Source organism: Bidens hawaiensis, unplaced genomic scaffold (assembly GCF_021521415.1).
Source record: "Bidens hawaiensis isolate Kalapana, Puna unplaced genomic scaffold, B.hawaiensis_p1.1 tig00040628_1, whole genome shotgun sequence".
In the NCBI taxonomy this organism is placed as follows: domain Eukaryota; kingdom Viridiplantae; phylum Streptophyta; class Magnoliopsida; order Asterales; family Asteraceae; genus Bidens; species Bidens hawaiensis.
The window spans coordinates 191-144369 of NW_027497181.1; the positions used below are offsets into that span (position 1 = coordinate 191).

General features: G+C 37.5%; 2 protein-coding genes and 1 pseudogene across 2 annotated transcripts in view; 1 reads left to right on the plus strand and 2 right to left on the minus strand.

The window, feature by feature from the left end:
• Window positions 1-44344: 44344 nt before the first annotated feature.
• On the plus strand, window positions 44345-94647 carry LOC143592243 (protochlorophyllide reductase-like; annotated as a pseudogene).
• Window positions 94648-136804: 42157 nt separating this feature from the next.
• Window positions 136805-137128, minus strand: LOC143592244 (uncharacterized). Its single transcript, XM_077072200.1, has one exon. The coding sequence runs from the start codon at window positions 137126-137128 to the stop codon at window positions 136805-136807; it is 324 nt and encodes a 107-aa protein (XP_076928315.1).
• A 5126-nt stretch (window positions 137129-142254) lies between these two features.
• LOC143592246 (uncharacterized) overlaps window positions 142255-144179 on the minus strand; it is a 5436-nt gene continuing 3511 nt past the window's right edge. Inside the window, exon 3 of the mRNA XM_077072201.1 lies at window positions 142255-143347. Within this exon, the coding sequence (XP_076928316.1) occupies window positions 142884-143347 (464 nt within the window). The 3' untranslated portion in view covers window positions 142255-142883. The remainder of the gene's footprint in view (window positions 143348-144179) is intronic.

Below are 144179 nucleotides of genomic sequence, written 5' to 3' on the forward strand. Positions count from 1 at the left end.
ATCAGTAGGCCAAGGATCATCGCTAATCGCTGTCCAAAAACGCTTCAACAGGTCATCTGGTGTATCGTGTATGCTCTCTATGTAAACAAACTGGATTAACTCTTGCGGTGTGTACAATCCGAGGGCCAAAGCAAACTCCTCCATCAACATATAACGGTCCTCCCCGAACAGACGGAACCAAACCTCCGCCTGAGAGGTATCCGCATCATCAAGCAACATCTGGACCTGCGGCTCTCCAGCCGGCCGTGGCCTGAAACAATATTTACACGTTCGTTAAATCTACTTTCTAAGTTATTTGAAAAGAAAAAAATACCTAAAAATGAACGTAGAGTAAAACTCTAGTGTGAGCGCCCGGTAAGTTGGCTGCTCGGTGGTAAACAATCTTTCCTCCAAATGGGGTCTATATCTTTTAATGGAATACGTATATTGTTAATAGTGTACCAGTTAAGATTACAAGCACATGATAGACCACTGGATGTCTATAACCGGTTATCGCACGAACCCTCGTAACTTGCAATGTGTCAAGCAAAGTCAGCTCTTTGTCAAGTTTAGTGAGAGCAAATATCGACACCCTATTATGTAGTTTATTAAACAAAGTCAACTGATGGTACTTCTTGATCCTAACATGGGAGTCTTCAAGGGTTGCATCGATTTCTTCCATTTGGGAATTCACGACTTGAAAGGAAAACACTGCAATAGAGTCCAGTGAATTGTTCGGCCCCGGAAGGTATCTCTTCAAGTTCGCGTGCTGGCCCTCTACTTTGTTTGTTGTATGCTCGCCGAAGTATAGGTGGTCGTCAATCCAGCGGGACACAGACTTTTCTTTGTACGGTTCCAACCAGTTGTCGCGAATATAATACCAAGCCTCTAGAAACAAATTAAAAAAACAATTTATGCAATGTACAACTAGAATCTAAAATCATGTGTATATACGGGAAAAAGACTTACCGCGTTTGCCGTGTCCGGCTGACGTTGCTTCCATTTGACCGCAGTTGTAGTCGTACATAGATTTTGTTGGCGACTCGTACAGTACTTTCCACCAGTAAGAGAAGAATTCAAAGATATCTGTCTGAAAAAGACTTATGTTTTTTCTTTATGTTTTGTGTGATGTGCCACCTACAAAGGTTTGTGGTAGCTTCTGGAAAAACTATGTCACAGGATTTCATCAAGGCTTGGTCCTTGTCAGTCAGGATCACACGTGGCTCCATACAATCGCCGAACATGTCTTTAAGTCGTTCCAAGGCCCATGTGAATTTACACTGTTGTTCCCTAAAGATAACCCCATGCGCAATACATAAAGCAACAACTCGGATTTTTCATATAATATATATATACCCGACCCGTTTTCGCTATCGAGAAAATTTAATTAACGAAGCATCGCTTTTATTGGTTCATTTATATTTTATTATTTTTTATTGTATTTATTTATTTTATCAAAATAACTTTCATTCATATACAAATTTCACCATAAACTATAGTTTTAACCTCTTATTCACCCACACCTAAACTATAGAGACCATTTATGCAAATCTGGATAATTAATATATTATAAACCTTTTACCCATTTACCAAAACCCATATTCAAACCCTTTTACCCGTACCCGATGATCCAATTGGATTTCTTGAACCTTAATCCATGCTCTAAACTTGGAAATTGATTAATGCATATTGTTAACCATTCCATAATCGGCACACCGACTCAACTAATTATGTTATATCAATCATTAATGATACGTGTTTTAAATATAACCAAACCGTCATAGGGGATTCACGATATACAAGATAGAGGTGATCAAAACTCAATTAAAATCTCCTGCATTACCCTCTCAACCTAGCAATCATTAACCCTAACCTATTTGCACTAAAAGACGCCGTATAGCTCCTTAACCAGTTTAGTTCAGGCTGCTAGGAAGACGTCGGCCGTTCCCCATTACGTTCTGATCCTTTCTGGTAATTCAGTATGTCTTTGAATCGTTTTTGTTCGTTAAACGTTAACCCCAAATTAATTGGATCAAAGATTTGAGCATATTACGAAACCCGATTCTAGGGTTCATAGGTTTGGGGGATTCTTCTGGGCTAATGAATTAAAATTTTTGTTATGGGTTTATAACCATCCAGACACACTAGTCCAGTGGCTGGTGTGTGTGTTGGTTGCTTTCACGAGCCGACCATCTACCTGGGTTCGAATCCGGGCAGAGGCACTTTTTAGTTTGCTTTTCTTTTTAATTGTTTAAATGACTAATTAATTAGGTATAAATAATATTAATTATTAAATAAATATTAGTTTATTCAAATCGACATCTTGAAGTTTGTGTCGCTTGTCAAATCTCATAAAAGCTTTCGTTTACATATACATATATGTTTATATATATATATATATGTATGTATGTGTTATAAGTATATTTTTTATATAATATTAAGTTAATGTTACTTTATTAAAGACCCGACACCAATATTGGTGTTTTCTCGTCATTGAACGTTTTTACAAATCGGTTTATATTAAATATATATATATATATATATATATATATATATATATTATAAACGTATTAAATGGATTTTTATTCAAATATTTAAACAAATTTTATTTACATCTTACTACATATTTTATCTAAATTATTACCGATTATTATTATGATTATTTATTTATTCATATTTAAAATGTAACATCCTACTTTTGGTTATAATAATAAAATAAATTTCGTTTATTTTATAGTGGGACGTTATCGTTTTAGATAATAGAATATGAGTTGGGCTAGCGTTGGGTAAATGGGTATGGGTTATGGACTTGGGTTATGAAAAAAAGAAGGAAAAGACCATGGGCTTAAGCCCATGATCCATAATTATATAAACCATTAATACCCATCTAATCATTCATTTCACACATACTCCATACACCACCAAAACATACACTTAATATCTCTCTCTAGTTCTTCTTCTCTCTCTAGCCGAAATCACCAAGAAACCCGAGCATCAACCCGAGGTATGTTAGTTTGATGTTGTATGGACCCAAACCCGCTATATTTAGTTACGAAACAACAATCCGACACCGTTACATCATTAAAGTCATGAGATTCGGGTGGAATCAGGTATAAACCGAACATAAGATGAGCTTAGGGGTCACCCTAGCTCAGATCTGGATCGAACGGGACGAAAAACGATGAAAAACAGTGTAAAAAGGTGAAAATACGTTTTTCCAGTGAGATTTGCGGTTTTCCGGCAATGGCGGCGCCGAAAAGACGGCGCCGGAAAAGATATGTACGATGTTAAGGTGTCAGAGAATGTTTCTGACATTCTCTGACCTAACCCTAATTCGTTAGCGGAAAAATAGCGAATTAGCATCTAATTCGTTAAGGAAATAAGGACGAACTAGCCCATTCGTTAAGGCCATTCCTTAAGGCCATTCGTTAAGGCCATTCGCTAAGACCATTCGTTAAGAGAGGGACGAATGAACCCCATTCTTTATAGGGTTCATTCGTTGACCAGATCAGTTCGTCATAGGGGTCAATTCGTTATGCAGATCAGTTCGTTATATGGGTTGATTCGCTACAGTAGTCAGTTCATTATAAGGGCTCATTCGTTAAGAATCTCCATTTGGGCTGAATAACGAACTGGATTTTTGGATGAATGACAGAACAGTCCCTGACCTATAAAAGAATGATTTAATTACAAAGAAGCCCTTGAACTTTTAAGTTAGCAAATTAATCATGATTCAAAATTCTAATGGAAAATGCGTTAGGACAGTTAATGGAAATAAAATTTTTCCAAGCTGACCTGGCAGCTCGACTCCAGCCAGGGGCTCTGCCCCTTGGACCCTGCTAGGGACTTCCGCCCCTAGACCCCGCTGCCAGGGGCGCTGCCCCCGGACCCCCGTTCGTTGTGGGTTATGAATAAACTAGAAACGCGATATAGATAGTGATAGTTAATTGATACGTGTAATTGTTATACAGTTAGTCGTGCACAGCTCAAGAAAGGAATAACTATAAACGGTGAACGTAACCGCATTCAGGTGAGTTTCTAGCCCCATTCCTTGTTATGTTTTCGGGGCTGTGTGCATACTCGATGTGATTAGTTAATACACTTATCGTAAGTGATAAGTGTATGCCATATATGCATTATGTGAAATGTATGAATGATTTCTTGTCGGTACATGAACGATCTTCGGAATTGCATGTACTTCTAGGAAATGGTTTGATGTTATATGTATGTTGTAAGATGAAGAATGAATGATGTATGTACGTACGAAACTTTACGATTATGTATATAGAAAGTATGATATTGAGGTATGGAAGAAAGGGTACCGGACCCTAATAATATCCGAGGATGAAGGGTGACCGGACCCTAATAATATCCGAGGATGGAGGGTACCAGACCCTGATAATATCCGAGGATGAAGGGTGACCGGACCCTAATAATATCCGAGGATGGAGGGTTCCAGACCTTAATAATATCCGAGGTATGTAGGGCGAATGCTCTTTATAACGTAAGGTTAGTTATGTATGTGTATGGAAGATTGATGGACGGGTTAAGTATGTAATGCGTACCTTCGGGCACGTATATGTGTATGTAAAGTAAGTTATGTGATTAACTAGAACTCACTCAGCATAGCTGAGTTTAAGTATGCACGCAGGCAAATAGGTTGAGGCAGCTTGCGTGATTGAAGACACATGGCATGGAATCGAAGATACTGGCATCTCGAAGAAATGTTGTGATGTTTTAAAGACTATGTTTTGTTTTTAAATGACTATGAATGATTTATAAGACAAGATTTGGAGGTTATGTAAGATATTATGGTTGAAGTTTTATATTCCGCGTAAAGTTTTAATTAAATCTGATCTGTAGAACTGTGTTTATGAGTAAATCCAACACCAAAGTAACAGGGCCTTACAAGTTGGTATCAGAGGAAAGTTCGAGAGATTTAAGCATCCTATATGCTTAGACTCGAACAGAGAATGGGATTAAAGTAAGAAAAGAAAGAAGATGCCAGTTCGAGATAGCCATGTGTCACTCAAGCAAGCTTAGTAACGGTAAAGTGTACGATTAAATATGTATGTTAATGTTAGTTTGATTTCTAAAGAAATGATATGTGAATGTTAGGGATAGGATTAATTGATTGTTCGATTGATTAACTGTTTAGAGTAGAACCAACACAAATAGACTCATAAGAGGAAGTGTATAGGACATGGAAAGTAACGTGATCTACTAATCACAGCTGGCCACTGTTATTACCTGTTAGCCTTACTATCCTTGTACTAAATAGTTCCTAAAGTGATAACATTTGTGTTTTCCTTTCCAGAATACAATGGCTGGATCTAGGGCAGTTGTTGGAGCAGGTTGCCGCACCAGACGCCGTGGCAGGCCTCGTCGCTTCCAACGACATTCGATAGAAACAACTTCCAACACCGAAGAAGAAGGAAGTGCAGCTGGAGGAAACCTTAACAACAATGAAGGGGTTCAGCTAGATCCCTTAATCCAAGTAGCTATTGTCCAAGCGGTAGCCGCGGCTGCGAAAAATATGAATTCAGAGGGGTCTGCAGGAGGCCGTGAAAGAACCGCTGAAGGAGCGGGAGGAGGTGGTAGGAGAGATGATAAAGAAGAAAGAGAGGCCTCGAGTGAGGTTAAGTCTGTGAAGACTGATGGTAGGAAAAGAGGCCGAGGTGGGTGCAACTATAAGTCCTTCAAGGGCTGTGACCCGCCGAAACTGACTGGTTTGGGAGACGCAATCGCTACTCTTCAATGGATAATAGCCATGGATAAAATTATCCGAATCAGCGATTGTCGTCCCGACCAAGCTGTCGATTATGCCACTTAATCATTTGAAGAGGAGACGATGTATTGGTGGGAAAGTGTGGAGCAGAGGAAGACTCAGAACGAGATTAAGGCCATGAAGTGGAAGGATCTGAAGGAGTTAGTGATGAAAAGGTTCTGTGCTGACGCCGAGGTTGAGAGGGCGGAGATGAATTTTCTGAACCTGAAGGCCGGGACGATGAAACATCGTGAGTATACTACCGAGTTCAACTGAATGTCTAGGTTGGTACCCGATATGGTTAACACTGAGGTTAAGAGGATCAAGTGTTATGTGAGGGGATTGCCACATAAAGTCCGCACGCTAGTCAGGACAAGTAAACCTGCTACCTCTGACTCTGCCGTCGAGCTCGCAGAGATGGTTTATGCAGACCTGGCTGCGGATGATATTGTGGTGGAAGAAGAGAAGAAAGATAAGAAGTGGGTCAATCATGTTAAACGACCGGGTACTCAGTTGTGGAATTCTAAGGACAAGAAGTAGAAGGTGTGGGAGAGAAAGACGTGCAAGACGTGTGGGAAGGTGCATGATGTGTAGTGAAACACACTTACTTTCCGTATCATTTTATCATGTTTTAATTGCTTTTTAGTGTAATTATTAAGTTTTATGGTTTGTTTATGCTTAATTTTACAAATATAATTGTTTACTTGTAGGTTGTGAAGTTTGGTGGAAAAAAGAGTTAAATTGAAGAGTTTAGGGACTTAATTGTGCAACTTTCAAACTTATAGGTCAAGGCCCGACCCAAGCCCACATCTTAAAAGCCTTTTATATTATTATATTTAATTAATAACAAGAGGAATCAGCCATTCATTATCCATTAATCCCGAAATCACAAAAAAAACCTAACCTAAACCCTAGAGTTCCGATCGGAACTTCTGCCGCCGGCAAAAGAAGAAGAAAAAAAGGAAAAAGCAGGACGCCTGAGGGCTGTTGGCGGCTGGAGAAGGAAGAGGTGATCTTGGGCAGCAGCTAGGGGCTTCAAACAAGCAAAGATCTCAGCCATACTTCATAGTAAAACATCCATAAACTTTACTTTCTATTCAAGAACCCTAACTTTGTTGATTTGATCTCTTGTTTTGAATTGTTTTGCAATAGATTGATTGTTTGACTTGTGATTGATATTGTTTGGATCTTGAATGAGTTTTATAATGTTTATGATGATGTTTATGATGTTTTTCTTAAGTATGCATGGCAGTCCAAAATCAATGTTAAGCTAAACTTGCTTGTTCTACCTAGGATAGATGATTGTTGAATGGTTTTAACTTGTTTAATGGATTGTTAATGTTCAAGACTTAAATTATTGATGTAAAGTTTAACTAAACCATAAATTAGATTGTGTGTGATGGCTGTGTTTTATTTGTTATTACTTATAATCCTCTTGCATTAGTTAATTGAATTGGTTTTGATTAATTGATTGCTTGTTAAACTCTTTACTTGGTGTTTTGGGTTTATTTGCGGGAAGTACAACCGTAGGGATAAGTGGGTAAATTAATTAGATAAAATCAGTTGTGAAACACCTTCTTTGAGACCGAGAGGTGATAAGAAGTAATATTGTCTCATTGCTTTTACTTGTTAGAATTTAGACCTCGCGAGAGCGGTTTTTTGTCTTGTCAAGTTTGAGTGTTTTTGTGCAATTAGTTGGTTTAATTTGGGTTAAGTTAAATTGTTCCTCTATCCTTGGTTGCGTAGTATTCGTTTCTATTAGGCTAGTGTGTCGGTGAGACCGAGAGGCGAGTCGGTATTTGAACACGTTAATAATTGCTTTTCCGGTTTATTCTTTAAAATCAATTAAAATAAGTTAGAGATTGTTAGAGAGACTGAGAGGTAATTTGACTTTCTTAAACATGTTTTAATTGTGTCATCTTTTATAACCAGTGTCGTGAATATTTTCAATCCATTGTCTTGTTATTTCTATCAACATGATTCATTCCTAGGTAGACGTCTTTATATATGAATTTAAACCAAAGTTTTCAAAGTTTTGTCAAAAGTTTTCTTTCAGTTAAGTTAAGTAGTTAAATAAATTCTAAAATAAATTAATTAAATATTTTGGTGAGTCTTGGTTAGAGTTTAGTAATTATAAACGTTTTCACGTGTCTTCGAGTTCGATATCCAGACTTTCCTTATCTGTGCTATACGCGATCGGTACACTTGCCGTTTGTGTGAACTAGGATAGATTGTTTGGTTTTTAAAGCTTAGTTGTGATTTGTGTTTTATATTTATATATATATTTTCGCACATCAGTGCACGGTGGAGAGTGCAAGTGGGGCACTGGTTCGGATGTGTGTCACAAGTGTGGAAAGGCTCATGGTGGAGAGTGTAGGCTTGGGACAAATTCCTGTTATAAGTGTGGGAAGATGGGGCACTATGCTAATGAGTGTGATGTAAAACCCGCATGCTACAAGTGTGGTAATACGGGTCATATGGCAAGAGAGTGTAATGATGGTGGAGCTGGAGGTAGTGGGAAGAAAGATGCTGATAAAACCAGGCCAAGGGTTTAGGGCTTACATGCTGACCCAAGAGTAGGCCAAACAGATTCCGGATGTTGTGACTGGTACGTTTTTAGTAAACGGTATTTCTGCTTCAGTATTTATTGGATTCGGGGTGCGAATAGAAGTTTCGTAGCTAAACCGTTTAGTAAATTATCTAAAATGAAATGTTGCCGAGTGTCTGAAACTTTTATAGTAGAAACCGCTAGTGACGCTTCTGTTAAAATAATGAGAATGGTTAAGAACTGTAAGATAGAGTTGGAGGGACATGAGTTCCCTGTTACCTTGTATGTTATGACCTTAGGAGGGTTCGATGTGGTTTTGGGAATGGATTGGTTGTCTGAGTATGAAGCTCAGATAGTATGTAAGAGTAGGATAATAAGGTTAAAATCCTTGGAATGTAGTACGGTGACGGTTTACGATGATAAGGAAAGTTCTGGGCTTAATGTCATTCCGATGATAAAAGTCGAGGGTTTGCTAAGGCGAGGGTGCGGTGCCTACCTGGCGTATGTTGTCAACGCTAAGGCCGAGACAAAAGAGATGAAAGATGTTCATATCGTGTGCGACTACCCAGAAGTATTCTCTGAGGATCTTCCGGGGTTGCCACCGGAGCGAGAGATAGAATTTCAGATAGATTTAGTACCAGGAACCCAACCCGTCGCGAAAGCGCCTTACCGTCTAGCACCGTCCGAGATGAAAGAATTAATGTCCCAACTACAGGAACTCCTCGACAAGGGTTTTATTAGACCAAGTGTTTCCCCGTGGGGCGCACCAGTGTTATTCGTGAAGAAGAAGGATGGAAGTATGAGAATGTGCATAGACTATCGCGAGTTGAATAAGCTTACGGTAAAGAATAGATATCCTTTGCCAAGGATTGATGATCTGTTTAACCAACTGCAGAGTTCAAGTTGGTTCTCACGAATAGATCTCAGATCAGGCTATCATCAGCTGAAAGTGAAAGAGGCAGACATCCCTAAAACAGCGTTTAAGACGCGTTATGGACACTACGAGTTCCTCGTTATGTCATTCGGTCTAACGAATGCTCCCACAACATTTATGGACATGATGAATAGGGTGTGTCGGCCAATGTTAGATAAGTCAGTAATCGTTTTTATCGACGATATATTGATCTATTCCAAGTGCGAGTCTGATCATGCTGAGCATCTGAGAGAAGTATTGGAGACTCTGAAGGAAGATAAGTTATATGTTAAGTTTTCGAAATGCGCGTTCTGGTTGCGAGAAGTGCAATTTCTTGGTCACGTGATTAATCCTGAAGGGATTACCAGGATTACCGTGGACCCAGCTAAGATTGAGGCAATAACGAATTGGAAGACTCCACAGAATCCGACTGATATACGAAGATTCCTAGGGTTAGCTGGCTACTATAGGAGATTCATCGAAGGTTTCTCCAAGTTAGCCGCACCGTTGACCGGTATGACCCGAAAGTTGATAGTATTTAGTTGGGGTAAGTTTCAAGAAGAAGCTTTTCAGGAGTTAAAGAGGAGACTCACGCAAGCTCCAATCCTTGCTTTACCCGATGGTGACGAGGACTTGGTTGTTTGTACTGATGCTTCGCATCGTGGGTTAGGTTGCGTGTTGATGCAACGAGGAAAGGTGATAGCTTACGCGTCTAGACAGTTGAAAGTCCATGAGAGTACTTATCCGGCACATGATTTAGAGCTAGCAGCAGTAGTGCATGCCTTAAAGATATGGAGGCATTACCTGTATGGTACTAAGTGTACCATTTACACGGATCATAAAAGTTTAAATTACTTATTCGAACAGAAAGAGCTGAACATGAGACAAAGGAGGTGGTTGGAATTGATTAAGGATTACGACCGCGACATTAAGTACTACCCTGGTAAAGCTAATGCGGTCACCGACGCGATAAGTCGTAAGAACGAGGAAGTCATTGAAACGGTGAAGTCATACCAGTTGATTATGAATTCAAGTATGTTTGATGAAATCATCAAAGCACAGTCAGAAGTGTTGGTAGATGAAGGGCTAGTGAAGAAAGAAAGGATTTTCGGTCCGAAAGACGAGTTGATGGAAAACACTCATGGTGTTAAGACTAGGTTTGACCGTATGTGGATACCACGCCATGGGGATCTCAGAGGTCGAATCTTAGATGAAGCTCATAAGTCAAGATATTCGATTCATCCAGGAACTACGAAGATGTACCAAGATTTGAAAAGAGATTACTGGTGGCCAGGCATGAAGAATGATGTAGTAGATTATGTCAGTAAGTGCCTAACTTGCTTGCAAGTCAAGGCAGAGCACAAGAAACCTTATGGAAAGATGCAGCCTCTAGAGATACCAGAATGGAAATGGGAACACATCACCATGGATTTCATAACTAAGCTACCTCGCACATCTAAGCATCATGATACCATCTGGGTGATAGTGGACCGTTTGACCAAAAGTGCTCACTTTCTGCCCATACGAGAGGCCATCTCGTCAAATACGTTATCAAATTTGTTCATAAAAGAGGTTGTGGCCAAGCATGGAGTGCCGTTAAAGATCGTGTCTGATAGAGGTACTCGATTCACTTCGAGGTTTTGGAAGAAGTTCCATGAAGCTATGGGAACGAGATTGAACATCAGTACGGTGTATCATCCTCAAACCGATGGACAGTCTGAAAGGACGATCCAAACCCTTGAAGATATGCTACGTGCTTGTGTTTTAGACTTTGGAGGAATTTGGGATGATCATCTGCACCTAGCAGAGTTCTCCTATAATAACAACTACCATTCAAGTATTGGTATTCCACCGTTTGAGATGCTCTACGGTAGACGATGTAGGACCCCGGTGTGTTGGGGAGAGATTGGCCAAAAAGATATGGGAAGCCTAGAAGTTGTGCAAGTAACCTCTTCGAAGTTCGATCAGATCAAGGAAAGAATGAAAGCTGCTCAAGACAGACAGAAGTCGTATGCTGATAAGCGACGACGACCAATTGAGTTTAACGTTGGTGACAATGTGATGCTCTAGGTATCGCCTTGGAAAGGAATTATCCGTTTTAGGAAGAGGGGGAAGTTGAGTCCGAGGTACATTGGACCGTTTAAGATTATAGATCGTGTAGGTGAAGTGGCTTATAAGTTGGATTTGCCAGAAGAGTTAGAAGGAATTCATTCAACCTTCCATGTCTCTCATCTGAGAAAGTGTCTTGCTGATGACACGTCGCACGTGCCATTGATGGACATTGAGGTCGATGAACAATTGAACTACATTGAGAAACCAATCGAGATAGTTGACCGCAAGGAGAAACAACTTCGTCACAAGCTTATATCTTTAGTGAAAGTGATATGGAAGCATCGCAAAGGTTCAGACGCTACTTGGGAAGCTGAGGATGAGATGCGCAAGTTTTACCCAAAATTTTTTATGTAATAGTTAAGTTTCGGGGACAAAACCTCTTTAAGGAGGGAAGACTTGTAACATCCTACTTTTGGTTATAATAATAAAATATGTTTCGTCTATTTTATAGTGGGACGTTATCGGTTTAGATAATAAAATATGAGTTAGCGTTGGGTAAATGGGTATGGGTTATGGACTTGGGTTATGAAAGAAAGAAGGAAAAGACCATGGGCTTAAGCCCATGATCCATAATTATATAAACCATTAATACCCATTTAATCATTCATTTCACACATACTCCATACACCACCAAAACACACACTTAAGATGTCTCTCTGGCCGAAATCACCAAGAAACCCGAGCATCAACCCGAGGTATGTTAGTTTGATGTTGTATCGACCCAAACCCGCTATATTTAGTTACGAAACAACGATCCGACACCGTTACATCGTTAAAGTCACGATATTCGGGTGGAATCGGGTATAAACTGAACCTAAGATGAGCTTAGGGGTCACCCTAGCTCAGATCTGGATCGAACGAGACGAAAAACAGTGTAAAACGGTGAAAAAACGTTTTTCCGGTGAGATTTGCAGTTTTCCGGCAATGGCGGCGCCGGAAAAGATTTGTACGAGGTTAAGGTGTCAGAGACAACATTCTCTGACCTAACCCTAATTCGTTAGTGGAAAAATAGCGAATTAGCATCTAATTCGTTAAGGAAATAAGGACGAACTAGCCCATTCGTTAAGGCCATTCCTTAAGGCCATTCGTTAAGGCCATTCACTAAGGCCATTCGTTAAGAGAGGGACGAATGAACCCCATTCTTTATAGGGTTCATTCGTTGACCAGATCAGTTCTTCATAGGGGTCAATTCGTTATGCAGATCAGTTCGTTATATGGGTTGATTCGCTACAGTAGTCAGTTCGTTATAAGGGCTCATTCGTTAAGAATCCCCATTTTGGCAGAATAACGAACTGGATGTTTGGATGAATGACAGAACAGTCCCTAACCTATAAAAAAAATGATTTAATTACAAAGAAGCCCTTGAACTTTTAAGTTAGCAAATTAATCATGATTCAAAATTCTAATGGAGAATGTGTTAAGACGGTTAATGGAAATAAAATTTTTCCAAGCTGACCTGGCAGCTCGACTCCAGCCAGGGGCTCTGCCCCTTGGACCCTGCTAGGGACTGCCGCCCCTAGACCCCGCTGCCAGGGGCGCTGCCCCCGGACCCCCGTTCGTTGTGGGTTATGAATAAACTAGAAACGCGATATAGATAGTGATAGTTAATCGATACGTGTAATTGTTATACAGTTAGTCGTGCACAGCTCAAGAAAGGAATAACTATAAACGGTGAACGTAACCGCATTCAGGTGAGTTTTTAGCCCCATTCCTTGTTATGTTTTCGGGGCTGTGTGCATACTCGATGTGATTAGTTAATACACTTATCCTAAGTGATAAGTGTATGCCATATATGCATTATGTGAAATGTATGAATGATTTCTTGTCGGTACATGAACGATCTTCAGAATTGCATGTACTTCCAGGAAATGGTTTGATGTTATATGTATGTTGTAAGATGAAGAATGAATGATGTATGTACGTACGAAACTTTACGATTATGTATATAGAAAGTATGATATGGAGGTATGGAAGAAAGGGTACCGGACCCTAATAATATCCGAGGATGAAGGGTGACCGGACCCTAATAAAATCCGAGGATGGAGGGTACCGGACCCTGATAATATCCGAGGATGAAGGGTGACCGGACCCTAATAATATCCGAGGATGGAGGGTTCCAGACCCTAATAATATCCGAGGTATGTAGGGCGAATGCTCTTTATAACGTAAGGTTAGTTATGTATGTGTATGGAAGATTGATGGACAGGTTAAGTATGTAATGCGTACCTTCGGGCACGTATATGTGTATGTAAAGTAAGTTATGTGATTAACTAGAACTCACTTAGCGTAGTTGACTTTTAGTATGCACGCAGGCAAATAGGTTGAGGCAGCTCGCGTGATTGAAGACACATCGCATGGAATCGAAGATACTGGCATCTCGAAGAAATGTTGTGATGTTTTAAAGACTATGTTTTGTTTTTAAATGACTATGAATGATTTATAAGACAAGATTTGGAGGTTATGTAAGATATTATGGTTGATGTTTTATATTCAGCGTAAAGTTTTAGTTAACTCTGATATGTAGAACTGTGTTTATGAGTAAATCCAACACCAAAGTAGGGCTACCGGTAACGGGGCCTTAAATAACATGTTATATTTACTTAGTTAGACATAATTAATTATTTTTTTTTGTATTTTATTTATTCGAAAAGTTATAAGTATATGTCTAGTTATATTAGTTAAATTTTTTTAATTAATTTATATATTTAATTAGTTATTAAATATTATTATTTTAAGCATATCTTATATCTACAGTCTTTAAAATTGTTTAAGTATTTATAATATTACTTTTAGTTTAAACATGATTTTGTAGAAAATAAAAAGTGATGTTTCTTATAAATGATAATCAATAACATTAATCCTTGTAATAATTAGTTTTGGAATCAAGCGGTCAATCAATAACCAATTTAATCCCAAACCTAACTTAATCACATCAAAATCTTAATTTATTAAATCATGTTATATCTCTTATAATTAATTTAATATTATATTATTTAACTAGGAATCCTTGACGATATATCTCGAAGGGTTCATCTCTCTCACATCACCACTTATATATCGTTCATCCTATTAGGTGAGTACCACATTCCCCTATTTTACTTGTTTTCTCACGATTTGGGGACATATGCGTAAATTGTAATTCTCATATATATATATATATATATATATTTATACACAAAACTGCAACTATTGTCTTATGTTTTAACAACTTATACCTTACTTGTTTATGTGCTTATATTCTTCCGCATTCAGAGAGGTCCAACATAATCTCAGTCTAGTATAATCATACGCCAGTCGTTATAGGCTTTGTGCTTCTTGACATCTTAGTTATACTTGCTCATTTGGTTAATTTGTTATTCTCATATAACTTGTTGCAACTACTTATTTTTATTTATACTTTTAAACTGGTGTGTTGCTCACTCAACCTTGTGTTGACAAAACAATTCTATTTTCAACGCATATGCAGTTTATCGTGTGGCGTGATTATTAAGATTGTTTGAAGCAACTTAGGATGCATGTTAAAGAAGAAGATACAAGAATTGAATTTTGAATGTTTATTTTACTTGTTTACTTATGAGTTTGATGTAGTTGACTATTTAATAAAATTTAATAGATATTGACACTTTTAATCATGCATATTAGTAACCTTTGAAAAGGTGTAAGCAATCAGTTCACGCCCCGGCATTTTCACCGTAAGTTGGGGTGTGACAGATTGGTATTAGAGCCGAAGGTTTAAGATAGGTCGTTAGTGGTGCCTTAGTAACATGCTTAGGAGCCCCATATGTGCTTATTTGTTTTCTTGATGTGTTCTATTTGATTGTTTACAACTTACGTATTTGCCTTGCTAGATTAGGTACTTATTTCACTGTTTAACTAATTGTTTATTTTATTTGTCATGCACACACACACAATTCCGAAGCTATGCTTCACTCTCAAAATATTTTATTACTTCGAGACTATGTCTCATTCTCAAAATATTTTTATAATTTCGAGGCTATGCCTCAATCTTAAAATATTTATATTAAATTTTATTAGATTGCCATTTATTGTCAGAAATTTCCTTGCGAATTTCCTACCTTTGTTTTTGCTCGTTTTCACTTAAAACTAGGGAGTGTGACAAGATTCCCTGCTATAGTGGAAATTGTCATGCGACCGAGACTTTAAGCGTTTAATGTAATCGGCCAAACGGTTACACCCTTTATTATGTTTTATTGTTTTTAAAATGTCTAGTCGGGTATAAAACCCATCTAAGAGCTCGAACCCTCTTTGGTTTTTCATATTCTTTCTCGGCTTTTATGTTTCCTTCTCGGTTTTTATGATTCCTTCCTCTACTGCTAACTTCTGAGCTTCTTTAATCTGATAAGCTAAATCAACTTTGAGTTCCAATCTAAGAGCTCGAACCCTCTTTGTTTTTTCATATTATTTCCTACTTAAGGCATCAGCCACAACGTTGGCTTTCCCTTCATGATATACGATCTCACAGTCATAGTCGTTGAGTGTTTTCATCCAACGCCTTTGTCTCATGTTCAATTCTTTTTGATCAAATATATGCTTCAAACTTTTGTGATCGGTATATACCGTGAACTTTACACCATACAAGTAATGTCGCCATAATTTTAATGCGGAAATTATAGCGCCTAGTTCAAGGTCGTGTGTGGTGTAATTCTTTTCATGAAATTTTAATTGTCTTGAAGCGTAGGCAATTACTTTCTTTCCTTGCATCAAAACCAATCCCATTCCCGTGTGCGAAGCATCACAGTTAATGGTAAAGTTCTATAATCCTTCTGTCAAAGCCAGGATAGGTGCACTGGTTAACTTTTGTTTGAGTGTTTCGAATGCTTCTTCTTACTTCGGTCCCCATTCAAACTTAATTGTTTTTCTTGTGAGTGAAGTTAATGGAATGAATATTCAGGAGAAGTCTTGAATGAATCTTCGGTAATATCCGGCTAAGCCTAGAAAACTTCGGACTAGAGTCTGCGTTTTGGGTTTCTCCCATTTGGTTATTGCTTCTATCTTTACTAGGTCTACTTGAATACCTTTTTCATTTATAATATGACCCAGAAATTGAACTTCGGACAACCAAAATTCACATTTAGAGAATTTGGCGTACAATTTTTCGTTCCTTAAGGTTTCAAGTATGATCTTAAGATGAATTTGATGATCGTCTTTAGAATTTGAATAAACAAGAATGTCATCAATGAAGACAATAACAAACTTTTCCAAATAGGGTTTGCAAATCCGATTCATCATGTCCATGAAAGCTGCCGGAGCATTAGTGAGACCGAAACGCATAACGGTGAACTCATAATGTCCGTATCGGGTTCTAAATGCTGTTTTAGGTATGTCTTCTTCTTGTACTTCAATTGATGGTAACCCGATCTAAGATCAATTTTAGAGAAATAACTTGCTCCTTGGAGCTGATCAAACAAATCATAGATTCTCGGTAATGGATATTTGTTCTTGATCGTGACCTTATTTAGCTCTCTATAATCTATACACATTCTCATCGATCCGTCTTTCTTTTTTACAAACAGAATTGGAGCTCCCCATGGTGACGAAATCGGCCGTATGAATCCTTTTTCTAACAACTCATCCAACTGCTTCTTTAACTCTTTCATTTCTGTAGGTGCTAGTCTATAGGGAGACTTAGCTATCGCTGAAGTCCCTGACATAAGGTCGATTCTAAACTTTACTTTTCTATCTGCCGGGGATCCTGGTAACCCGTCAGGAAATACATCTTGGAATTCGGACACGATCGGTACTTCTTCCATCTTTTTGGGTTCGGGTTCTTTAGTCACATAGGCCATGAATGCAAGGCATCCCTTACTTAAGCAACTACTTGCTTTAATCATAGAAATAATTCCTACTCTTCCTGCTTCTTTGTCTCCGGTTATACGAATGGTTTTATTGTTGGACGTTCGGATATCAATTGCTTTATCGTTACATAAGATATGGGTTTGATTAGATGATAACCAGTCCATTCCTAAAACTACATCAAAACTTGTCAATGTCATAGGTAACAGTCGTACATGTATGATATGATTGGCTAACGAAATCGTGGCGTTATTTAGAGCTTCTGTTATTCTACTCACATTTCCGTCAGCCGTTTCTACTTCATAATGTTTATCTAGCTTAACTAAGGGTTTATTTAATAGACTAGAAAATTTATAATCTATAAAACTTTGGTTCGCACCCGAGTCAAATAAAACTCTAGCGTAAACATTATTTATATGAAACGTACCGGTGATTACGTCCGGTATATCAGCTGCCTTCTGAGTGTCTAGCATAAAGACTCGTGCGTTTCCCTTTTTGGCATCGGTCTTGGCGCCGCTACCACTGTCGTCGACTTCCTCTTTGGACACTCATTGCTAAAATTTCCTTTTTCACCACATTCAAAACACACAACCGCTTTCTTCTTGCAATCCACTTCCGAATGACCCGGTCTTTTGCAAATATTACATATAATAGTGTTGGTTGGTCGAAAACACCTACCGAAATGTCTCCAACCTTAAGATTTGCAAATGGGGCGACTATACACAAATGCCCCTTCCCATTTATTCTCAGTATTTTTCATCTTTCCACCCACATTTGCTTTTCCATCATCCTTCTTTTTCTCGTCAAGGTTTCTAATCATTCCATCCATCAAGTACCCCGGCCAACTCCATAGCAGATTCCGTCGTGGACGGCATATGTGAACGAACTAAGTCACGGATCTCGATTGGTAATCCGTAAATATATCGTGTCACTTTGTTAATTTCAGGAGTGACCAGATGAGGCATGATCCTACAATACTCTAGAAACTTGGTGTTATATTCCTTGAGGTTGGTTCCCACAACTTTGTGATTCCACAATGTAGTATGGATCTGATCCATTTCATTTATCGGGTAAAACATCTTTATTATCATTGCCTTAAACGTTTCTCAATCTAGATTATACAAATTTCTTTGAATTTGTGGTTTCACTTTTGCTTTGACTTGCCCTTTTATTAGATTGAGAGGCGGTACGGCTAGGATCGTTTTTCAAAATTTCATAAATCGGACTTACAACTTCCTTTATTAGATCGCGAATACCAAGCACATAATCTTGTGGTATTGCTTGAATATTTTCCATAATAGTCTTTTCCTTAATATTGTTGATTATGTTGTCTTCTACATTCTTTTCTTTAATATTTATTTGGATCTCTTGAAAACTGTTGGCTTTAGACATGCTGTTACATGAATAAAACACGATTTAGAAAAGATACACTTTATATTACATTATTTATTTTAAAAGAAGAAGAAAACATAACAACTAACAACAGGCAACAACAACGATTTCTAATCCTTAATCCACTTTTTAACAAGATTTTTCATCTTGTCACATTTCTTAACTATCTTTTTCCCTATCTTCTTTTTGTCCACTCTCTCATTCCTCAGCTCGTCTATCACTGCATTGGGCGGGTTAGGATATCCTGTTGGGCGGATGCGGCTGGGAAGAGATAAGCATTTTCCCTTGGGTAGAGATGCGGATTGGCAACGTATGCATGCATTTCTTCATCGGGGATATTGTTAGTATAAAACTCCTCGATGAGATTTGCCTCCTCATAGATTTCATTAGCTTGTTGTGATATTGAAGGTCTCGGTCCTAAGTATGGAGGAAAATAAGGATTCTCGTTCTCCTCATCATCTTCCTCGGGATCCTCCTCTTCTTCAGTATCCTCTTCCGATTCATAAGGATTTTTGATTGGTGATGGATTACTTCTCTTTTTATAGGGCATGGTAACCCTCATTTTTGGTTTACGGCTTGGTTATGCAGTTGTCGGTGAAATCTGATATTGATAATTCAATGGTGGTGATGCAAATTGCCATCTCCTTTGATCAGAATGAAAATTCATCCAACTTGCGATTCTGATTCAGTCTCCTGTTTGATATTTCTTTGGACTTCTTGTTCCTTGGAAGAATGATATATGGGCATGTCGGATGGATAATACCGGGAAATGGTGTCGGTGGTGTCGTCAGAAATTTCTATCGGCAATTGCTGACTTCCTGGGAGATACACGGGTTGGCTCCCATAAGGCATCACCGGATTGATTGGTTGATTGTGACTGAAAAAGCTAGTATAATAACTATTGCTACTTTCCATATCAGATGGTTCGTGATTGAATGTTGGTTTTGATCAAATGGCTACTCGGCGTCTATGACCAAGATAGTTAACGTAAGACATCTGCACTTAGTTAGGTTTATGAATAGGAGGTTTACCAATTCTATCTTATCCTTACGGAATAATAATAATAACAATAATAATAACTTTAATGGTTAAAGCTTAGGTACTAATATTTAATACCTAATTTACTGAAACCGATGGCTCTGATACCAACATGTCACACCCCGACTTAGGGCCTAGGCGTGTGACCAAAAATTGGTATTTGTTTTGTAAATATAACAAAGTTTATGGGTTAATTTTATCGGAAGACTTTAGTTTGAATATAATATTAATTTACATTGAAAATTTACTTGGGAATTAAATACCCAAGTATCAGTTTATAAAACATAAGTTTTATATTACAAGGATTTTATATCAAAAATAGAGCCATCTCGTCATGCGCTTTTATCTTCATAAGACTCCAATCCTTGCTATCAATACTAATGCTTAATTACCTGCAATGGGTTGGAAAATACGTCAGCTATGTGCTGATGAACACGTATGACTCAATAAAACATTTTGAATGACGATTACAATACAAACATAGTTTTCTTGACAATCTCAGCGAAAGTATTTCTACTTCCGTACATGTACGACTGTCCTACACACATAATCGTATTTTCCGAGGCACACGGCCCTGAACAGAGAACTAATCATGACAGTTTAGCCGGCGAAAACCTAGCCTTTGATTGATTGATTGAGCTTAACAGTTATGTATGGATCCAAACACATGCGTATTCGGTCTAAGTTGATTTTATTTTCTACTTTGTATTATAACGTTTTAGAGATCACATGATTTCATGTAGACGTTGATTGAATCATTAAGACAAACACCCGTTCATATTATTGAGTATAAATATGTTTTGACTGATTGAAAAGGTTAACGTATTCACCTGTACCGTCTTGAAAACCTTGACTAATTGATTGAGAATGATATCTAACCTATACATAAATAGGTTTGTATGAATGTTTAGGATGGTTTTTCTTGATTAAGCTATGATTGCTAAGCTTAACCTTGAAATCGTTTATATTTGCTTATGAATGAAAATACTTAGTTTTATGTGACGTTTGATATAGCATGCTTTAGCTTAATAGGTTATAACACGTTGGTAAGTTTCTCCAGGTAAGTAAATTGGTCCCTCGGTTGATTGGGCTTTGTACGAATTACTTTCCTTAGGCAATAAACTTACTACTAGCGATATTGTAATATTCAAAATTTTATTATATAATAAAAACAATAATAATAATAATAATAATAGTAATAAATAAAACATTAGTTAAATTTCAATTATATAATACTTATAATATGTATATAAGAAATTATATTATCTGTTATGATTTAAAGAAAAATGAAATAAGAAATAAATAAAATATAGAAATATGCACAGATAAGATCAAATAATTAAGATAGAAATAAGTGAAGTTGGGGCTTGGGGTTGTGAAGGTGTAAACATTCTATCCAAAGTTTTGACAGCGTGGCCATCCATTTATATCTTTTACCTTCGTTGCAAAGAAAAAGGTTTTTATAAATATGAGTCTCGGAGCCTTTAATCGTTCATACAGTCACACCAACCATTCAAAAATGTTTTCCGACGTTAACTTCCGTCGACGATTCATGCTTAAGGCGAACCGAAACGAACCCACTCACATAACAAATAGATATCATAGTACTTTTCTTCACCGGGTGATAAACTCATAAAGCGTTAGAACAAGTTTCTAGCCAACCTGTACTTTATCTGACAAACCGACATGAATCTAAACACCAAAACAAGAATCTTTGTTTCAATATATATTCACTCCATAACAGCCCCCCCACCTCTGAACCACCGCGTGACATCACAACGAAAATGACGTTAAGACACAAACTTCTTTTTTATCACCATCTGTTATTATTTCCAAACATAAGGAACCTCTCTTATTGTTTTCCGGCCAACCTAAAATTTTTCGGCGAAATGATAAAGAAGATGAAGTAACATAAGGTATATTTGAATTATTATTTTTATATTAAATGAGTGGAAGCCTAATTAAATAAATAAAGAACCAACACGATTTCAGATGATTAATTAAAATGGTAAATAACAAAAGTTTTTAACTAATGGTCGAATCTCAATATGTGCTACTCCACTATTTTGTTCATTTCTTTATTTTATTTAGTGAACCATCAGTAAGTTTCAAATTTAACTATATTGACATTATTACTTTTATTTTTACTAAAGAAGTTATCATCAGGTTCACTAATAATACTATGAGCTATCTTTAAATAATTATTACATAAAATAAAGTTTTATTCTAAAACATATTATAGATTTTGTAAACATTATATTGTGTTCATAACCAACTATAGATAACAAATAAAACTCCCGTTCAAACATATAACATATGAAATTCTTGTTCTTTGATTATTTATATTTTAATAAGGTCTTAACAAAATGTTTTCTATTAACCTCTCTTATTTTGGTTAAATTCCTAAAATCTTCACATATGTCATAAATTATTATTTTTATTATTAATATTATTATTTTAGAATGATCTCTTTTACGAGAAACTGAGACTCACATTAATTTCATATTATATATGTTCATAAGCTATGATGAATTATTACACAATAAAAATTTTATAATAGATGGACCATTATTAAACGATAAATTTGAGTGTACATAATTTTGAATGGTAATGCATGTTTTAAGTTCAATAAAATATATTTATGAAAGGAATATAATTTGTATGTAGATCTTTGCGAACGCTTTTAAAACAAATCATTATCATTTTGGAACAGTAAAGGTACGGATCCTTACCCCTACTTTCCATTGCTTTCATATATAATTGATATAAACCCATCGAGTTAATATATATTTTATAACTCTTCACGTCTTTGAGTTATCATTTCATTTGGATGTTCGTTGGATTCCAGTTCTGATTAAACATTGGATTTAGCTTTCATGTCATGCGATATTATTATGTTTGATTATACTCATTATCGCATGTTCCGATATATGTTACGAAAATATGTTTGCTATGAGTTATATGAATAAGTTCATTTGTATTCCGATACCCTGAGTGTCGCTTCTCGTGGAGTGTCCCATGAGCATGTTGTTGTGGAACCGACAACATGTGCACCACCCGTGACGGTGAGATCAGTTCACGGCGTCTCTTAAGTACAAGTGTGGTACATATGGCTATTAAGAGGCGTATGGATCAATCCTAGGATTAATATTAAGGATATGAATAGCGGGTATGCCAACTCGCCATCTCGTGTGATAAATATCCAGGAGTAGCTACCTGCATATTGTCACGTTTTATGTTCGCTCATGGGTACATTTGAATGATATATTTTAATTTATTTAATAAGATTACTTTGCATTGCATCATCAACCGTAAGTTCAATCTAAATTACGTTTCATAAAATGATTAATTGTTAGAGCTTATTATTCCGTACTGAGCATTCGGCTCATTTCGTTAATTTTATTTTTATATACAGGTCCACAGGTTACTTTGGGCGGGATTAAGAGCGAGGAATAAAACATCAGGATCTTAGTAAAATATTTTTTTTAAGCGTGTTAGTGTGTAAATTACCCTTAAGTTTTCTTTGTCCAATATGTTATACCGCTGACATGTAAATATATAAAATTATGTCTTTTGTTCAGAAACCATGTTATTGTGACATGTCAGCCCTTTTGGGCTGGGGTGTTACAGCTATGGTATTAGAGCAAAGGCTCTTTCCTATAGAAAACTTAAACATAGTAATTAAGCCTGTGAGGAATGGGTAGATTAGGACTTAGGTATGTTAGGATTTTAATTAGTTAAGATTTAGATAGATGTCTTTTCTTATCCATCTTCGTTGTTTTAACCATGTGTTTCAAATAATAGATATCTCTTACCATTAATTTCGTCACAACCGCTGTTGAACTATTATCAAACCTCACTTTTATTTATGAGTATCATACGACCTTCGATTATGTAAACCGCGTTTATGTGATATTAAAGTTTTAAACAAATTAATTTTGAACCTAAAATTTATTTCATATATGATAAACCACTACAAAAAATTAGTGCTTGTGACATCGAGTAAAAAAAAAAAAGCTTCACGAAACAAGGGTAATACGTTCGAAATCTCAAACGTTTTAGTTTACTAAGGTTTTGAAAACCCCAAATGTTTAATAAGTAAAGAAACATTGTTTAAGTATCCGTTCTGCAGCTAATATGTCACGCACAATATTTTTCATGATAAAATATTTTAATAATTAAATCTTTTAATTAAATATTTTTACACGTGCGCTATATAAATAAATATGTTTAAATATTTTTATTAAATCACCTAATATTAAATATAACAGTAATGATAGCGTTATCGTTTACTAACATTGCTTCAGTTTACTATTACATTATGGCTCAACATTTACTGCTACTATTACATAAATATGTTACCACATTTTACGTTACTATTATAACGTATTTTAACCGTAACCATGTTAGTACCGAATGCGGTAACTACTTTTAACTTTTATTATAACTTTTCATACCATCATGTGTCGTAATCTACGATAGTCATTCAAACAATCATTTAACCATAGTCATTTTACTATTATTTAAAAATAATTATATTACTATATTTTAACCACAATTATTTTACTATGGTATTTATTTTGTCATATCTAAAAATGTTTCCCTTTTGATTAACTAATAATTGATATAGTTTTAAATTATCGTATACCACTATTTTAACGAACTACATATCATAATTGTCATCACACACCTTGCCCGTTATACGTCGTGTATCATAATCTTTCATCAAGCTAAAAACAAGTTTAATACAAGATGTAGAATATTTGCTTATTCGGTTATATACCTTTGACAAATCATCGTTCACCATCATAACCGACTAAGGTATATCTGATTTTATATTATGTTTTGAATAATGATAGTAATAACGGTACTAATTCATAATAATGAAGATATTAGCTAGTTTAAGGTCTATGTACATATACATATACACATTAAAAAAATTGCTTGGGTTTTTATAACGCCCTCTTAACAAAACTAGTTATGAAGAGCACCCATAAATAATTTTTGTATTATTTTAAGTATAACTTTTAATAAATTTTCTATTTAAAGTTAGTTAAACTATGAACCTTGATATTAGAATCTGAATTTTCAGGTTAATGCATTGTGTTTCTAGTCAATTATAAACCCCATGTTTAACATATGAAAGATGTACGGAACACTCTATGAACCGTACTAAACTTTGTGAAACCTATTGTTGAATTTGTTGATCCCCTCTAATTTTTTTTATAAACTCCCTCTTTAATAAATCGCTTTTTATTTATTATTTTTTTGACCCCATGAGTCACTTTACAAACTTCTTTAACTTATTATTATTATTATTATTATTATATTTTAAACTTTAAACATTCATTTACAAGAATCTGAAACATTGTTATTTTATTTATACTGTTTATGACGTCAATTTAATTATCTCTCTGTAGCTAAATAAGATTGTATAATTTAAAAATGAATATGGCATAATGCAATTTAATTATAAATGACACCATTGAATTAAAAACAGGGCCGTCTTTGACATTAACACGGTTCGGGCAGCGTTTAGAGTATTATAAAAAAAACAGTTGTATGTATGTATGTATTAAACTTTGTGCAGTGAGATTGATCAATAATTTTGCTTCAAATTATTCTAGGAGGGTCGCCTGACTTGTTTAATTTTGTTTTGTTTTACGCTTAACTTTGTTTTGTATATGTACAATAAGTAGATAACTTTGTTTTGTGTATTCAGATTACGGTGATCAAATTCTTTTAGAGGTATATATTGATGCATGCGCAAAAAAAAAAAAAAATTCTTATTGGGCATGTGAATCCTTAGGGACGACCCTGATTAAAAATATAGAAGACGAAACATGACCAACTTCGTTAAAAAAACAAGAAAAAGAAATAAAAGAAAAGATTAATAAATAAATTATAATAAGAAATTCTAACTGCTTTCATATACATGTTCACTAACTAAACATTTTCTGAAATGTTTTATTCAAAACCCTTTAAGGAAATCTTCAAATCTAAAAATTATTATATTTAAAACTTAGAAATAGAATTTTTGAAATTAACGAATAAGTACCCGCATAAGATATATATGGGTATACTTTGGGAAATGAAGCATTTATATATTATTAAGAATCTAAAATGATTATATATTATGTGACTTTTATCTCTAAGAATAACTTATATCTAATATAATATAGTGTGAGTTTACCATAAATGTAGTGGCTTATTTTATCCAATTTATTGTGACGTTTTGTTTTAAATAAAAGGTCTTGTGATTATTAAGATATTATTGCAAAAAAAAAGTGATTTATTAAAAACCACTAGTTGGGTACTACTATCTTTTCTCCAATATCTACATAAATAAATAAAATCAAACTTTCTTTATAACAAGGTTTCTAAATGTTATTAATACTTTCAAACAAAGAAAGTTATTTTGATAGTTTGAAACTATGTTTCTAAACTTGGATCGTCCGGTTCAATCTAGAATCAGACAGAACAATGGTATGGTTTACTACCTTCATACTGTTTCAGTTTTCAAATTAACCGGCCGGTCATGGCGGTTTTCGGCTGAACACGTGAAATGTTCGGTTCAGTTGAACAGGTATGCAAAGCAAAATTCAATTGAAAGTGTTTTTTTAGGAAAATAAAATAGTGATATGAGTTTCGAACCTGTGTAAACTCAATTAAAAACTCATTTAACATTTGAGTGACAACTCCACTAAGTTGATTTATGTGTGTTTGGATTATCACTTTATATGTTTATTATAGTTCAAGAGAGAGAATTAAATGATATTATAATTTCTCTTTTAGTTTTATTCTTAAAACATAAACTAAAATTACTGTTTTAAAAGTTATTATAAATGTTATTTATTTATTTGTGATGTCATATGATTCTTGAATCCGATTAGACTGATCCAACCAGTAAACCAAAGGCATGAAGTTTGTTGTCTGATGCAGTTATGAAAACATTGGTTTGAAAACATGATCTATACGCCAGGAAGTCAATTTTCTGTAAATATAAAATACCCAAATTTTTTTAAAGAATACGAACGCTTTTGACATTATCCCCGGGTTGGATTTTCTCATCTCACTACCATATTATTTAAGAAAAATAACCTTGTATATCTTTAGGGTTAATTTTATATTTAGTACTCACAAATTAATCTTGCAAAGTTGTGTTAGATTCTTAGCTTTGACGAACAATATCTCAATAGGAGATATAAATATTAATATCCTTTTTGTTATCCTGATACGTTTCTGAGGAAAACAACTAAGACTACTATTAAAATGTGAAATATAATTCCCCATCAAGCCTCCGTATGTTTGGATAGGTCAATAAGATGCATTATGGGAAAACCATTAGTACGCAATTGTAAGGTAATAAACAATTATGGTCCGGAACATAATTGTGAATTCCATTTACAAAGGTGTGCTTTTAGGATTCCTATTATGCATATTAGTTTCCTTGTTAAGAGGATACGTCTATCATCCGCTTCACGTCATTAATAATCCGTCACTTACAATTCACAAGGAATTTTTATACGATGAAGAACCATAATCCATTTTAGACCGAAAATTTTTATATGTGCTATAAAACTTCTCTTTTCATTTATTAAGTCATCACATATGTTTTAACTCATAAATTTCGAGGATGAAATTTCTTTTAAAGGGGGTAATAATTGTAATATCCAAAATTTTAGAAACCATTTTTTATATAATAAAAACAACAATAATAATAGTAATAAATAAAACATTAGTTAAATTTCAAATATATAATACTTATAATATGTATATAAGAAATTATATTATCTGTTATGATTTAAAGAAAAATGAAATAAGAAATAAATAAAATATAGAAATATGCACAGATAAGATCAAATAATTAAGATAGAAATAAGTGAAGTTGTAAGGCCCCGTTCCCGGTAGCCCTACTTTAGCGTCGAATTTACTCATAAACATAGTTCTTACAAATCAGAGTTAATTAAAACTTTCGCGGAACATAAAACTTTAATCGTTTATTACAAAACAATTAATCTTTTCTTTGATACCATATCACAAAACATTATATTTAAAACATCATTTCGTTCATCTTTAGATGCCAGCCGTTCAATCCATGCCATGTGTCATCCTCATGCCGACCCTTTAATCTACTCACCTGCGTGCATACTAAAAGTCAGCTACGCTGAGTGAGTTCTAGTTAATCAAGCAACTTATCATACAACCACTACACACAACATATACGTATCCGAAGACACATAATCCACTGTCTAACCTGCTACTGCTTAACCACTTAATTACCCCTACAGCTTAGCCTCTTAATTACCCCTACAGCTTAGCCACTTATACCACTTTAATAACGAATATCGTTATGCCACTTTGCCTTTTTAATAACGAAGAACGTTATGCCACTTTGCCACTTTAATAACGTATAACGTTATGCCACTTTAATAATGAAGTCACGTATAGGCTTACCCTACCACGTACTACCGTCCTGCCACTAACACTCTTACTAGACTCTTGCCACTTCTAATACACTCTAGCTCTACTTGTCTAAAACACACTTCATATCATTACATCATTTACATAATAAACAAGTCACATCATAGTAATCATACACACTATTAACCACTTGACAGTCACTATCCTTGATGATACGTGCAATATCCGAAGATCGTTCACGCAATGACAAGCATTTTATATAATAGCTACTTGTATAACATCTATAGCATACACTTACCACTTAAGGTAAGTGTATTCACACTTCACATCGAGTATGCACACAGCCCCGAAAACATAACAAGGAAATGTGGCTAGAAACTCACCTGATTGCGGTTACGTTCACTGTTAATGGTTGCCCTTCTCTTTAGCTATGCGCGACTAACTGTATAATAATTATACGTATCAATTAACTATCACTACTCATATCGTCCTTCTACTTTAATTATTACCCACAACGAACTAGGGTCCGGGGGCAGCGCCCCTGGCAGCGGGGTCTAAGGGCGGCAGCCCCTAGCAGGGTCCAAGGGGTAGAGCCCTTGGCTGGGGTCGAGTTGGTTATCTAATTCGTTATCTAGCACCCGATCTAATTCGTTATCTAGTTCATCCTCTTTCATAGCGAATTGGACCTTTATGACGAATTGGTCCTTTCACGAACTGAACCCTTAACGAACTGGGGGTTCATTCGTTAGTTCCCCCTTAACGAATTGGAGTTAGTTCGTCACCTCTCTCCTTAACGAATTAGATACGAACTAAGGCTAGTTCGTTAGCGAATCGCCTTGGCGAATTACTTCTAATTTGTTACTCTCCGCTAGCGAATTAACTCTAGTTCGTTAACTTCCCGTTAACGAACTAGGGTTAGGTCAGAATGTCAGACTATTCTGTCATCCTCGTACAAAATTCTCCGGCACCGCCGCTGCCGGAATAACGGGATCTCGCCGGAAAAGCGAGATCTCGCTTATTTCACCACCATTTTTACCGTTTTTCGTCTCGTTCGATCCAGATCTAAGCTAGGGTGATCCCTAAGCTCATCTTAGGTTCGGTTTATACTTGAACCCACCCGGATCTCATGACTTTGACGGTTTAACGGTGTCGGCTCGTTGTTTCGTGACTAAATCTAATGGGTTTGGATTCATACAACAACATACTAATCTTACCTTGGGTTGAAAACCGATTCTCCTTCTTCTTCCTCTTAGTTTTGGCTAAAGAGATAGAGAGTAGGATGAGAGAGAGAGCTAAGTGTGTGTTTTGGTGGTGTATAGAATATGTGTAAATGAAGGGATTTGGGCATAATGGAGGTATTTATATGATGGGTCATGGGCTTGAGCCCATGGTCTATCTTCCTTTCATTTTAACCCAAGTCCATTACCCATATTACCTAACCCAACACAAGCCCGACTCGTACTAACTCCTACTTCATTTAATTATTTCTCCGCTAACCCGAGTAAACTTTCCCACCAAAAATAAATAATATAAATAATATTATTTTAGAAATTTCGGGATGTTACAGAAGTTGGGACTTGGGGTTGTGAAGGTGTAAATGTTCTATCCAAAGTTTTGACAGCGTGGATATCCATCTATATCTTTTACCTTCGTTGCAAAGAAAAAGGTTTTTATAAATATGAGTCTCGGAGCCTTTAATCGTTTACACCCTGAACATATGATGCAATTTCCAGGCATTTTGGGACTGTGTGAGAAAAGGCAACTCGGAACCACAAAAGTTGAATGATCAGTTACTCAGTGATGAGCGAATGGTTCCCTGATGTCTGTTATTTCTTAAATGCCAACAAACATCCTTGAGGTTGCAAGTGGACAACGAGTATGTTACTATAACCTATGTTCTTTGTAACTATGTAAACAATTTGTGTGATAAATATGATTACAAAACCAATATTAGTGGCAAAATAATCAAACCCTTTTTTATACAATTGAAAGTTTAGATTGGCATGCGTAGCAAACAACAGTACTGCAGTAGTAAATGAGTAATTTCTCAAAATTGTTTACGATATTATCACATTGTTTGTATATGATGCCCATGCAAAATAGTGCAGCTACTGCTGATAATAGTAATGCAAAGGTAAAAAAACCGTTGAATTTGCATATTAAATTTGTTTAGCAGTGCTAATGAATTAAATTTGCGGTATCAATATACAGAATATTGATATTTGGATTTTGGACTCCTAGAAGTGGTAGAAATCTTTATGCATGTATATTAAAAAATCAAGTTTTTAATATCATGTTGCTTTTCATATTTAGAAGGGGCAAAATGCTAAATATCAAAAGAGTTGGTTAGAAAGGAAACGGGTTAAAAGTGCCAAAATGGGTTGAAAGCCTAAGGTGTAATTTTAATGCTTAAAATCACGTTTTAATATATTCTTAAATTTGTTTTTGATAGGAGTTCAATGGACGAGAATAGTAACAACTATTACAATTAAAATGTTAAAATCAGGCATTGTTAAGGCTGTCATTTGTATTCAAGGGTTGCATTTATTTTCAAGCCTAACAATAATCATGAACCTCATATTACGCTTTTTGTTAATTTGATAATTAAACTGCGTTATGTTGGATCAGAATATATATAATAGATATTGTAGGGTATTATAGGAAATAGACAGCATTGTTTATTAGACCGACCGGTTCGGCCGGCCAGATGGGGATTCGATCACATGACTGGCCCGTTTCTTTGTAGTTCGCCCGCTGTTAAAAACACCGATAATTAAACTGTATTATTTTGGATCAGAATATATATAGACTAGAAAATTAAATTTTATAAATTAACTTACAATATGATAAACGGTTATATATTGCAGCCTTGTAGGTTTGGAGCCTAGGAATTCATGAAGTGCATATGTCATCATAACTCATGTAATAATTATATAGTTAGGTTCATAATAATTTGTTTCTTTGTACGTGATTTGTGATTCATAAGTCGTGTAATATTTATATAGTTATGTTCATAATAATTTGTTTCTTTGTACGTGATTTGTGATTCAACCCGTACCGAAGTGAACCGACATTGCCATTGTTTTAATGCGTTTCTGAATCCCGCTGCATCGCGCGAGTTTCTATTAGTATATATATGTATATAGAAAATGGTTAAAATAAAAATACATAGTTTTGTAGGAGTGACATAAAATTTAGAGTTAGGAAACTATGTAGCCTAAATCCTTAATCCTAGGATACTATTTGGTATTTTAAAAATTACCAATCTCAACTACTAGATCATAAATCCAAGGGTTTAGATTTATTCTTATTCTTCCTAGAAAACTATTTCTTTTTATTATAACTCATCCATATAATATATATATATATATATATATATATATATATATATATATATATATATATATAGGGGAGGGTTATCCTAAAAATAAGTAGTTTCCTAGGAAAACTAAGAATAAATCATAGCCATTGGATCATGTTAATCAATGGTTGAGATTTAAAATTACCAATAACCGACATAGTTTCTTAGAATTACGCTTTCATCATTATAACCGACATAGTTTCCTAGAATTGTTCTTTTAATATAATTTGTAATGCCAAATGCCAAAAATTTGTTGGTTCTTACCATTCTTAGGAAACTCATTATTTTTATTTGAACCCTTTTCTATATATATATATATTATATAAACGTATTAAATGGATTTTTATTCAAATATTTAAATAAATTTTATTTACATCTTACTATATATTTTATCTAAATTATTACCCATTACTGTTATGATTATTTATTTATTCATATTTAAAAACATGTTATATTTAATTATTTAGACATAATTAATTATTTTTCTTATTTAATTTATTCGAAAAGTTATAAGTATATCTCCAGTTATATTACTCAAATTATTTTAATTAATTTATATATTTAATTATTTATTTCGATATTATTATTTTAAGCATATCTTATATCTTCAGTCTTTAAAATTGTTAAGTGTTTATTAAATATTACTTTTAGTTTAAAGGTGATTTTGTAGATAATAAAAAGTGATGTTCTTATAAATGATAATCAACAATATTAATCTTTGTAATAATTACTTTTGGAATCAAGCAATCAATCAATAACCAATTTAATCCTAAACCTAACTTAATCACATCAAAATCTTAGTTTATTAAATCATGTTATATCTCTTATAATTAATTTAATATTATATTATTTAACTAGGAATCCTTGACGGTATATCCCGAAGGGTTCATCTCTCTCACATCACCACTTATAATTTTTTTCATCCGATCAGGTGAGTACCACATTCCCCTATTTTACTTGTTTTCTCACGTTTTGGGGACATATGCGTAAATTTTAATTCTCATATATACTTATACACAAAACTGCAACTATTGTCTTTCGTATTAACAACTTATACCATACTTGTTTATGTGCTTATATGTTTCCGCATCCGGAGAGGTCCAACATAATCTCAGTCTAGTATAGTCATATGCTAGTAGTTATAGCCTTTGTGCTTCTCGACATCTCAATTATACTTGCCCATTTGGTTAATTTGTTATTCTCATATGACTTGTTGCAACTACTTATTATTATTTATGTAAGGCCCCGTTACCGGTACCTCACATGTGGACGTTGGATTTGCTCATTAACATAGTTCAAATCATCAGAGTTAATAAAATCATTCGCGGAATATAAAAACTTTCATAAAACATTTCATAACAATTCAAAACTTGTCTTAAGCAAACAACTTGTCTTTCAAAATAAACAACATTAGACATAAACGTCTTGAGTCTTCCGATGCCAGCCCCTTATTCAATGCCACACGTTGCCCTCAAGCGAGCTGCCTCATCCTACTCACCAGCGTGCATACTAAAAGTCAGCTACTCTGAGTGAGTTCTAGTTAATCATATAGTACATTCATAACTACATACCTTCATACATACGTTATATTTTTATACTATTGGTACAATATACTTACTTACCCGTATACTTTCTTTCTTTCATATTCATACATTACGTTTTAAAGAGCATTTCGCCCTATCTCCTTCACATATATTATTAGGGTATGCAACCTTTTAACCTTCGCATAAATTAGTAGGGTATGCCACCCTTTATCCTTCGCATATATTAGTAGGGTATGCAACCATTTATCCTTACTTTTCCTTTCCTTATCATCCCCATTATTACATTCATTCATAACATATATACATATCGTTCATACATTATACATAACATTCGTATTCATAAATAAGACTCGATAGTACGTGCAATATCCGAAGATCGTTCACATACCGACAAGCAATCATCTATACTCTTCACATAATCACATATGGCATACACTTATCACTTAGGATAAGTGTATTAACAAGTCACATCGAGTATGCACACAGCCCCGAAAACATAACACAAAAATGGGGCTAGAAACTCACCTGGATCCTGTTTCTTTCTCCGTTAATGGTAATTCCTTTATTTAGTTGAGCACTGCTAACTGTATATAAGTTACACGTATCAACATTTGTGCTTAGTATGGAGTAATCTATGAGCATTGTATTAGATTACATTATACTTGGATTATTTTATATAACCCTAAGGTATACGACTTTAATTATTTAATTTTCTTTCTGTCTTTATTGAGCTCTCGTCCTTCCATGTATTCCGTCAGGTGTGTTTATGGGTATATATATAAACGTATATGTGTATGTATACGTCACACGGGTTACCTTATGCATGTGGATTTCCATGTATAACCTTATGTGTAAATGTAAACGATCATGCCTTTACATGTATAAACACTCGGGTTCAACTATCTAACTTGATTAACGGTGTTAACCGGGGCTAACTAAGTTATATTGGTTCATTATTTTTACCGGGCTTCGCTAACGGGACTAATAGAATCTGTTTTATGGTTTATTAAAGCCTGGGCGAAGCCCAAAACAAGTGTTCGGCTAATATGGGCCCAAGAGCCCGCAACTGGGCCATTGTTTCAGCCCATTGTTTTTCAGCTCATTGCTTTTAAGTCCAAGTAATCAGTTTTTATCATTTGTAAGCGGCAAAGGGTAATTGACTAAGTTTTGTATACGAGCTCGTTTTGTAATCGAGTTTCAGTGTAATTGGCCTAAGGGCATTGTAATCGAGCTCATGTGACTCGATTACAATGTAATCAAATTGATGTTAACCGATTACATAGATTGTAATCGGCTCCCATTGTAAGCGATTGTGACCTCGTAATCGATTGTATAGTAAGCGATCCAATTTGTATTCGAGTCACAGAGCTTGCGATTTAGGGCAGGACACTGATTATAATCGAATTTGGGTGTAATCGAACTTCAATGTAAGCGAGTTATTGCAATCGAACTTCAATGTAAACGACTTAGCAAGTGTATGAGATTTATCACATGTAATCGATGCCCACTTGTAATCAAGTCTTAAGGGATCAAATAGCTTCTTTGTAAGCGACTTACAGGTATGTGATAAGATCAATTGTAAGCGAGTTATTCAGCAGATTAACTTTAGCTTTTAATACTAGTGCTCAGCTGTAATGTACTCGACCACTGTTGGGCTGCTTAAAGTGATCGGGTGACGTGTAATCGAACCTAGGAGTAATTGGGTTTTTGATCTAAGCGATTCTTCAATGTAATCGATCTCTGTTGTGTAAGACTGTGGTATGCTTGGCTGCAATGCAATTGATAACCTGATGGTTCTTTATGGTTGGGTTGGGCTGGGCGGATGGGTTTTGGACAACACGAGGGTTGCAGGTTGGGTCTTAGACCTGTTAATCGTTTATGTCCCAATCTTGCAACCCCTTTAGTATGATATTATCCAATCCCGCCACGTTCCCATTGCCATTTTTGGATAAAACGTGACCCGAAAATTCATAAAGTTTGGACCTTTAAACCTTAAACGTTCAAAACTAGATCTTAGGTTTCTTTTTAACGAGCCGTTCGTCTTACGGGTTCGTTTCATTCTTTTTAAACGTCAAGTTTGTTACTTTAAGGTTCGTTTATGTCCGATCTATTCTAGATTCAAGTTTCAAGACTAACCGGTCTCAAAAAACGTAAACTTTAAAGGTAAAAGACATACCTTTAGGTGTTTGGTGTGGTCGCGATTTTCTTGGTTATCTTATCTAGCTTTTTATTGAAGATCTACTAATATTTGACTTGATTTTGGTCTCGGATCTCCTTTCTTTCTCGCGTTTATATATGGTAATGGAGGTGCGTGTTCTTTCGTGTGTGTAGAGATTATGGAAGATGAAAATGAGAGTTAGGGTTTTAGAATGGTTTAAGAGAATATTTATATCTCTTAAAGCCCATGGACTCTAGGCCTATACACCATCTTAATCCATTTTGTTTAATCTAGGTCCATTTATCTTCCTTTATTTAATACCGATTAAATATTAACGCGCGATCACTAAACGTAACTTTCTTTATTTAATATTAAAATATTCAGGATGTTACAATTTATACTTTAAACTGGTGTTGTTCTCACTCAACCTTGTATTGACAAAACTATTCTATTTCCAACGCATATGCAGGTTATCGTGTGACGTGATTATCAAGATTGTTTGAAGCAACTTAGGATGCATGTTAGAGAAGAAGATACAAGAATTGAATTTGGATGTTTATTTTACTTGTTTACTTATGAGTTTGATGTACTTGACTATTTAATAAAATTTAATAGATATTGACATTTTTAATAATGCAAATTAGTAACCTTTGAAAAGTTGTGAGCAATCAGCTCACGCCCCTGCATTTCCGCCGTAGGTTGGGGTGTGACATTTGATGTCGACGTCACACCAACAAGCTGAACAAATGGCCACTTGTACATGTTGGTGTTATACGTCATGCCAATCAACAACAAATCTGGGAACGGACGCCACATGGTATGCGACTTCTCATGACAAAAGGAAACATTTTCCGTCCTGTTGATGGAAGGATTTGCCCATGTGTAAAAGGTAAAGCCATGGGTATGAAGAAAGTTTTCAAGTACCTACGTTGGGTTTAACAAAAAAATTAATAAATATTACAAAATATTCTTCTTAAATATAAGAATAATAATAAAAATAATATAATATAATAATATAATAAAACCTAATAATATATATTAAAAATAGTCTTACAAAATTATATATATTAAAAATAGTTTTACAAAATAATAATATTCTTACAAAAAATACTTGCATGGGGTCTCACCAATTTTATCTTGGTCATAAACAAACCTCACGACGTTGTATATGTCCCTAGTAATACATTTCTTACCGGGAAAGCGTTCCTTTATGGTTGTCTTAATTTGAGTAGGCCTTAGATCCTGCCTATGTAACGTCGTAACCATATCAATTTCCTCGTCGGTCAGTTTCCTTAGGGCCGGGTGCCCCTCCTCAAACACAACGGGATTGTGGTTGTGCGTCTCATTGACAACCTCTAGCTTCTAATAATCACCTGATGCGTTGTACCTCCCGACAAGTTTAAATGGACAACCCCTTTTAATACTCCCGGTATGCCTCACCCTGGCCTTGAGTTTTGGTTTCCCTCCTCGATTGCATACAAGTTCAACACTTTTGTTCCTTGAACGTTGAACAGAAATAACACAACCATGCTCCCGTCCAGTCTACTTAACCCAATCCACCAACTCATCAAGAGAATTAAAATACTGATATCAAGAAGTGAAAATAAAGTAATATTTAGTAACGTGTTGAAAAAGAATAATAATAAGTTAAAAAAAACATAGGTCATACATTATCAGTTACATAGGAAAATGTCGCCTGGCGTATGTAACGATCACCACCATCATCATCATCTTCATCAACATGATGATGATGATGATCATCATCATCATTATCATCATCATCATCATCATCAACATCATCATAATTATCGCCTCCTTCGCCGTGAGCCTCTTGAATGCCATCAACGACGTTGCTCATGACTGGTCGTAATACGGACCGTCTACATGTAACTACTGCGAAGACTGACCATAAGGTTGTTCGGGTCTGGCATCGTATGTATTAGGCGATGTCCTATTTTCCTCCGGCCAGGAAGGGTGACTACCGTATATGATATTCCCCTGTTAAAATATAATGGCAACGTATAATGTTTAAAAATAACTAGCGCGCTATTGTACTATATAAATATACAAAATAACCTGGTCAGGATTTGGTAAGTCGTACTGCTCGATATTTGCATAGCACGGCTCATGGTTCGAGTCTGGAAGTTCATTCAAATCTGGCAAGCCCGACTGCTCCGGCTGATCGTTATATGTGTAGCCCGACTGGTCGTCGTTCCCGTCACCAAACAAAATATCATACAACGACATTATCTTGCATATTTTAACAAATATTTAGTTAGATACTTGTTTTTAATTTTACACAAAGTGGGGACATGCATAATATATAGATAAAGGGAGACGGGAGCCTTCAAATTCAATTATTGACTTAATCCGGGGCGGATCGCCCAATCCGTGGCGGATTGGGTACGATGTTAGACTGATTTGATAGTCCGAGGTTGACGTATACGAGGTCTATGGCGGATAGCCCTATCCGTGGCGGATAGGGTACATGCATAATAAGACAAACCACATGTGATCCCTGGCGGATAGCCCTATCCGTGGCGGATTGGATGGGTGTCTCTAGTAGGACCCTTCTTTTATGGTTTCATATTTAACTGGAGTATTTTATTTGTATTTAATTAATGACTCAATATTTTTTAGAATAACACGTGAGATTTACTTTTATTTGTTTATTTCCTTAACTCTTAAGGCCCCTTTTCATCGTGTCATAATTTCCCTTTTCTTTATAGTTTAGATTGTTAAGAGTTAAGACTTAGCCGTTGTTGCTACTGTTTGATAAATTTTCGTGCTATTAGAGCACCATCCACACCCGTTGCATCATTAGTTAGGTAGACTATGCGGACGATTATTTGTCGCCACCTGCCATTACATCAATTTTGTATGACTTTGTTGATCGATGTCGCTTTGTGTGCTTTCATCCGCACAACTTTGATAAGTAATGTAATTTTTCTTTTAAAGTGTGGTAACAAAGGTGCCTAAAGCTGAGATTCTCTCGATTAATCTCAAATTTGAGCTTGTTTAATAAATCGATTTTATTGTTGAACTTTAAGTTTAAAATATAACCGAGGTTTTAATAAAATTTGTATTTGTGCAAGACAGGAAAAAAAAACCATTTCAAATTTGAGTTTGCGTAGAGAACATACAGTTTAGTGACCTTTAAATTTTTATAAAATAACGTACGTTAGAAAAAGTAAAATTGTTTTTATTAGCATTCCTTCCATCTCTAAAAAATATACCTATTAAGGTTTTAAGAAGTTTGTCTAATGTGTTCCTCAGCAATATTTCCTTCATATTTCATAATTGTTTCTTTCTCACAAGGATAGCAAGTTTGGAATGGAGATTCATAACTTTAGATTCATAATTCGATTGTAAAACCGTACCTAATACTGTCAGGTGTGGTTATACTCGTGTACATCAAGTATACAATAGTTAGTTTGTTAACATTTCCTTTTTTTGTAGAACGCCGAATTTTTGTATTTTAGGCCATCGCACTCCTCATATTGGAGAGCCCCGTTGCCACTCTGGTCAGACTATGTTGTCTTAACCAAGCCCACACTGGGTTTAGAGTTTGGTTCGGCGCTCCTCTGGAAAAGCATACAGCCAGCTGCCACTGCCATTTGACAATAGTTGTGCTGTCACAAGAGCAGAACTCTCTGGCGTAACACACGGTGAGACGAAAATCCGGGTGAGCTTAGGGTTTGAATTAACAACCTCACAAGGTTTAGTACAAATCCTTCATTGCCATAATTCATCAAAAATGACACAAATATGTGTCAAACTTGGCCCAAACATTCCTACCACTAAGCCACAAGTGATGAATTTGTTAAAATTTCCATGATACACTTCTTATTTTTATGTGATTTTATAACACAATAAAAACTAGAAAATGGAAAAACGAAAAGACATTGAAATAGTAGATTATTCTCTTTGAATGACAAATAAAAATGATATCAGTGCAGTCTTTTTTTTAACAATCAATTTTATTAAATGGACTAGCAAGTTACTAGAACAAAAACAATACTTAAAACTACAATCAATTACAATGTACCACAATCAATTTTTCAAAATGCAAAGGAAACCCATTTATCCCAATCTACCTCTACCAATTTCTCCCTATTCTTCACCCAAAGAAACGTTAATCTCCTTACATCTTCCTTGATTCTTGTGATCGACACCCTTGTTTTTTTTAATAAAGTTTCATTCCTTGTCTTCCATAACCACCAACATGTCGTGGGAATTATTGATTGGGTAACCCTTTGTTTATCCTTTGGCCATTTACATTGAGATGTATCTTAAGCAAATCTCTTACCTCAAACAGATAAAACGGCGGTATACCACACCAATTACTAATAAATTATCATATAACCATGGCTATGTAGCACGAAATTAGTAGATGTTCTACCGACTTGAGTGTTTCTTCACATAATAGGCATCGCTCAGTTACATCGAAAGCCCCTCTTTTACTAAGCTCATCCGAGGTTGCTATTCTTCCCATATCCGCCTTCCATCCAAAGAGATTTAACTTCAATGGAATGCAGTTGTTCTAATCAAGTGCAAAGACCAAATCTGAACCCATTTTCTTTTGTAACTCTGCCCTGCAAGATCTAGAGCTAAAGAATCCATTTTTGTCAAGACACCAACTCCATGAGTGTTAGTGCACGGTTTTGCGTCTTGAGTCTTTGTAATTATCGTTAACGTTTTTGTTTTATGTTTAATGTAATAAACAATTAAATTATTGTCTAGTTCGTTATATGTAATGTCTAGTTCATTAGGGGATGTTAACGAATCAGGGGGTGATTCGTTTAGTTTATTTTGTTTAAATGTATGTAACGAAGCGAACTCTAGTTCGTTAGGGGATGTTATCGAACTTGGTTCGTCTTCTATTTATACGTGAACCCTGTTCACGCTTAAGTTAAGTTTTGAGAGTTAATTAACGAAACCCTGTCCAAATCCTCTCTCGATCTTCATCCTAATATTATACGAACTATTGATATACATATACTGATAATACATATACATATATAACACTTAATCTAAGGTAACTATTGATATACATATACTGATAATACATATACATATATAACACTGATAATGGTTTCAAACGTGGAACTGTCGACAGCACTTTGTTTTACAAGAATATTGGTGATGATCTTCTGCTCGTTCAGATTCATGTTGATGACATAATATTTGGGTCTACAAACGACACGTTGTGTAAGGAGTTCGAGAAGTCTATACAAACCAAGTTCGAGATGAGTTCGATGGGAGAGATGAATTTCTTTATAGGGTTGCAGGTTCATCAGTCTGCGAAGGGAATCTTCATTCATCAGATAAAATATGTGTACGACGTCTTGAGCCGATTCAAGATTTCCGCCGGAAAAATCCCTTCTACTCCTCTTCCTGTGGGTCACAATTTATCACCGGATGAATTGGAGGATACCGTTGACCCGACCCTCTATCGTGCTATGATTGGTTCTTTAATGTATTTAACTGCTTCTCGACCCGATATAATGTTTGCTATTTGTTTATGTTCTAGGTACCAAGCTAGTCCCCGAGTGACTCACCTGGCAGCAGTCAAGCGTATTCTTCAATATCTGAGGGGACATCCTGACATCGGGTTATGGTACCCCAAAGATGATACTTTTGATCTTACCGCTTACTCAGACTCAGACTATGGAGGATGCAGGATCAATTTCAAGTCTACTACAGCGGGATGTCAATTCTTAGGAAGCTGACTTGTTTCCTGGCAGTGTAAGAAGCAGACAACGGTCTCCACTTCAACCGCCAAATCTGAGTATGTTGCAGCCTCGAGTTGATGTTCCCAGGTTTTGTGGATACAACAACATCTTCGTGACTACGGTTTGAAGTTTCTTACTACTTCCATCTTGATTGATAATTCTGCTGCTATTAGTATCACCAAGAATCCCATACAACATTCTAAAACGAAACATATCGAAATTCGATTTCATTTTATACGGGACTGTTATGAAAAGAAATTAATTGATCTTGAGAAAGTACATACTGATTTTCAAAAGGCCGATCTATTTACCAATGCCTTTGATAAAACACGTTTTAACTTTCTGCTTGGTTTAAATGGATTGAAGACTTTTGCTGAGATCTTAAAATTAGAATAATTATCTTTATTTTAGTTTGTTCTAGTTTAACTTTTATCTTGTTTTTTAGGTTTTAGGGGGTGAATCTTCGAAAATACAAAAATATTGTGCTTTTAGTTTGTATAGATAAAACCCAAAAACATTAGAAAACTTTGAAAAATCAAAAAGATTGTATTCTTTCTTGTTTTATTTTAATATTTGAAAAACCAAAAATATTTTAATATTAGAAAATACCAAAAAGATTGTGATTTCTGTTTGTACAGAAAATTTTGAATAAATCAAAAAGAATGTGAATTTCTCGTTTTGTAAAGAAAAATCCGAAAAGACAAAAAGATTGTGTTTTAGTATGTAAAGAGAAAAACCAAAAAGATTTTTGCTTATGATCGCTGAAAATTATGTCATTTGCTTCTATTTTGAAGGACATATACTCGTATATCTTTGGTCCTGATAATTTCTTGTAAATATTCGGGATAGCCATTCACTTGACAAATGGAAAGTACTTGGGGTGTTCGTTAAGCTTTCTACTTTATTTTTAGCTGAAAATTTAGTCAGTTATTTAAGTTTGTGAAGCATGCTTGCATGTATTGGTCCTGTTATCTACTTGTAGATGGATAGGATAGCCATTAGTTTATGAACTTAAATTAACTGGGGCAATTAAATTCATTTTGTTTTATGTTCATCAAAATTTTGAGTTTTTGAAGCAAAAAGAGAAAATGATAGTACATTGATTATTTGACCCCAAATCCAGAAAGAAATAAGCTCAAAAGGTGTGCTTAATCATTGTTGCATTGATAGGTCTTAAACAAGCTGTTAGAGTAAAGTAAGTGATATAAACTTAAAGAAAAGCCAAATTGAAAGAGGTGTTAGTCTCTAGCAAAAGTCTCGGTGAAGATGGCAGAAATGTAATAACCGGTCATACTCAAACCTTATAGTTGTTGATCGCCCAAAAATATAATAAAGAAAATAACAAGCGTTAGGATTCTGGACAATGTGAGTCTTTATGCGGCTTAATCATCTGGGTATTCATAAGCATGAATATTTTACTCGCTTTCTAGAGCAAACCCAAAGTCACTAAACTTGATCACTGCTGTACTTCGTACAATCCAAATTACTGACTTGATCAAAATCCGCTGTTAGTCATACAAATTGTTCCTCCCTTGCGTGCGTCTCAATACCAATAAAAACAGACCCCAGGGGATACAATGTATGTAAGCCAACAAATGGACTCGTGCATACTCACTAGCAGTAAAGGAAACTTAATGCATTGCTCAAAAATTTCACAATTGGTATCAAAATTTTGATCAACATTATAATGGTTTAAGTTAAGTTGGGGTGATTTGGCAAAAATCAAATTAAGCTTGAATCGAGATTAGGGGCTGATAGTTTCATATATTTTGTGCGCTAATTGAACCAAAAATCATATCACAAAAATACTTGAAGGTTTGTTATAAGATTTAAGTGGGCAACAATATCAATGACCGAGTTAACGCAGTCCTAATATCGCTGAAATATAAAACTGTGATGGAAGGGCATTTTGGTCAATATGATTTTCTGCTCAAACTCAACAAAAACACAAAAATATGTACTGCTTTTGATAAATCATAGAAAAACTCAAAAAGATTGTCCATTTTTTTATGTTCGGATGCTTCTTTGTAAATACATTCTTTAATTTTTTACAAAATACTAAAATATTTTATTCTTTTTACTTTACATATTATTTTATGACTTTAAGTTATGTTTCGTAAAAGTGAAACGTTTTTCAATTATTCAATTAACGGGATGAAATGTTCTCAGTAATATTCTTTAAATTTAAAGTTTATTTTTATTGATTTTTATTTAATTAATTATTCATTTAATTAATTTAATAATTTATGTTAAAATTAAATAAAGTTTTAATTCGTTATAAGTTACTTCATTAAGTATGGATAACGAACTAGGTGATTCTTTAGCGAACTAATTTCTAGTTCGCTCACCTAATTCGCTTCCGCACTCTGTAACGAATCACTTCTATTTCGTTATACATATTTAACGAATCAAGACACGACTTATGTCTTGTTTGCTACTCCGACGTAACGAATTGAAATGACGAATTGCCTAATTCGTTACTTAAAATTCAAACGAATCGCTTGATTCGTACAGAGAGTACCTTGGGTAATGTGTACGGCTATATAAGACAAAGAAACGAATCGTCCTGTCACTATTCACTGTCTTTCTTCAACCTAAAGTCACATTTTTCAAAATTTTTCTCTGATTTTCGACCTTCATATATCGATTTTTCACGAATATCATTGTTTTACTAAGGTATAAACGATCACAGCAATGTGATTTTCGTCAAAATGTCGGTGTATTAGTAGACTAATTATGGGTTTTTGTGTTCTAAGGGTTTTCCGAGTTCAAAACCCTTATTTATTTATGATATACTCTGTTAATGTAGCTTATTTATGATTCAATGTGATCGGAATGCGATTCCGATACCCTTGGTAGACTTTATCCATGATTGTTTATCGTTTGCCGGGTCGATTGAATGTTTATTGTTTCCGAGTTTTAGACTCTGTTTATTTTCTGAGTCTTCTTATTTAGGTTATGGTGTTTAGCCTCAATCTTAGCACCATGAGCTTCGGATTGAGATTACAAGTTGGACAAATCTGTAGTTTTGATTACTCAACGATTAGCATGAGCGAATTGAATCTGGTGTTTGTCCAGTTGACCGTCAGTGTTCTTATTAATTTTGACTTTGACTATGCGGGTCAAAGATTAAGTCTAAATTATTTACCATTCATTATCTCTAGCGAATTGGAACTGCTCATTGTCCAATTCGTTAAGGAAATACATGAACTAGCTCAACGAATCAGTTTCTTAAAGAATCAAATATGGATTCGCCAAATATGTAACGAACTAGACTTCAGTTCGTTAAACTCTTATAGTTGATTCGCTGCGTCTCTTTCGTTAACCTATTTACATGATAGCGACTCGCTTGATTCGTTACTGGATAGTAACGAATCATAGTGACAATCACACGAATGACACTTATATTTAATTATTTAATTAAATTATCTTTTAAATTCCTTTTTAAATTAAATAAAGTATTTCAACCGTCTAAACGCATAAATACATTAATTACACACGACATACCGTATTATTTCTTCATATTACTCATACCTGTTTTAAACTCTATTCAGTAAACATGGCTGATCAAGTAAATCAAGATCCACCGATTGCAGACCAAGGACAACAAAAACAACCACCACAAGAGCAACCACCTCAAGCACAACAGGAAGAAGTTATTTTATTACCTTTTGACATAAAACACAACATCTGTGCTTATATTGATCAAGATATTGCTGACGTTGATGTGTTCAGAGACATGTTAGCATTCCTAAGACGCTCAGTGATACGTTATGCAATCACTGCTCAGCCTAAAGTGTATCTAAGTATTATTAGGCAGTTTTGGGATACTGTTGATGTTGTTGAGGCAGAGAATCATATTAGAGCCACGATTAATCAAACTGCTATTACAATTGATGTGGGAGTGATTCGCCGTGTGCTTCAATTTGGTGAAAATGATGATAACCCGAGTGAATTTGACAAGCAGTTGATCAAGGGTTTGTTTACTCACCTACGTTATGGTGGTGATATTGATAAGTCTATGTTGAACAAGAATGGTTTATGCCCACCATACAAGTATATTCTTCATGTTTTAATTCATTGTATGAGTGGTCGTCGTGGTGGATTTGACGAATGTAGAAGCAGTGTGCAATCAGCTTTCGTTTCTCTTATCCTCAATAAGCCATTCAACTACTCCGACCTTGTATTTGATCATCTGAAAGAACAAGTTCGGCAAACACTTCAAAAGAAGAAATTCTTAATGTATCCTCGATTTCTACAGCTGATCATTCAAGACTTAATTCATGATCAAACTCAGGTGAATGATGTGCTTCCTATGGAACACATGAAAGCTGATACCATACATAGGATGTTGGTTTATAGAAAGGAGAAGCCAAAGGATAAAAGAATGATTGGTCATATAATTAATTCAAATTATGTATGTCCTCCTGATGAGGCTGGATCCACGACGACTCGGATTCCGAGCGTAAAGGGGGAGAAGGTGGGAACGATGATGATGGTAATGATGGTGATGGTGGAGCTGGTGATGCTGCCTTTCAAGAGCAACAAGAGGCAGTAAATGCTGCATCAGCTGCCACCATTGCAGCTCAACAAGAACGAAAGAGAAAAGGGAAAGCGGTGGCAACTGGATAGCCATCTAAGAACTACGTGTGTCAGCCGGGGCTGGGGTAGTTATTGGTGTACCACCACCTCGTCAATCAATGCCTCAACGCTCGGTAGTGCCGCCTACTACTAGCCCTCCGATGCTTACATTGACGACGACGTTGGTGTCCCATGAAAGACTTGGTTTAATTCCGCAAATGGCGTTATCTGAAATACCAAGGCCTCCTGCGACATTATCTACTGTCCCTTCACCACCATCTATGAGGCCTCATCCTCCTCCTCGTCCTCCTACTCCTCCTCCTCCTAGTGATGTCTCTTTTATAAGAATCACTCGGCCTCAAGGACCGATCCAACCTGTTCATCCATCACTATACAACTTGCCACCAAACCGTCAGGCCGAGATGTTGTTGAATCTTCTACACCTTTATGAAAACCAAATGGCAGCTGACCGTCAGAATCAAGAACGTATTATGGAGAATCAAAGACGGATGATGAGTTATATCTCATTTTGTCAGAAGGAGACTAAAGCGTTGCGGGCGATTGTTGAGTCTCAGGGGGTGAAAATGAAGGAACAAGAAGAGTTAATTTTGCAGTTGACTTGCAAAGAAGATGCCCTAAAGAAACTCAAAAATGATGATCAAGATCCTGATGAGTCTGGTGCAGGAGGTGAGCCTAAACAATCGCACGGCTCATCTTCCGGTGCTGGTTAGCGGTGATGACTCGGGGAAACAGATTATTGTGTATCAGGATCCAACTGCTGCTAAGCCAATTGAAATGATTGAAGCCAACACTGTGATATTAATGGATGGTTCGGGAGTTGTGAAGAGTATGGTGAATAGGGATGAGATCGAGGTGGGTGAGTTTGTTGATAGGTCTCTGACACGGGAGCAGATTTCCATACTGCTTGGGTTGAATGACGAACAGTTGACCGTGTTAGAGACTGAGCCTGATGTCGAAGTAGTGAATGCGGAAGGTTTAGAAGATGATCCGTCTATTCAGATGAATATGGATTTCATTTATGAAGACGAGGATGTTGAGATGGAAAATGTCACTGCTGAGGAGTATCCGAATTTGTTTCAACACACAAACGTTGATCAAGGTGCTCCAGTGTTTGATGAACAAACGGTTAAAGCGGCTAAAGATGATTTGGAAAAGACGTCTAAGGAAAAGAAGGTTGTGGACACTCGGTTCAGATCAATTGAGAACCCAACTGATGCTGATATTGCTAAGTGATTCAACTACAAAGCAGTGGGGTAAGATTTTCAAGGCGTATCGTTTTGTTGATCAGGAACGGAAAGACATAGCTGCAGCTTGGGTTAAAGCAAACCAGGTAACCACCTTTAAGACGGTATCCAAGGTACATGGTGATATTGTCTCATGGCTTTATGATCCTGAACTTAAAGTATGTATAGTTAAATGGGAGAAGGGGATCCAGTACTACGAAACGATAAGGGACGTTCTGACATTACCGCGGTGGGATGTTCGTACCCTCGCGCGTCGTCCATTCATCAATCGTGGTCGCTACTGGACAGCTGAGTGGTTTTATCAACACTTACTATTCGAGGTCAATCATGGCTTCAAGTTCTTCAAACCCCAGGTCCCGAGACGCAAACGTATTGACGAGATTGATCCAAGTACTGGCTGGAGGAAACTTGTCCTTAAGGTAAAGCCGCCGAAGACGATGAAGCGGGTACCGGTGAAGACGATGCCCCAACAGATGCATCTTTCATTAAACCGCTGGTATTATGACAATCGTACTGGCGAGGCCGTCATTGTCCTTGGTAAAGGACTGAAGACTGAACTGATCAAGATAATCGACCCAATGTGGTTAGTTAATTTATCAGAGACCGACAATGACGTGCAACACAGGAAACAGATTCTGATTGAGCGCAATGAAGACTACGACATGGCTATGCAATTTCAACGCGTCGTGCGTGTTTTTCATGAAAATGGAATTCATAGTTGAAGAGACTGGCAATCCAAGCGCTTCAAGTAACCTAAAGACAAAGAGCTCAAGACGAGGGTGTTTGATCTCGTACTTTAACAATAACCAACAGTCAATAGTTATTAACACAGATCTCAGATCTGTCAGTTATAATAATATAGATCGATCTCATAATCAATACCACTTGATTCGGTGTTCTACGTATGTGTATATATTATCAATAAGTTTAACGTGAAGCTTGAGAGAGAGAAAATACTTTAGACTTTTCTGAATAATCTTAATTCTCTCAAAAACTTCAACCCCCTTACAAGTGAACAGTGGTTCACTTTATATAGAAGGTGACCTGGTTCGCTAACATCCCCTAGCGAACCAGCTTCCCCTTCGTTACATAATTTAACTTAACGAACCACCCCCTGATTCGTTAACATCCCCTAACGAATCAGGAGGGAATACATTATAATGTCCTAGTTCGCTAACATCCCTAGCGAACTAGACTCAATCTTAACAAACTAGTCTTAGTTCGCTAACATTCCTAGCGAACTAGACATAACTTTAACGAATTAGATAAATATAAACATTAAATATTACATTTAAATATCAAATAAACATAAATGATTAATACAAAGACTCTAGACGCAAAACCGTGCACTAACAGACACTCCCTCGTCTTGAGCTCTTTGTCTTTAACTTATTTGAAACGCTTTGTCTGCCAATCTCTGCAACTATGAATCCCATGTTCATGGCATACACGAATGACACGTTGGAATTGCATAGTCAGGTCGTAATCTTCTTGGCGTTCAAACAAAATCTGCTTCCTGTGTAGCACGTCATTGTCTGTCTCTGATAAATTAACCAACCACATCAGATCGATTATCTTGATGAGCTCAGTCTGTAGTCCTTGACCATGAACAATAACGGCCTCGCCAGTACGATTGTCATAGTACCAACGGTTGAAAGACAGATAAATATCTTGAGGCATTGTCTTCACAGGGTCCCTTTTCATTGTCTTTGGTGGCTTCACTTTCAAGACAAGTTTCTTCCAGCCGGTCCTTGGATCAATCTCATCAGTACATTTACGTCTTGGGACCTGGGGCTTGAAGAATTTGAAGCCATGATTGACCTCGAACAGTAAGTGTTGATGAAACCACTCAGCAGTTCGGTTACCCCCACGATTGATAAATGGACGTCTCGCGAGGGTGCGTACATCCCAACGCGGTAGTGTTAAAACATCCATTATCCTCTCGTAATATTGGACACCTTTTTCCCATTTAACAATACATACTTTAAGGTCTGAATCATAGAGCCAGGAGACAATATCACCATGTACCTTAGAAACAGTCTTGAAGGTAGTCATCTGATTTGCCTCAATCCAAGCAGCAGCGGTATCCTTTCTTTCTTTATCTACATACCGAAAAGCACTGATGATCTTACCCACTTTCTGGCGTTTGAACCATCTTTCAATGTCATCATCAGTCACTTCTTTGAGTGAAGGAACAGTTCACTGCACAATCTTCTCCAAATCATCCTCAGTCTCTTTAATTACGTCTTCATGAAATACCGGAGCACCTTGATCAACATTTGCGTGTTGATACAAGTCCGGGTACTCTTCAGCTGTAACATCCTCTATCTCAATCTCCTCATTCTCATAAATAAAATCTGTTTTCATAAATAATGGATCAACTTCCATTTCATCCTCATTGATCACTTCGACATCGGGCTCAGTCTCTAATGCAGTCAGCTGATCGTCATTTAGCCCAAGTAGAATCGAGATCTGCTCCCTTGTCAAAGATCTAATCACAAACTCACCGATCTGTATCTCATCTCTGTTCACCACACTTCTAACCATCCCACATTCATCAATAAATATCACCGTGTTAGCCTCAATCATTTCTATTGGCTTGGCAGCTATTGGATCTTGATATGAAATTATCCGCATGTTCGAATCATCAGCGCCACTAATATCAGCACCAGAGGATAAACCGTTCGATTGTTTAGGCTCACCTCCTGCATCAGACTCGTCAGGATCATCATCATCATTTTTGAGTTTCTTGAGGGCATCTTCTTTACAAGTTAATTGTAAAATTAACCCATCTTGTTCTTTTAATTTCACCCCCTGAGACTCAACAATCGTACGTAACGCCTTGGTCTCCTTTTGACAGAAAGAAATATAACTCATCATCTTTCGTTGATTCTCCATGAGTCGTTCTTGAGTTTGTCGGTCAGCTGCCATTTGATTTTCATATAAATGTAGCAGATTAAGCAGCATATCCGTTTGTCGACCTGGTGGCAAGTTGTATACAGATGGATGAACAGGTTGAACATGTCCTTGAGGCCGAGTGATTCTCATGAATGAGACATCACTAGGCGGAGGTGGAGGAAGAGTAGTTGTTGGCAGTGGAGGAGGTCTCATTGAAGTGGTGGAAGAAACAGTTGACAGCACAGCAGGAGGCCTCGGTATCTCGGTCAACGCCATTTGAGGAATTAAACCGAGCCTCTCATGTGACACCATCGTCGTGGTCAAAGTAAGCATCGGAGTGCTAGTAGTTAGCGGCACTGCCGAGCTTTGAGTAGTTGTTTGACGTGGTGGTGGTGTTCCAATAATCACTCAAGCCCCAGCAGACACACGGGGCTTCTTTGGTGGCTCACCAGTAGCTATAGCTTTACCCTTTCGTTTTCTTTCTTGCTGAGCTTTCATGGTGGCGGCTAGAGCAGCATCGACTGCCTCTTGTTGTTCTTTCAGAGCTCGCTCACCAGCTCCATCATTACCATCACCATTGTTACCATCATCATCTCCACCATCATTGTTCCCACCTTCTCCCTCTTTACGCTCGGAATCCGAATCATCATGGATCCAGCGCTCATTAGGAGGACATACATAATCCGGATTGATTATATGACCAATCTTCCGTTTGTCCTGTGGCTTGTCTTTTCTATAAATCAACATCCGATGCACTGTTTCCGCTTTCATATGTTCCATATCAAGAACATCGTTCACCAATGAACGATCAATCACCAAATTCGGTATCAAATCCTGAATGATTAGTTGTAGAAAGCGAGGATACATTAAGAACTTCTTTGACGGTAGAGTTTGCTGAACTTGCTCTTTCAGATGATCAAAGATGAGTTCTGAATAGTTGAAGGGCTTGTTCAGGATTAAAGCTACAAATGCCGATTGCAAGCTTAGTCTGCATTCATCGAAACCACCGCGACGTCCACTCATACAGTGAAGCAAGACATGCAGCAAATACTTGTAAGGTGGACACAAACCATTCTTGTTCAACATGGACCGACGAATATCACCCCCATAATTTAATCGTGTAAATAAATCCCTTACCAACGTCCTGTCAAATTCACTCGGGTAATCATCAATATCGTCAAATTGAAGTACACGACGAATGACCTCAACATCAATCGTAATAGGGATCTGATTAATTGTAGCTTGAACCCAATTATTTTCTTCAACATATATCGCCGTGTTCCAAAGCTGCCTGATTATACTAAGATACACCTTAGGTTTAGCAGTGATTGCATAATGTATCTTCGAACGGCGTAAGAAAGTCAACATAGCTTCGAGCGTTCTCAAATCAGTCACGTCGTGATCAACATAAGCACAGATGTTGTGCTTCTTATCAGACGGTAATAAAATCATGTCAGTTCGTTGATCTTGTTGTTGTGGTTGTTCTTGACGAGGTTGTTCCTGTTGTGGTTGATTTTGTTGTTCTTGATCAGCCATGTTTAACTATATAAATAAAAACCTAGTATGACAATAGATATCACTATATATAATCAAAAGATATGTGTAATTAATCTAGTTACGCGTATTAGACGATTTAAATCCTTTAATTAAATTAAATGAATATTAAAATTAGTTAAACAATTTAAATTATTATTATTATTATTATTATTATTTTAATGTCATTCGTTAAGAATCACACTGATTCGTTATACAAAGATAACGAATCAGGCGATTCGCTATCAAGTAAATATCTTAACGAACTGGACCTAGCGAATCACTAATTAAATTTAACGAACTAAACTCTAGTTCGTTATACTTAAGCGAATCAACCTCTGATTCGTGTAACATATTATTCGCTAAGCTAGATCGTGTAAAATCTTAACGAATTGGACACGAAACAGTTCCAATTCGCTAAGACTAACGAATGGTCAAAATTAAGACTTGTTCTTTGACTTCACAAAGTCAAGGTCAAAATTAACATGAACAACAATAGTCAACATCTTAAACTCAGATTCAATTAGACCATAACTATCGTCGAATCAACAATATAATCAGCTCGTTGAGCTCGGAAACACACTAGTGAATGTAGGTGAAAGAGATTGAGACTCAATACCCAAATGTGCTAATAATCAAACGAACCAACAGTGAACATCAAGAACACACAACAATAATTAACCCAACAAACAATAATCAAATATTGATTAGAGTCCTCCAAGGGTATCGGAAAGTGATTCCGATCATACTGATATCAAAATCATACAATTAATAACATAAACTATACACAAAAAAGAATTTCAAAGGTTCAAAACCCTTAAATCCCTAAAATTTCATAATTTAGCAGTCAAAACATGACCAATTTTTGACGAAATTGATATCGCTAAGACCAGTTATACCTTAGAAACTCAAAATAATCTTTGAATTATTCAAACTTAAAGATCGAAAATATCAGAGAGAATTTGAATAGTTTCTTAAAGATGAAGAAAGAAGACGAACAGTGGAATACTATTCGTTTTCTTGTCTTATATAGCAGTGCACGAAACCCTAGGCACAACTTGTACGAATCAGACGATTCGTTTAATTTAAAGTTAGCGAATTAGCCCATTCGCTAACTCAATTCGTTACCTTATGTTAGCGAATCACAATGTGATTCGTTAAATTAAAGATAGCGAATCAAGACATGATTCGTGTCATGATTCGTGTCATGATTCGTAACGAATGGATGATTCGTTACAGAGTGCGGAAGCGAATTAGGTTAGCGAACCAGAAGCTAGTTCGCTAAAGAATCACCTAGTTCGTTATCCATACATAACGAATGGGAGTTTAGCGAATTAAACTCTTTTATTTAATATTAAACTCTTTTATTTAATTTTAAAATAAATTATTAAATGAATAAATTAAGGAATTAAATAATGAAAATTAAATAAATTAATTAAGTAAATTATCGAGAAACCCTTATATTCCGACAACCAAATACATTAAACTTGTTTCAGATTTTCGAAACTTAACTTAAAAATTTATTTAAATATTTTGTATAAAGAAGACGAAAATATTTTTGGTATTTTGAGAAAATTTAAAAAAATTAAAGAATGTATTTACAGAAGAATATCCGAACTATTAAAAAAATAGACAATCTTTTTGTATTTTTCAATGATTTTATCAAAAGCAGTACATATTTTTGTAATTTTGTTGAGTTTGAGCAGAGAATCATATTGACCAAAATGCCCTTCCATCACAGTTTTATATTTCAGCGATATTATGACTGGCGATAAGTCGGTCATTGGTATTGTTGTCCACATAAGTCTAATAACACACATTCAAGTATTTTTGTGATATGATTAAATAGTTCTATTAGAGCACAGAATATAAGAAATTATCAGCCTCTAATCTCGGTTGAAGCTTAATTTGATTTTTGCCAAATCACCCCAACTTGACTTAAACCATTATATTGTTGATCAAAATTTTGATACCAATTGTAGAAATTTTGAGCAATGCATCAAGTTTCCTTTACTGTGAGTGAGTATACACGAGTCCATCTGTCGGCTTACATACATTGTATCCCCTGGGGTCCATTTCTTAATGGTATTAAGACGCACGCAAGGGAGGAACAATTGTATGACTAACAGCGGATTTTGATCAAGTCAGTAATTTAAATTGTACAAAGTACAGCGGTGATCAAGTTTAATGACTTTGGGTTTGCTTTAGAAAGCGAGTGAAATATTCATGCATATGAATACCCAGATGGTTAAGCCGCAAAAGACTCACAGTGTCCAGAATCCTAACGCTTGTTATTTGCTTTATTGTAGTTTTGGGTGATCAACAAATATAAGGCTTGAGTATGAATGGTTATTACATTTCTGCCATCCTCACCAAGACTTTTGCTAGAGACTAACACCCCTTTCAATTTGGCATTTCTTTATGTTTATATCACATACTTTACTCTACTGGGTTGTTTTAAGACCTACCAATGCACCAATGCAATTAAGCACGCAGTCTTTTAAGCTTACTTTTTACTGAATTTGGGGTCAAGATAATCAATGTACTATCATGTTCCCTTTTTGCTTCAAAAACTCAAAATTTTGAGGAGCATAAACAAAATAAAGAAAAGATAAATTTAATCGCCCCAGTTAACTTAAGAGTTTAAATAAATGGCTAACCAACAATTCACGAGTGAATCATAGGACCAAGACATGCAAGCATGCTTCATAAACTTAAATAACCGACTTAATTTTCAGCGAGAAAATAATCTAAAATCTTTTTGGTTTTTCGAATACAAACTTTAAAACACAATATTTTTGTCTTTTTCAAAATTTTTCTGTACAAAATATAAATCACATTCTTTTTGGTTTTTCAAAATTTTAAAGGAAAAAACATTAAAGAGCAGAAATCACAATATTTTTGAATTTTGAAATTTTTTTTTAATGTTTTTGGATTTTATCTATACAAACTAAAAACATATTCTTTTTTTATTCTCTAGATTTTCACCCCCTAAAACCTAAAACATAAAAAATAAGACTAAATCTATAAAGCAATTAAAAGATAATTATCCTAATTTTAGGATCTCAGCAAGGGTCTTCAATCTATTTAAACCAAGCAAAAAAGTAAAACGTGTTTTATCAAACGCTTTGGTAAATAGATCGGCTTTTTGAAAATCCGTAGGTTCCCTGGACGGATCACACGAGATATCCCGATATACACAGGTGCGGAATCCTTGTGTAGATCGTTACGGACGTAGAACACAAGCACACGAACACACGAACACGATACGAACAAAATACATGTTATATTAATAACTCAACACGTGATACTTACAGACTCTCGACCTCACGTCACTTGACTCACTGAATTACACGTAACTTGAACAACTTAAACTCTTACGTAAACAGTAACCGTAACCTATATAAATACACGACAACTTCGCCTCAGGCGAAGTTGTCCATAACTTCGCTTGTTCAACAAGTTCGCCTAGGCGAACTTGTCAACAACTTCGCTTGGTTAACAAGTTCGCCTAAGCGAACTTGTCAACAACTTCGCTTTAAACAAACAAATACATAAACAATATTACCGACTCGATTACAGACATTAGACATATGAACTACTGACATTTATGCATCAACAGACTCCCCCTTGGCAGTAGCTTCATATCTTGATCTTTCAGCTCTTGTCTCGTAATCCTGTATCTTCACGCGTGCACTCCTTCTCTAACACATACCGTGACTACTCGTTGATATTTCCTTGCTTCATCCTTCCAAGCAGGAATATAGAATATCTTCTTTTCATTCAACACTTGCAGATCAGCTTTCGATAAGTTAACAAGATGCATCGGATCAGACACCCTCAGCACTTCTTGTTCATCTTCGTCTTCCATCACGGCTTCAGCAGTCTGGCAATCAACGTACCACCATTTTAGATTCTTCAACATATCTTGAGGCATAGTCTTCATTGGAACCTCCTTGATGCATCGGATCGGTTTGTACTTCATCACCATCCATGGCTTGCCATCTGCTCTCATTCCCCTTTCTGTATCCTCCACGAGCTTTCCCTTCTGTGGCTTTAATAATTCAAACTTCTTCTCTTTTATGCTTTCTTTCCACACGATCTTCCCAATCACTCTTGCCATGTTGTCGTCACTTCTATTTATCAGGCCCAACCTGGCCAAATCCTTCACCTCACATTCCGGCAACGTATTGAGAGATCTCAGGGTTCTTTTGAAGTATTGAATACTATCATAACGCTTCACCACAAGCAACTTTATCTGTTCATCATATATCCAACAGATAATTCCCTTCTTCGACTCAGCATAGCCTTTGATGTTATAACTCTTCTTGAACATGGCTGGAACAGCAGGCTTCTTGGTCTTAATAAACCAATGAGCACAGCCTTCCTTCCACTTAGGCTGCTCCTCCCACTCAGTCTCATCCATCTCAGTACCCATGTCGGCTTTCTCAACATCAGGGATCTCGTGTTCAACGTCTTCTACTACTATCTCTCCTTCCTCAATCTCACTCTCAATCTCAATCTGCTCACCGATCTTCTCAATCACATCACTCGGCAGCACATCTTCATCAAACAACACATCGTCGCTGAACATATCATCGTCAAGTTCTTTCAACGCATCAATCACGTCATCATCCACCAACACCACATCATCACCACCAGAACCACCAGCCGCGTCGGCAGACTCCCCCTCAGCTGTGGAAGTACCAAGAGTTTGAGAAGTTCTTGGCAGCTCACCACCTGCATCTTTCGATGCATTGGGATCATCGTCTCGGTCATTTCTTCTTTTCGTCCTGAGCTCGTCGCCCTTACAGCTCATCTCCCCCTGAGATGCCAAGAACTCCTTCAAGGCATCTATAATTTTCCCATGCTCAACCAGGAGGGATGACTGTAGTTGATTTGCTTCCACTAGGCGTTGAATAGTCTTCGATTGCTCTGCCACGATCCGCTCTAGTGAAGCTATTCTCTCTGAGTCTGACATAGGCGAAGGCGAGACATCAGAAGCAGGGGTAACCGCAGGTGGTACCATACCTGATAACCCTGCAGTAGTGACGACCGTTGACTCTACAAATCGTGCAGCTACCACCGACTGAGTAAGCGTTGGAGGTGGTAGAGACACGATCTCCGGAGTCGACGTCTGGATGGTAGTGGTGGATGGAATGCCAGCAGATGATGTAGCCACCACGGGAACATCCGCAGCGCTTGTACTTGAAACCTGTACAGAAGTAGGAACGATAGACATACCAGACAGTGCGGCCGGAGCAAAATGTACCATCCTTGAAGTCTCTCCAGCTCCCATGCCAGCACCTGTCCTTTCCCGTCTTGATCTTCTTATCAGCTTATGTATATCTTCTTCCTCTTCTGACTCATCATCATCCTCCGTTCTCTTTCTCTTCCAAAAATTTCTATCTCGAGACACCATCAACCGTCTCCCCTCATTCATAATCTCATCCAAATCTGAGTCAGCCATCGATGTTGCTGCTCTAGTAACACTTACACCCGAACTCTGTGCAGCAGAGACCTGCACCTCTTCAACTTGATCCATATCGAAATAACCTTGACCTCCAAAAACAGCATCAAGATCTATATCCTCTGCGGCCGACACAACAGGCACAGCAGATGCAGCTTGAGTTGCTCTTGCCTGTCGCGGTTGAGGATCTCTGAACTCGTCCCCACCAGCAGGAACATACTCTGGGTTGATTAAAAACCCAAACAGTGGAGTATGCCTTGGACGACGTTCAGGGTTGCTCCTCGCACTCGAAGTTCGGCATTGAGCAAAGATACGTTTGCTCACAGATTCCACGTATCTTATCGGGCGTCTCTGAGGTAGATTCGGAGCCACATGGTTCAATATCATCTGGATAAAACGTGGGTACATAATGAACCGCTCCCGAGACATCGCCCTCCTCTGTCTGTCAATCTCGTAAAAGACCATCTGACTGAAACTGTAGCGTTTATTGTAAGTCAGTGCAGTCATTGCAGACTGCATGGTCGCACCCATACCATCAGTGCCCGCCTTCCTTCCTGACATGCAAACTATCATGACGTGCATAAGGAAGCGCCACTGATCAAGTAGAAAACCCTTCCGTCTCTGTGTATCGCCTAATGGACCAGAGTAGCCCATTCGTAGAAACGCTCCATCACGAAACGGAGCCACAAACTCAGTTGGGTCGTCCCTCGTCTCTTCTCCAAACCGTAATGCCACCCGAATCTGTTCAGAATTGAACTGAACTTGTTGATTGTTCACAGTCGCTCGCATGACCGGGGGCTCAACACGACAGTCGTACTCGACCGTCTGCCAGAAGTCTTCGATATTTGGTAAGGATATCGGCAGAGTGTTTGTGATGGCATGAAAAATCCTCGAGCGTAGGAGGAAAGTTATGATCTCGCGGTAATCGTCCACACCGCTCGCCTCCGGGTCTAAAGTGATGTACATATTGTGACCCGGGAAAAATTGACGTTGGTTATCACCATCGTCTCCTTCTGCACCTCCAGCACCAGCTACCGCAGCCATATCTGCAACAAACTAACCAAGTTAGATAAACGTTAATGAATAACACAAGTTCGCTGGTTACCATGAGCGAAGTTGTGATAAACTCTGTATAGGCGAAGTTAAAGTTGAGGTGAAGTTGGTAACAATTTCGCTTCAGCTTTAAGTTCGTCTAATTAACATTAAGTAAAAATGATCTAGGCGAAGTTAATGTTAACTTCGCCTCATCACAACATCGCCTCAGGCGAATTTAAGTTTCAGGCGAAGTTACGGATAACTTCTCCTCAGGCGAACTTAAACTTCAGGCGAATTTAAGTTTCAGGTGAAGTTACGGATAACTTCGCCTCAGGCGAACTTAAGCTTCAGGCGAAGTTACGGATAACTTCGCCAAAACCCTAACTTCGCCTGAATCTGAAACGGCGACAGTAAGTTTAATCGAACTCCGGAAAACCGATGTTTCGATTAACTTTGACGATTGAGGAGGCTCAAACACATGATATTAAGGATAACCAAACGACCAGTTTACTCATGAACATGTAAAACAAGTTTTGAACTCGGGTTTAAAGGTCGGTTGTTCGAGGTTATTAACTGGTTGTCGAAACAACCTTAGATTAACATCAAAGAACATAAAACATGTGATAAACTAACCCAAACAACCTTTAGATCGGTTTGAAATCGAAGAACAAGATAACACGTAGGATCAGTATAAGTTCGCTGTGTAAACGAATAATATAAGTTCGCTGGATAAACAAGGATAACTTTGCTGGTTTTTCAAATAATGAACTGTTGTGACTCTTGAAAACCCTTATATAGGGGCGAAGTTATACAGGCGAAGTTACGGATAACTTCGCCTAGGCGAAGTTATTCACAACTTCGCCTGTTTAACAACATCGCCTATATTTACAAAATCAAACCTTATAATTTGAACATTTTTCAATTAACTCTTTAAAACTTCCCTTTAAGAAATAAATGACATGATCAATTCTAAGTAACCAGTTAAAAAATCATAAAACTATCTAAGTACAAAAACTTTTAAAAGTTTAAAGTATAAGGGATCAAATTTCAGTCTAGTTAGGGACTGCCACATTTTAAAAAAGATCCGAACAGGAATCATACTAATTACGTGACTGTCACATAGATCCGTGTTTAGCTGTATTATGACATAAAGAGACAGGTTGTAAGCAGGTAAATAACTTAAGATGGTTTTCATCGTGTCTGTGATACGAGTTAGATTCAATTAAGCCTCAAAATTTAAGTGGGCAACAACTCAGAGATTTTGATGCCTCCTATCTATTCTAAAGCGTATTTGGCTTTCCCCAAGTCACCCCGAATTGACCTCGACCCATAGTGTCTGATTAAACTTGTAAGTATTCTTGATCTGCTTCCCGTTCTTCTCTCTTACTCAATGATTGTGAAGTCTTGATTTTGTCATCTCTAAAATGTTTCAATAACTCCAAATATTTTTTTTTTTTCGAATAAACATAGACTTCAAAGTAGAAATTAACTGCAAGTCCCGAATCTGGATCACTGCAGTATCTTGAGACGCTATCTTCACGGGAATCAGAACACACATGGGCTCGTGTATGACTGGGTAATCGCTTTTCTGCCTATCATTCGGAAAGATATATATGAAGACATGCAAAACTCTTAAGGAGTTTCCACGTAAAATCAAGTAGATTTAGTTTGTATCACGTCTACTTTTACGCACCATAAAAAGTTACCATGACATACAATGAATGTCCTAAAGCCTTTTAAGCCTAATAACTTCACTAGTTAAGCACACAAAGTTAGTATATCTATCATTTTCCAAGGTTGGATCAATTTTCTGTTAAACATAGCTAACGAACTTCTTACGAAGTAACAGACTTGAAAAATAATTTCATTTCCCTTTTCTTTCAAAATTTTAACATTAATCGCCCCGACCAAAACAAAGTCTTCAGGTAAACGGCTATCCCGAAGATCCAATGGATCAGCTGGACCGACCACATACTAGTATGTGTCCTTCTAACTAAGTATGATCGACTAATTTTAAGCGAAAGAATGAAAAACTCATCATAAACCGCTCCGGTCACTATCAGTAATCTGGTTAATGGCTATCCTCAAAATCCACAAGTGGAAAATGAGGACCAAAACATATCCGAAGACAAGTCCTTCAAACTGATGTAACCGACATATTTTTAAGCGATTAGTGACGTTTTTTTTTTACTTTTTTTATTTTTTATTATTTTTTTTTATTTTTAAAATCACAAGAAAAGCATGGTTACTCGGGATTGATCATCCCATTCAATTCAATAAGGTTTTGAAATCTGGATTTGTCAAACGCTTTAGTATATAAATCAGCGAAATTATCAAGCGTATCCACCTTTTCAAGCATTATCAGTTTCTTCTCAGCACAATCCCGTATGAAATGATGATGTATGTCAATGTGTTTAGTTTTACTATGTTTCACGGGATTGTTAGTTACTGAGATAGCAGCTGTGTTATCAATGCAAATAGGAGTAAGTAAGAAATTCAGACCATAGTCGCGCAACTGTTGTTGAATCCAAAGAACCTGAGAGCAGCAGTTGGATGCTGCCATGTATTCTGCCTCACAGGTTGAAATTGCGACTGAAGTCTGCTTCTTGCATTGCCACGACACCAATCTGCCACCAAGAAACTGACATCCTCCAGTTGTTGACTTCCGACTCTGATTGCACCCTCCATAATCAGAATCTGTGTAAGCGACCAGCTCCAAGTCTCCTCCTCTCGGGTACCACAACCCCAGCTTCGGCTTGCCCTTGAGATACCGCAGTATCCTCTTTGCACCTTTCAAATGAGATTCTTTTGGATTTGCCTGAAAATGTGCACAAAGACAAACAGCAAACATTATATCAGGCCTAGATGCAGTTAAGTACATTAAAGAACCTATTATTGCCCGATATTGAGTTGGGTCCACATCTGCATCACCATCTACTTCAGCACCTAATTTGTGATTGACGCAGATTGGAGTATCATATGGAGAACTGTCCTCCATCTTGAAGCGCTTGAGCACATCATGAACATACTTCGTCTGATGAATGAACATCCCGTCCTTCTTCTGATCAACCTGCAATCCTAGAAAGAAAGTTAGTTCACCCATAGCACTCATTTCAAACCTTTTCTTCATGACGGCTTCAAACTCCTGACACATGGAGACTTTTGACGCAGCAAATATAATGTCATCCACGTAGACTTGTACCAGCAGGAAGTCGCTTCCATCTCTTTTGAAGAACAACGTGCTATCAATTTTCCCTCTTTCAAAACCATTATCGAGCAAGTAATCCGATAAAGTTGAATACCAGGCACGAGGTGCCTGATGTAAACCATACAACGCCTTGCTCAACCTGTACACGTGATCTGGAAAGTCTGGGTCAGGAAAACCCGGAGGTTGCTCAACATACACAACCTCATCAACTTTCCCATTCAAAAACGCACTCTTCACATCTAGCTGAAATACCTTCATCTTTTCATAAGCAGCAAACGCTAAAAACAATCTTATGGCTTCTAACCTGGCGACAGGAGCGAACACTTCGTTATAATCAATCCCCTCTTGTTGATTAAAACCTTTAACGACTAGCCTCGCCTTGTTTCTTATAATAATCCCCTTATCATCTCTCTTGCACTTAAACACCCATTTTGTGCCTATCGCATGCACACTCTTTGGTTTTTCAACCAAAGTCCATACTTCCATCTTCTCGAATTGAGCCAACTCTTCTTGCATGGCTTCGACCCACGAGCTGTCCTTTAAAGCCATTTGATAATTCTTCGGTTCAATCTGGCTTATAAAGCAGGTATACAGGCATTCATTGATTATTCCTGTCTCCTTAATGCTTGTATAAACACAGGTGTGTTCATTCAAGCTACTTCTCGTTTGTACACCTGAGGACACATCACCAATCACATTATCCAAAGGGTGATCCTTATGAATTCTCGTGGTCGGAACAGAACCGACATGCAAATTATCTTCCAAATTAGAAGAGATCTCATCAATGGTTGTTTCATGCTGAGAGTGAAAAGGATTGATAAATTCTTCTTCAGCAGAGGCAGCAGGGGTACCGATAGTGTTTGATGAGGAATGTTGACATTTATCAATCAGCTGTCTTTGCAATAGATTTTCTTCCTCATCAAGTATCATCTTCGTCGCAGCTCTTTCTTCTTCTTCAGAAATTTCCAAATCCGGTATGTTAAACGACTTAAAAAGCTTAACATAGTCGAAAAGCTCAGCAGGTCCATTGCTAGGTTTTGGCGGTTGGTAACTTGTGATGTCGATGTTACACACCACCTCCACCTTGCAAGTCGAAGTATTGAAGACACGTCTGTTGGGAGTACCAACAACATAACCGACTAAGATTCCTTCATCGGCTACTTCGCCAAATTTAGAGTTTGTCTTCAAGATCGAACAAGGGGACCCGAATGGTTCAAGACCACTCAAGTTGGGCTTCCTTCCATTCATAAGCTCGTAACATGTTTTACCAAGTCTCTTAACAGTTAACACTCTATTCAGAACATAGCAGGCTGTAGCAACCGCTTCAGCCCAGAACATCACAGGAAGCTTAGAATCTGCCAGCATAGTTCTGGCTCCTTCAATTAAAGTTCGGTTCTTCCTTTCAGCCACTCCATTCTGTTGCGGAGTATACGGAGCGCTGTATTGGTGTTCAATTCCTTTCTGAAGACAGAAGATCTCCATTTCAAAATTCTTAAACTCCGTTCCATTGTCACTTCTGATGAACTTAACTGTTTTACTCATGACGTTCTCAAATTTGGTAATCAAATTCTTCACCATTTGAGCCGTCTCATCTTTAGATTTCAGAAAATATACCCACGAATATCGCGAGTAGTCATCAGTGATCACCAAGCAGTAAGAAGTACCTCCTAGACTTTTTACATTCACGGGACCGAAGAGATCCATGTGAAGCGGTTCTAGAGCACTGGCAATAGAGTTGACCTTCTTGGTGAGATGGGATTTCTTGTGTTGCTTTCCCTTCTTGCATGCAATACATTTGTCTTCAAAGTTAAAACTTTTCAAGGGAACGCCCATCACAAGTCCATTCCTGACAATGTGGTTCATCTTCCGAAGATGAATGTGCCCCATCCTCCTGTGCCACAGTTCGGATTCCGATTCGCTTGCTTTCGTCATTAAACATGATTCTTCCGTGGCCATTTCAGTAGACCTCATATCCATCACATAAGTATTTGTATCACGTGGAGCTTTCATCACTATCCACTCGTCTGGTATCTGAAAACCAGGCTTCAACACGATCGCCTCATTCTTCGTGAAATGAACAGTGTACTCCTTATCACAAATCTGCGACACACTCAGCAGATTGTGCTTCAACTCTTCTACAAAGTTCACATTCTCAAGAGTCATTTTCCCATTGGACACCGTTCCTCTTCCAGTAATTCTGCCTCCACTTTCACCGGCAAAGCTAACTCTCGCTCCCTGAACAGGTTTTAAGTCATGCAACAAGTATTTGTTACCCGTCATGTGCCGGGAACAGTCGCTATCTACAATCCAAAGACTGTGGGCAGCCCTGTTCAACTGTTCCTGCACAATAAAGCAAAGGATTAGAATCTAGGGACCCAAGACCAATTGGTCTTGGATCTATACATCCCGTACTTCTGCTTTCCAAAGTTAGCATCTGGATAATTCCTGTCAGTCCTATTAGGAAATCTCCTTGGAAATTGAGTGTGAGGCCTTCCAAACCTATGTATATTGAAAGTATTATATCTTGTGGTTTGGTTATTAGCATTGTTAAACTGAGGTTTGTTTCTGTGAAAACCTGAATTAGTTACATTTCGGAACTTTGAAGGGTTTTCATTTTTAGCAGTATTAAAATTACCATTTGGCTTACGCTCAGTTTTAATAGGCCTCACACCTCTGAATTTCGGTGTCAGAGGGCAATCTGCAACAAGATGTCCTAACTTATTACACCTAAAACAACACATATGCTCCATTTTCTTTTCAAAGGTTGTTTTGGATGTAGAGGCTGTGTTACCGGCCGTTTGTCTCACATAAGGTGGGACGTACGGGTTGAGTGGAGTACTCTTTTTATAAGTTTTATCTTTTTCTCCACCAGTGGGTAACACTACCTTCTCTTTTGTCTTACCCGATTCGGACAACTTATTCGAATCTGATGAGACTGGACTCGTAACAGAATTTTTCACACTTGAAACAGGCGAACTCGTTTCGCCACTACTAACACTTGGTTCTTTACTCGTAACCTTGATTGGAACTGTCTGAGGAACTTCAAAATCAACAGATTTCTGAACACTAGGGTTAAAAGTGTAATTGTGGTTATAAGGTGGTGGAACCTCGTGATAACCAATTCCTCCCCTCTTTGTAGAGGTACCTTGATCACTAACAAGTTGATCAAGAATAGCTGAGGAATTTCTGAACTGCTCAAGTTTTCGGTTCAGTTCCACCACTTTCACCTGGTGGTCAGCAATCTGCTTTTCTCGTTCAGCAATCAGTTTAGTCTTTTCTTCTAAAACCTCATAACTTAGATCAATTACTTCAATTTTTTCAGCAAGTTTTGTTTTTAAGCTTTTAACATCTTTTTCACACGCTTTTATTTTAACTTTGTAACTGTTTTCTCTTGCTTTCATAAAGTGATGATCTTCTTTAAGAGTTTTAAATTCAGCATTTAAACGAACATACTGATCAGTTATGGTAGCAAGTTTCTCAGACAAATTCTCACATTTAGTACAAATAGATTTAGAACTTACCTCGGAGAGTTGATCATTGTTATCTGCCATGAAAGCTTTTTCCTTACCCGTAGCTTTCTCTTCTCCCTTAATCTTCTCACAATCTTCATTCTCAACCTTAGCCATATTTGCCTGCTCACTAGTTTCATTCGAATGCAGGTTCCAGTTGTATTCACCTGCTTCTCTGGACATCATGGCATTGACTTCTTTACTACTCCCAGTGTGCTGTGCAGACCGGCCTAGACCACGTTCAACTCGCTCGTTTCTGCACTCTTTGGCAAAGTGCCCGTTTTGTTGACAGTTATAGCACCTCACCTTAGACTTGTCGAACCCTGGCCTGCCACCAACAAACTTTCTCCCCGTCTTTCTCATAAACTTCTTCACTCTCCTCACTATCATGGCCATCTGCCATTGTAAATCCATTTCCTCCAGATCATCAGCATCGATCTGGTCATAGTCTTCATCCAGCATCGCTGGATCAACCACCTTTCCTTGAATATAGTTTTCATATGAAGCAATAAATGAAGCATAGATGCCAAACTGCTCTTCAGCAGACTTGACGCTCATTGGCATCTTAGAGTAATTATTGCTTGAGGAACTTGAAGATCCACTAATCTTGCTTGCTGTCTGTTGAGTACCACTTGATCCACCGGCAACAAAGCAAACATCTCCATTTGAGTTTACTGACACATGCCCCTCCTGTGAAGACTTGTCACAAGACTCGCCCTTCGAGTAGTAGGCGGCAGAATCAGTCTTTGAACTTGAATTTGAGTTTACTTTAGCACCGTACATGCCTGGATCTTGAACCTGATCCATAGATGTTTCTTTTCTTACCATATTAAGCTCAAAAGTTCTGAGCTTGTTGACAGTGGTTTCAAGATCATAGGTAGGGAAGTCCTTGTCTTCCCTCATCAGCACAGTATACATCTCCCATTTTGGTGGGAGGGCGTCGAGAAGCTTTTCCACAATCTCTTCTTCTCGGTAGGAAATGGAGTAGTTACTCAATTCAGTCATTAGATGATAATATCGAGTGATAATATCATCAAGAGATTCGTTTTTCAAGTATTTAAATACTGAAAATTGAGTTTTGAGCAACTTTATCTTTGACGCCCGAATACCTACATTCCCTTCAAATCTGTTCTCAAGAGCTTCCCAAAGCTCTCTAGCTTATGTATACTTTCTGAACGTATGAAGGATCTCCTGTGGAAGAGCCATTGTGATTGCAGCATGAGCCTTGCTTTCGGCTTCATACATCTTTTTCTCCTCCTCTTCCATTTTACTGTATTTCTTGATTTGGTCTCGACCCTCATACTCCATGACTGGTGGAATATATCCATCTTGGATGCATACCCACATTTTCGCATCCTGGTACTTAACGTATTGTATGAACCGATCCTTCCACGCGACAAAATCGGTTCCCTTCAGCAACCTTGGGGCCTTTGTAGCTGACCCCGCTTCAACTTCCATCTTTACAAGCTCCGAAATGTTGATCGACGACATCCTTCTTGAAGACTATGAAACCCAAAAAATTCTGAGTAGGGGAAGTTAAACAAAAATTCCTCTGAACAGTACTGTAGGCGAAGTTAAGGATAACTTCGCTTAAGTAATAACTTCGCTGGATTCTTCTTAAATTCGCGTGACTGGGCGAAGTTGAGAATAACTTCGCTTAGGGTAAGCGAACTTAGAGAGTAGGCGAACTTGATGAGAACTTCGCTGAGCTAGGCGAAGTTGATGAGAACTTCGCTGAGTTAGGCGAAGTTGAGGAGGTAGGCGAAGTTGTAAATAACTTCGCTTCTCCTTATATCTTCGCTGAAACCCTATGTATCCTGACGGCAACTTCGCCTGACGAACTTAAACTTTCTGCAGATCTGAAAATCGGATTTTAACGACGTTTTTGACGGTTTAAAGGCTTGAACACACTGGTAGGAGGCTAGAATGAGCAAAAACACCAAAAACTCGTCCCGTGAATAGTCGAAATGGGACGAATTCTACACCCGCGTGAATATCCCGAACCACACAATCGAGCAAAAGCTCTGATACCAATTGTAGGTTCCCTGGACGGATCACATGAGATATCCCGATATACACAGGTGCGGAATCCCTGTGTAGATCGTTACGGACGTAGAACACAAGCACACGAACACACAAACACGATACGAACAAAATACACGTTATATTAATAACTCAACACGTGATACTTACAGACTCTCGACCTCACGTCACTTGACTCACTGAATAACACGTAACTTGAACAACTTAATCTCTTACGTAAACAGTAACCGTAACCTATATAAATACACGACAACTTCGCCTCAGGCGAAGTTGTCCATAACTTCGCTTGTTCAACAAGTTCGCCTAGGCGAACTTGTCAACAACTTCGCTTGGTTAACAAGTTCGCCTAAGCGAACTTGTCAACAACTTCGCTTAAAACAAACAAATACATAAACAATATTACATACTCGATTACAGACATTAGACATATGAACTACTGACATTTATGCATCAACAAAATCTATGTGTACTTTCTCAAGGTCAATTAATTTCTTTTCATAACAATCCCGTATAAAATGATATCGAATCTCGATATGTTTCATTTTAGAATGTTGTACGGGATTTTTGGTGATACTTATAGCAGCAGAATTATCAATCAAGATGGGAGTAGTAAGAAACTTCAAACCGTAGTCGCGAAGATGTTGTTGTATCCACAGAACCTGGGAACAGCAACTCGAGGCTGCAACATATTCAGCTTCGGCGGTTGAAGTAGAGACCGTTGTCTGCTTCTTACACTGCCAGGAAACAAGCCGGTTTCCTAAGAATTGACATCCTGCAGTCGTTGATTTGAAGTTGATCTTGCATCCTCCATAATCTGAGTCTGAGTAGGCGGTAAAATCGAAAGTATTATCTTTGGGGTACCATAACCCGATGTCAGGATTTCCTCGTAGATATTGCAAAATACGCTTGACCGCTGCCAGGTGAGTCACTCGGGGACTAGCTTGGTACCTAGCACACACACAAACAGCAAACATTATGTTGGCTCGAGAAGCAGTTAAATACATTAGAGAACCAATCATAGCACGATAAAGGGTCGGATCAACGGTATCCTCCAATTCATCCGGTGATAAATTGTGACCCACTGGAAGAGGAGTTGAAGGGATTTTTCCGGCAGTTATCTTGAATCGGCTCAAGACGTCGTTAACATATTTAGTCTGATGAATGAAGATTCCCTTATCAGACTGATGAACTTGCAGCCCTAAAAAGAAATTCATCTTTCCCATCGAGCTCATTTCGAACTTGGTTTGCATGGACTTCTCGAACTCCTTACATAAAGTGTCGTTTGTAGACCCAAAAATAATATCGTCAACATAAATCTGGACTAGAAGAAGATCATCACCAACAGTTTTATGAAATAAAGTGCAGTCAACAGTTCCTCGTTTGAATCCATTATCAGTCAGATGGTCGGCGAGCGTGCCATACCAAGCTCTCGGGGCTTGATGTAGACCATACAGGGACTTGTTTAAACGGTAAACACGGTCTGGATAATCAGGATCTTCAAAACCAGGTGGTTGTTGAACAAACACTTCCTCATGTAGTTCACCATTGAGAAAAGCACTTTTAACATCCATTTGATAGACTTTGATATTCTTGTAAGCAGCATAAGCCAGGAAGATTCGAATTGACTCTAATCTTGCAACTGGAGCATATACCTCAGTATAATCAATACCCTCTTGCTGATGAAAACCTTGCACCACTAGACGTGCTTTGTTTCTGACAATCACTCCTCGATCGTCCTTTTTACATTAAAAGACCCACTTAGTCGGAATAGCTTTCTTGACTCTAGCAGGCTTGTCTATTAAATCCCAAACACCCAATCGTGCAAATTGCTGTAATTCCTCTTGCATAGCTTCTACCCAAGAAGGATCATCAAGTGCCTTACGAGCTGTCGTTGGCTCAACTTGAGATAGAAAATAATTGAATTTAGCAATATTCACAATTCCCGAAGAGTGTAAATTAGTGTAAGCACACAATACATTATCGTCGCTTGACGAAGCAACTTGATGACGTGTACGAACGCCCACATCAAGTTCTCCAATGATATTGTCCTGTGGATGATATCCATGAATCCAAAGAGTAGGATTTTCAGGAACAACAACATTATCAAATAAATTAGTGTAATGTTCACCCAATTCGGGAGATGAAGCATTATCACTATCAAGATCAATAACTTAAATCTCAGCTTGATCATCATCGGAAGAAGTAGAAGCACTGTCAATAACAACTGGAGGAACAACTTGAGATTCTTCAGTTGGAGCATCTGGTTGAACTTCAACTGCATTAGAACTTGAAGAGCTTGGAATGTTCAAATGTTCTTCAAAGTATGCTCTAACCAGATCTTCATCTATGTGTTCAGCCAAAGGAGTAAAAGAATTAAATAAACTATTGTAATCAAACATCCAGTCTGGACCTTTCCCTTGAGGAGGAGTTGTGTACTTTTGACAGTCCACATGGTACCATTCTTCAACACAGCCAGATGTAAAATTAAATACTCTTTTCTTTGGAGACGCATATCCCAAGAAATATCCTTCGATAGCCTTTTCATCAAATTTACCTGAGTCCTTCATCAACATTGTACACGGACACCCAAATGGTTCCAGGTACTTTAAATTAGGTTTTCTGTTATTTAATATTTCATAGCTTGTCTTCTTGAGTCGTTTTACTGTTAGAACCCGATTAAGTGTATAACAAGCTGTGTTCACTGCTTCATTCCAAAATTGAATAAGAAGCTTTGAATCAGCAAGCATTGTACGTGCAGCGTCAATCAGAGTTCTATTTTTCCTTTCAGCAACACCGTTTTGTTGTGGTACATAAGGTGCACTATATTCTCGGTGAATTCCCTTTTGAATACAAAAGAAATCTAAAATAGTGTTTTCGAATTCAGTACCATTATCACTTCGAATTCTCCTCACTTTTTGTTTGTACAGTGATTTTATCTTAGTAATAAGGTTTTGTACCAAAACAGGTGTTTGATCTTTTGAATTCATAAATAACACCCATGAATATCTTGAATAATCATCTATCACTACCAGACAATACCAGTCTCCAAAAATACTCGCACGATTCACTGGACCAAACAAATCCATATGAAGTCGTTCAAGAAGAGTATTAATGGAATTCAATAACTTAGAAGGATGTGTCTTCTTCTTCTGCTTGCCCTTTTTGCATGCAACACAGTGATCAGATATCTTAAAGTTCTTTAACAAAACACCCTCAACTAAATTATTTGCCATTAAATAAATCATCTTTCTAACATGAATGTGACCCATTCTTCGATGCCATAGAATCGAGTCTTTCTCAGTTGCTTTCGAGACAAAACATGTTTCGATCGATTTTGATATCTTAGAACTCATGTTTAAGACATAAATATCATTTGATCGTGGTGATCGCATGACAACCATGTCCTCGGGAATAATAAAACCCGGTTTCAAGATAAGACACTCTTTGTCAGTAAATATTGTAGTATACTTTTTATCACAAATCTGCGATACACTCAATAAGTTATGATCAACCTTGTCACATTAATTTACTTTTTCAAATGTAATATGACCATTTGAAACATCACCCTCTTGTGTGATCATGCCCCTAGAATTCCCAGCAAACGCTACATAACCCCCTTGAATATTTCTTACGTTGGTTAATAGGTCGAGATTTCCAGTGATATGACGAGAACATCCGCTATCCATGATCCAGTTTTCACCAGAGATAGTCTTGGATGGACCCTACACATACACAAAAGTGATTAGTTCAAAAAGGCAGCCCAGGCCTCAGTCTTGGGCACCTTTTGGTTTTCTCTTTGATCATTAACTTTAACAGTTTTCAATTTTTGTTCAGCCACTTGTGAATAAGTTAATGGCTTCTTAGACTTTCGTCTTAAGTATGCTTCCTGAACAATGTTTGAATTCCTGTTTTGACATATAGGTTCAGTTGGAATGAATTTTGGTTTTACTTGACCGTGTGTCTCATTGATATGAAACACCTTCCGAGGATTCACATTAGAGAATAAAATATGAGTATCATCAGCATATGACACAGGTCGTATCAGAATCTCCTTAACCACTTGAATTGGCTTAGATTTGTCCTTGATAAAAGGATGAAGATTCTGAAAGTTTTGCTGACTACAATTCCTCACAACATGACCTTGTTGACCGCATAAAAAACACGTTCGCATGTCCACATGATGATGTTTAGAAGAAATTGGAATAGATGATTGATGATGACTCACATTTTTTGTCATGCAGTTAGCAAACTCATCAGTCAATTCAGCTTTCTTTTTTAAATAAAAATCTAAATTAGAATGGTTTGAAAAGCTTTTTAGTGTATCTGTTCCAGTTGATTTCACAAAATTAATCTTCTTAGCTTGTTTTAAAAATTGTTTTGCCTTAGTCAATGGATCGGATGAGACTGATGTTTTCGCTTGAGCATACACACGTTCAAGTTCACGAACCTTGGAAGTTTCATTGTAAAACACACTCTCAATTAGCTCAGGCTTAATGATACTAATTGGAATATCTTTTTCAGTGAACATTGTGTCCATTCCTTTTAACTTAAAAACTCTAGCAGCAGATGGCTTAGAACTAGAAGGATTAATGAAATGCATTAAATCCTCATCAGAAATTTTCGATTTAACTGACTTCTTTGCCTTCATAGAGTTCACTTTCTTTGAATTTTCCTTTGTCTCTTGAGGTTTGTGTGAACCATACACTGCTTCCTCAAATTCGTGAGGTTCGCACAGAATATGATTAGAACTGGGAATTTTCTTATTCTTGTGTATAATCTCTGGTTCAAACACATCCTCGATAATGACCTCGTCATTGTGTTCAACAAACACCTTTTTGCTTTGGACATGAGATTTTTGAGGAACAGATTGGGTTTTAACATCTTTAGATTTAACAGATTCAACATTTTTTGAAATTACAGATTCTTTCAAAATTACCTCTTCTTCCTTTCTAGCAAAAGGATTCATTTTATAGTCGTTGTGAAATGGTGGAGGAATTTCTACAAAACCTATACCCCTTTTAGAGTCCTTTTGTTTTCCAGAAACTTCAATAATTTCATTCAATAAAAACGAAGAATTTCGAAATTTACCCAATTTGTTCTTCAACTCAAGAACCTCATTCTCAAGCTCAGTTATCTTAGAACGATGTTTCAAGATTTCCTGAAACTTTTGGTCATTAATGGTCATTTTCACAGATAACTCGGCTTTGAGATCGTGATTACTTGTCGACAATGCTTCAATCTTTTCTCGAGATTTCATTTGAGACTCAAGAGATTGTCGATAAGTGTCCCTAAGAGAAGCAATTTCTCTTATAAGATTATCATTTTGATTTTTCAAAGCTTCTAACTTAGAGTTGTTAGATTCACAGTCAACACATGATGTTTTACCAAATGAAGTAGAAGAAATAGAATTACTAACCTCATTGATCTTAGCCATGCAAGCAAACATTGATTCAGAAGACTTGTCGAAAGAGTCGTCAGAATCAGATCCAGAATCATTATCTGAAGACATCACACTACCATTAGCATCTTGACAATCTTCATGTAACCCAAACATAGCTAAATTTGCTTGAACATCATTGCATAGTAGCCGTTGTGACCAATCAGTTCCGTCTGCTAACATTGCTTGTGTTGTAGAAGAAGACAGTTTCTTTTCAGCATCACTTCCTTGTGGTGAAGAAGCATTTGACTTTGACCACGAGGTCCAGTGTATTCTTCCCTTGGTTTGTCACATTCCTTCGCGAAATGCCCAAATTCTTGACAATTATAACACTTCACCTTTAATTTGTCAAAACCCAACTTCTTGTTTAACGCTGGAAGATCTTTTCCAGTTCTCTGCATGAATCTTTTAACTTTACGAACGATCATGGCCATATTCCATTTCAAATCCATGATCTCTAGATCATCCAGATCTATCTGATCATAATCCTCATCAGTTAACTCACTTGTGGCAATTTTACTACTCACCAAGTTTTCATATGAAGACATAAATGCCGTCAGAAAAGCAAAGTTTTGCTCAGCTTCCTTCATATTCACACTAGGTGGTGTAGCAAATGGATTGATACTAGTAGAACTTCCAGAACCACCTGAATTACCAGCAGAGTAAAAACAAACTTTTGGATCATTAAATATAGCAGATTCTTTTTCACTTGCGGCATGAGTAAGAAAAGCAGTGATTGGTGAGATTGTTGAACTGAGAGGCATACTTCCACCATAGAAAGCTGGATCTTGATTTTCTTTGGAAGATTTTTGACACTTAAGATCATATTCTCTAGCTTCGATCTTTTGTAGAAATTCAAGTGCTGTCAAATCTTCATTCAGAAAATAATCATTCTCTTTCAAAACCATGAGAAATGTTGAGTAGGAACTTGGAAGCACACTCTTGATAGTGTCAATTTTATCTCTTTCAGAAATTTCCATTTTCATTTTGTCCATTTCAGCAATTAAATGACTAAATCTTGTAGTCATCTCTTCAACTGTTTCTCCTTTCAATAAATTAAAGTTTCGGAATTGAAACTTGAGCATCACTTTCTTACTCTCAGCTGTGTTTCCCATGCTTCTCATACGCAGATGTTGAAACAAAGATGCACATATCTTGATACTTCCAACTTGATGAAAGATATTCTCTGGTAAAGCCATAGTCAAAGTAGAATATGCTTTTATCTCGATTTCTAAAGCTTTCTTCTCTTCTTGTGAGTATTGAGAGACAGCTTTAGGAGTATACCCAATAGTATCATCACCAATCATTGGTGCAACATAAACCTCATAAAGACAATATGAACAGTCAGGATGAACCGATCCCAAATGTGCACGAAACCGAGTTTCCCATTTGGCGAAATCACTGAACTTCATCAATCTTGTACATTTAGAATGTGAACCTATCTCGGTATCAAGTTGCAACATCTGTTGCATCAACATATTTTGAGACGCCAATGCATACATACCAGCCATCTTTGAAAACGAATCAAATAATGAAATATCTTAACGAATCAGTGAACAGCAATTGTGAACTGTGAACAGTTGTAGCGAACTGTGAACAGTTGTAACGAACTATGAACAGTTGTAGCGAACTGTGAATAGTTGTAGCGAATCAATCCTTAACGAAATTAAGACTGATCAATAATGGAGTATCTTAACGAATCAAAAGTCAACTTAACGAGTCAACTTAACGAATCACAAATAAGGTTAACGAATCACCCAAATGGCGAAACAGATGACGAATGTGATGAAGGTTTAACGAATCACAAGTCAACCTAACGAATTAATCAAATGAATTGACCAAGTCAACTTAACGAATTGACCAAACGAATTGACCAAGTCAACTTAACGAATTGACCAAACGAAATATAACGAATCAGTTCAACGAATCAGATAATAATCAATAACGAATCGCCAAAATAAACTTTGCGAATCACTAAGGAGTGCTTAGCGAATTAAGATAACGAATCAGCTACAATTGATAACGAATCAACACTATAGCGAATCAGGTTGTTACAACCGTTTGTAACAAACTCTGACACCTTATGCCATGTGGCAAAGGTTGTTATGACACAAATTCCAAGACAAACACGTGTCAAACGAATCAGTTATCTAGTTTAACGAACTAGATAACACGAATTGATTAACCCACACGAATCAGTTAGCGAACTGATAGCGAATCAAGTTAAATGACATAGCGAATCGCCTGGAACTTTATAGCGAATCGCATGCATCTTCATATCTTCAAACATTCAACGTGTTTTTCCATATTTATGAAGATCAAACCCAGAAACTTAGTAATGCCAGATCCGTAATACACACTCAATTGTCAACCAAATCTAACAAATAATATACCAAAATCTTCGTAATCACAACGCGAATTCAGCTCAACACATTTCGTAACCGATTATCACAATACACTAACCAATTTCAACCAAAACCAATCCCCTGTTCAAACTGAAAACACAATAACCTTACCAAATCCAATCCTCAATCCAATTCCACTCAATTGAACATTATCAATACCTTAACCATCACAAATTCAATCTAATTCATCCATAATTCAATCAAATCAACAATGAATTGATTCAAATTCAAACAAAAACAGAAAACTCAATAAAAATAACAATTAGTACACCAAATCAAGCGTAAAGAGCACCGAAAGCTCTGATACCACTTGTTTGATCCCGTACTTTAACAATAACCAACAGTCAATAGCTATTAACACAGATCTCAGATCTGTCAGTTATAATAATATAGATCAATCTCATAATCAATACCACTTGATTCGGTGTTCTACGTATGTGTATATATTATCAATAAGTTTAACGTGAAGCTGGAGAGAGAGAAAATACTTTAGACTTTTCTGAATAATCTTAATTCTCTCAAAAACTTCAACCCCCTTACAAGTGAACAGTGGTTCACTATATATAGAAGGTTCGCTAACATCCCCTAGCGAACCAGCTTCCCCTTCGTTACATAATTTAACTTAACGAACCACCCCCTGATTCGTTAACATCCCCTAACGAATCAGGAGGGAATACATTATAATGTCCTAGTTCGCTAACATCCCTAGCGAACTAGACTCAATCTTAACGAACTAGTCTTAGTTCGCTAACATTCCTAGCAAACTAGACATAACTTTAACGAATTAGATAAATATAAAAATTAAATATTACATTTAAATATCAAATAAACATAAATGATAAATACAAAGACTCTAGACGCAAAACCGTGCACTAACAGAGGGGGTGTTTGTTAGTGCATGGTTTTGTGTCTTGAGTCTTTATAATTATCGTTAACGTTTTTGTTTTATGTTTAATGTAATAAACAACTAAATTATTGTCTAGTTCGTTATATGTAATGTCTAGTTCACTAAGGTTGTTTAGCGAACTAAGACTTAAAGTTGATTCCCTCCTGATTCGTTAGGGATTGTAAACGAATCAATGGGTGATTCGTTTTTATTTTATTTTGTTTAAATGTATGTAACGAAGCGAACTCTAGTTCGTTAGGGGATGTTAACGAACTAGGTTTGTCTTCTATTTATACGTGAACACTGTTCATGCTTAAGTTAAGTTTTGAGAGTTAATTAACGAAACCCCTGTCCAAATCCTCTCTCGATCTTCATCCTAATATTATACGAACTATTGGTATACATATACTGATAATACATATACATATATAACACTTAATCTAAGGTAATTATGAGCTTGTTAATTGTTATTGAATTGATACTAAACGGGTTCCAACAATGAGTCATTGATAGAATTTCGAGACACATATTAAAGTTGATGTGGATAGTACGTATTGATCCAATTCGGGTCATACCCAATAACAAGCTAGACAAACGCCACGATAATTATTATTGGATATGATCTAAGTAATAGTAATCAACACTTGTATATTTGAAAATGAGTTTTCTAAATATTTGCATTTGTGTGTTAAGTAAATTATATGGATAATTTATGTATGAGAGATATATTATTTATTTGGATAAATAATAAATATGTTTTAAAGGAAAATGTAAACAATATATTGAGTTGGGTTTTGGGGGGAAAACCCCTTGGGGGGGGCCCCTCTTTCCCTTTCTCTCTCCTGTTTATGTCTTTCAAGACATGCAAGAATTGTGATAGGGAGATCATAATTCTTGATTATTGTACTCCACACCTTCTCTCTCACACACACAAGACACTCTCTTTCTCTCTTCCTCTACTCGGCCGAGAAGAACAAAAGGAAGAACAAGAGGAGTTCAAGCAAAGTGTAATATCCCTAGTAACTTGGTGTTTTGTTGGAGCTTGTTGGGTATACAAGCTTGAGGATTCCTTTCCTTGGATTCTAGCCATTCAACTCATTCATCCCTTTCATTCTCGGACTTGAAGGTATGTTTGTTAAACACCCTATGGTTGTGTTTTGATAGTGTGTACATCGCATATGGATCCTGGATTGGGTTTAACATAAACGGGTTTATGTAATTGGTAATAACAAGGTTTAAAACTATATCTTCCTCTGCGTTTTCCTTAATAAATGGTTGTTTTGGAATTTGATAATCTTGCTAAAACCCAACAATGGCATCAATAGCCGCTTATACTATTACATGCTTCAAATCAGGTTTTAAAGTACTCGGGTTTGATGGTATTCTTTACCATTTTGGACGAGAACTTTAGACCTTTTGGTTGCCCCTTGGTTTTTCAAGTTTGTACCATACATGCATGTGGTAAAAACTGGAAAAATTGGTCATTTTGGTTGCCAAATCTTGTTTGGGCTGAAACTGTGTTCTTCAGCTCTGGCCGAGAACACAATGGTTGGAAACCATGGTTCTCGGTCTGGCCGAAGACACCCGAAACCCTGTTCTCGGTTGTCCTAGAACTCGTGGTTGGGAACCATGAGATTTCGGTTGACCAAAAACATGTTCTCGGTTGGACCGAGAACTCATGATTGTGAATCATAGTTCTCGGTTTGACCAAAAACTAGTTCTCGGAGTTGACCGAGAACAATAGGTTCTCGGTGAACCAAAGCTTTCGGGCCGAAAACTCTGAAGCTTTGGTCTTCTGGCCGAGAACTATGTGTTCTCTGTTTTAGGACGAGAACTAAGGGACAAGGGGAACCATTGAGGTCATAGGTTGACCTGTTTGGTCAAAGGTTGACCTGCTTGTGTGGATGTGCATTACCTAGCCAAGACCTTGTGTATATTGAAGAATTATCGTTTGTGATTTATGCATTTGGTTGTACATTCTTTATTCGGGTTTGTAATCTATTTATTCTATCAATTGGTTGTAAAAATAAGTAGAATAGTTGTATTTCTTTTACTAGAAAAAATGTCTTAGGATATATTTTGTAAAAGGAGATGCAACTACAACACCATGTTGTTTGGAGCCCAAATGGAAGCCCAAATAAGAAGAAAGGATCACAACAAGAAGTGAACGCTTGAAGCATATGGATGCGGAGTCAAGTGGGAGTTCACTATCTCATACCTTGTGTCATGCTTGTCCCTTAGGAGAGACCTATTTGACCCAATTGTTTCGGTCAACAAGTGTTGTCCATCTAGGTGGCTATGGTTATGAACATGTGGTTGTATTTTATGCTTGTATGTTTGTTTTAATTTTATTGTTTTATCATGTTTGGATGTTAACAACTAAAATCGACAACTAGCATAAAATGATTCCTTTGAAATTATTTAGTTATAAAATTGGTTTTATTAACTACTAATGATTTCATAATAAAATGGGTTTTATTAAAAGGAATATGAAAATTGGTTTTCAAAAGAGTATCATACATTTGAATGCATGCTTATGGAAGGTACACTAAATAGTTTTCCAATCTAGAATTTTGAAAACTAAATCCCTTTTAAAACAAGTTAAACACCATCCTTTTACACGACACTCGAGTCACTTGGAGACTTAATGTGGGATAAAGGTCACCTAACCACATTTAAGAAAACTTGTGAACTTGAGGTGATTTTACAATACTTGTGGGATAAAGGTTACCTAACCACTTGTATGTGTAAACTCACACGTGTGTGTAAGTAGGGTGACTTGATTTGGAAACCATGTATATAGGGTCACCGAAACATGGCGTACAAAGGTGTTGATGGGATTAAACATGTCAACTAGAAATATGATGTTTAACCGATACCATAAAACTAGAAATTGCAAAGGGTTGCAATCGTCAAACGTTGACTACCTTGTTAATTTGAATAGTGGGATAAAGGTCACCTAACTACTATTTGAATGAAACGTTGGATTCTAGATTTTAATCAATAATTGTCTTGGAGACATTAAAGGGTAATTAACGATTAAAATTAATTGATATCGAAAATACTAAATTGAGCTTTGTTAAAATTCTTAATAGATGGCCGCAAACAATCAACAGAACGCTATTATCCCTCATGTGCATAATCTATCACTGAGATCCATACTGTACAAGGATCGTCTAAATTTTAACAATTTCATGGACTGGTATTGAAACTTGAGAATTGTTCTCAAGCAAGAGAAGAAGTCATATATTTTAGACGATCCTATTCCCGATGAACCCGATGTCAATGACTTAGATGCCTATGCGGATTGGTTGAAGTACACCGAGAATTCGGTGCAAGTTTCTTACCTCATGTTGGGAACAATGATTCCCGAGATCCAAAAGGACTTCGAGAATCATGGGTCATATGACATGATCACCAGCTTAAGGAAATGTTCCTTACACAAGCTAGGGTGGAACGTTTCAAAACGGTTCGAGCGTTTCATGCATGTCGTACGGAAGAAACCCAATCTGTCTCATCTTATGTACTCGATTTACATTGGTGAGCTTCACGCAATGCTTAAGACAGCCGAAGCCGGCATGGGTAAAAAGGTTTTACCCGTCCTTGCGATCAATGAAGGTGGCTCAAAGAAGAGGCATCACCCAAAACCCAAGGAAAAGGTTGTTGTGGGTAAGGGCCAAGTTAAGAAGGGGTTCAACAAAAAGGCAAAGGCGGAGCCAAAACCAAAGAAGCTAAAGGTTAGCGCTGAGGATCCGTGCTTTGGTTGTGGTGAGATAGGTCACTGGATGAGAAACTGTCCGACCTATCTCAAGGAGTTGAAAGTTAAGAGGGATGCGGGGCAAACCTCAGGTACAACTTTCATGATCCACATTGATCTTAATATTATTACTTCTAACACATGGGTATTGGATATCGGATGTGGAACTCATATCTGCAATTCATTGCAGGGGTTTAAAAGAAGAAATGATGTCAAGAAAGGAGATATAAGTCTCTTCATGGGCAATGGAGCAAAGGTTGATGTCTAAGCCCGAGGAGATTATGTTTTAAAGCTTCCAAATGGTTTGGAAATTATTTTGAAAAACATTCTATATTCTCCTAGTTTGACTAGGAATATTATCTCTGTTTCTGTTTTAAGACAATTTGCTTAAGATTTCAAGTTTGTAAACAATGGGTTTTTTGTTTTCATGAATGATGTGTTTTATTTTAAAGCAATGCCGTCTAATGGAATTTATGAATTAGTTCATGATAACACAACTGTTAACAACTCGTTGTACTAAGCTAGCACCAAAAGACTCAAATTGGATTTGAGTAAGACTTTTCTTTGGCATTATCGCCTTGGTCACATAAACAAGGATCGCATTCATACAATTCAAAAGAATGGTCTTTTGAAATCAAATGATGATTCATTTGATGAGTGTGAATCTTGTTTATTGGGAAAAATGACCAAAGAACCCTTTAGTGGAACTAATGAAAGGGCGAAAGACTTATTAGGCATCATACATTCGGATGTATGTGGACCTTTTAGGACAATGATAAGAAATGGTGAAAGATACTTCATTACCTTTACCAACTATCGTAGTCGCTATGGGTATGTGTCATTGATAAGACACAAAAATGAAGCCTTTGAAATGTTCAAAGTCTTCCAAAATGAAGTACAAAATCAACTCAATAAAACAATCAAAGTACTATGTTCCGATAGAGGAGGTGAATACCTCAATGATGATTTTTTAGATCATCTTAGGAATTGTGGGATTGTCTCACAATTTACTCCACCTAGAACACCACAACACAATGGTGTGTCCGAAAGGAGGAATCGAACTCTATTGGATATGGTTCGATCCATGATGGCTAGAAGCTTGTTACCTCTATCACTTTGGGGTTTCGCATTAATCTCTGCAACCCGTATTTTAAATATGGCACCAACCAAGAAAGTGAAAGGACACCTTTTGAAATATGGAATGGAAGGGTTCCATCATTATCATATTTAATGGGGTTGTGAGGCTTATGTTAAGATCTACACCCCAGACAAACTTGAAAGCCGATCCACTAAGTGTATTTTTGTAGGATATCCCAATGATTTGATGGGATATTACTTTTACAATCCAAGCGAGGATAAAGTGTTTATAGCTCGAAAGGCAAAGTTCTTGGAAGAAGGTTCCTTATGGAAGGAACTGACAGAACTGTGGAACTCGAGGAGGATCAAGAACCACAAGCCGATACACATTTGGTTGACACTAGCAATCAACAAGAGGTTGTTGAAGATGGTCAAAACACCCAAAACATTCGCAAATCTGGTAGAATTAGCACCCCACTTGAAAGATATGGATTTTTCATGGATGGATGCTACGTGGTAGATTCGGATGAACCAACCATATACCGAGATGCAATGTCACAATCTGATTGTGATAAATGGGTGGAAGCCATGAATGTTGAGATGCAATCCATGCATGATAACCAAGTGTGGGACTTGGTTACACCACCTCTGAACTCCAAACTGGTTGGAAGTAAGTGGGTTTTCAAGAAGAAAACCAATATGCATGGAAACTTGGATACTTATGGAGCTAGACTTGTAGCAAAGGGTTTCACTCAAACTAAAGGGGTTGATTATGATGAAACTTTCTCGCCCGTGGCGATGCTAAAATCTATAAGGATATTGTTTCTCATAGCCACATATTATGATTATGAGATATGGCAAATTGATGTCAAAACTACTTTTCTAAATGGAAACCTTGAGGAAGATGTCTATATGGTTCAGCCTGAAGGTTTTGTCTATCCACAACATCCTAATAAAGTAAGCAAGTTGAAGAAATCAATCTATGGATTGAAACAAGCATCTAGGAGTTGGAATCGCCGTTTTGATGATGAACTTAGGAAATTTGGATTCATCAAAAACGCTGATGAAGCTTGTGTGTATAAGTAAGCTAGTGGGAGCATCATTACATTTCTGGTGTTGTATGTCGATGACATATTACTATTTGGAAATGACATTCCAACCTTGGAAGGTGTAAAAGCCTGGCTTGGAAGTTGCTTTTCCATAAAAGATCTTGGTGAAGCCGACTATATTCTAGGAATAAGGATTTATAGGGATAGATCAAGGCGGTTGATAGGTTTGAATCAAAGTGAATACATTGACAAAATCTTGAAAATGTTCAAGATGGAAAACTCCAAGAAAGGTTTGGTACCTATTCAAAGAGGAAAAATGTTGAGTGCCTCTCAATATCCAAGCTCAAAGGATGAGCAAGACAAAATGAGTGGAATCCCATATGCATTTGCTTTAGGATCCATCATGTATGCCATGATATGCACTAGATTGAATGTGTCATGCGCTTTGAGCATGACAAGTAGATACCAACAAAATCCGGGAACTAGCCATTGGATGGCAGTTAAGAGCATATTGAAATACCTTAGGAGGACTAAGGATATGTTTCTTATATATGGCTCTGGTGAGGAGGAACTCGTTGTAAAGGGTTACACTGATGCAAGTTTCCAAACTGATCGAGATGATTCTCGATCACAATCGGGATATGTCTTCGTTCTAAATGGTGGTGCTATCTACTGGAAGAGCGCAAAACAAGACGTGGTAGCCTTGTCCACTACAAAATCTGAATACATCGCCGCCTCCTTGGCAGCTCAAGAAGCTGCATGGATTAGAAAGTTTATTGCCGATCTAGGGGTAGTCCGTACCATTCAGGACCCTCTAGAAATCTTTTGTGACAACAAGGGTGCGATTGCTCAAATCAAGGAACCTCGTGCACATCAAAAGACTAGGCACATTGAGCGAAGATTCAACTACATAAATGATGAAGTTGAAAAAGGAAAGATATGTATTCGCAAAGTTCATACTGATCAAAACATTGCGGATCCACTCACGAAACTCCTTGAGAGGCCGAAGCATGACGATCATACTTGTGCCTTAGGACTTCGATATTCTAGTGATTAGATTTGATCAGAATTTTGTATTTGGATATTGGAACAATTTTATTTTAACTAAATCATATGGTTTTGGTTATGGTCATGTTCTTGAGTTATGTTCCGTTTTAGCATGTTTAAATCCATGAATAATGTGATTATTCTAAATGTCCGTAGTCAATCATAGTTGTGGGAACAAATATGAATGCAAGACTATTATGAACTTGGATTGGTAGATATTCATAAGTTATGAATATAGCAAAGGGTTTGCTGCCAAGGTTCATAGATATTTATGGGATAAATATTGGACTGACCCGCCCTCAATTTTACAGCATGGAATCCTTGTGATTTGTGATCATAAGTAAATTTAAGTAAAGGCGAACATCATAGTATCCTCCGACCTGAGATACATATTGGGTCTTGATATTCACCAACTATTATTCTTTGACTTAGTTCTTCGCTGCTCTGAAACATGTCGGTACATAAGGCTAAGCTCAAGTGTAATACAAGGTGATAGTGAGAGACGTATGTAGTCAATAGGGGATTTTTCCCTCTTATTCGTTGAGAGTTAAATGTCTAAGGCCTGATTAGTTAAATCAACTGAGAATGATCACTCTGTGTCTTCGGATTTGACATGACATTTGTGGCAAAAGGATAAATGATAGTTTCACATAAATCATTTCAAGTAAGGGAGTTGAAAGGGATGATGTTATTGAATGGCACTTCGTCATGCGTATTAGGGATAGTAAACCGTTGTTAGGCGGTATTTACTATTTGCATCAATCTTATATGTATCTTGTGCAAGTGGGAGATTGTTGGAATCGATCTACCCAAGACACATATTAGAGTTGATGTGGCTAGTACGTATTGATCCAAGTCGGGTCATACCCAATAACAAGCTAGACAAACGCTACGATAATTATTATTGGATATGATCTAAGTAATAGTAATCAACACTTGTATATTTGAAAATGAGTTTTCTAAATATTTGCATTTGTGTGTTAAGTAAATTATATGGATAATTTATGTATGAGAGATATATTATTTATTTGGATAAATAATAAATATGTTTTAAAGGAAAAGATAAAGAATATATTGAGTTGGGTTTTGGGGGGAAAACCCCTTGGGGGGGGGGGGGCTCTTTCCCTTTCTCTCTCCTATTTATGTCTTCCAAGACATGCAAGAAGTGTGATAGGGAGATCATAATTCTTGATTATTGTACTCCACACCTTCTCTGTCACACACACAAGACACTCTCTTTCTCTCTTCCTCTACTCGGTCGAGAAGAACAAAAGGAAGAACAAGAGGAGTTCAAGCAAAGTGTAAGATCCCTAGCAACTTGGTGTTTTGTTGGAGCTTGTTGGGTATAACAATCTTGAGGATTCCTTTCCTTGGATTCTAGCCATTCAACTCATTCATCCCTTTCATTCTCGGACTTGAATGTATGTTTGTTAAACACCCTATGGTTGTGTTTTGATAGTGTGTATATCGTATATGGATCCTGGATTGGGTTTAACATAAACGGGTTTATGTCTTTGGTAATAACAAGATTTAAAACTTATATCTTCCGTTGAGTTTTCCTTAATAAATGGTTGTTTTGGACTTTGATAATCTTGCTAAAACCCAACATTTATGCCTCAAATAATTCCCTTCTCATTTATCTCCATATATAATACAAATTACAAACTTGTCATGCAAGATACAATATTCTAGAAAGGGATAATGATCACAATAGTAATGGAAATAAATATATGCAATATATACGTCTATTACACCCCCCGCAGTAGAAGCGGAAGACGAGCAAATGCAGAGACAGGAGCGGAAGTCTTCAAATAGAGTGCGTGGAAGCATTTTTGAATTTACCGAATGTTAAGACAATCATTAATGTGACTTTTATGTATCGAATGATACGTTTAAGGCATCCCAATGTTACACCCCAACCTAAGCGGAAATGTTGGGGCACGAATTGATTGCTCACAACTCATAAGGTAATATCATGCAATTGCAAAGTGACAATATCTAATTAGTTGTTTAAATAAACAATTAACAAACAAGGACATCAATTCATAGAATATTACAAAACAAGATCATTTAATTCTTGAATAAGTTTTAATCCTAAAAGTTATCTCTACATGATCTTCATCTTAATTAACAATCCAACATGATAACTCACAGATGCGTACAAAATAGAATAGTTTTGTCAACACGAGGTTGAATGAGAAAATACCAGTTTTGACACTAACAATAATATATATAAGAAAATCGTAAAACTGTTATTTGTGAGTATAAACAATCAAACCATAGCATGTAAATATTGCAAACAAATAATAACGTGCGGGCTAAACCATTACCATGCAAATCGGGCGTTGGTTACCATGATAGAATAAATGAGTTGTCAGTGAAACTATTGTCATGCGATCAAACGCCGACCACTACGGCATAATGTGATTATAATGATGGAACACTCCGAATGCGATAAAGAAAACAAATAAACATGTTAACAAATAGCAAATGGTCATTCAATTGATACACAAGACAAATATTAACAATTTGCATGAGAATATAATAAAATGTGTAAATTGATAGTATATATGCATAAGTCCCCAAAAGTTTGAAAACAAGTAAAACAGGGGAGTGATTACTCACCTTAAAGGATGCACAAAAGATCAAAGGATGATGTGAGAAAGTAAACTGTTAAACCCTTCAGGATTCACCGACAAGAATTCCTAGTTAAATAATATAATATTATGAGTTATTTATAAATTATATAACACGTAAAATGAATTTAATATTTCGATGTGATTTAAGTTACGTTTGTGATTAGAATGTTATGGATCGAACGATTTATTTCTACGGCTATTATTATTGCAAAAATCAATATTATTGTTCATCTTTTAACTAAAAGAATCATTACTATTATTATTTATAAAATCACCTTTTATACTAAATATAATAAATATATAATCAACTTAATAAATAATTAGTTTAATTAAATAAATATGAGTTGAGAGATATACTATATTAACAAATGTTTGTATAATTAATTATAATATGTAATAATAAGATAAATATTTGCGTAGATAATTAAAACATGTAATATGTATATATAATAATATCAAAATAATTATAATACAAACGTTTAAGTGATTAATTATCATAATAAAATATGTATATTGGAACCTTTAACGAAATTGGTTTTATTACAAGTGGAAAATATATTTTAACACATTTAATGCGTGTGTTTAAAAAAATATATACATATATAATATGCACACACACACATACACACACACACATATATATATATATATATCCGAAAGCTTGTAACGAGATTAACTGACAAGAAACGTTAACTTGATGATGTCGGTTCAATAAAAAATTGTTTATTTTGTATTTAATATTAATTATAATAATTTATAGAACATTTAAACACTTAAAACAATTAACAAAAATAAAATTAGCAAAAACGAGGCTGGGGAGGTTCGAACCTACGCTTCCAGATGGCTCAAAGCCTTGAACACACACACACACACACAGCCCAACCAACTGACAGCCCCACCAACTGAGCCGGTGTGTCAGTTGGTTAACAAGTGAGAACAAAATATTATATACAAACGCTGATAAAACCCCAATTGGCTTATGAATCCTAGAATTACAATTGGTTTAATTGGTTAATGTTTGGACTAATTGTTATGGGTTAATGATCGTGGATTGAGAACGAACCAGGATCATATTTCAATCACCTTATATGATGATGAATTGATGGTCAAAAGAAACGAAACAGGGCCGGCTAGAACACAAACAAAAACTGATATTGATAGGCTGTTATAATGCAATTACTCCTAGGGTTAGCTTTGCGAGGTCACGGGGAAGATGTTGACGAGTTTAATTAGATTATTATAACTTCTATATGGTATAATTCCCATTTGATAGAGACGGTTTGTATTTTAGTGTTAACGAAATCATTTAATGATTGTTTTCTACAATTAGAACGTCGGTGGAGCTTGATTAAGCATCTTGAATGATTTGATATGATAAATTCCAAGTATTACGCGAAGATTTAGGTTCAAGAAATCAAACGGGTTTCGGGTTACGGGTTTGGATATGAGATATAATATAATATACAAGCAGAATTGCAAAAAGGCCCATAAACTTTAGATGTGGATACAAAGGGGGTTAAAACCTAAGTTTAGGGTAAATTTGGTATATATCTCAAAGTTATATTTGATAATTAATTAAATATAATAAACAATAATAATAACACGATAAATACGATATTTTATTGATAAAATTACTCGAACATAGAAACGTGTCAGGTAACGACTAAGAAAGTAATAAATGAAATATCCGAGTTGTTACCCCCAATGTACGGTCATAGGGGCATGCATATACATGCAAATATGTTGTACAACATAACTTATGTCCGAACGATTAAAAGTAAGGTATTGAATTGCCCCGTCCATGCTTTTGTAATGAGTCGAATCATCAAAAAGTGTATCCGATGACACGCTTAACTTACCATCGGTGTCAACTGGGGGTGGCTACGGATTTACAAGTTTGCATGCCAGCCCGTTTGATTATATCATTATCATAAGAAGTCTGTAAAAGGAACATAGTATCTTCCTTACCCGTTAAAGATATCCCAAGGGAATTATAACACCCACTTTGTCGACACCCCAATGTTAGGACATAGTTCGTAAGCCATTGGTACCAGGCGGCTATAACCCATAAAGAGATTTTTTAAGTTTGAAAGTATGATCCGGGTAAAAAGAGTGACGAAACCCCATTGGTTGGTAGATATAGACCGTTTCATTTAGCTTCCCGTGTAGAAAAGCATTGGTAACAAAAAGTTGATGAACGGGCCACGATCGAGCTAATGCGATCAATAAAACTGTCCGTATCGTAGCCGACTTAACAACCGGACTGAATGTTTCTCTAGAATCTATGCCAACCTGTTGCTACCGATTATCACAAACCAATCTAGGTTTATAACGTTCCAGAGTGCCATTAGAATTAAATTTATTTTTAAAAAACCACATACAACGAATTACATTCATTTGTTGGTGACAAGGCCACAATTCCCATGTCTCTTTTTTAAATAAGGCATTAAACTCGTTAGACATGGCGGCGTGCCATTCCGGTATGGAAAAGGCATGAGCGAGGTTTTAGGGAATTGGAGTAATAGTAGTGGTGGAAAGATTATAGATTTTCTTTGGTTTGAGGATCCCGTCCATGGCACGAGTGAACATAGTACAAGTCGAGGTTTGCTTAGGTTGTATGTTTTGAGTGTGTACAGTGGGAAGTGGTGGGTTGGGAAGGATTAATTGGAAAATAAGGAGAGTTCATGGAGGGAGTGAATGGGTCATCCATGGACTGTGTGGGGGGTTGTGGTGGGTTGGGCCGTATGTGTGGTTGGGTAGAGGGTTGGGTCGTGAGCTTGAGTAGTTTGGGAGGGGGGGGGGGGGGGGGAGATTGAGTTTTAGGATTAGTAGTGGTTATGGAGGCATTATCTTAAGTTGTGGGGTCAGTAGGAATAATAGGAGATGTTGAAGGTGGAGCTAATTGTGTCTGAAGGGTAGGATAATGAGGATTTGATAGAAACTCGTAGGATGGTGGGGCTGTGGATGATGGTGTAGTGGTTTGTGCGAAAGGAAAATTGGTTTTGTTGAAGACGACATGCCGATAAATTATTATTTGGTTTGTGTTTAGGTTTAAGCACTTACACATACGATGATGGATTGGGTATCCAAGAAATACACATGGATAGGATTGGTGAGGTAGTTTATGAGTGCGGGTAGATGGAAGTAGAGGGTAGCAAAGGGAGCCAAAAACTCGTAGGTGAGTAGATGTTAGATGTCTATGGTAAAAGAGTTTGGGGTTTTAAAGTTATGCAATTTGCTTGGAAGAATGTTTAGAAGGTAAGTGGCGATGTCAAGAGCATGGTGCCTATATATGGGGGTAGAGAAGCATGAGCGAGGAAAGTGTAAACTATGTTATTAACTATTCTAATTTTACGTTCGGCTTTCACATTTTGGGAAGATGTGTGAGGACATGATAATCGAAAAATCATTTTAAACAAATATTTGATATATTCGATTCATTGTCGGATTGGAATGTTTTTATTTTTCTTTCAAATTGAGTTTCAATATGTAGTATGAAAGATAGAAAAACACTAGACTTTTTAGCCAATGGGATAAATCAGTGAGGTCATCGAGAAATAGTATATAGCTAGTATCGCCAGTACTAATAATCGGGGAGGTCCACAGGTCATGTGGATATTGTCAAATGTTAAAGTAATAGATGTATTCGAGGGCATAAAGGGTAATTTAATAATTTTTCCAAATACACACTATTGAAAAACTGTTTTATTTAATTTATTAAAGGAAATAACATTAAATTGTTTTAAGGAATACAATAAAGATGGCCGGGGATGACCAAACCGTTAGCCATAGTTGTTGAGAGAGAGCAACAAAGGTGGATGGTGCACTATGTTGTGTAGACTCTGGTGCATGTAGAGGATAAAGATTTCCGCTACTTTTGCATTAAAAGATAGGGAACCCGGTCTTGAAATCCTTCACAAGGGGTTAAATTCTATGGAAATCCAATTATAAATAGTGAGATGACGAATGCTAATTAAATTTTGAATTAATTAGAGGCAAGTAGAACATTGTTTAATTTAAGGGGAATGTAGGGAGGTGGTAGGTATTGAGTGCCTTGTTCGGTGACCGGAATGGTGTTACCAATGCCAACGGTGATATTATGTAAAATACCTTTATTAAAAAGAGACTGAAAATTACTTCGGATTGTTTGTCATGTAAGTGGTTGCCTCGGTATCCATGAGTGGGTTTAGCGACATAGTATAAAGTGCCTGCTCAATATTAGTTGGGGTGCAGGCTGCCATATGTGCTTGGTTGGGCCATGCGCTGAGAATACCATGTCCGAAGTTTTCATTATATGGTTTGGGCCGAGGAGAAAGTGTGGTCGGGTATGGGCAAGGTATGTTGTGCCAATTGTTTGGGTATTGTGGTGTGGGCTGAAATTGTTGATGGGCTTGTTGAGCATACCAGTTTGGAGCAAAGTCCCAATTCGGTGGATTATGGTTTCCTCAAGTACCATAATTGTTGTAGTATGCACCCCTGCCACGACCATTAATAATTCCGACCACGTGCCCGGCCACCGCGGATTCGACTACTGCATTCGCGTCCCTGATCCAACGTGTCGGACCGGTATTAGTTAGTGTGGTTGGAGGTTGTGTTGGTTTGTGTGAGGTGGTGTGTAAAGCAGATCCGGCCGTAATCGCGATGACGACTGTTTGGAGATTTTTCTGTGTTTCTTGCATCAATCGTGAGTGTGCAACATAGAATGAAGGTAGCGATTCCATATTCTGTAAAAACATACCAGAACCTTCATACTGTTCATTAAGACATGTGATGACTTGAATTACAAGAGCCTCATCTTCAACTGGAGCATCAACTCTTGCGAGTTGGTCTGCTATGACTTTCAACTCTTGAAAATAAGAGTTCATGTTTGGGAATTTTTCAAGGCGGGTTTTAGTGAACCTATTCTTAAGATGAATCGCCTGAGAGGATTTGTTGTCAGTGAACATGTCTGCAACAGCTTTCCAAGCAGTGAAGGCCGTCGTGTTTTTCTTCTATATGGTGCTTAGATGGTCTATTGAAATAGTACCATAAATCAATTGAGGGACTATGGAATTAAGTTTTCGCATGAATCAGTGGTAGTTGGAGGAGCAGCGTTAGGGTTAGCCATATCGTTTCAAGAAGAGGAGGTTCGAACCGATGGTGTGGCGGAGGGAAGGTGGTCATAGACCAAGTATGCATTGCAATGAATGATGAATAACTTAGACAAGGTGGTATATTGAGCAGATTACATCTCTAGGGTTATGAAAATGAAGTTTTTGATGTTGGTGACGGTTATAGCCGGATGAAGTTTGGAGTCCATGTTGGATAATAAGAGATGTAGATAGAACATGAGTGAACCAGGATCAGTGTTAGGGTGAAAGCCGTGAGAGAGAAGGGATGGGGGTAGGGTTTTACGGTGATACCATGATAGATTTTGAGAGAAATATTTTCTGGCTCAAATCATTTCCTTCTCACTAATCTCCATATATAATACAAATTACAAACTTGTCACGCAAGATACAATCTTCTAGAAATGGATAATGATCATCATAGTAATGGAAACAAATACATGCGATATATATGTCTATTAGTCATCCCTTGAACCAAGTTCCCTCCCTGGGATTAAATCTAGACTAGGGATGAACTCGGAATGGTACTGGTCCTGAAAATCCCGATCCTGAAATTCGAAAATATTTGGTACGGGTACCGGTACCAAAATGTTAGGTATGGTACCGGTATTTCGTGTAAAATTCTTGGAATACTGATACCATACCGATATTAAATACTCAAAATTTGGTACCGAAGGTACCAAATTGGGTTACCCTACCGGTACCGAAAATGCTCAACCCTAATATAGACAATCCCAAAGCTCATGCAACTCATCTGTAGTAGACGGATCTTGGATCCATGCCCAATTCCATCCATTTCTTGATGACCCCTCAAACATCCTATCGCGAACCGTTGACCCTTTGGCTCTCTAAAGGTTGAAGAGTGCTGGAAATTTCCAGCAAAGAGGAGTATCTACGATCCACCTATCCAACCAGAAACGAGTATTTCGTCACGTTTGACTGTGCTTTTCATTAACACGTTTAACGCCATAACATATCTACTGAAGAGACCTTTTATTTTTGCAATGTTATTCCAAACTCCGGTTATTATTAGTTTTGATGGAATCGGTTTAATGCTACGAACATTAATACTATATTATTCTTAATTTTATTTCAAAAACTTATGTTAGAAAAATTATCAAAAAAATTAGACAACAAACCATGATTTGCTATCAAAACGGCAACGTGGACACGCTTCACTTAAACTGCTTTTGCTTTCAGTCATCTGTTGATCACTCAACGAACAAAGTCTTTGTTAGGCCAATTCGTGCACAAACAGCAATCACGGTTCCATCGGTCAACGATGTCGCACCGGCTGGCAAGAAAACGTTAAGAAAAGGAAATGTGGTTATTATGTGTGTTGCGCGGTCTGGGTCTAGCCACAACGAAGGCTTTAGCCGACACCAGAAAATGGCACATAATAATTACTTGTAGAAACTTTATGAAAGCCGAAAAGGTGGCTATCCACCTTGACCTTTCCAGTCTCGAAAGTGTTCGATAATTTGTTGACACATTTAGACGTTCGGGTCGACCACTTGATGCACTTGTGTGCAATGTCACGGTGTATCTGCCTACGGCTAAGGAGCCTACTTACACAGCAGAAGGATTTGAACTAATTAGTCTTGGGACTAACCATCTTGGATATTTTTACTCGATAGGTTGCTGCTTGATGACCTTAAGAAATCGGATTACCCGCAAAAACGACTCATCATTGTTGACTCTATAACAGGTACCACTTCTTACAAATTCCCAACCCCGTAGGTAAAATATGTGTTCATAATACCAAAAAGTTCAAAATAACTGAAAATTGTTGTGATGAATAGTATTTTCTATTATGTACATAAAATCTTAATTAATGTGTTTGTGTTTTTTCTTAAGAATTAACGTTCACCTAAATATATGTAGGTTATGTATATATGTATAAGATAACTAACATGATTTGTAGATGTGTGTAAGATCGACTAATAAATGAAATTTGCACATACCCTTTTGTTTTTTTAGCAGTGATATATTAACTATTATTAAGTATAGTATTTCAACAATTTTCATATATTTTGCTAACTAAAAAAAATTGTTTTTCCGGTTTTCAAAAAAACATTGTTCCGACTAAAACATCTCATGTATATGAATATATTATTGAATTTATATATTTACTTAATAGTTATGTGACCTCAACGTCACATGTTCAAGCCGTGAAAACAGCTTCTTGCATCAAGCCCAAGTGGGCCAACCACCCCTGAAATGTGTGGAAGCCTTGTATAGGGGGTGGCCCAAAGGAGGGGCCGTGGGCGCCCGGTTGGGGCACATATTTCTAGGGGAACAAAAATTTTAAAAGTTTTCTGATATTATATATTTATACTTTTAGTAGTAAAGCCATGTATTCAACATAGTAATTTACCGAGTTTCAGTTACTTTTATTTGTGGATGGTTAACGGTAGCCTTCTCTAAATCAATACTATGATTTTGCTAATTTTGATGTTTATTGATAACTTTAATTGTTGTTTTAAAAAAATAATTTACATTATTTAGTTAGTGCTGGCCTAAGGTGCATAGGTTTTTCCGGCTCAGCAGGGTACGTGAATTCTCAGGGCCGCTACTGACCTTGTGCACCGGGCTTGCCGTTTACTTAATAGCTATGTGTTTATCATCTCTCTCAGTAGGAAGAGTTTCTTACAATTTATTCAATATGCATCAATATTGTTTTGATTTTCTGTTTAATTATATCACTCACAAGGTGTTTGGCATTAAATTTTGAAATAAAAAAATGTTCTTATGATTGTGTTATGGTCGGGTCTAAATTAGGAAACACAAACACATTGGCTGGGAATGTGCCACCAAAAGGCTATCTTGGGGGACCTGAGAGAGCTAGCCGGTGGGTCAAAGGGGCCAACCAGTTCTAACACGATTGACGGAAGCGAGTTTGATGGTGCTAAGGCCTACAAAGATAGAAAAGTGTGCAATATGCTGACGATGCAAGAGTTCCATAGAAGGTACCATGAAGAATCTGGATTTACCTTTTCGTCCATGTACCCTGGTTGTATTACCACCACGGGCCTTTGCTAGGGAAAACACCCCATTGTTTAGAGTCTTGTTTCCGCCATTCCAAAAGTACACCACGAAAGGTTATGTGTCGGAATAGGAAGCCAGAAAAATCCTAGCTCAGGTTAGACGTTAATGTACAAATTTTAAAGGGTTGTGCTAACAGTGGTTGTTTTTTAAAACAAATAAAAAATTGCAGGTTTAATATGAAAAAGGTGGTTTCTTGGTCTTTGTTAACGGAGGAAATGGAATTTAAGTGTCTAGCCATCTCAGATGTGTCGATTGGATTCATCTCTCATAGTGGTAATCCATGTAAGCAACAACGTGTAAGTTTGTGGTGACAAAATCAACCATCAGAGATGATTGGATCGAACTTTATTTCCTTACACACCATTCTACCACGTGGCAACACAAGATGAGACCAACCATTTTAGATAGATGGATTTTGAACTCACATTTCTAATCATGGCAAGCTCACGGCACACTATTTTGAACCCATAAACCCCATAAAAATATTAACATCTTTTAATGTCGTTGTTGCTTCACAAAATGGTAGGTGAAATGTGTGGGTTTCAAAACACCATCTTTCCACCAGAGCCGTGATTAACCCACGATCAAGAAGACTATAATTACAATATATTATTCCACCAAAACCGGCGAACCGCACAAGGGATAGAACTTTATCAATCATCCCATGGTTATTTAAATATGACCAAAATTTTGATCACCCGTTTTAGTAACAAGCTTGTCTCCACGACGTTCGGCATTTTGAAACAACCTAGACGCCTGATGTGATTGCTGTAAATATAAAAGATCATCAATGACTTAGGTACGTGATACATTTTTAAGTGAAAATGCAGTTTGTTAGAGGTTTTAGGAAACAAAAAAGATGAGAATGAATGCAGGGTAGCAATTTGAGAAGGACGGTACAGTTGTGAATGGAATTTATAAAAGGGGAAACCAGGATAAAATAATAAATATATAGGAAAAATTATTGGTGTTCAAAAGTTGAAGGGGTGATAGAAAAATTTCTAACCTGCATGAAAATATTAGTAGGGTGAGGGAATAAGCTAGGTGAGAATAATGTTCAGAATGTGTTATATTACATAAACCCGCATGCTTTCAAATCATATTGTCATCTTCAAAATAATATACTGGAGAGCTTGCCATATGATTGAAAATGTGAGTTTAATCTAGTCACCACAAACTTACACGTTGTGGCTTACATGGATTGCCATTAAGAGAGATAAATTCAATCCAGCTATCTCAGATGACTATACATCTAAATTCCATTTGCTCTATTATGAGTCCTAAAAACCACTTTCGTTATTCTAAACCTGCTATTTAAAAAAAATCAATCGTGTACCACTGCCTTTTAACGTATTGCACCTCTCATGTAACGTGCCACATCAACCAAATTCTTTATTGTCATACTACATCACAAAAAAAGTTGTTGATAATTATGTTGGACTTCTTTTTTCTTAGGTTGTAAGCGATTCGAGCCTAACGAAATCATTTGTGTATTGGAGCTGGAACAAGAACTTGTCTTCATTTGAAAACCAGCTCTCCCAAGAAGCCAGTGATGTGGAGAAAGCTCGGATGCTATGGGAGGCCAGTGAGAAATTAACTTATTGGTTTGGCTTAGTCAAAAGTCAAAGTCAAGCTCAAGAATAGTCTTAGTCGAAATAAAGAATGGTCAAATTGTGTGTTTCCGATATGTTGTTGCGTTGTAGGGTACAGTATGACAATGCATTATTGATTTTTCTGTATCTATATTATGCTTGTACCATGATCAGTGAGGAAGATAGCATTGAATAATTATGAGAATTTTAAGAGTAAATCAAGCATTCATGATATTAATTTGTTTCAACAACATTGTTTCTGCTTTATGTTACTAAGATGTTAAAAAAATATGGAGTTGTAGCATAATAAAACATCATTAAATATTTTTTATTTAATAAGGAAGATGGTATCAAAAGTGTTTTTGTGTATTTCGAATAAATATTACAATAGGTATGGAACATATTAAATACAAAAAGCAACCATCATTATAAAGGAAAGTGCAAAGTTGTTAGGAGTGCGTAAGGAATGTGCAGCTGTAAATAGAGGTAATTATGGGCAGCAAATCAAGGAGAAGATTATGAGAAAGTTGACCCAAGATATCCAATACTCCCTCTCAAGATGGAGCATAGGGGTCACGAATGTCCATCTTGTCAAGAAGCGTCCGAAGGTGAAGTGCTCCTAATCCCTTGGTGAATAGGTCTGCAATTTGCATTTTCGTCTCGATTTGCACTGGTGTGATCTCTTTGGACTCAACTCGCTCACGAACGAAATAACAATCCATTTCAACATGCTTGGTTCGTTCGTGGAAGACGGAATTGTTTGCGATGTAGCGAGCCGCCTGGTTGTCACAGAATTAAGGAGTAGGTTCCGTAGTATCTATTCCCAATTCCTTAAGGAGCCAACGCATCTATAAAATCTCACTTACCGTAGTGGCCATTGCTCTATATTCAGCTTCCGCGGAAGAACGGGAAACCAAACATTATTTTTTTGTTTTCCAAGATATTGGTGCACCACCAAAGAGTAGAAGATAGCCTGTCCGAGATCGCCGAGTGTAGGGACATCCGAGCCAATCAGAATCACAGTATGCGAGTAAGTTGGTTCCTCCATGTCGTGGTAGGAGGATACCTTGCCCGGGAGAGGTTTTAAGGTACCTTAACACTCGTGTTGCGGCTTCCATGTGACTTTGACAAGGGTCGGCTACGAATTGACTTAAAACATTCACTGAATATGCAATGTCCGGTCGGGTAGCCTGTAGGTACAAAAGTTGTCCGACCAAGCGTCTGTATTGGTTGGCATCGACTGGTGACTCTTCTTCTCGTCGATCCAACTTCAAATTTTGCTCTAAAAGGAAAGAACTTGGTCGACACCCTTGCATACCGCTATCTTCCAAGATATCCATGGTGTATTTTCTTTGACTAAGAACCAAACCATCGGGTGTCCTTGTAACTTCTATTCCAAGGAAGTATTTTAGTTGACTGAGATCCTTGATACTGAATCGGTCGTTGAGAGAGGATTTGGTTTGTTGTATTTTGGCCGAGTCATTGCCTACAATAATGACGTCATCTACATAGATGAGAGCCGCAACAAAGGAATCTTGTGTTTTGTACGTAAACAACGAATGATTAGCTTTGGATTGGTGATAACCAAGGGTAAGAAGAGCGGATGTAAACTTTTGGTACCAGTTTCGGGATGCTTGTTTTAAGCCGTAAAGAGATTTGAGTAACCGACAAACCCGCGTTTCGTTTTCCTTGGAGAAGCCTTGAGGTATCTTCATGTAAACTTCTTCTTCCAAATAGCCGTGTAAAAAGGCATTATTCACGTCGAGTTGGTGAATAATCCAATCCCTTTTTACGGCAACAACGAGAAGCGTTTTAACTGTGACTATTTTGGCGACGGGTGCAAAGGTGTCATGATACTCAATGCCTTATGTCTGTGTGAAACCCTTGGCAACGAGCCGTGCCTTGTCCTCTAAATTTCACCATTAGGTTTGTATTTTATTTTGTACACCCACTTGGAATCAATAGCTCGTTTCCCTTTTGGCAAGGATTCAAGGGTCCAAGTTCCATTCTCTTCAAGGGCTCGTATTTCCCTCCTCATAGCTTGTATCCAGTTATCATCTTGCATGGCTTGCTTAAAATATTTCGGCTCATTTTTGGAACTAATGGCCGCTAGAAAAGCCTTGTGAGTATTAGAGAATTTATCATAAGAAATGAAATTAGCAATAGGGTGTACTCCTTGGTTGGATGCGGGTTGAGAGTGGTCGACCGATGGGGGAAGGTTGACAACGAACTCGTGAAGGTGCTGTGGTTGAGTTCGGCTTCTTTTGCTTCTGGTCTCGATTGGAACAGTGTCATCTTTAGTAAGGTGGGTTGGTGCATGCTGATGCTGTTTAGTGGTGGGTTCCATATTGTCAACATGGGCTGGTATTGTAGCATCTTCATTGGAGCCCGGGTATGCAGTGACGGTTGGTAATTCACTTTGTGTATTGGCTTGATCATCGTGGACTACTTCTTCATCTTGCACATGTGATGTGAAGGTATTAAATTCCTCATCACCTTGTGATGTTCCACTCACAACTTCAAGAAAATCATCAGTGGCCATATTGGTCAATCCCAAATGAGAAGAAGGGAAATTGGATTCACAAAATTTTACGTCCTCTGCTCACAATTATTTTCCCACTTTTTATGTCATAAATTTTGTAGCCTTTGACTCCTAGAGGATATCCCAAAAAAATGCCCGGACTCCCCATTTCTTCAAATTTGTCACATTTTGTATCGGCGTTCCGATAGTAGGTGAGGCAACCGAAAACTTTTATGTGATCATAATCGGGTTGTTTGCCATATATTAGTTCGTATGGTGTCTTGTTTTCAATGACCGTAGAGGGAAGGCGATTGATGATATAAGCTGCCGTTAACACGCATTCTCCCCAAAAACTTTTAGGTAAACTTGCTTCAAACCGTAGTGCCGCGCCACTTCAAGCAAGTGCTTATGTTTTCTTTCCACCACCCCATTTTGTTGTGGTGTGTGTGGACAAGATGTTTCAATCAAAATCCCATTTTTAGTATAAAAATCCTTCATAAAATTTGACGTAAATTCACCACCGTTATCGCTTCTAACTCTTTTGATCGACTTTCCAAATTGTATTTCTACCATTTTGTGAAAATCAATTAGGCATTTGCTAGCGTCATTTTTATACCTAATGAGAAAAACCCATACCGCTCTACTATAATCGTCAACGATAGTGAGAAAATAATTTGCTCGTGAATGGGAAGGGGTGCGATAGCGACCCAAAATGTCACAATGGACCAAATCAAAACACTCACTTGTTTTTGAGGTACTAGTGGGAAAGGGAGACCGTTTATGTTTGGATTTTGAACAAGAATCACAATTTTTATTCCAAGATTCAAAAGAAATATTACTAAGGAAATCAACTTTATTAAGTTTATCTTGTGATGCATGTCCCAACCTCTTGTGCCACGTGTCTACGCTTACATTCATCGCCTTTCTTTCACCTTTAACCATCCCCATACGGTACAAACCACCTTCATATCTACCCGCACCAATCAAGTTCCTCTCGCGTAACCCCTGCATGACACAGAAATCAGGAAAAAAAGTCACCGCACATTGAAGATCGTTAGCTAAACGCCCAACTGATAATAAATTACAATCGAACATAGGAACGTGGAGAACCCCTTTATTTTAATTCCTCCTGGTAGGGTGTATTCCCCCCTACCCGCAACGAGAACGGTTTGACCATTCGGTATAATAACAGGGGCCTTATATGCAAATTTCTTTTTATTTTCAAGAAGATCAGTACGGTAGGTCATGTGTTCGGTGGCTCCCGAATCCACAACCCAATCCCCGTCTTTTTGTGACTTACCTGCCATGTTGGAAGCTGGTTCAATTTTCTCTTTAGAGTTTCCGAAATGCTTCAGAAAGATTTGGTATTGTTCGCTTGTGAGACCAGGTATAGGGCTTGGTTCCGCCTCGACACAAGCCGCCCTCGGCTTTGCTTTATCACCCTTTGTTTGTTTGTTTCCCACCCACCAATCCGGGTATCCAATGATCTTGAAGCACCCATCTCGCTTGTGGCCATCTCTACCACAAAAAACACATCGCTCAATATCTTCATGTCGCTTCATCCCCTTTGAAGTACCCTTGTCTCGAGCCTGACCAAGGTGGCTTTCACGTCATGTGAATGCCTTGAAAGCAGCAGTTTCTGGTTGTTGCTTTCTGTCGGCGGTGATGGCTCGTTGCCTTTCTCACAAGGTTGTAGGCTGCTCTTAGGTTAGGGGTAGGTCTTGTTGCAAGGATCTGTGTTTTAATGACACTAAATTCATGATCCAATCCATGAGAAATTCATATATCTTGGTGTTCCACAAGGTGCTTACCAACCTCACATGTGCATTTTTTACAAGAGCACTGTGGTGTGGGAAAAAAGGATTCGGTTTCATCCACAGAGTGCGGAGTTTGGAAAAATAAGCAGACACAGAAGTTCCACCTTGAAGAGTAACAGCAATCTGTTGTTTTAACTCGTACGCCCTAGGCGCGCTTTCTTTCCCGAATCTTTCGAGAAGATCACTCCATATTTCAGATGCAGTCTCCGCGTATCTTACACTATTTCGGATATCTTTTTCCATGGATGTGGTGAGCCATCCCTTTATCATGGCGTCACACCGCATCCACGGTAAGTAATCTGGGGACGTTATCTCGGGCTTTTTGATAGTACCATCAATAAAACCTGTTTTGTTTTTAGCAAACAGGAAGTTCATCATGTCTTGCGACCAATCTCCGTAGTTGCTGTCGTTGAGCGCGTCGTTGACGTGCATTTTTTGGGGTATTCGGAAGCGTGTATGTAGTAGGGTGTGTTTGTATCTGGAGGATTAGTGCCTCCATTGTTTTGGTTCAGGTTGTTCGTCTGGTTGTTTGTCATGGCGGCTGCTGGTAGGGTTTTTGTTTATTTCTTGAACCGCTCTGATGCCATCTAAAATGGAAGATGATATCAAAAGTGTTTTTGTGTATTTCGAATAAATATTACAATAGGTATGGAACATATTAAATACAAAATGCAACCATCATTATAAAGGAAACTGCAAAGTTGTTAGGAGTGCGTAAAGAATGTGCAGCTGTAAATAGAGAGAATTATGGGCAGCAAATCAAGGAGAAAATTATGAGAAAGTTGACCCAAGATATCCAATAGTTTTTTGCTTTATGTTACTAAGATGTTAAAAAAATATGGAGTTGTAGCATAAAAAAACATCATTAAATATTTTTTTACAAGCAACTTGAATTAAAAAACATGGTTAGATTATAAGGTATAGTTCACAATATACCGTTGAAATTGATTACGTGGCAATCGGTGCCGACGGTGTGCACCACCCCCTTCATATTGGGGTGGGTGAGCGGTCCATATAACATTGAAAATTTTCCGTCCAAATCACCGATAATATTGTGGATTTATATGTTTGATTTGATCATTTCAAGAAACAAAAACTATATTATACGTAATATAACCGTTAAGCTTTTATAATTCCAACAATTAGTTAACTTTTTTTAAGTTAATAATTTATTAAACCATATAAATAAACATATTCTTTCTCATTTTTTTCAATCAAAAAATTGCAAATCTCTCTTAACTCAAACCTTTAATTCAGTGTTGTTATGGATTTTTCATCCGATGACGATTCGAGTTCGGTCGTTCCGCTTTTTTTCATACGATCGTTTCTACCATAGCCGCAATAGTAACCGAAGTGGGAAAAAATTCGACACCGAAAACAAGAAGAGCTGCTTTGAACATAGATCGAGAAGCGGGTCACGAGCGCCTAGTAGCTGATTACTTTGGCGACAATCAGGTATATGATGAAAAAAATGTTTAAGAGACATTTTCGTTTGAGCAAAGATTTATTCATAAAGTTAACTAAAGATTTAGAGGCCTACCACCCATTTTTTAGACAATCGATGGATGCGAGAGGACGTAGAGGTTTTACAACTTACCAAAAATACACTATTGAACTACATCAAATGGGGTACGGGACGGCATCCGACACATGGGACGAGTATTTGAGAATGTCCGAGAGAACCGCACGAGAAAGTATGTACAAATTTTGTAAGTGTCATCAAGATTTATGGTAACCAATATCTGAGAAAACCAATTTGAATGACATTCAAAAACTATACGAAGCACATGAATCTAAGCACGGTTTCCCGGGAATGCTTGGTAGCTTAGATTGTATGCATTGGGAGTGGTTTAATTGTCTAACTGCTTGGAGAGGTTAGTACATGAGAAGTGATCATCGTCATCCAACAGTGGCTTTGGAAGCAGTAGCTTCACAGGATTTCTGGATATGGCATGCATATTTTGGTGTTGTCGGTTCGAATAACGACTTGAACATTCTGGAACAGTCATCATTATTCAACAACATTGAAAGCGGGGTTGCACCTGATTGTTCTTTTGATATTGATGGAGTAGAATATAAATACAGTTATTATCTTGTTGAAGGTATTTACCATGATTATGTCGTGCTTATAGACTCGTATTCGGCTCCAATCGGTGAAAAACGTAAGGTATTCGCAAAAGCTCAAGAGGCAGCAAGAAAGGATATCGAGCGAGCATTTGGTGTGCTTAAAAACATGGCATATTATAGCTAACCCAGGGCGAGCTTGGGAACCAAAAAGGCTAACAACTGTTATGCATGCGTGTATCATATTACATAATATGATGATAGAAGAAAAAAGTAGGGCGATTTGTACGCACGTCGAAATGGATAATCAACAAGAAGAAGCTAGCGATGAACAAAGAACAGTAAACTATGAAGAAATCTGTGACATACAAACACATCATCTCCTTAAGTCAGATTTAGTTGATCATATTTAAGACCTACCTATGAATTAGGTGTGTTTTTTTTATTTACCTTAAGTTATTTTATTTTTTTAATGTGTAATTTATGTTAGTTTATTTGAGTTTAAGTTATATTAATTACTTTTAACACAAATAAAGTTGTTGTCCAAAGATTAAGATGAAATGCATGTGTTTTTCATTACCAACCATCACCAGTTAATGTTTTACAAGACATTGTACAACGGTTAAAAAAATTAACTCTAAACTCAAAACTATTAAACCACATTTAAAACCAACGGATCTCTTAATTCAAGCCATTTCTAAACAAAATTACTTACGATAAATCCAAACAACTCACAACATCCATTCAGAAACGACGTTTATCAACCGGGGTTCGAGCCGCCTATTAGGCATCGAGTTCCACAATTTCAATGGGTGCAACAACGACGAGTTGCACCCGGTATGCCAAAGATGCTCGATGCAAGTGAGTTTCCCGATTATCAACCGATACCCGAATCTCAACCGATACCGTACTCTCAACCGGTACTCTCAACAGATACCCGACTCTCAACCGATACCCGACCCTCAACCATCTAAAGTATCTAAAAGAAAAACCACCAAAGATACCAAAAACAAAGACGCACCGGAAGGATCCGGCCCGGCCTTGAGTCAACATTGGACTAACGTGGAGCTAGAAGCATTGGCAAAAGCATGGGTCGACGTTTCAGAGGATACCGTAAGTTTATTTTTATCTTTATTAATAATTTTTTTAAATCTTCACAAAACAATCTTCACAAAACGTAAACATTTATTGTTTGTGTAGGTTCTTGGTAACTCACAAAAACGAATTGCTTTTTACAAAACCGTTTACTAAAACGGTTTCATGAAGTTCAAAACTGTGAATAATACCGTACTAGTCATCAAATCAACACGAAGTGGCGTGAATTGAGTAGGCCAACCGCACGATTTACTGGTATCTACAACAACCTTAGCAAGAACCCCAAAGCGGTTGGAGCGATAACGCATTATGACGGAAGCACAAGAGATATACTTAAGCATCGAGGGAGCAAATTTTACTCATTTTGCAAGTTGGCACATTTTAATGGATAAACCGAAATGGCACGGGGTGCCCACCGTGGCCGATTATATTAATGGTGGTGGTGTTATTGGTGGTTCGAAACGCGCAAAGACATCCGAAGACGATGATTTCATCTCTATCGATTCCGACATGAATGATGTTGATGGCAACCTAGAAATAAATATCCTCCCTCCCGCAAGCGAGCGGCCGGAAGCTAGTCATCAAATTTAACGATGGATAAATTGGAATAATTGTCAAACACAATGTTTTCACGACCGGACCGGACCGGCCGGTCCGACGCGTTCAACCGGGATTCTGTGAGTGTGGCGGTCCGGTTCAGTATAGTTAGCTCGTTCATAAAAGATTCGGCCGGTTGGGAGGAATTTCCGGTCAAACCAGCTGGCTGGATCGGACGGTTTGGCCAGATCTGAAGAAAAAGCTAACAAATCGAAGTAAAAAATTCATCGTAGACTTTGAAACATACTTCCTTTCTGTAAATGCCAACTTATACTATTATATTCAAGAGTGAGTGATGATGATGATATTACTTCATTGAAAGATATCGAAAAGAAGAGAGAAATAGAAAATGAAGGAGACAAACATTTGAAGCATGGAGGGTAGAAAAAGAAAATCAAGTTGAGTATGACAGTAAAACTACTCAATTACAAATGGCAGTGTGAATTATTAATTTATTGTTTACTAGGCTATTGACCCGTGTACGACACGGGTGGAAATATATAAATCATGTAACAAATACACGTAATTTTAAATGACAAGATAGTTTATGATATATATTCGTTGTGACATAAATATGATATATGGTTGTTAATAATACAAGTACCAAAATAAATAAATATTAAGCATAGTTTTCAACCAAAATAGCATTCAATTTACAATGCTTAGAAACATAAGTAAAACTTCAACAAAAAAAATTCATAAACTACTAAACACTTCCTTATAAACCACATTTGTACTTTTGTAGTGTTATTTGTAACTTTACATTCTTTATCTAATATAAGCATTTTAGCATTGTCTTTGCTCTTCACTCGTGATAAAACTACATATAGTTGACTATGTGTAAACACCGGTTCTCGCAGGTATATGCCAATTCTTTTTAGTGACTGCCCTTGACTTTTGTTAATGGTCATTGCAAAATAAACTGCAACCGGATCTTTTCTTCGTTTCAATTTGATTGGAAGTTTCTTATCTGAAGGGATTAAACCACTACGAGTTATATAAGTGCGATAACCAATATTAGTACCTGAAATAACCTTTACTTCGATAAAACGTATGTCCAAGTTAATTACTTGTAACCCAGTACCATTGCACAAACCGTTCTTCGAATTAATGTTCGTAATAACATCATTGGGACACCTACTTTTAGAATCAATCTATGGTTAGACATTCCTGACATTTTTAAACCATTTAGGAAATCTGGTTAGTGTAATGTTGGATCAAAACCAGGCCCAACACTATCAGAATTGAGGTATTCAACTTTTTTTCCGAAAAAAAACGATAAAAATCTACCATTAATGCCTTGGACAACCTCATTTAAAGGTTCAAGTATGGCTCATTCTTGAAAGTATCTAATATCATTAAAATTGTCCACTAATGATGGATATACAAAATCAATCAAATCAGAAATCGGATTAGATGAATCACAAATCAAAAGATCATCTGGTATATGTATAATGTCTTAGCTGTCATTTTGACCTCCAAGTTTTCCTTCGCCAAGTTCTAACAGCCATTCTGCAAATCTTTTGGTAGCTTCATTATCTGACGATTGACATCCGACAACTAACCTCATCTTTTTTTTAACCTAAACACCTTGCATTTGGACCAAATGTGAGATGAACTAAGTGAAGCATTAACAATGTCACTCCGTGATCCATTTTGTACCACTGGTAATATTTGTCCAAAATCACCCCAAAAAACAATACCCCCCCCCCCCCAATAAAAAAGATCTTCACAACTATTACAGTTACCATCTTTTAAAACATATTTTAAAGTCCCATTCAAGGCTTCAAAAGCATGTTTTTGTGTCATAGGAGCCTCTTTCCATATAATCAGATATGTTTCTTCATTAAGTTGCAAATATCTGGATTTCTTGTTATTGAACATCTAGAATCTAATAACAAAACAAAATACATATAAACATATGAAATCCTATTAACGTGTAAAAATTGAAATATTAACATGTTGGAAATGATACTGAGTGGTTGTCTTGCCGTTGACACTGCACGTTTCAAAAAACGCTTTGTTATGTAGCGTTAAAGGGTATACAAAAAATATTAAATTGACTAACAGTTTGAATTGCTTCTCTAATCAGAAGATGATGATTCAATAATATTTCGCTTCTTTGATTTTGAAAACATCTGTAATATAATATAATAAGGTTATCATATGAAAAATATGAACAACTTAAAAATGTAGACAATAAAAACGTATATAACGTAGCATATGATTGTATTGATATAACGAAGGATTTTATTCCACAAAAAACCAACATACCTTTGTATACTCCAAACAAAGAATATTGTTTAACTTAAAACGGCATGAAGAATTAGAAAAACTTTCATCAAAAAAATAGTAAGCCACCAAAATTGACTATTGACATCTTGTGTGTAAAATTTTTATGTTGCATGGAGATCAAAAAAATGTGTAGGTTAAATACTATTTAAGTTTTCATATGTAACTTATGGTTGGTAACTTTATGACAAACCTATGTTATGAAAAGACAAAGCTAATTCTTTGGCATAAATAATGTTTTACATTAACAAAAAATTTGACCAATTTAACTAATTAAATGGGATAGCTGGTTTTGCTACTCTGTCGCCATAATTTGATTCATAAAGTTCATTTGATTCAGTCCAAATATTGACTAAGTTCATGGGTAACTGGTTAGACTAAATCTGAAAAAAAAAGTGATTATCATTAATACACAAATTCTACATCTTTAACTAATTAGTTACCAAAAAACGTGTTTCAAATATTTAACTAACAAATTAATTATAAAAAGATGAGCCTCTAATTTAGGTTAATAAATTGTTTAACGGTTTTTGAATTTGAAATTCTAAGATTCATGATAACAAATAAAGATATTTAGGAAAATATAATTATGACTTTCTATTATAAAATCATCTCAAAATAAACATGGTAAGATCTTAACAAAACAAATCATCTACCAAAACTGAGTTATGTAATAAAGATGTTAAAAACATAATTTATAACGTAAGTATTGAACGTGCAAATATAAGATATAAGATAAAGAAAAGGTTTTTATGTTGGTGAAGCTTACGAATTATAGTGCAGTAAAATATATTAAATTATGTCAAACTATATATATATTGCGATTTATGGTAACTCCCTATATATTTAAAACAACCAATATTGTGAAAGAAAAATGTGTTGACAAAAAATGTATACATCTTGGTATTTAAATATTAAGAATATACAGAAAGTTTATTGGTAGACATTTGATAACCGAAACCATATATTGATTTAATAAATCTATGTTTTCTAAACGTTATTTGAGTTTTATAAAAATGGAATTACATTTATTAATACAAATAGCCTAATTTGATGGTTACAACACATGTCATGATTTCCAAACATAAATCATAGTACACAAACACCAAAATCCAAAAATTCCAAGCATTTGATGATTTACAAATAAATAGTTGGTCTTCCTGTAACAGACATGTTTCATAAACTTACCTATCATTACTTACCTATGTAAGATAAAATATTATTTAATCTACATAGTTTGTTGATACAATTGATTTTATTTTTGATATGATTTAGTTAAGCTGAATAATGTATATAATTATTTGAATTATAAGTATAAAAAAATTGCAAAAATTAAAAAAATTATCAAGTTATAAGATATAAATTGTAAAAATCAAAAAATAATTTGAATTAATAGTCAAAACAAAGTTTGATAATATAAAAATGCATTAATTTACATGAATTGTGTAAGTTACATAAATAAATTTGTCATCTTTATTAATCTTTAGTATTTTGGGAACATTGACTAATAAAAAATAATAGATATTAAATAAAAACATAAACACATATATGTGTATTATTTTAAAATGTAAAGTCTGATAATATTAGAAACTATAAAAAAATTTTAAATTTCGTTGACACTGGTGATTTAATTGCTTATGATATTAAATTTAAATTAAAAATATGAAAACATATTAAATAGAATTTGACCAATAATGATAAACCGTTATTGAAAGAACAATAATTTAAACCGTTATTGACAATTACAATGTTATTACGTCATAAGCACATGTTTAAATAGTCTCTATAAAAAAGTTTACAAAATTTGAAAAAGCGTTTTACTATCTAAATACACGTATAAAAACATAAAATTTTAGGGTTTTCCAAAAATCGGAACGGGTAAGGTTTCGGGTTCAAAAATTGACGAATGTCACCATTTATAAAATCATACAATAAGAAAATGAATTATCATTTATCAATTTTATCAACAGGATGTCTTTTTTAATTTAATATAGAATTATATTAATAGTAAAAAATTTTAAGATTATAAGTTATTTATGAAAAATCCAATAATATAATTAATAGAAATTAATACAAATGGGTTGTTTAATATTTTATTTTATTTTAGAATTATTTTATTGTCAAGAAAAATAGAGAAGTAGTTGATATAAATGGAAAGATTAGGAATAGACCAATAGAAAGAGGGCATGTGGACACAAACTCTAATGTTTTAATATATATATAGATGTTCCTTTATTTTATTATTAAGTTATTTATATAATTATATGTTTTATATTTTCTTTAGTTTATTTTACTTATTAAGGGTTCCTTTTTCAGTTTTTCTATGCTATAACATAACTGAAATTACAAACATATTATATATAAGTTTTTAAATGGTTTATAAAATTATTTATGAGATAATCCGGTTCTTAATTCCGGTTTGACCGGTCCAACCGGTCCGACCAGTGACCCAGCAATGCAGCCGGTTCGTCGTCCGATCCGGTTATGAAAACATTGGTCAAACAAGTTAGATGCGTTTAACACCAACTATACGAAAATTGAGAAGCGGAAACTCAAAATGAGAGAAAAACGATGGAGGAGGCGAGGGAGCGGGAAGAGGAGGCATCAATGAGGGAGGACTTTAAAATCCTCCAAACAAACATCTACATTACGGATGAAAAACGTAAACAAGCATCGGAAGTGTTGCAAGCCAAAATCGTCGCAAATTATGTTTAATTGTGTTTTAAATTGAGTAATTTGTATTTCTTGTTATTTTTTCAATGAATGCAACTTTATTTTTAATTAAGTATTAATATAGTTGTATTATATTAATTTTAGTTATATTAAATTAAATTAGTTATATAAATATTATTATTTTATATGAGAAGGAAGGAAAGTGGTAAATTAATTATCATTTCCATGATTTTGTGAAGTATGGTGGAGTTGAGTGGAGTATGATGTGGCGCTGACATGACACTATAAAATAATATGAAAATTGACATCCACACCTCATAGTCTTAGAAAAGTCTAACCGGAAGGAAAAAAAACGTCACATACTAAGTAACGCGTTTCTTAACCACGCTACCCAATTCAAATTAAAATTACAATTAAGAGAATAAAGCCATAAATAAGAAAACGAAACAAAATAATCGAAAAGAAAATCGTTCTGATCAAGTCTCGTACCAAAAATCATCTTGTTTCAAGTATTCCAAATAAGTCACCAAGTAGTGAAAATAATCACCTCAACCACATCTTTTTTCTTCTTCACCCATCTAGACGAATCCAACCAATTAATAATGTTTTTCGGCCCAAAATATCATGAAATGTTATAATAAATTTTTAATAAACATCCACATGTTTAATTCAAATCGTGCTGTAAGCCGGGATGCGGGGTTTATTAGCAGTTTGGCTATGAAAAGGGCATCTAGTGCTGTGGAACTGATGAGCTGTCTCCAAAGACTTCGGGATCCTCAATGTGAGCTTCTTTTGCTTCGCTCATGTATGGGAGTCGCCAAGCTTTTGTTCGGTTTGAGAACGTGCCAACCTATGTATATGGGGGAAGTTGTTTCTATATTTGACAATGGCCTTCGTAGGGCGATTGAGGACATCGTGGTTTGTGGAGGTCCATTAATTGGGGATCTCCAATGGAGGTTGGCATCACTTCCGACCCGTTATGGAGGTTGGGTCTATGTTCGGCCGAGAATGCATCTACATATGCTTTTGTGGCTTCGAGAGCACAATCGTGGTGTTTGCAAGACTATATTCTTCGGGGTTGTGATATTTATGGGCTGGACTCGGATTATGGGTATGCGATGGATCGTTTACGTACTTCACTTCTAGATTTTGATTTTAGCCGGTTCTCTAATAAGGACACCCCCCTAAATCCCAACATGTTGTGGCGAGTGCCTTATTTAGTGGAATCGTCCAGAGTTTAGAAGTGAAGTTTGATCTATCCCCTTGCCAAAAGGCGGTTTTTGAATGCCTTCGGGCTCCTCGGGCTCAGGATTTTCTAACGGCCATCCCCATTGAAGAATTAGGCCAACGTATGTCAGGTTTGGAGTATCGGGCTATCCTTAAGTACCGGTTAATGATCCCTATGTTCCAGACTGATGAGCCTTGCCCAATTTGTCGCAAGGTCTGTTTGGATTCTTTTGGTGACCATGCGGTGCATTGCAAATAATTTCCTGGCTTTAAATAAAGACATGATTTGGTTAGGGATGTTCTGTTTGATGTTCTTAAACGGGTAGGGATTTCTACTAAAAAGGAGGCCCCTGTTAACTTTCTCACGAATCCTCTGGACGGGAGGTCTACTTTACGGCCAACTGATATTCTTGTGTTCGGGTGGGAAGGGGGCAACACGCACGTTTGGATCTTACAGGAGTGTCTCCCCTTGTTGGGCTCAAGGATCGTGGGTTTGTTGTGGGGCAGGCTGCGTTGAAGGCTGAATCGGGCAAAGTTGTTAAACACGATAAAGCTTGTTTAGATAATCAACATGTCTTTCTACCATTCGCCTTTGATACATTTGGTTTTCTGGCCCTAGAGGCTGTGAATTTTTTTAGTAGGGTTTAGCGTGTCGTACACGGAACCTCTTCAGCTCCTAGGTCCCAAAGCTTCGTTTTTAGCAGAATTGGTTTTGCTATTCAAAAGGGGGTTGTGGCGCAGCTTGTTGCCCGTTTGCTTGCCACTATATTGTAATCGTTTTGTTGAAAATAAAAACGTGTGTTAATCCTCTTTCAAAAAAATAATAATAAAAAAAATTCTTCAATAAATCCAAAAGGGTTATATAACTTGTGTTTTGAAAATTAAATTATCTTAAGATGGATATATTTATTAAAAACAATAGAAAAAGAAAAAGTTCTGAAGAAACACTAACCGGACCCCGGGCAGATTACTGGTAACCTGGGGGTTGGAGAGATGTTTCCCACGAGGGGTTAGACCCTTGGAAGATGGTTCTTCTGATAACCTGCAAAACAGACACCGTGAGCTCGTCACTGAGAAGGGGGGGTTCCTCCTTGTGACCACCCTCCGGCGTGAGAATCAGACTAGATTGCTCTTTAAATATAAAAGTATATTAAGAGATTGCTAGAGCAGATATCAGGTATAATATGATGATAATGTAGTAAGATATGATAATGTAATAATGTGTTGAGATGATCATACCATTTGGGGTATTTATAGCCGAAGGTAGGTTTCCAAGGAGGTATGGCCGGCTGCAACAGTGTTCCTGTTCATCAACAGTAGCCTACGCACGTGCCCTGCTGGTAGTTGGTGGGTAGGCAGCGGCTGATAGTGACCAGGCCTGCTGTATACTATTCCCTTTCCACCAACTGCCGGCTACGCACGTGGTATGACAGTAGTTGGTGAGTAGGCAGCGGCTAATAGTGATACAGTACAGGAGCATGCTGCTCGCCATACTGTATCAGTGAGCTGTCGTATCTCTGATCAGATCTTTCGCCCATACCTCGTCAGGTGCAGTAAAAGATCCTTCAGTATACAGACTGGCTTATTTGGGCGGGAGTATTCCCCCTCCCGCCTCTGTGCGGGATTGCTCCCGGCTTTGCTCATTCCTTCAGGTGACACTGATCGAGAGCTAAGTGCCTTGTGCGTGTAGCCATGCTGCGCGGGTGGCCTTCCCTAATGGCTTGTATCCGAGGCTGCGGGGACAGGCGGAGTCCTTCACCATTGGGAGGCATTTCCTGCGGGACCAGCTTGCGTACTGCGCGTAAGGACGTCACGTCTCTGAGCATGGTTGGTCCTGCGGATCCAGTTGGTCTCTGCGCAGACGTCCCTGTTTAAGGTGAGTCTTGCGGGTCCAACTGGGCTCTGCTGGGACCTACCTCTTCAAGTCCCCCCAGTCCAATGTTCTTCTCATGCGTGTTTAATAAAGTGAGGTGAACTTTTGGACTTAAGCAAAGGGTTTTGAAAAGGGTTTTGTAAGGTTTTCCATGGGGATTCTTTCCGCGAAAGTCCTTGTCACTTGCAGAAATGCCCGAGTTTCCTGCTTGGTCTTTGGGTATGATGCGGGTAGGTCTGTAACCTCCTCGCAAGTCAGGAGCATTGAGTCCCAGTTGTATGTATTTTCCATGAGGTTTTGGTAGTTTTGAACATAGTGATCAATTATGTTAAAACCACCAATTCCATTCTGGAGCTTCAAACAACGTAGTTCTCGACGTTCCTGCTATGCGGGGATGTTATTTCCGTTTCCGCAAGCATTGCCCAGAAGATCCTTCCTGGTTTCAATTCCCAGCGGAGCGCTAGGTATGTGAAGGGTTTTGCCTTAACACTGTACCAGCGCTCGTCTTACGGTTACTTTACTTCCAAGGTATTCCTGGCGTCAATTCCCTGCGGGTGCTAGGTATGTGAAGGGTTTTGCCTTAACACTGTACCCGCAGCCGTCTTATAGTTACTTGGTTGCCGAGGTACTTGGCTTCAATTCCCTGCGGGTGCTAGGTATGTGAAGGGTTTTGCCTTAACACTGTACCCGCATCCGTCTTTCGGTTACTTGTTCACCAAGGTTTACTTGGCGTCAATTCCCTGTGGGTGCTAGGTATGTGAAGGGTTTTGCCTTTACACTGTACCCGCATCCGTCTTACGGTTACTTATTTGCCAAGGTTCTTGACTTCAATTCCCTGCGGGTGCTAGGTATGTGAAGGGTTTTGCCTTTACACTGTACCCGCATCCGTCTTACGGTTACTTGTTTGCCAAGGGGTAAGGGGTATTTTCCCGCTTACTTTTTAATATTTTCGAATTTTGAATTTTGAAATTCGAAGAGTTGGTGAAAAGATAAGAACAGTCCAAACCTCTGAAACGTCGTGCGACGGTTTCTTCTGACTGTCAGGACGTGCAGGAAGTTATGGTGACGTGACAGAACATGGTCATTCCAGTCGCTTTTTCTGGCGCGTGGGCACGATTTTTCGGGCGCGTGGCCGCGAAATTACTGGCACGCGTCCTGTCAACAGCTGTTGCCAGCTTGCTTTTTGCCACGTGTCATAGTTTCATTGCACCTTCGATTTCTCTCTCCTCCGCATTAAATTCACCGCATTAATTGCGATTACTATATAAAGGGGGAGAGGGTTATTTGTAATCCATACTTTTCACTCTTCTCTTCATCTTTAAGGCGATTTCCGGCGAATACTCCTTTATTCAATCGAGCATTCTCTCGAAATCGTTCTCTTCTTCCTCTACAAGATGTCTTCTCGTGATGCTGAAGCTATAGCTGACGACAGGAGTACTGCTGGCGAGTGCCAGTGTGCTCTGCCCGGCGATCAGTACCGGTATGTTGTCAGGAAGTTCATGCTCGATCATCTCGAGCCTGAGTTTCCTGAATCCCACCAGACCGTGTACGATGCCCCCAGAGGCAAGATCGGGGTTTATGCTGCATTTTTTGTCTATGGGAATCTTAGATTCCCATTGACAAAATTTGTTTACCGTGTCCTTGAGAGGCACGGTGTTCATTTGACCGAGCTGCACCCCATGGCGATCGCCAAGATTCGCCATTTTGAGTGGGTGTGCCGGATTTTGGGCATCGAGCCCCATGTGGACCGCCTGATGACCTTCTATACCTGGAGGTGCATCCAGGGGTGGTACACCCTGACGACCCGTATTAAGGGTTTGAAGATTTGCGACACCGAGCGCAGTCTTCGCGCGTGGAAGCAGGAATTCTTCTACATTTCTGCCCGCGCCATCCCCCTTGCCATGAAGTTTAAAAATGGCCAAGCGATACCGAGCCTTTACGCCCCCAATTACCAGGAGGCGGAATGGTTTTCGAAGATATCCCGGGTCCAATCTCCGGTTTACCGGTTTGCGGAGTCCGGGATGGTCATGTTAGGGATGAGCCGGGTGTGGAAGAATGCGTCTCAGGTTCCCATCCTTCTCGAATATGGTTTGAACTCTATTCCCTATGGTATGTCTTGTCTTTCTTTTTGATACGAGTTTGTCTTCTAACTGTTTCTTTTCTTTCAGAGGGAAATGATTTGGAGTCGCTTCTGTACCCGCGGGAAACCGACGGTCCCGCGCGGATGGGTACTCGTGCTCTGGACGAGGGCGAGTTGCCCATCCTGGAGCAAACGGCGGATCGGTTTGTGGAGGTCTATCCGCTGGGCCACGAGATCCTGAGCCACCGGCGGCCAGGTAAGGCGATATTCTTTCCTCAATCCCTCAATGCTGTACCCGCTGCTGGAATTAACGACCTGTCTTCTGAGGAATCCTCAGATGCTCCTCCGTTGGTGCGGAAGAAGAGGGTTGCCGGCGGGAAAGGGAAGGAGAAAGCCTCCACAGCTGATCCGGTGATTCTATCTGACTCCGAGTCAGATAATGAAGAGGTGGCAGGGAACCCCGGTGGTGAGGAGACCACTGCTCCGGAGGCTACGACTGTTACCTCCGGAGATCCAGCGACGACGACGGTGATCGGTACCAAGAGGCCGGCTCCATCGGGTTCCTCCCCGCCCGTCCGTACGTTCAGGGTCAAGAAAACCCGTAAGTACAATCATAGTTTCTTTCTTTGTAGATTTATCACTATAAATTTATCTAACACTTTCTTCTTTGTGCAGGCGTGGATGTTGACGCATTCCGGGGTGAAGCGCAGAGGAGTACCCTTCCGCCAATGACGGTAGGCTTGGTCAGCCTACCTGAGGCGTCGACCCAGGTAACCGCGCCTGCTTCCGCTGGTTCAGTTGCTCCCTCAGAGCAGACTGTTCCAGCTGAGATGACGTCACCGCCGGCCGTGAGTGCGATTTTTACAGCATCCTTCACAGAGCCGGCGGTTACTGCTGCTGCTGACTACGAGGCGGCGACCACGGCGGCGACCACAACGGTGACCACGGCGGCTGCCACCATGCCCGCGCCACCGGCACCGATGGCCGGACCATCAGGTACGCGCAGGGCTTCCCGCCGATCTTTGCCACCTTCCCGTCTGCCTGACCTGTTGGATGGATTTCCTTTAGGTTCAGGTGATGGGTTTGGCGGCTATCGGCCTGTCATTGACCCTACAGGTGCGTGGGGTTCCTTTCTTTTTCCCTTGTTTTTTATCATCTTTTCCTTACTGCCTTTGTTTCTTTTGCAGTGTCGGATTCCAATGAAGTGTATGTTCCGCGATGGAACATACGCCGAGGAACAACCCTTCGTACCCCTGTGGAGTGCGTGGACTGGGCTCGCCACGCTGCTCCTCATGGTGCGTTGGGGGAAGCCATGGCTAGCTACCAGGAGGGTAGGCTAACCAATGAGCTTTGGGTTCTCCAGGCCCGGATGCAGCCGCGCGTCGAGCTGCTTTGTCGTGAAAACGACAAGTTGAAAGCAGCTCGCGCCAAGGACGTATCTCAGGCGCGTGCTCTTCGGGAGGAGAACCAACGATTGACCGCAGCTGCTGCGGAGAAGGAGAAGGCCTTCAAGGCCCTCGAGGTTGAAGTTCAAGCGCGACTCGAGGCCCGCTCCAAGGCTGCCCAAGCTGTTAACGAACAGCTTCGGCTGGCTAAGGAGACTGCGAGGAACGCAACCGAGAGGGCTGCCAAGGCTGAAGCCGTTGCTGAGCCTTTGCGCATGGAGAACGAGGAGCTCAAGGCCCAACTAGAGGCTCTCCAACGTGCTCATGATGCCTTGGCCATGGAAGATGCCAAGAAGCTCCAAGAGATCCTGGACCAGAGGGGCGTGCTTGACCACACAGAGCGGAAGCTTAAGGGCGTTGAAGAGGCTGCTGCAAAGGAAGTGCAACTTGCCAACCTCAATAAAAGCGAAGCCGAACGCGCCTGCACCCAAGCCCTGGTTGCCAAGGAATGGCTTCTTCGAGAAGCGTTGCCTCAGGTATTTTAGCTTTACGTCCTCACGCTTTCCTTTGTACATAGAAAAGATGTTTTGACACTTGTATTTTCTTTGTAGGTTGTGCATCGGGTCTTCTCAGAGACATCCTACGACGATGCTATGAGCGCAGCCCTCAACGCTTCTCACGAGGATGGGGAACGGGCTGGCTTCCTGCTTGGTCTAGGGTTCGTTGAGAAAGGCTTCCCGCCTTCCAACTTCCCTTTGTACAATGTTGACACTGAAGCCATATATGACCAAGCAGTAAATCAATATGCTGCCTTCCCGCATCCAGTGGTGGAGAAGGTGAACCAAGTAGCTGCTGCTGATGATGGGTTAGCCGTCCTTAAAGCCTTCCTTGAACCGCCCCGTTCTTCCGATGGAGCGGGTCCAAGTGGAGGCGGCCCTGAGGCTTGATCCCGAAGATCCCTTCCCATTGCTAGGATAGTCTTGTACGGATGTATTTATTTTTCTTTTCGTAGGCGGGTAGTTACCCGGCCATTGTTATAATTCATTTGTGAAATATGAATCTTTTTGCGTATAAGATTGTTATTTCCTTCTTTGGGTTCCTTGCTTTATAAACTTATGACTTGCATACTTAGTTTAAATTAGCAATTTTCCAAGTGTTTAGAATAAGTTAACCTGTTGAACGTGGTTGATAATGGGTTAAAGTTTTGCTTCCTCTTTCGTGATTGTGCGGGTAGAACCGTCACTTGCACTTAGTAGGATGGCTAAACTTTAACCTTCATCTGACCTGCGTGTAGGTTTTCCTCATCTTTTGAGGATAAGTTAACCTTTGAACGTGGTTGATAATAGGTGTGAAGTTTTGCTTCCTCTTTCGTGATTGTGCGGGTAGAACCGTCACTTGCACTTAGTAGGATGGCAAAACTTTACCCTTATCTGACCTGCGTGTAGGTTTTCCTCATCCTTTGAGGATAAGTTAACCTTCGAACGTGGTTGATAATAGGTGTGAAGTTTTGCTTCCTCTTTCGTGATTGTGCGGGTAGAACCGTCACTTGCACTTAGTAGGATGGCAAAACTTTACCCTTATCTGACCTGCGTGTAGGTTTTCCTCATCCTTTGAGGATAAGTTAACCTTCGAACGTGGTTGATAATAGGTGTGAAGTTTTGCTTCCTCTTTCGTGATTGTGCGGGTAGAACCGTCACTTGCACTTAGTAGGATGGCAAAACTTTACCCTTATCTGACCTGCGTGTAGGTTTTCCTCATCTTTTGAGGATAAGTTAACCTTCGAACGTGGTTGATAATAGGTGTGAAGTTTTGCTTCCTCTTTCGTGATTGTGCGGGTAGAACCGTCACTTGCACTTAGTAGGATGGCAAAACTTTACCCTTATCTGACCTGCGTGTAGGTTTTCCTCATCCTTTTAGGAATTTGTTTTGAACCGTTCGACGCGCGGTTGTCAATAGGTTAGTGTTCAGTTTCCTTTAATGATTCATGCGGATAGACCGGCACTTTCATTTAATGGGATAATTGAACTCTTCCCCTTCAACTGACCTGCGTGAAGGTTTGCCACGTTATTGGGTTCGTGCGGGTAGGACCGCCTTCCCACGCAACGACTTCACGTAATGTGTGCCGTCACCAGTGTTGCATAGTTTAACCGTTCGACGCGCGGTTGTTGATAGGTTTTTATTCAGTTTCCTCGTTATGATTGGTGCGGATAGACCGGCACTTTCATTTTTGGGTGCTGAACTTTTTCCCCTTCAACTGACCTGCGTGAGGGTTTGTCACGTTATTGGGTTCGTGCGGGTAGAACCGCCTTCCCACGCAATGACTTCACGTAATTATGCGGTGAAAACCGGCATATTAGTGTTCAGAAAAGTATAAATGTAAAATCATCAGCTTCGATGTTAAAGAGAATCATTTCCATTAGAAGTGGCTCTTGGCCTTTTCTTTACAAATTGGAATTGATTTACATGCAAACTGTGTAAATGAGCTCCCTTCCATGATGTTGGGATGGGAGTGCCATCGAGCCGATACGCACCTGGTTCGGGATCTCGTTCTTTACGCAGCATGTAGTCTCGATATTGAAGCTGGAATTTTGATTCGTGTTTTCCCCAGCTGGGGTTCTACACGCACCCGCCTGCTCAGCTTTTATTGCGCCACGAGGTGTGCGAGCGTCCCATCTCTGACAAATGCTTCAACCATGTCTTTTACGTCTGTGCATTCTTCAGTGTTGTGGCCTTTTGTCTTGTGAAAGTCACAGTATTTGCTCCGATCAGCATTGTGACGATGTCGGATTATTGGAGGCTTTGGCCACGGGAGCTCTTCAGTGGCGAATATCTCAGTGACGCTTTTGCTGAGTGGCGTCCACCTGGAGTTCCGGTGCGGCTGTGCATTATCCCTTCCGCCCAATCGATGTTGCAAGCCGGATGAGGTGTCAAAGTTTACCCTTGACTGCCAAATGCCTTGCTTCCGCTTTTTATTTAGTCGGGCGGTGAGGACGTTGTCTTCTCTCGTCTTCTGAGTGTAGAGGTTTGTGCTCTGTGGGAGATCTCTACCCAGTTGCTTCTCCGTTTCCGCATAGCGTTTTGCTGCTGTCATGATGGCATCCCATGTGGATGGCATGCCATCTTTACCCGTTAGGGTGCGGATGAGCTCTGGGTCATGCGCGCCCTGGATGAAGGCAGCGCGAACAAGATCTTCGCTGATATTGCCCAAACTTAGCTTCTTTGAGTTGAAGCGAGTGATGAAGTTTGGCAGAGATTCATCTTCTCGTATGCATTTGAGGATTGTCCATTGCTCCTCGGTATACTTCCGTTGCTGGCTGAAGTGTTGGCTAAACTTCTGCTGGAAGTCTGCCCAGTCGTAGATGTGGTTGACCGGTAGACGATCAAACCAAGCTCTAGCAGCCCCAACAAGGGTCATTTGGAACATGTAGCACCACGTGGGTTCCGTCCAATTGCTGACGGTTGCCCCAGCTATGAACCTGTTCAAATGATCGTCTGGATCAGATATACCGTCATATGTGCCTATGTTAGGCATTTGTTTGGCACTTTTTGGGGCGATTGCTTCCGCAATGTCCCTTGCAAACTTGGACGTTCCTGCATTTGCAATGTTTGGTCTGAACGTTTTGGAGAAGTCTCGTGGACTTCCACCTGTGCTTTTTGGTTTGAAGGCTTGTCCAAAATGCCTTTTCGGTTGGGATTCCATTTCCTTACGCTTCCCTTTTGCCCTATGGCGAGGGTTCGCGTCGGAGTCGGATTCCTCCGAGTCATCCAAGTAATCTTCGAATTCGTCAGCCTGTTGGACGGAACGCAAGCGTTCGTCCAACTCAGCCTGGAATTCCTTTTGTCGTGCCTCCGCCCATGCCTTGACTTCATCGAGAGTTTGGCGGGGGAGTCTTCGTTTCTCAACCTGGGTATCAGTGGATCCTAGTAGGCGATCATTTACTGCACTTGCCCCAGCCTGAGTAACTGGGGTAGTGTTCGTAAAATTTACTTCACTTGCCCCGGCTTGGGTAACCGGGGTAGTGTTTGTAAAAACTGTGTTACCGGTGTTCATCCCAGTAGCTGGGGTTGTGGTTACCGGAATTTCTCTAACCATCTTTTGTAGAAAGTTTGAAAAAACTGGAGAGATAAAGTTCTAGCTTTATGCACGGATGGCGCCAATGAAGAAACACTAACCGGACCCCGGGCAGATTACTGGTAACCTGGGGGTTGGAGAGATGTTTCCCACGAGGGGTTAGACCCTTGGAAGATGGTTCTTCTGATAACCTGCAAAACAGACACCGTGAGCTCGTCACTGAGAATGGGGGGTTCCTCCTGGTGACCACCCTCCGGCGTGAGAATCAGACTAGATTGCTCTTTAAATATAAAAGTATATTAAGAGATTGCTAGAGCAGATATCAGGTATAATATGATGATAATGTAGTAAGATATGATAATGTAATAATGTGTTGAGATGATCATACCATTTGGGGTATTTATAGCCGAAGGTAGGTTTCCAAGGAGGTATGGCCGGCTGCAACAGTGTTCCTGTTCATCAACAGTAGCCTACGCACGTGCCCTGCTGGTAGTTGGTGGGTAGGCAGCGGCTGATAGTGACCAGGCCTGCTGTATACTATTCCCTTTCCACCAACTGCCGGCTACGCACGTGGTATGACAGTAGTTGGTGAGTAGGCAGCGGCTAATAGTGATACAGTACAGGAGCATGCTGCTCGCCATACTGTATCAGTGAGCTGTCGTATCTCTGATCAGATCTTTCGCCCATACCTCGTCAGGTACAGTAAAAGATCCTTCAGTATACAGACTGGCTTATTTGGGCGGGAGTATTCCCCCTCCCGCCTCTGTGCGGGATTGCTCCCGGCTTTGCTCATTCCTTCAGGTGACACTGATCGAGAGCTAAGTGCCTTGTGCGTGTAACCATGCTGCGCGGGTGGCCTTCCCTAATGGCTTGTATCCGAGGCTGCGGGGACAGGCGGAGTCCTTCACCATTGGGAGGCATTTCCTGCGGGACCAGCTTGCGTACTGCGCGTAAGGACGTCACGTCTCTGAGCATGGTTGGTCCTGCGGATCCAGTTGGTCTCTGCGCAGACGTCCCTGTTTAAGGTGAGTCTTGCGGGTCCAACTGGGCTCTGCTAGGACCTACCTCTTCAAGTTCAATGTGGTTGAAAAGAAATCATCAAATGGCACAATCACTAGAGTCTACATCACAAAACAAACACATTATTTTCATTTATATTAAGCTCGATAATCCGGTAACTAACCGAAAATAATAATATCGTGATGACTTTTGTCATTTGTCAAGTCATGCAAAAATGTCTCTAATATATTTATATATGACTATTATAATTATTTATATTATAATATATCAAAATATTAACTATACATTCTTATATACTAATTTAGTAATTGTTGATGGATCATATTACACTTACTAACTAATAAATGGTTTTCCCTTAAGTGTATATATAGAGAGATAAATATTAACATCATAATCTAATCATACACACATAACAATTTGTGTGCCTCCTATCTCCTAAAACCGAGTTCCTCTCAAGAACCCTAACACCATCCTTAACTATACATTCTAAAGGGGAACTCGACCAAGCTGACAACCATGTCGTCTACATCCTTCTCTGTTGCGGTTACTACTTTCTTTGCTGTAACAGGTTCACAGGTTTAATATTATCATGTTTTTTATTACTTACATGAAGAACTGATCAACATGTGACATCAGAGTGATGTTGATTAATCAGTTATTCATGTATTCCCTAAATCTAGAATTAAAATTTGATAACGAATCTTTATTAATATGCTCTTAAAATCGGTTCTTATATGTTCTTGATGTTCATAAAATTTTGTTAATGTATTCAATTATAAATTAAGAATCGTTCACTTATATTTGGGTGAATTGGTATTATGATTATGTTTTTCCATATATTTATTAATTTATCCCTAATTTTCAAATTAAATTATTATTTATTAATCGAACTTGAAGACTTGGAGATAGATTATAACACCTCAATATTTTTTGAAATCATAATCCTAAAATAAATCTATTATAACTAAAAATATCTCTTATTTAAATGAAATTGGTCTCTGATCTTGATTTCCTTGAATCGTGTAACTATCCCAAGTTTATTTTTTTTTTAAATCCATTTTAATTAAATTTTTGAAAAGATTCCTTATTCGTCATTTACGGGAGTTAGTTTTTTTCTTTTCTCGTAAAACAATCTCAGAAACTTTTTCGTTTCCAAGAAATTTTTTTTTGCTATTATCTAATTAAATAGCTTTGTAAAATACTTAAATATTATTTATTTTTTACAAGACTAAAATGGCTTAACTTGAATGAACTTTTGATGTATTACTTCTGCCCAAATGTGATGTATTATATTTACATTATCATTCAATTATAACTAAAAACTTTTGTTAGTTTTGCCTAACATGATACAACTGTTTCACTTCTGCCCATATATGATGCGTTACATTTTTATCTAGCAAAATTAGCTCGTGCATAATTAAAATAATTGTTTCACTTCTGCCCAAAAGTGATGCATTACAATTGTTTTGCACACATACTTAAATAAAATTTAATTCTGCCCAAAGGTGATTTATATTTTGTTTAAGTAGAACTTTTAATTATAGTCTATTAGTTTGATGTTAATAATAGACATATCATATCTTTAATAAAATATAATAATCCTCACATTAATGATTCTTCATTAATCTAATGATTATAAACTTTAATCAATCTGTAACAAATGAACTTTAAAACCCTAATATAATAAATACGATAAAGTATTGCGACAAATTGTTATGTTGGATCTTCAATGTTTTCTAACGTTAGTCGAGTTATATTAAATCTAAAGTGTAAATAATTAAACAATTATCCAACATGATAAATGATCTCATAGCAATATCGTTGATAATATATTCTTAATAGATGAGTTTTACTTATATAGAAAGTAATAACATATAGTTAAATGAAATCAAATTACAAATAACAAGATTCAAAGAATAAACAAATGACAATCTCATTCGTATGTATGGTTTTCCACAGCGACGGTAAAAAGAACAATAAAAATACAAATCTTAAAATAAAATTACATAAACTTGGAATGCATCTTCACTAAAATTGTTAAAAAAATCATAACTTACCATCTTCTTATTGTTGACCGACACAAAATCACGTCCAAAAAGATTGATTTGATTACTCCTTAAATCACGCATAGCTTCCTTTTATTACCGAATTATATTGCTTACCAAAGTTGTGAGCTCAATCACAATATAAACATATTGCAAATCCTAATCACGTCTCCCTCCATCACATCCAACAATTCCACTGCCCTACCACCACAGTCATGCAACTTGCTGGAAACCGCCACCACTAACGATTGTTCCCGAAGACAACCATCATCGCTGAGGACGATTCTGAGTTTGCTAGGAATCATCGTTAAGCGGCCAAAGTAACAGCCACCACTGGGGTTAAAATCGCCGCCGTTGCTGTTGTTTGTTTGGGCCGATTTGCAACCGTTAAATATGATCGAATTGTCTTACGCATGACGAACGGTTAATATGTCAACAAAAGGTTCTTGTGATTCTTTTTGGACAAGTTAGACTGCTTGCTATTTGGCTAAGAGTTAAGGTACGGATTATGTGGTCTTCTACTTTTAGCGTTATATTGTTTTCATTAATCTCGTAGTGTACGGAATCCCGGTCTCTTTTTCTTTTAGCTCAATATTGTTTCCGAATTTCTCATAGTGTATGGGTTTTTGATCCGTCACTTATAGCAAAGGTCCTTTTTGTTCATTGATTAATTATTGACATCGTAGTCGTCAACTTTTCATAAATTATTGTTCCACATATTGTTTTTATCGAGTTATTGGTACATATGCGATATGTTAATTCTTTATACTCATTATCGCATGTTCCTATTAAACATTGATTATCGTCATAATGTTGAACCATGGTACACATTTATTATTGATTTTATTGGAAATATAATGTTTCATTGACCTCAATACCCGAGCACATCCACCTATGGGGACATAGGGCGTCAATTGAGGCACCATTGATGTGCTCTATCTGCGGCAGAGCGATTAGTCGAAAACGTCTCTACATTGTTAATGTGTGCTAGAGTGGCACTTATTGGATATTGATTATTGTTATAGATGCGTATGGATCGATCCTAGGAAATCATTGTTATTGGTAGAGGGATAGGTGTGAGTGCCCACATCCCCTTTACATATTGGTGCATTAGTATGCAGCTATGTACATATTGTACTGAATTATTGTTATTGGCTTACATGGGTATTTCCACATTGAATTGTTATTGTATAGTTTCATCATTGATCGTGCAACGTACAGTATCGTCTTATCGTTACATTGTTAGTGCATGCTATTGTGCTATCATTAGTTATGGATTAGTCATTAATCGTTCTCCTTTTTTATCGTCTTATCGTTATCGGGTTATAGATTGTTCATAGTATTGTATCGTTCTTATTGTTATATTGTTTATTTTTTTGTTTCATTGTTGTTGCTATTGTTCTTCCGTTAGTGAGCAAATTTTTAACTCACCCGTATTTCTTTTTGGTGTTTCCTATTATTTCTTTTTAGTAGGTACTCAAGGGAATTTGGGGAAAACGTGTGATGAGAGATAATTAAAGTTTAGGTTATGGAGAACATGAAATATATTTGGGAATTTAATATTTGGTATCATCGTAAGGTTTAAATGCGTTTTAGGGTTTGAGACTCTAATTAAATTGTTATCAATGAATCTAACTGACCGTATCGAGTGACACGTCAGACCTAACTAGGTCGGGGTGTTACAGTTATGGTATCAGTGCTTTAGGCTCTTTCCTGTAGAACACTTAAATATTATAATAAAGACATGTGAGATTATGGGTAGACATTGGGTTAAAATATGAAATTCGGATTGGATTAATCCAATATTCCTTACTCAAAAATAATTTCCTTATAATTGTGGTAGTCGCCTACTTATCCTTATCATTTGCTAGATTATAACGTGTATTAATTTTTGTTGTCACTACCTCGATTTGTTTTTATAAACGAACGACTTCCAAACATCGTGTTCGTCATGATCCATCGTGTTTCCTGGCTAACCGCCAAAACTGGGGTCGTCACCGTGTCTGGAACAATTGTTGCTAGCCTTATTGGCGACACAAGCACCCCTGCTATCGATACTTGAGTGTTCGCGGCCATCTGTATCTATGTTATTGCTTAGCTTTGGTTCAAAGTAAGTAGTCCACCCTCTAGTTAATTCATATACACGAATCTAATGTTGTGTTTTTTTTCTTGGGTTTGGGTCAAACAAACCGTACATGAAGTTACTTCATTTGAATTAACACTAACTATATTTTTATGGTTTAAAGTTAAAAGGATGACTTCAAAATTTTTAAAAACGCAAGGCTAGGCTTTGTCTATTGCACCATAAAGTGTTTATTCAAAGGTATATTTTTTTTGTTAGACTATAGATTTGGCTTTGAGAACATCAATAATTGAAGTTTATATCTACAAAAAGATTTTATATGACACAAATTTTATTTTATAATATAGGTAAATAAGATTTTCTCAACTAGTAGTATAATATACTAACTTATGTTTCGATTTCATTAATTTATGTTGAAACCTGCTGCCACAAGTAATCACTTAAGTGATGGTTTTCCATTTCATAAGACAATGACTTATATTATATATTAGATGACAATGAACTTTGAATTAGTAGTTGAAAACAAATTTAAACGAGCAAATACATTTGTGTTTAAGCTACTTCTACTACATGTGGTTCGTGTTAAGAAGTGCTAAGTGGTATAGCATCATAGTGCTTATGATTATTAGCATATTAGTTATCGCTTAATTGTTTTGCCATATCTTAAAGGCCTATTTTTCCTTTGCTCCACCTTTCTTTAATAAATATGTTATGTCATTTAAGATGCATGATGGAAGGACGCTTAGGACACTCTTGTAAGGTAAATTGATAATTACAGTCCGAAATGTAATGATGAATTTACAGGTACGTACGAGTGTGTACTGGTGAAACTTTGTTGTGTAGATTAATATTCCGTAAACACTTGGATCCCATTATGTCATAAAGTTTTCATATGTTTAACGCGTCGCGTGAGTGATTTGTAGTATTTATATGTGATAGTAATCTAGCGAACTTGCCGGCGATTTATTTAATGTCATTAGATTTACAACCACATCTATCGAACATGCATAATGTCTTCTGTATGCCACTGTTACGTGGTTAATTTACCATCCTATTCATGTTGCGAACTATCTTCTACACGAGATTCATGAGAACATCTCGTATGAAACAACCTCGAAGGCTATATCGGATTGAAAAGAATGGCTTATGTGTAGGAAATTTTTAGTGTTTGCCACAATCTTATGAATATATATATATATATATATATATATATATCCGTTCTGAATACTCGACTTTATTCGAAACCAAGATATTTGAAATTTTATTTTATTTGATTTCTGTTTAAGTCGACTCTTTGATCTTTCGTGTTTGCATCTCGGTTATGCATACCGTTTATTGTGTATTGGATACTACTTATTATTTTAGTAGTCTTGAATTGGGGACAAACTTTTTTAGGGGGGGTAAGGTGTTGGAATACCCGAACATGTAGTAAAGTATAATATTAATTTCGGGGACGAAATTTTTTCAAGAACATGTAGTAAAGTATAATATTAATTTCGGGGACGAAATTTGTTTCAAGGGAGGTAGAATTGTAACAAACGAACATCGAAAACCCTAATATAATAAATACGATAAAGTATTGCGACAAATTGTTATGTTGGATCTTCAATGTTTTCGAACATTAGTCGAGTTATATTAAATCCAAAGTGTAAATAATTAAACAATAACCCAACATGATAAATGATCTCATAGAAATATCGTTGATAAAGTTAAGTGCCATTTTAGTACCTGTGGTTTGTTTAATTACGCAACTTTAGTACCATTTTTGAATTTATTGCAAATGGCTACCTCGGTTTTCTAAAACTTGCAATTTTAGTATTTTTTTCTAACCCCGTCTATTTTTATCCGTTAAATCAGGGGTAATTCCGTAACTCCATTATTTTCCTTCTTTTTTCTATTTTCTTTTAATTATATTCTCCATTTTCTTTTCATCTTCATAATCAAAGGACATACTCTCTCACCTCTCTCTTATATTTCCCATCTTCATACTCTGTATTCTTTCTCTCTCTAAACATAACCATCACACACCATAATAAGTTATCTTCTTTGTCTCATTATAAAACCACCATAACCTTGCAAATAGCCACCACAATAATTTTGATTTCATATATGAGAAAAAACGAATTACTTGTATCTAGGGCATGACCTCGACGGTCAACCGCCGTTGCTATCCATCTACCATCGTCGGCTAACCACCACCGGTTAATCACCACTGCCCAACACCGCGCAATAACCACCACTAGTTAACCACCACAATCGCCGTCACCATAAAACCATGCCACCAACATAACCGTCGCCGACACAACTACAACCGCCACCACCACACCTCTCATCTCCAAAGTCAATTCTGACGCCAAACTCAGCCACCACCACACGCCTCGCCTTCCCGTCGTCTTCCCCCATTTCTCCTGTGTGCATATTTGGAAGAACCCAATTGCAGTTCTTCATTATGGAGCCTCAAATTCAACGGAATTAGAAGTTTTTCTAGAGTTGATAAAGGTGGATCTGGTGCAGGTTCCTGAAGAAACCATTGATTTGGATGGAATTAGGGGGTTTAGGGATGTTTTTGGGGAGGTGGTGATGTTTAAAATTAAAGAATAGGGTTATGAATATAAAAAGGTGGAATGTGATTAAAGAAAATGAGAAAATAAATAAAATAAAGGATTTACCAGTTTACCCCTGTCTTAACGGATAAAAATAAACGGGGTTAGAAAAAAAAAATACTAAAATTGCAAGTTTTAGAAAATTGAAGTAGCCATTTGCAATAAATTCAAAAATGATACTAAAGTTGCGTAATTGAACAAACCACGGGTACTAAAATGGCACTTAACTCTAGATGAGTTTTGCTTATATAAAAAGTAATTGTAGGTTCCTAGCAGGATCTACACAGGAGTATCTCTTAACACGAGGGTGCGGAATCCCCTACGTATACGATACGAGTGCTAACACGATGAACACGTAAATCACACATAAACACACGAACATAAAGGAATACTTGTTATATTGCAAAATCAATAAACCTAAGACACCAAAACACGTAACACTTAGGTTACACAATACTGTCGTCCAAAGTTGTATCTAAATGAGCCGAAGTTAGGATATATATATATATATATAACACGACAACTTCGCCTAACATGCTAGGCGAAGTTGTCCTAACTTCGCTTCCCAAGTTCGCTAAACACTAAAGCAAACTAACACGTTCAACATAATACGAACAATGTAACGATTACAGACACAAATAAACACAAGATAATGAACTACTGGCATTATACACCAACAGATTCCCCCTTGGCAGTAGCTTCATATCTCTATCATCTTTCTCGTGTCTCGTAATCCAAAAAGTATGCACCATTCGTCTTCAAGCATGAACTCCCTGTCTCACACATATATAGAGATCACCCTCCGGTACTTCTTTGTTTCGTCTTTCCACGCAGGTATATAAAAAAATCTTCTTGTCATTGAGTACCTGCAAGTCAGCTTGAGACAAATTAACCAAGTGCATTGGATCATACACTCTCAAGATCTCTTGTTCGTCTTCATCTTCCATCACAGCTTCGGCAGTTTGGCAGTCAACAAACCACCACTTAAGATTCTTCAACACATCCTGGGGCATAAGCTTCATAGAACCTCTTTCAAACACCGAATTGGCTTGTATTTCATCACCATCCAGGGCTTACCATCAGCCCGCATACCACGTTCCTTATCTACAATCAGCTTCCCCTTCTGAGGCTTCAAAAGCTCAAACTTTTTCTCCTTAACGCTCTCCTTCCACACAATCTTCCCTACCCATCTTGCAAAATCATCATCACTTCTATTTATCAATCTCAATCGAGCAAAATATTTCACCTCGCACTCAGGCAAGGTGTTAAGCGATCTCAATGCCTTATTAAAATACTGAACCCCATCTTATCACTTAATCACAAACAATTTTAGCTGTTCGTCATACAACCAGCAGATAATACCTTTCTTCGATTCAGCATAGCCCTTGATATTTTAACTTTTCTTGAACATTGTAGGTACCACTGACTTCTTTGTCTTGACGAACCATTGAGCACCGCTTTCTTTCCATCTTGGCTGCTCTTCCCATTCAGAATCTCCTGACACATTTTCTTCTTGAACTACATTTTCTTGATCAACACCTGGAATATCGTGCTCAACACTATCATCAACTATCTCTCCTTCCTCTAACCCACTGTCAGTTTGTATCTATTCACCAATTCTCTCAATCTCACTCGCCGTCTGCATATCATCACCCAACTCATCCTGATCATTACCCAACTCATCCTCATCATCTACACCACCACTGTGTCACCACCTATACTGCCTGACGGACCAGCAGACTCCCCCTGAGATGTGAAAGTCCCAAGATTTTGTTCAGTTCTTGGCAACTCACCACCTGCATCTTTCGATGCATTGGGATCATCGTCTCTGTCTTGTCTCTTCTTTGTTCTCAGCTCATCACCTTTGCAACTAGTCTCTCCCCTGAGATGCTAAGAACTCTTTGAAAGCATCAAAGAGTTTACCGTGTTCGATCAGAAGTGAAGACTGAATCTGATTCTCAGCCACGAGCCGTTGAATAGCTTGTGTCTGAATGAGATTTATCCTCGACTGCTCAGCAACAACTCTTTCAAGTGATGCAATCTTCTTAGAGTCAGACAGGGTGGTATCAAAATCAAACCACATGTGAGATATATCTTGAGCATAACCCAGTAGTCGCTACCAGCGTGGATTCAACAAATCTAGCAACCACCTCTGATGGAGTAAGAGTAGGAGGTGGTAAAGAAACAATCTCTGGTGCAGACATCTGTACCGTAGAAGGAGCTATACTAGATGGTGTAGACACGGCCATCATTGGTACACTCGAGATTACCGTCAGTTGATCTAACGAAGAGGGAGGTAGCATAGACATACCCGATAACAATGGTGGAGCAAAATGGACAACACTTGAAATTTCTCCAGCTCTGGCCCTCTTTGATCTACGTACAATGAGATATAGATCATCCTCATAATCTGACTCACTATCATCATAATCCTTCTTTCGTTTTCCTTGGATCCTTTCTTGAGCAACAAGAACACGATGTGCTTCCACAACGTCATCAGTGGAAGAATCAGATAAAGTTTCCTCTGAATCCTCCACGGAAGCGATAGACGGTCCCAACAATGGACCAACTATAGAAGCAGACATAGCAATAACATCACCCACCGAGGCTTGAACTTCAGCAGGATCAACCCTATCCATATAGAAGAAACCTTGCCCTCCAAAGGCAACCTCAAGATCAACCTGTTCTGCTGGAGCTGCAACAGGATCTACAATAGGAATTTCTTGAATAACAGGTGGTGGTTGAGGAATATGAGCTTGTTGAGGTAATCGATCATTAAATTCATCATCTGGTGGATCAACGTAAGCAGGATTGACAAGATACCCAAATAGAGCAGTATGCCTCGGACGTAGCTCAGGCTTGCTACGTGCACTAGATGATCGACATTGGGCAAAAATTCTCTTATTGATGCTCTCCACATAAGAAATAGGACGACATTGTGGCAGATTGGGAGCAACATGATTGAGAATCATCTGTAAGAATCGTGGGTACATCAAAAACCGTTCCAGTGCCACTGCGCGTCGCTGACTGAAACTGTAAGGCTTGTTGTAAGTCAACGCAGCCATTGCAGATTGCATTGTCGCACCCATACCATCCGAACCAGCCTTGCGACCAGACATGCAAACAATAATCACGTGCATCAAGAACCGCCACTGATCTAACAAAAACCCCTTTCGCCTCTGAGAATCCTCTAATGGACCTGAATACCCCATATAAAGAAACGCACCATTTCTGAAGGTAGCCGAAAACTCAGTAGGGTCTTGAGTCGTCTCAGCCCCAAACTGTAAAGCTTCCCTGATCTGATTAGCCAAGAACTGTACCACTTGGTTGTTGACAATAGCATGCATCACTGGAGGTTCAACCCGACAGTCATATTCAACTGTTCTCCAGAAGTCTTCAATATTCGGTAGAGAAATCGGCAGAGTAGTTGTAATGGCATGAAAGATACGTGAGCGAATGAGAAACGAAATGATCTCACGAAAGTCGTCAGCTCCTCGACCATCCGGATCCAAAGTGACATACATGTTGTGACGCGGAAAGAATTGTCTCTTATCATCTCCGCCTTCATCACCACCCGTACCACCGGAACCAGCTACAACAGCCATACCTGCAAAGTTAAACGAGTCAAGTTAGACGAAAATGCTAACAGTTTATAACTTCGCCTGTTATATCACTGGCGAAGTTCAGACTTTAAGCGAAGATGGTAACTTCGTTTGATAGATAAGTTCGCTTGATAAGTGACACTTTGATGCATTCTAGTACCCAAGCGAGGATGACAACATTGGAAACCAAAGTTTATGCAGCGAAGCTCCTGCGTTGGCGAAGTTGCAGTTAACTTCGCCGTAACCCTAACTTCGCCTAAACGGCGCATCATGAACACCCAGTTAAGATGAAGAATGGCCAATTAGAGAGTGATTACATGAATAGGGTAGTGCGATTAAGATTTCGAATAACTTATTTATATCAAAACAATCTTAACTCGAATTGAAAAATGTGAGTTAAGAGTTTTATATGAAAATCGAATTAAAGCTGACATTGTGAAACACATTAATAATCGAGTAACATAAATTATGCATCAAGAGACCTTGAGGAACCTTAATTGCAGATGAAAAACAGATTTGGAAGATGTTGATTCAAAGGTAAGTTCGCCGAGGGTTTAAGTTTAAAAGATTTGACCAAAAGTTTGACCTTGAATGTCTTTTATACTGTCTATGAAACCCCAGTGGAGAAGTTGTGTTAACTTCGCCTAACAGTTAAGTTCGCTTATAAAATAAGATCGCCTGAAAGTCAACTTCGCCATAGTGAAGTTAATTTTTAACTAATTGTTCAAAAACGAGTAACCAATATTTTAAAGAAGATAAACCATAAAACAGACTTCATAACAAATATACAAAGAACGGGATCAAATTTCAGTCTTGTAGAACTCAGCATGTTTTTAGAAAATATCCGAACAAGAATCATACTGATTAAGAGGTTGTCATACAGATCCATGTTCAGCGGTATTATGACATAGAGAAACAGGTTGTAGGCAGGTATGAAACTCAGTATGGTTTTCATTGCTTCTGTGATACGGATTAAGTTCAATTAAGATCAAAATTTATATGGACATCACATGAGAGATTGTGATGCCTCCTATATATTCTCAAGGCGTATTTGGCTTTCCCCAGGTCACCCCGATTTAACTTCGACCCGTAGTGTCTGATCAATCAATATTCACGTGTCGACTTTCCGATTCGTCTTTCCGATCTTCCTTATACTTTGAATATGCTTTCTTTATAGTCAGTCGATGCCTCTTCCTTGATATTTGAAAACAGATAATCTTCGTAAGGCTTAACGATAATAATAAGATTTTTTTTTAACAATAATACAACTGCAAGTCCCGAATCTGGATCACTGCAGAAACATAATACTATCTTCGCGGGAATCAAGACACTCACGGGCTCGTGTATGACTGGGTAATCACTTTTCTGCCTATCATTCGGAGAGATATATGTGGAGACATGCACATTTCAAAATGACTCTCCACAATAAATCGAGTAGATTTAGTTTGTATCACTTCTACTTTTACGCACCATAGAAAGCTACCATAACATACAATGACTGTTCTAGAGTCTTTTAGGCCTAATTACTTCACCGGTTAGGCACACAAAATCAGTTTATCTATCACTTTCCAAGGTTGGATCAATTTTCACTTGTAACATCAATTTGAAACTTCTTGATAGACTGAAAAAGTATATCATTTCTCTAAAAAAGAATTTAATTCAGACGCCCCAATCAAGTCAAATTCTTTAGGTAAACGGCTATCCTAAAGATCTAGTGGATCAGTAGGACCAACCACATACGAATATGTGTCCCTCCGACTAAGTATGAACGACTAATTTTCAGCGAAGGAATAAAAACTCATCATAAACCGCCCCGGTCGCTTTCAGTTATTAGGTTAATGGCTATCCTCATAGTCTACACGTAGATGTAAGGACCAAATATATTTAGGAATATGTCCTTCAAATTTGAGCAACCGACATAGTTTTCAGCGATAGTGATGTTTTTTTTAAAGAAAAACATATGGAAAACAAGGTTACTCGGGATTGATCATCCCATTAAGCTCAACAAGGTTTTGAAAACGGGATTAGTCAAACTCTTTTGTAAAAAGATCGGCAAAATTATCCAGTGAATCAACCTTTTCAAGCACAATTAATTTCTTCTCAGCACAATCCTGTATGAAATGATGACGAATGTCAATATGTTAAGTTTTACTATGTTTAACGATATTGTTAGTTACTGAGATAGCAGCTGTGTTATCAATGTAAATAGGAGTTTGAGTGAAATTCAGACCATAATCGCGCATTTGTTGTTGTATCCATAAAACCTGGGAGCAGCAGTTCGATGCTGCCATGTATTCTGCTTCGCAGGTGGATATGGCTACAGAGGTCTGCTTCTTGCACTGCCACGACATCAATCTTCCTCCAAGAAATTGACATCCACCGGTTGTGGATTTCCTGTTCTGATTGCATCCTCCATAGTCAGAGTCGGTGTATGCTACCAGATCCAGTTCTCCTCATTTTGAGTACCAGAGGCCCAACTTAGGCTTTCCTTTAAGGTACCGCAAGATCCTCTTCACTCCCTTCATGTGCGATTCCCAGGGGTTGTCCTGAAAACAAGCACAAAGACAAACTGCAAACATAATGTCAGGTCTAGAAGCAGTTAGATACATTAAAGAACCTATAATTTCTCGATACTGAGTAGGATCCACGTCTTCATCACTCTCGGAATCAGCACCAAGTTTGTGGTTGACACAGATTGGAGTATCGAACGGGGTACTATCGTCCATCTTAAAGCGCTTAAGCACATCGTGAACATACTTAGTTTGATGAATGAACATGCCATCCTTCTTCTGATCAACCTGTAAGCCCAAGAAGAAAGTTAATTCACCCATGGCGCTCATTTCAAACATTTCTTCATGACTGCTTCAAACTCCTGACACATAGAAACTCTTGAGGCATCAAAGATAATGTCGTCCACATACACCTGGATGAGAAGAAAATCACCCCCTTTCCTCTTTACAAACAAAGTACTATCGATCTTCCCTCTCTCAAACCCATTCTATAGCAAGTAATCTGACAGAGTTGCGTACCAGGCTCGTGGTGCCTGATGTAGGCCATATAATGCTTTGTTGCGCTTGTACATATGATCAGGGAAGTCAGGGTCAAGGAAACCTGGAGGTTGTTCGACATATACCACTTCATCGAATTTTCCATTAAGAAAGACACTTTTAATATCCAGCTGAAACACTTTCATCTCTTTGTGTGCTGCAAATGTCAGGAACAGTCGAATTGCCTCCAATCTTGCCACAGGAGCAAATACTCCATTGCAATCGATTCCTTCTTGTTGATTAAACCCTTTGACTACTAATCTGGCCTTGTTGCGAATGATTACTCCTTTCTCATCTCTCTTACACTTGAATACCCACTTCGTACCGATAGCATTCACATCTTGTGGTTTTTCAACTAACTGCCATACTTCCATTTTGTCAAACTGTGCCAGTTCTTCCTGCATGGCTTCTACCCACGAGCTATCCTTCAGTGCCATTTGATAATTCTTTGGTTCAATCTGACTGATAAAACATGCATACAAGCATTCATTTATGATACCAACGTCTTTAATGCTTGCATACACACATGTGTTTTCATCCAAACTTCTTCCAGTACGCACACCATCAGAAGGATTACCGATCACATTCTCCAAAGGATGATTCTTATGGATTTTGGTAGTTTGTGTAGGACCAACTTCCAGATCATTCTCAAGATTTGAAGAGAGTTCATCAGAGTGGTGTTGAGTGTGAAATGGATTGAAGAAATTCTCTTCACTCGAGACAGCTGGAGTTTCGGCCGCACTTGACATGATAGGTTGATTTTCATTATACTGGGGACGTTGCACAATGGCCTCTTCATCATCTAATAGCATCTGAGTGGCCACTTTCACATCAGTGTCTGCAAAATCCAAGTAAGGCACATTAAAAGATTTGAATAGCTTATCATAGTCGAAAGCCTCTGCTGGTCCCATGCTAGGCCTTGGTGATTTGTAACTAGTAATGGCAGTGTTACAGACCACCTCAACCTTGTTGTTCGATAAGTTAAAGACTCTTCTGTTGGGTGTCCCAACAACGTAGCCAACCAAAATACCTTCATCAGCTTTTTCACCAAACTTTGAGTTAGTCTTTAATATCGAACATGGGGACCCGAAAGGTTCAAGACCTTTCAGATTTGGCTTTCTACCATGCATAAGTTCATAACAGGTTTTATTTAATCTTTTAACAGTTAAAACACGATTAAGGATATAACAGGCCGTAGCAACGGCCTCGCCCCAGAACACCACGGGAAGTTTAGCGTCTGCCAGCATAGTCCTGGCGCATTCGATTAGAGTTTTGTTCTTCCTTTCAGTTACTCCATTTTGTTGCGGAGTATATGATGCGCTATACTGATGTTCAATCCCTTTCTGCAAACAAAACATCTCCATTTGGTAGTTCTTGAACTCCGTTCCATTGTCACTTATGATGAACTTTACCTTTCTCCCAACAATATTTTCCACTTTGGTAATCAAGTTAATTACCAACTGAACCGTTTCATCTTTTCCTTCAGAAAATAAACCCATGAGTAACGCGAGTAATCATCAGTTACAACCAAGCAATATGATGTTCCTCCTAGACTCTTGACATTTACGGGACCAAAAAGATCCATGTGGAGCAAATCCAAAGTGCTGACAATTGAGTTAACCCTCTTGGAGTGATGTGGCTTCTTGTGCTGTTTTCCTTTCTTGCATGACAAACATTGGTCTTCAAAATTGAAGTTCTTCAATGGAACTCCAAGTACCAGCCCATTCTTGACAATGTAGTTCATCTTACGAAGATGAAAATGACCCATTCTTCGGTGCCACAATTCTGATTCAGACTCTGTTGTTTTTGACATAAGACACGACTCTTCCGTCGCCATCTCAGTTAACCGCATGTCCATGACATAAGTGTTCTTTTCTCTTGGAGCTTTCATCACAACCCAGGTTTCAGGGATCTTGAAACCAGGATAAAGCACGAGTTCCTCATCTTTTGTGAAATGCACTGTATATTCTTTGTCACATATCTGAGAGACACTTAAAAGATTGTGCTTTAACTCCTCCACAAAATTGACCTTTTCCAACTTGATTCTCCCATTAGCAACAGTACCAATGCCAGTAATTTTCCCTCCATTTTCTCCTGCAAAACTAACCCTTCCTCCTTGAACAGTCTTCCAATCACGTAACAATTTCTTGTTACCAGTCATGTGCCGGGAACATCCACTATCTACAACCCACAAGTTGTTTACAGTCCTGCTCGACTGTTCCTGCACAATTAAAGAGAAGAATTAGAAGCGGGGGACCCAAGACCTTTTGGTCTTGGGTTGATCAAACCTTTTGGCATACATCCAATTCCTTGGTTGTCCAAAGTTCCTTTTAGAGAAGTTTCTATTTGAACTGAATGGAGAATTTCTAGAACATTTATTATGAGACCATCCATATTTCCTTGAGTTTCTAGCACTAATTGATTCATAGTTACTTGATCTGTAATTAGTTGAGAAAAAATGAGGCTGGTTTCTTTGAAATCTTGGATTATTCCAACGATTAAAGTTGTTTGTGTTAGTATTTTTACCAACATCAGACTTAGAGCTTGTTTTATTCTCGTTAGAAGTTGACTTCACATTTCTAGATTTTCTCCGTTTCAGAGGACAGTCATTGACAAAGTGTCCTATCCTGTTGCATCTAAAACAACGGTTGTTCGAATTATTTGTGTTCTTTTGAACGTTTGTATCAAAAGTAGCTTTAGATGATGAGGTTGTGTCCCTATCTATTTGTCTCACATAAGGGGGAACAAATGGGTTTAACGAAGATTTCTTTTTGTCGAATTCATATTTCTCCCCCCGTTTGAGTAACACAACTTCATCCTTCATCTCAACAGACTCAGAGGATTTGTCTGACTTTGATGATACAGGACCTGTGACATCGGGACTTGTGACATTAGAGCTTGTCTGAACAGTTTCATTCATATCAACATCTGTGGTGTTTTAATGAACCTTAACGGATACTGTCTGACCAGTTTCAACACAAACAGATGTCTGATTAACAGGATTATAAGTATAATTGTTGTTGAAAGGTGGTGGAACTTTAGTGTATTCGATTCCCCCTTTGTTGTTTGGGGAACATTGAACACTAAGAATGTGATAAAGAACTACAGAAGAATTTCTAAATTGCTTAATTTTCCTGTTCAGTTCCACCACTTTTACTTGGTAATCAGCTATCTGTTTGTCCTTTTCAGCTATAAGTTTGGTCTTTTCCTCTACAACTTCATAGCTAAGATCAATTACTTTTATTTTTTCAGCTAGGGTGGCCTTAAGGCTTCTTATATATTTTTCACTAGCTTTTATTTTTACAGAATAGCTATTTTCTTTAGTTTTAGAATAGTGATATTCTTCTTTTAATTTTTTTAATTCAGTATCCAAACTAACAAACTGATCGGTTAAAGCTGTCAATTGATCAGACAGTTTTTCACATTGCTCGCAGTGAGTTTCAGAACATACCTCTGATAGCTGAACATTCATTTCTGCCATGTATGCTTGATTCTCCACTGACTCTCTATCACATCTTCCAGTCTCAATATTTACCAGGTTTGCCTGCTCAATTACCTCCTCAACTTGTATATTCCAGTTATACTCACCGTTCTGTTGAGATACCATAGCCTTGATTTCATTTCCACTTCCATTCTGTTGGGTAGGCCTGTTCTGACTTCGTTCGACTCTCTCATTTGTACACTCTCTAGCAAAGTGGCCATTCTGTTGACAGTTCTAGCAACGAACCTTTGACTTGTCGAACCCCGGTCTCTCTCCATCGAACTTTCTACCAGTTTTCTTCATAAACCTCTTCACACTTCTTACAATCATTGTCATTTGCCATTGCAGATCCATTTCTTCCATGTCATTGGCGTCTATCTGATCATAGTCCTCATCCAAGGTTGCAGGATCTACTATCTTTCCTTTGATGTAATTCTCATATGAGGCATTGAAGGAGGCATAAAGAGCAAATTGTTGTTCAGCTGACTTCACCCTCATAGGCATCTGTGAGTAACTCTTGTTAGATGCATTGCTTGAGGAATTTCCAAATGAGGACTGAGGTTTTGACGAACTACTTTCACCCGCTACAAAGCATATGTCCCCATCCATATTCATCAACACATGACCATCTTGAGTAGAGTTTGTTTCACCTCCTGAGTAATACGCAGTCATTTCGGATTTAGAGCTTGAATTTGGAGACCCTTTTGCACCATACATTCCCGGATCCTGAACCTGATCAGTAGGAGTCTCTTTTCTTATCATGTTGAGCTCATAATTACGTAACTTATTGACCAGTGTTTCCAACTCGAAAGTTTCAAAATCTTTATCATCTCTTATCAAGACTGTGTATATTTCTCATTTGGGCGGTAGAGCATCCAGTAGTTTTTCTACAATTTCTGCCTCTGTGTATTTGATGGTGTAGTTGTTCAACTCAGTCATTAGGTGATAGTATCTTGTAATTATATCATCGAGCGACTCATTCTTAAGGTACTTAAACACTGAGAATTGAGTTTTCAACAGTTTTGACTTTGAATTACGAATTCCAACGTTTCCTTCATAGCGATTCTGTAGTTCTTCCCACAACTCTCCAGCGGTCTTGTACTTTTTGAAGGTATGGTGGATCTCTTGAGGTAGTGCCATTGTTATGGCAGCTAGTGCTTTACTTTCTGCTTCGTACATTTTCTTTTCATCATCCTCCATCTTATTGTATTTCTTAAGTTGTTCACGACCTTCAAACTCAGTAGTCGGTGGAATGTACCCATCTTGAATACAGACCCACATCTTTGCATCTTGATATTTCACATACTGTTCAAACCTATCTTTCCATGCAACGAAATCAGTTCCTTTCAGAAGTTTTGGAGCTTTAGTTGCTGAACCAGCTTCAACCTCCATCTTTACCAGTTCTGTGATGTTTATCGAAGTCATACTTGAACGAAACGAGACCTAGAATCCAAATACAATATACTGTGAACAGTAAGCAGCGAACTTATGAGAACTTCGCTACTTACTAACTTCGCCTTGTCCCCAACTTCGCTAACCTTATAACTTCGCTGATATTACAACTTCGCTGACCTTATAACTTCGCTCACCTTATAAGTTTGTTGAAACCCTATATCTTCGCTAAAACCCTAGTATCGTTTGACGGCAACTTTGCCAGATGAACTGCTTAGAACAGCAGGGTTGATACGTCTGATTTGAAGGCTACGAGAGTGACAGGAAGATGCGATTGATGAGTATTGTGGAGACACTTACAAAGGAGCTGTGTTTCAACGTAAAACAGTTCCGTGAATGGTCTAACGGGACAATTTTAACACTCATGTGATAATCCCGAACCACACAATCACGAGTAAAATGCTCTGATACCAATTGTAGATTCCTAGCCGGATCTACACAGGAGTATCTCGTAACACGAGGGTGCGGAATCCCCTACGTATACGATACGAGTGCTAACACGAAGAACACGTAAATCACACGTAAACACACGAACATAAAGGAATACTTGTTATATTGAAAAGTCAATAACCTAAGACACCAAAACACGTAACACTTAGCTTACACAATATTGTCGTCCGAAGTTGTATCAAAATGAGCCGAAGTTAGGATACATATATAACACGACAACTTCGCCTAACATGTTAGGCGAAGTTGTCCTAACTTCGCTTCCCAATTTCGCTAAATACTAAAGCAAACTAACACGTTCAACATAATACGAACAATGTATCGATTATAGACACAAATAAACACAAGATAATGAACTACTGGCATTATACACCAACAGTAGTAGCATATAGTTAAATGAAATCAAATTATAATTAACAAGATTCAAAGAATAAGCAAGTGACAATCTCATTTGTATGTATGGTTTTTCACAGCGAAAGAACAATGAAAATACAAATGTTAAAATAAAATTACATAAACTTGGAATGCATCTTCACTAAAATTGTTAAAAAATCATAACTTACCATCTTCTTATTATTGACCGACACAAAATCACGTCCAAAAAGATTGATTTGATTACTCCTTAAATCACGCATAGCTTCCTTTTATTACCGAATTATATTGCTTACCAAAGTTGTGAGCTCAATCACAATATAAAACATATTGCAAATCCTAATCACGTCTCACTCCATCACATCCAACAATTCCACCGCCCTACCACCACAGTCATGCAACTTGCTGGAAACCGCCACCACTAACGATTGTTATCGAAGACAACCATCATCGCTGAGGACGATTCCGAGTTTGCTAGGAATCATCGTTAAGCGGCCGAAGTAACAGCCACCACCGGGGTTAAAATCGCCGCTGCTGTTGTTGTTTGTTTGGGCCGATTTGCAACCGTTAAATATGATCGAATTGTCTTACGCATGACGAACGGTTAATATGTCAACAAAAGGTTCTTGTGATTCTTTTTGGACAAGTTAGACTGCTTGCTATTTGGCTAACAGTTAAAGGTACGGATTCTGTGTTCTTCTACTCTTAGCGTTATATTGTTTTCATTGATCTCGTAGTGTACGGATTTCCTGGTCCTTTTTCTTTTAGCTCAATATTGTTTTCGAATTTCTCATAGTGTATGGGTTTTTGATCCGTCACTTATAGCAAAGGTCCTTTTTGTTCATTGATTAACTATTGACATCGTAGTCGTCAACTTTTCATAAATTATTGTTGCACATATTTTTCTCCTATTTCTTTTTAGTATGTACTCAATGGAATTTGGGGAAAATGTGTGATGAGAGATAATTAAAGTTTAGATTATGGAGAACATGGAATATATTTGGGAATTTAATATTTGGTATCATCGTAAGGTTTAAATGCGTTTTAGGGTTTGAGACTCTAATTAAATTGTTATTAATGAACCTAACTGACCGTATCGAGTGACACGTCAGCCCTAACCAGGCCGGGGTGTTACACTATCTTACTTTAATATCCCATAGCATTACTCACTATAATCTTCTTCTATAAATAACTATCTCATAAAAATCATCCACTTTAATATTAAAGCATAATCAACTTTTACATAATAAAGAGTTTCAATAATACTTAGCTCTTCTCAGTTTTAATTATTCTTTAAGACATGATATGACTATCTTACTGCTCTTTCTAAAAACAATCATTCCATTAAAAACTGGATCATAACAAATAGAATGAGTCAGTCATAATGTCTCTTACGATAACGATAATCAAGAACTTATATAAATAAATATTATCACTAGAGTTATTCTAGATTTAGTTTTTCCTAAGACTAATCAAAAATAACTCGTAAGATTCATGCACTCCTTAACGCCTTGTTCTTGAGTTTTTTAACCAAAGAAAGAAAAAGAAAGGAGAGGGAAGGATAAGAAAGGGAAGGGAAGGATAAGAAAGGGGAGGGAAGGGAAGGAAATTTTTTTTAATAGGTGTGTTCTTGAGTTGGAAGGAAATTGAAGGAAACGAAAGGATAACTTATTGGGAAAATACTTATCCTTAGTAATCATCCCATTTTTTGGAGGATAATTTATTAGGATAAAACATCAATTTAATCTCTCATAACTCCTCATACTCCTTTCATTTCCATCCTAATAAAAATTCAAGAACACCCATTTTTCTAAATATCCTTAGTTTTCCTTTCATTTCCCTAATTTAAAAAAACTCATGAACAGGGCGTAAAAGTTCTAACTATAAGGTTAAATGACATTACTGAATACATGATAATGTACAATACTATGACCCATAAAGTTAAGAGCTCACACATGGAAATAAATATAATTTTCTAAGGCATTACATACTAAAATTTTCTATTATTACAATTTGTTGACTTAAGTATCAACTATAACACTCATAAGTACGAAAGGAAAACGAGTATGTTGATCAGCAACATATGTACAAGAAAAGAAATGTATTGTACTGAAATAAGGATTATAGATGACTAAAGAATAATAAAGAAACCGATAACTAAAAGTCTCACTCATAAAGCGCTTATAATAATGACGGGTTATTGATGACTATGCGCAAAATCATATCATGCTATGAATTATTAACTATTAAATTTCCTCATCAGTTTTGATTTTGTACGTCTCTTAATATGTTCTGCATGCATAATGACATATAGACGAATTAATATACAAATCAAACGTTCTGAAGGGCTTACTTGAAAATTTTGATCATAACTACTTAGGTTTTAAATAAGGACTGCAGTATGATTAATGGGGGTCTTGAACTGATGTTAATTCAATGATTGTATTTCTTTGCTTCAATTTAAGTTTAAAACTAAAATGAGTGTTAACTCCTGATCAGGCTTATCTAATACTCATAATAAATGATTACTCGACCAAGTGGGAGAATGTAAGATTAAATATATAATTATATATATTTATATATGACCATTATAATTATTTATATTATAATAGATCAATATATTAACTATACCTTATTATATATTTGTTTGGTAATTGTTGATGGGCCATATTACCCTTACTAACTAATTAAGGGTTTCCCCTTGGGTGTATATATAGAGAGATAAATATTAACATCATAACCTAATCATACACACATAACAATTTGTGTGCCTCCTATCTCCTAAAACCGGGTTCCTCTCAAGAAACCCAACACAATCCTTAACTATACATCATAAAGGGGAACTCGACCAAACTGACAACCATGTCGTCTACATCCTTCTCTGTTGCAGTTACTACTCTCTTTGCTATAACAGGTTCATAGGTTTAATATTATCATGTTTTCTATTACTTACATGAAGAACTGATCAACATGAATTACAATTTAATTTATAGGGCTTTACTTCCCCGGTTAAAGGTTATACAGTTTAATAGGTGTTCACTTTCTTTGGAGGTTCGAATGTTCAAATCTCACAATAGACATTTCATCAAGTAGGTGTGTGTCGAATTGTCAAATATTATTCACTTCAACCCCATAATCACAAGTTTAAAGTTCTGTAACTCATGAAGTTGTGGTAAAATGGAACTTTTTCAATACAAAATCCAAGAGAATTTACCTTAACCGGACATGCTCAAATATGAGGAAAGTTGAAACAGTTTGTCCATTTAATTGCGAAAGTGGAAGAAGTAATTGGACAGTTGGACTGTAGCAACAAAGTTGGAAGAAGTAGGTTTTTCTGAATGATCATTTGGTCTCAATGTTATGCCCTGAATCACCAACGACCAAATGAATGATTTTGATCCTTTGTTTATGTAGTAGTCAATTTCGGGGAGTTCTTTGATCCTTTGTTTATGTAGTAGTCAATTTCGGTCTGGTCATGTATTAGTACCCGGTTAGGTCCGGGAGCCTGTTTACTCGGCAATAAACATGTCTAGGTTAATGTTAAATTATATATTTAGCTAAACATATCATGCTCTAGTTGAAGATCCTTATGTTAAATACTATGTCGTGTCAAACACAAGTTGTTTAACACAGACATATTTTGCCAGGTCTACTCGACCTCAAGATATAGGAATATGTGTTTGAGAACCGGCAAATATATTTAGCAGCCAATACGGTTTAAAAGTTACGCCCATTTAAAATTGAGAATATTACTAGCCGCTTTACTTTATCTAACTAATACTCAGACACCACACATTTTGCTAACTTTTGGATCAACTTCATTTGATGTATCAAGTATTAATTTGAGTTTTGAGTCTAGAAGATGCCACCATGATAGACTATCTAGATGCATCTTACTAATCATTAAAGTTTGGTGAGAAGCTAATCCAAGAGTTAAGAGACTCTTCTAATTGGATTAGTTGGAAGGGGGGGGGGGGGGGGGACATGAAAGATTGACCATAACTTCAAACCTACATTACTAGTACTATTTTTTTATATATAACGACGATAATCATCTAAAATGTTTACCTAGGAAAGATTTGATCCTAGAACCCTTCAGATGGCATTCAAGTGCTAGACCACTAGCTAGGCCATCTTGTGATTGTTAATTTTCTTTTATTAACATAAAATGCGTAAACTGTTGATTAGCACAACTTACATGTCGAATTATTGTTTTAACTATGAAATTGTAATTTCGAAAATTGACAAAATAGTCAAATTTAGAAGATTCTTATAAAATGATACCTCTTGTATTGATTATTTAATTAAGTTTTTATCCAAGTTTGTTTGAGAATTTTTCTCTGTTAATTTTTGCTTTCTCTTTGCATCAAAAGTGAAAGCTAATATAATAAAAATTTCATATCCAAATTATATTTAACAAAAAAGGGAAGCAAATCAAATGCACACAGCCAGGCAGAAGATTAACAAAAAAAAAGATATAGAAAACTCGATGCATAATTAAAAGGATGAATAGAAGTTCAATTCCAACTAATTCGCAAGCAATCATGCATGGTAATGATACATTAAAGATTAATGCACCGATAAAGATTGCCAAATGAATATCCGTGACATAATTTGGATAGTAAACAGGTCTCATACTATGGTTTTAAAAGTGCAACTCTTTTCAAGCCTTTGCCTCGATTTTAAGACTCTCAAGAAGCATGGTCTTCATTTTAGCGACCAGTTGTTGCATCTGTTCTCTTGAATGCAGTGGTGCAGGGTAAACACACGCGCAGTCCAACTGTCCATCTCGTATGGTATCAAAAAGGCCAATGGATGGGCCGATTCCATGAGCCGATGCACACCCTATATAGTCTTCTAGTCCAAGTTGACGTTCAATGTCACTAGAATTCTCAGTGATGGGATCCTCAAAAGCACTTACCAATGAAGTTCTCAGGGAAGATGAAGGTGTTAAACTCGGGTTTTCTATGGCTTTAGACATGAGAAAGTTCAAGTCAGCCATGTCTGAGAAATGTTTATTGTTGTTTTTTGAGTTTTCAAATGTCGTGTAGATCTTAGTTGCCAAGTCCCATAAGGTTTCTTCTCCTTTCACTTCTTGACTTGATGAGATGGCAGAGTGGTAAAATCCTGAAGGATATGTAGGACCATTAGTTCATGTATATACAAGTAACAAGCAAACTTACGTACTCGGTAATATCTCATTAATAACGTCGGGTTTAAGATGGGAGATAATCTTGCATAAGTAGCTAGTTTTACAACCTAAATTATAAATTACCAAGTCATTGTTGAATACCAAAAGGCCTAAGTTGCTGGTTTTGTAGCCTAAACTATTGTAGAATATCAAATTAAGGGTCTTTTGTCTAGCGGTGTCAGGTAATAAGACTTTTTCTTTCAAGGGTTATGTGTTCAAGTCTCGTCTTAAAGATTTAATTAGGAGTAAATTAGAGACTATGTTAGTTTGTCGTTTAGAAAAACAAGTTGAATTATGTGTAATGTGTGAATGCGTACATATATAGAATTGATTTCTATATTTGACTTTATGAAGTCTTTTAATATGAAAACAAATAAAACTGAAATCACACAGAAAAAATAAATAAATGTATCACACATGAACTTTTCAGCAATATAAATGTCCAACAACTCATAGAGAATTCATGTCTCTCATTCAATGAAAATTTCTCATTGTGACTTAATTAATTTCAGACAGCTCAAGCCAGTTCATTAAAAGCAACCATATGCTCTTCTTACAATGTTTGGCAATACAAGTACATGTATGTATTGAAGAACTAAGGATCATCACTCATGTGTCACTTTTGATACAACCATATGGACTTATGGTAATAATTTTTATATAGAACATGTCCTAAGTCCTAATTCCGAAATTCCTTTATAATGTGATGCATACATAACTTGCACCTATTTAGTATGACAAGCTACATATTTATTTATGCACGAACTT

What these genes read in the sequence shown, in the direction of transcription:
- LOC143592244 (XM_077072200.1), bottom strand. Translation starts at nt 137,128, where the DNA reads ATGTACGAAGCAGAAAGTAAAGCACTAGCTGCCATAACAATGGCACTA.